The sequence below is a fragment of the Tachypleus tridentatus genome, chromosome 10, assembly GCF_004210375.1.
Source record: "Tachypleus tridentatus isolate NWPU-2018 chromosome 10, ASM421037v1, whole genome shotgun sequence".
NCBI lineage: Eukaryota > Metazoa > Arthropoda > Merostomata > Xiphosura > Limulidae > Tachypleus > Tachypleus tridentatus.
This window is the reverse complement of record NC_134834.1, coordinates 57,384,405-57,528,583: the sequence shown is the minus strand read 5'-3', so window position 1 is coordinate 57,528,583 and position 144,179 is coordinate 57,384,405. Positions and strand designations below refer to the sequence as shown.

Genomic DNA, 144,179 nt, shown 5'->3' with positions numbered 1-144,179 from the left:
TTATTTCCACTTATAATACATATAATTTTATCTAAGTAGAATTTATTGCAATGATATTTTATAACTCAATCAATTAAATATACTGTAAATTCATTTTTTCTTTAATTACGTTAAAGAAATTATTTACAAAGCGAGTAAGTATTAAGTACAACATATAAAAACATTTAACATTGCTCCTTCTAGCAAAAAAACAAAACAACTAAACTATGTCTTAAATAATAGGATGTAATAATACTTTGAAAACATCAAAACAAACAAAAAGATTCATAAGAATTTTCAGTAAATACACACCATTCATTGAACTAGAAACAAAATGTAAGATGTTTATTTCATAAAAGGAATACGTTGTCTCCACTTTTCACACATCAAATGGTTCGTAATGCTGAATAACAGAGTCTTGTTTATTCGTTTATTTCATATTAAGTACGAATCTGCACAGCGACTTATCTAAGATATGTCTTCCATAGAGATATTAATAATATTTTAGTTTCTTAACCCCTCAGTCACACTGCCGAGCCATCAGAGGGCATGCCACCTTCTAAGAGCTTGTCTCTATAAGCCGAAACTGTATTTTGATAAAGTCAACAGTTAGCATTAATAATGTTCTAAACTGATTGCAAATAGTTTAATAACGCTCCAAACAAAACAACAACAGTTCTAGAAAAATATTACAAACTGGAAACTGATTTATTGGATAATTAGAAAAGCGTAATCTACATGTTTGCGTTAAAATAGATTTTCTCTAGCGTGTGATTATTGCAATTTAACTTTGTTCATTTCTGATATCATACTGAAAACTCACTACCCTATATTAAAATAATAAAATATTTTGAATACGAAAATCAGCAAGTCACGTGATAACAACATCCAATATAAAACTGACGTGGAACTGCAAGTAATAGAAGGATATTTTTATATTCTTTGGTGTTCGTAGCTGAAGCGATGCCACTAAAAACAGATAACTTTAAAAAGGGTATGTAACAGTCCTTTTTTGACGCAAAATATTCGTACATTCAGATCATAAACATGTGTTCAGATCGAAGATTTCCAAATCGGGGATAACCCTTGCAATTAATGGCATCTGAAAACTAAGGAATATTGACCAACTTGGGGCACCAGAACCATAAAAAGAAATATGCAAGGACAGGTATCTCAGCCTTGGTGAACAAAAAGCAGAATCTTGTAACATGTAAAAATACATGAACAGAAAATCAGTGTGAAAAGCTTTCCAGTGCCCCAGACAACATTATGTAGAAGGATTTCCAAATGAAAAACAACCCAGTCAGAGCGGCTGGTATGGGTGTTAACACTTTTATTGATAAGCAGAGAACAACATTTCGACCTTCCTAGGTCATCTTCAGGTTAACAAACAGTGTTTGCAACTGACCATTGCCGAACACATGTATTAGGGACGACAGTATAAACGGACACGTGATTGTAGGGATCGTTGTAGTTGGATGTCAGGTTATTAATTAGTATAGGTAAAAAGGTGTTCCTTTACATTGATTTAGTTTTGGTTTTAATTGCTATATAAGTAGAGATTCTTTTATTTTGAGTTTGTTTATATTTGTTTCCCTACTTAGTATCTGGAAGTTTTCTTTGGTTATGTTGTGTTTATTTGATTTGCAGTGTTCAAAAACGTGTGAAGGTGTTTTTTGTGTTATTTGAATCTAGTTTCCATTCATCTGCTTGTTTCTCCAATATAGAAGTAGTGGCAGTTGTTGCATTGTATTTTATAAATTATGTTGGTATCGTGTTTGTCAGTGTAGTTTTTGCATAGTATGAACTTGAATAAATTTGGTGTTTACTGGAATATTGTGTTTTGTTATAAGTTTTTTCCGAACGTTGGTTATTTGTCACTGACGTCGGGAACATACGGTATGCAGCAGTATAAAGTTTTGTTGTTTGTTGTATTTTGGGAGTTATTGTTGTTTGTTTGTTTGTTGTTGGTCTAGATGTGTGCGTATAATCGTTTCCACAGTTTTTGAGGAAATTTTGATGAAGTGTTGTTTTATTTTGTACCTTTATACCTATACCAATTAATAATCTAACATCCAGTTGCAACGCCACCTACAATCCGGTACCGTTTATATTGTCGTCCCTAATACATGTGTGTGACAACGGTCAGTTGCAAACACTCTTTGTTAACATAAAAATGACCTACGAAGGTCGAAACGTTGTTCTCTGCTTATCAATAAAAGTGTTAATACCCATACCAGTCGTTCGGAAATACATTTGTATTTCAAGTGGGTTTCTCTTCATCAAGAATCCAATCAGAGATGAACAAGTTGTTTTCACGACACATCAGTTCAACTATCGCATTACTCAAGTAATTGGATAATGAAACAGGTATTCATATTATCCCATACGAAGATATAACATCAATGTCGCCATTGGATTTCTGTGCGACCAGACTGTTAAAACGAAAGTTCATGCACTAGAAAGATTATGGAAAGTATGTAGGAATGAATGGTGTGCTTTTGAATATGAAAGCCTTATTATAAACATTTCGTTGTAGGGTTATTATAAAGATAGAGGGTTCCCGAAGTAGTTGTATGAACTGCAACAATGTGGTGAACATCGACAATGTGTTTAAAACAACAACTTCTTTTTACTAAGTTTTCAACTTTCAATAGGATAAAAGTATAAAAATTAATTTATATAGTTTGTTATCATTATTTACAGCTATTTCGTTTGCTGAATTCAAAAATGAAAATTGTGTTTTAAAATGTAAGCTTTCTATTCGTAACTAAACAAGTTAATGAAATTTGAAACCTACACAAAATATGAAGCATTTGCAGAATAATTCATATATTGAATATATGAGAAAAAATTAAGAATTAAATTACTGTATGTTACGGAAAAACGAAACGTAATTCTATTGAAAATAGATTAAAACGTAGAAATATTCCATCTTTGCTGCAAAAAACAACAATTGTTTCTGCACATATTATGGGGTATTATATTAATAAAAACTTCAAACTAGAAATAATAAAATATTCCAGACACATACTCTCACTTTACTAGCCTATAGGCGGACTGTGAGTCACTTTTTACCACTCACGCGTTTAAATGAGTATAAACTTTGGAAATAGTAAATCCTTTATATGTAAGAAACGTACAAAATATGTTTAACAGCGTCAATATTTTCGGCTGTATTGTTGAAAACTGCTCTTTCCACTGTAACACTTGGAAAATGTGTTTTGAAGAGTTATGTTCTAAAAGTTGACTCACAGTGTACTAAACAGTTTCTTAGAAATTATCTTACGCTAGCGTTGTTAAAAAAGGAGTTCGAGAGAAAGCTGCTAGAATGCTTGATTACAGTAATTGCCGTAAATTAATACCAATTTCCTGGTATTACTAGTTTGATACAACACTAGGATCAAACTACTCGCGAGCTATCTGCGCTAGCCGATCCTAATTTAGCAGTGTAAGATCACTTAGATCACCAACTCTTGGACTACTCTTTTACCAACGAATAGTGGGATTGACTGTTACTTTATAACGTCCCCACGGCTAAAAGGGCGAGCACGTTTGGTGTGACTGGGATTCGAACCCGCAGCCCTCAGATTACAAATCGAGCGCCTTAACCACCTGGCCATGCCAGGCCTCATCTGAAAGGGCGAACATGTTTGATGTAACCCTCACATTGAAAGTCGAATGCCTCAACCACCTCACCATACCGGGCTTTAAACAATAATAAGGGATATAACAGAAAAAATGCAAAAAAGTATTATAAAAAACAAATTAAGAAATAATTAATAATTCCTATCCATAAATTTCTTTTATTAACGTTCCTCTTCTACGTGCAAAACAACAACTAAATAAATGCATTAACCTTTCTAGGTTGTGCATGTTTAATAACATTTAAAATACAAAGTCTTAAAATATTCATAAAAGTAATTTGAGATTCAAGACACAGTTTGAGCTTCGTGCATAACAGTACCATGTTTATACAGGCCTGACAACATAAAGTGCAGAAACGAGACTGTGTTAACATAACACTCGACTAACAGGCTGCAAATCATAGGTTCGAACATACTAGCCCTTTCAGCCATGGGGACGTTAGAATGTGATGGACACTCCTACCGTTAATTCGAACAAGAGTGGTAGCCCAAGAGCTGGTGTGGGTCATGTTGTCAAACTGCCTTCCCTCTAGTCTGCCACTGCTAAATGAGGCACGAATTTCTTAGCAAAACAAATCAGTTAGCACAAGTTACATAACGTGTTAATTTTCCAAGTTTATATGTAGAAAATAAAGTGTAAATGAAAAATTAACCATACTAGTATCATAAAAGAAATATGTCAGTTGTTGCGGAGCTCAATATTATTTACACAGTAAATAATTCAAAACACATTTAATAAACCCTTACAGGAAATTATAGATAAAGAACTTTTGAATCACGATTTAAAATTGTATTTATAAAAGTAAAATAATGTTCAAGACATATTCAAGTCTTACTATTTTTAAGAAGGTAGCATAACATTCGAGGCATGCTATCAGTATTTCTTTAATTCGTTTACTTTCTCTACATGCGTAGATATGTTTACAGGAATGTGGAAAAGACATTAATCAAAGCTCAGTTATACAACACCCATATACGTAAAAATAACACTTAGTTAGAGCTTGACTTTTCCCAATTAACTAAAAGTAAGATAATCCTGTAGTCAAAACTACTAGTATTTATATTGGTAGGCAAGTCCACAGAAATATACTAAAATTCAAGCCCTCAGTCATGCTTTCTGACTTCATACAGAATATTCTTATGCATTTAATAACCTTTAGTCATATATCAATGTTGTTGTTTTGTTTCTTTTTTAACTTTCTTAAACGTAACCTAGTTTTTTTTTTACCAGAGATCAATTATTCTAGTTTCTTACAGGTAAATATCATTTGAAACAGTTTCAACTCACTAGTATCAAACACGCAAAATTGTAAAATGAAATTCCAAATATAGTTTACTCCCTCACTATTTACTTTAACAACCTAAACCCTGGTATTATTTAGGGTGTGCCTATTTATAACTGTGTTTTTACATTAGTTCTCCTATTATTTTTTATATATTTTTATATATCGCGTAGTGTGACAGATTGCACCAAAAGAAGACAAAACATTTGGAACAACAAAACACAGGAAAACTAAATTATCTGCACAAACTGATAAAACGGGAAGATGCGTAATTTGGTCTGTTCCTCAAGTTCAAAAGAGCCTCAAACGTAGACAATTGTTATCTGATTTTTTTTCCCTTGTTAAGTTTAGCGATTTGTTTTACGTGCCTTCAAATCAGACCAAAATACGATAACTCTCAGCTTAGAGCAACAAATTATAACACAAATTATGTTTCACTTTTCTTTTGAGCTAATAACTTTTTCAGTTTGTTTTTATGTGTCAACACTTTTTTATTATAGTTAGAAATAAAAATGTTTCTAGCCTCTCATAACCTCTGAGAGAGCCTAAATATCATTAAAACATTTTCTCAGGACATCAGTATCCCTTTGCGTAATCACTCAATTCAAGTTCATTTACGTGTTCAGAAACCAATTCCCTCTTTTCCAATATTTGTGGTTAAATTCTACTCAAATACTTTATCTATTCACCAACTTCCTCCTTCGTCTCTGTACTATTGGCTGAATATTATTGAAATATCTCAAAAAACGTCAAGAAATAAGTGTTACCAAAATATCTTGTAATGATATCAACGCTCCTGTCGCTGATATTAGCATTCGAATGTAGTCGAATGCTATGTCAAGAAGTCAACATATCTTTACAATTACATATCAAGATATATCTAAAATACCCCACAGAGCATCACAGCATTACATCTGTTCATTTATCAGATGTAGTTCAAATATTTTCCCGGAAGAATTAGAAAACTTAACTGTTAATTGAATTTGAAATATTTTGTCAATGGCTAACATACCTAAGATAACTTTTTGGTTTGTTCCAGAATTTTTTCTCAAAGATACATATGTGCTATCTGTGTATATCCATCTCTGAATTGCCAACCAGTGGCACGGCGGTATATTTGCGGACTTACAGCGCTAGAATCCGAGTTTTCAACACCAGTGATGAGAAGAACACAGATAGCCCCTTCTGTAGCTTTGTATTTAACTTCAAACAAACATCTGTAAGTTTCAGCTGACAATGATGTGTCAACAGAATTTAGAGTTACTCTAACCAAAAAAGTTGGATTTGCCCATCAGTTGTATAGTACATTCACAGCCTCATTATTATGAAACTCTCAGTGCAGTTGTTCGTCTCCGGCATAACAACCATTACTCTACAAGCATAAATTGGTAATGCATTTCCTCTATTGTAATTTCGAAACCAGTGAAGACAATTTGAGAGATGTAGTCTAATCTTTCGCATGAACTCTTTCAAAGTTGCTCTACAAAGTTAAGATCTGGGACCTACAAAGTCATTACGAATATTTTACACATTTCTAACAAGTTATATACAGCCTCTATTATCTCAAATTCTCGTTACTAGGATCTTGGATACATTACAACATTATTAATCTACCTGTCTGATATCTCCTGTATTTATATTTACTAAATAACTTCGTAGAGTACGTTCGGTAATAAGAATACAGAAAGATTAAGGAGTAATTTCATGTCCATACGTGTATAGTCTGCGTTTTATTACAAATATCAAAATGGAAAACGATAAGCTTTGCTACTAATTGTGGATTTATTGAACTACGTTTTAAATAGTTTTTTAATTTCCAAACTAAATATTTTTTATTCACAGCATTAACAAAGAGAATAACAACTGATACGAAGCATATTTTAAAAAACTCTAATTTAAATTATTCTTACTAGTGGTATTTTTTACAAGATTGAGTTGTCACTTTTAATAACGATACTATAAACCTGCATTACTTTGTCCGCTGCTTATTTTTGCTGTTAAATTAATGATTATAAGTTGTGTTAACAGTTTTTGTCGTCGTTTCAGGTTTCTCCAATCATTCTCCGTCGTAAACATTATCAGTAAAGCTGTATGTTTGGAACTGAGACTGTCGATAAATAATGATCATTAACGAACATCACGAAAAGACCACACGGTTCCTGATATCCACTGAAACTAGGACATAAATAATCTAAGATAACGTAATGGTAGCTTGTATCTTCACTTCGTATCACTAGGGGGAGCTAATGAGGGGCATGGCTTGATGCCTGTCTTCGACGAGTTCCTTTCAAGCTGATAATAAACGAGCTGTAGCCTGTGAAAAGTGGCATCAAAAGGGTTGAATCTGTAATAAAACTGCTTCATCACTTAACCGTGTCTATGTCATGAACAATCTCTACAATTTCTAATCCATTCATTAATCGAAGCGATGACAACCAAAGCAGTTCTTACCAACCATTATACTGAAAGATTTCATGACATTAAATTTCTCTATTCATGAGACAACAAAACTTAGGTCCTTTTCACTAAACATCAAAACTTAAGTGTTATACACACTTTATTCAGAAGGTTGATATTGAATTTAAGACTGTATAATCATAAAACGTATTCCCATTGAAAATTAGTTGAGCGTGACCCAATCTAGATTGAGAATCCGAATGTTCATATTTTTTAACCAGTTGCCGAGAAAACGCCCTCCACACTTTGGGACTGTTGAAGCGCGATAAGTGTGACAGTCATTTTCTAATGTTCAATCAGATAGAGGCCCGGCATGGCCAGGTGGGTTAAGGCGTGCGACTCGTAATCTGAGGGTCGCGGGTTCGCATCCCGGTCGCACCAAACATGCTCGACCTTTCAGCCATGGGGGCATTATAATGTGACTATCAATCCCACTATTCGTTGGTAAAAGAATAACCCAAAAGTTGGCGGTGGGTGGTGGTGACTAGCTGCCTTCCCTCTAGCCTTACACTGCTAAATTAGGAACGACTAGTGCAGATAGCCCTCGAGTAGCTTTGCGCGAAATTAAAAAAAAATCAATCAGATTTTGCCCTTTCTCTAATGTATTAATTCGAACTTAGGTACAGCTATACACAGCTAGACCATTTGCGAAATCTGAAATAAAACGTCCTGTTTCAAAATGCTAGGAAACTAACGTAAGTAAAGAATTGCAAAACTACTCAGTATTGCTTGGGTTTCTTGCAGTAATATAACACATGATTGAAAAGACTCAAATGTATAATGTTGTAGCATTACATATTGCTCCTGGTAAAAACGTGTAAATAATGAATGACGTGTAAATTTTACTTAGATAATTACATAGCCCATTTTTTACTTCATATACAAACAAAACTGTATCCAACTCAAATGTAGTGTAAAACCTTATTAATTTGTATTTTTACAAATTTGATTTCCACATAAAATTACAAGCTTCTCACGTAACCGTTATTACCTACAGCCTTCAGGCAACACTTGTATGAAAAATAAATGGAAAAGTAAGCAAAAACTGAATAAATTCAATGTGCATTATATTTATTGTTGTTGTTAAGCGCGAAGCTACACAATGGGCTAGTGGTGCTGTGTCAACGATAGGTATCGAAACCCATTTCTTAGTGTTACAAGCCTACAGACTGAGTCAGTGCGGAACTTTACAATAGAAAATAATTAAATATAAAAACAAACGTACCCTCTCATTCAAATTTTGAAATATTTGACCTATCAAGTTAACTTTAAGTCTTGTACTAACTGTTTATGCATCAGTAAATCAATAATATCCTGACTTTGAAAGGAAACGTAAATTATTCAGTTATAAAATTTTCAATAAGGAAATAACGCAAGATATCCGATTTCGATGCTACTAATAGACAGAGCTCAAATAGCTTGTGCTTAATAATAACCAAACAAAAATAAGGCAGTGGTTGTTACAAAGACAACTGCTCGCTAATTTTCGAATAAGTAAAAGAAAAAAACTGGTGCTAAAATGTGAAACAGTTTCTCAAAGTTTCATCGTTCAATTTCAAAATAATTTTGTTTTAGTAAAATTTTATCTACCATCACACAACATTTTTTCTTTGTGTATCAAAATTTTGACAATTTAAAATGGATTTATATAGGGCCAAATCCATTAACTGAATCTGTTAACAAACAAAATTGGTGAGATTAAACAACGAAAAGTTAAAGTGTTAGTGTGTCATGAATCGATTTATTCATTATGTTTTTCCATTCACTTTTCAAACATTTTCAAGCCTCAATAAGAGCAATTACTTGTTTAATTCAGTATACAGACTAATAAGAAGCAACCCGCTAAAAGTTATTGATGATTCTTTGGTCATAAGTATATGGTTAAATCACATACACTTGTATCGAAATTGTAGTTTTTATTTGAAACGTCGCTAAGTCAATATAACAAAATTATCACCATTCTTATCTATTTTGTCTTTATTTTAGAATTAAAATTCTAGTGATTCAAAATTGATGTGATTAAATAACCAGGACCGCCAATAAGGGGAGGTAACAGATATTTTCTCCCGGGCTTGGACTCATCAGAGATCCCTTATAAACGTTTGCCAAACTAACTTTTCAGAGCGTATTACAACTTTTGTCATAAAAAAAATGGCTTTAAAAGTTTCATTTTATAAGTAACTGATATCATGGGGACCCATATGTAACATGATTAACTGGAATAACTCTCGGTACCCCTGTAAATAACCATCAAGCTCTTATGGCAGTGGCTTAAACAAAACAAAAAATCCTTTGAAGAGTATGTATAATCTTTTACAACCTATAGCCTCTAATACCAATTGTCTTTTTAGTAAATAATAGTACAAATAAATAAGATAATTTATCGTGTTCTGTTAAATAATGAATCGGTAACATTAGACTGCGATATAAAAAACACCAGTAAAACTTTCTTTGAAAGTTCTATTATTTGATAGTATTTGATATTCTATAAAATGGTATCTTGCTCATGTACAGTTCCTATATACCAAATAATGTTTTTGATGTAATTAATTATTAATTTTATGTTTAATCATACTTTAACCGTTAAACGACGGCCATCATCAACTGATGCTGCTGTCTATAACATTCTCGCTGTTTAAGGGTTAAAAAAACAATCATTTATAATTCAAAACATATCATTTTTACCTCTACTTTCCCTTTTTATGTGAAATATGTTTTGTAAAATCCATTACCAAAACAAGAAGTGTTGTAATCACTTTATACGCATAATTTTAAAAACAAAGAAAGTGAATATTTGCAGAAATAAAGCCTAGTGAAATGTTTTTATTTCGAATTTTGTGAAGGAAGAACTTAACACGGTTACTTTTATCCCTGGAAACTGAGACGATACCTACTTGTTAGCGTGCTTGGATTGATAATGCAGAGTCCATGGTTTATGGTTCCTTGTCTAAAAAAACTGCTCTATTCTTCCAGGCTGTGGTTGCTTTATAAGAGATAAAAGTATCCTAGAAATCAGCTGTTAATAAGCCTTCTTTTTCTAGTGTATCGGATTGAAACTAGGGATAGCTACACATAAATCGCTGCTTGTGTAGCTTTGTGCAAAAAAAAAGTAAAACATTGGATCCCTTATTAAAATAGTACGTGTTAACATTGTTCATATGACGATATTGTGCAAGTCTATTACATTATATCCTGCCTAGCTTTCATCATACGCATAATTCACCAACCACTCGTGAATTTTCATGTGACTTTTCCCTGTATATTGACAGAAATAATACAATATTTTACATACAAAATCTTATATCAGAATTGCATCAATACAACTACTTGATTGTGAATAAGTATTCAATCAATCATTTAAGTTTTTATATTCACAAAAAAATACTTAGATGTTCAAAAAAATTCATATAAATTTCTAAATATAAAATTTAGATGCACGCATTAATTTAATTTTATTTTCATTGAAAAACAAACAAAATCTGGCTTAACACTTCTATAAAATCTCAGAACAAAGGTTGCATTTCATAGTATGTATTTTGTATTCTTTAAATTCTCGAAGTAATATTTAAAATATATATGCATTCAATTATGCTTGCTAGTTATTGACGACTACGTTATCGATACTCTTACTAGTGAAAAGAACAGAACTGACAAATAGCTTTTTTTAACGAGTCGGCTTCGTGTGGACTGACAATATACCGACCAAGGGCTGTTTTTAAAAGAGCTTATTTCTCTTTCCTTAGGGCTACGTTGGTTCACTACATTGATCATGTGTGAGATCAGCAGGTTCGTCTTGGTTTGGCACTACACAGGCAGATCGATTAGAGCTATTTGTAATCAACCATTCGTCTACACTAACAATGGAGGTCGTGTACTATCTTTACAACCAGCGACAAGAGAAGAAACATTACACTGATTTACAATCAAATATTACGCTATGTCTACACTGATCAAGTCAGAAGTTGGATTTAGTTATTAAAAATGTCCGATAGTTATATAACATTCTTTATCAAAGCACTGTCATGTATAATATATATTTTTAATTGTTTATTTTCTCGTTTTTGGCAGAATAAAAAAACCACATCAGAAATCTCTACTTCGCTTTTTAGGTTAGTAATGTTGAAAATTAATTGATTTTACCTTTTAGAACTAAACTGTTGTAAGGATTTTATCCTTGGCATGATATTTAAAATAATCGCTTTTTTCTCTGTTTGATTAAGAGACGCGAAAATGTATAAGTCACAAAATAAAATATATTGAAATATGCCACCTTTTCCACAACATGAATTATAGACTAGCCCAGTACTTTCGCTGCTAATATAGTGTAATGAATCCTTCTTTCACAGAGAATAAGTTTGGAGCGAACATGGTGCTGAAACGACTGGATAACTTGTTCATGACCCAGCGGTTAGCGTGTCGAGCTGGGAACTAAAAGTTTTTAGACTAAATCTCTCAGCAGCTGAAAATTACTGACGACTTTGTCACGTACCTTAAGGTCTCTGACCTATCTGTTTGGCCCATAAGCCGTGTAATGTATCCAGATTTAAGATGCCATACTTGCTTGTAGTTGCTTTTGTTTTGTTTTTAAGGGAGATAACATTTTCAAAATACTCATTACTGTATTTCCGTTCATTCTGTTAATTATTTAATTTGTTATGCTCATCAACATAACAAAAAAAAATCTTAAGTTGCTTTGGAACTCTAATGTCTTCTGATTTACAACGCTAAAATCAGGGGTTCGATTCCCCTCAACAGACGCGGTATAAAGTCCGATGTGGTTTTGATATAAGAAAATAGACACGCAGTCTCTAAACTAATTATATAATGACAATATTTAATGTGATAGATAATATAAATTAAAATTATGTTTTCAGTGCTCAATATAGGCATCACTCTCCGGTTTCTTCGCCTTTGACAGAAAATCCATATATCCAAAAAATCCAGAAAATCCAAAAAAGTGGCTTAAAATATATAACATGCATTACTTTAATTCAAGAAAAGTACAAAGATTAAAAACTTAAGGATCTGTTAGTCTTAAAAATGCTTAACGTGAAATAACTCCTTCAAATGTGGCACTAAAACCAGAGCGTTTTTATTAAATTATGATAAAACATAAGTAACTGAGATGGATATTTTAGAATTATTTATTCTTCAAATCCACATTACACGGTTTCTAATTATGCTGCCATCACAATCGATGAGTAGCTTTGTATCAGTATAACAAATTACATTTGAGAAGGTCCAAGGTTCGAGCCGAAATGTACCACATAACGCAACCTACAATTTTTCTGTAATCCTGACAGCTCGTCTTTTTATTTTATTACAGTTTACCGAATAGGCAGAGGTTTCTGCTAGCAGTTTGCCCTTCTTCTGATTAGTAGTTCTAAACAAGGGATGGCCATATCTCTAGTTTGATTCTCTGATTAAGCCGTTTTGGCCCGGCGTGGCAAACTGTGTTAAGGCGTTCGACTCGTAATCCGAGAGTCGCGGGTTCGAATCCCGGTCACATCAAACATGCTCGCCCTTTCAGCCGTGGAGACGTTGTAATGTGACGATCAATCCCACTATTCGTTAGTAAAAGAGTAGCCCAAGAGTTGGCGGTGGGCGGTAATGACTAGCTGCCTTCCCTCTAGTTTTACACTGCTAAATTAGGGACAGCTAGCGCAGATAGCCCTCGAGTAGCTTTGTGCGAAATTCAAAATAAATAACTAACTAACAAGCCGTTTTTCCCATTATCACATAAAGCGTTATTCATGTTGTCGATAATTTTTTAAACATATGCTGTGCATTTTTAGTCCCAGGCGGCTCATTGTTATGTCTCACAGCTTGAAATGCTAAAATTCATATTTCGATACCCGAGGTGGGCACAACGCAGATTGCCTATTGTGCAATTTATACTTAATAACTAACAAAAGAAGCATTAATTTTAGGATCATAAAAATAAAGTAAATACTACTAAACCTTTAACGGAAAGAAAAACAATCTGAAAAAGAAAAGAGGTTACATTTGATCTGGTTTCTAATACTATTTATTTTGAAATGCATAACGTGCATTTGTTTTAAATTTTGCCTTCATAGTTAAGGTAAATTTTGATATGTCAGTTACTGTGAGCAGTTCATGAATGGAATATAAAGATCTTATATTCGATTACATCTGCTTTTAATTACGTTTTTTACGAAGTTGTATTAATTAAAAAATATACAAAGACTAATTATTAAAAGTGAACAAAACACCACAGTTGTTATGTTTTATTAATTAACTAGTTAGCTGGTTGACTATTTGACTCTACATATGTAACGTTTTTGACCTTTCATTATAATAGCATTCAAACATTATTATATACTCTAAGTAACAATTTAACGATGAATTCGACCAAAAAACATAACTTATACTTTAGTTTTCTTATTCTGAAATCAAGATGACCAAAATTAAACCTTAACCTTGATCAATGACTTCAAGATAGCAGTCTCCAAACTATATACACTGCTGGCCAAAATCTTAAGCTCAATGAACGTAAAGAAAAGATATGCATTTTGCGTTGTTAGATTCAACCACTTATTTGTGTAGAGCTTCAAAAGATGAAAATAAGAAAAGAGAAAATAAAACTAAAAAACCTTTTAGCATTTAATAGGGAAAATGTTAACGCTATGAAATTAGCCTAAACAATAGCCGGTCAAAAGTTTAAGACCATACCAAAAAGAAGTCCTAAACAGGGTAGGAAATGCCCAACAAGAGGTCTCAATAGTGAGTTGCACGGCCGTCATTGCGAATAACTGCAAACATTCGCTTTGGCATAGTCGATATAAGCGTTTGTAGAAGGCTGGCTGTAATGTTATTCCAAGTGGTGATGGCTTTACGAAGATCATTTACTGTTTGGAATTGACGTCCATTTCTATAGACTTCCCTTGCCACCCACCCCCAAACATTTTCAATGGGATTCACTTCGGGCGAACAAGCTGGGTGGTCCAAAAGAATCACGTTATTCGCCATGAAAAAGTCCTCTGTCCAGCGGGCATTGTGGATTGCAGCGTTGTCCTGCTGAAAGATCCAGCAATTTCCACACAAGCGAGGGCCTTCAGTCAATAAGGATGCTTTCTCCAACATGCCAATGTAGCTAGCTGCTGTTTGACGCCCCTGTATAACCTGCAGCTCCATTGTTCCATGGAAGGAAAAAGCACCCCAGATCATGATGGAACTTCCTGCACTGTGTCGTGTAGAAAATGTCTTCGTTGGGATATCTTTATCGTGCCAGTAACGTTGGAAGCCATCTGGACCATCCAGGTTAAATTTTTTCTCATCAGAGAACAAAACATTCGTCCACTTTTCTACGTCCCATGTTTAATGCTTCTCAGCAAAGTTTAACCGAGCTGTTTCGTCATGTGAATGAGGCGTGGACTTGAAGACGTTTACGGTTTTTAAAGCCTTACTCTCTTATTGTTCTTGAGCTTCATTCTGCGTCCGTAAGGGCCTTATTCTGGTTCGACGATCGGCTGGTGTCTTGCCGGACAACCCGTCGAATCCTCTTGCTCCACACCGTCTAAATTTTCTTGGGTCGACGATTTGAAATTCTCGTTCCGTATCCCTCAGGTTCTTTTAAAAAATTTGCAACAGCAGTTTTACTATGCCCAATCTCACCATCGATGGCACGTTGAGAGAGACCATGCTTTTGCAGTTCGACAATTCTGCCATGTTCAAACTCTGTCAACTTTTTATCTTTGCAATGTTTTTACCCAATGTAACACAGGAGATGTTGACAACGCTAATGCTTGAACGCAAATGACTAAGTTTTGTTACGTGTTTACCGATTAACGCTTCGTTTCAGTATGGCCTTAAACTTTTGACCAACTAGTATTTAGGCTGACTTCATAGTGTTCTCATTTTCCCTATTAAATGCTAAAAACGTTTATTTTATTTTCATTTTTTCGTAGCTCTACTCAAATGGTAGCGAAATCTTCATTGGCCTTAAGATTTTGGCCAGCAGTGTATATATACTTCCATAAAACCAAATAGGTGGAATATTTCATACTTGCTAAATACCATCATTCAAAGCCCCTTTCTCGAATTCAATTTCACTAGAAAAATTAATTAATATCTTCCTCTGCTTTCAATTTTATTCAGGCCTTTAGAATTTGGCCTTTTTGAAAGGTTTGCCTTTTACACTACATCTTACGCACATTTTGATAATTACATTAATTGTCAAAACATAAAATATTTCAATCATTTGGACGATTTTAACCTATCATAATGTTTTGATGTTTTTCCTATTCTCACATTATCCCATTTTCCTTACTTATCAGGCTACATCTGTAACGTTTGTCTACTGTCTTACAGTTCTATGTATATTAATTATCTTATTTAAAAAAATATGCATTTTCTCTTGTTCTCTTTTATCTATGTTATTATTTTGTATCGATACACTACCCCACTTTATTCTTGCTACAATTTTCTTTTCAGTTTTCCTTTTTACAAAGTTACAATACATAGACTTTAGTCTTTCATATCTTACCGTACTTTTGTTGCATGTTTCGGTCAAATTTTCTTTTTATTGTCGTCTCATATTTCATCAATCTTTCCAGCTTGTTTTATTCCACTATCATCACATGTGTTTCAGGATTTCCACTCTTCTCAAATGTTTTCTTCATTTTTCATCCCCATCTATTTCATTGATTATTTCCTACTTCTTTAGATATTTCTTTCGGACAATGTTTCTACCATTGTCCTTTCTTCGTCTTTAGTCTACCCATACTATAAACACAGATTTTTCTTATCATTGTACTCATCGCTATATTGATTCTTCCTTCCACCGACAACCAGATGTAATAAGACATATTCCTAACTAAGCTAATGTTGGTTTTATACAGCTTGTCTGTATTGTTTTATTGTTTATTCTTTTCTCTATTCCCAAGTTTTTGTTCTATAGTTAATAAGAAAATTTACTAGACTTTCAAGTAAGTGCAACCATTTCTCCATGTCCTGCATTCCAATTATTTTAGTCGCATTCCATGATGCGTTTACTGTTCGTAGTATTTTCATCTCAAGGCATTTTATCTGTTCAGCTACGATATTTCTGTTACCAACAAATATTCTAGATGTTTATAGCTTTTAAGCAGCTGTATCTTCTGGTATATCTACTTTTCAATGCTTTTTTTTTATTTTTCCCTCCCGTACAAAAACTTATATGTTTTATTTAACTAAGTTTAAAGTTACTTTATTCTTTCCAGATGCCTTCCAATCGTCCTAAAGATGCTTCTCATCTTTATCAGATAATCTGTCATTATCATGACACCTTCTGCATTTCTTAAGCAGACTTTCTTTGCTTATGACACCTTTTTTTCAATATTAATTTTATTTATTTGCTTTTAAATAATTTAAACGTATCGAAAATATCGTAGGACTTTATGAGCACCCTTGTCTAACTCAGTTTGGGATCCAAAACCTCTCCTATCTTTCTATAGCAAGTCATTGCTAATGAGGCATTTCGTTTAATACCAGAAATAATCTACTGAGCTAGAACCAGCAATTAGAGACAAAGGTTTATCTGAAATGCTGTGTGTTTGTGTGCATCATAAAACTTGCAAACATTTAAGCTCCGAAAATTTGCTGAGCATTGAAAAACAGTCGGCCTTGTATTTGTAATAAAAACAATAAATAGCAGACATTTTGCATATCCTATACTTTCTTATACTACCTCATCATACTCTTGTTCTCTTCCAATACTTTCATTCATACCTTTCGTCAACATGTTTTCCTTCATTCAGCCCTCCTACAGTTCTACTTACTACACACAGAAAAATAACTTGTTTTTTATTTTTACATTGTATTGAAATTCTCGTGTTTTTTTTTTATCTTCACTTTTCATCAGAATCTCTCATCTCCTATTATTTGATCTCCTTTTGGTCTTTCTTTATTTTCATGACCTCATGGTTAGGACATTCGACGTGCAACTTGTAGGTCGCGAGTTCGAATCCCTTTACTGAACATGCTCGCCCTTCTATCAGTGTAGGCATTATAATGTGACGATCAATCCCACTCTTGGTAAAAGAGCAGCCCAAGAGTTAGATGTTGTTGTTTAGGTGCCTTCTTTCTAGTCTTTTACTGCTAAATTAAGGACAACTTGTGCAGATGGCCCTCAAGTAGCTTTTCGCAAAATTCAAAACAAACCAATCCAATAATGAGGTTCACTATATATCATTCTAAGTCCCAATTTTTATTTTATTTCTTAAAAACGTTTTCTAATATACAGTAAATTATGTAGTACAAGTCATTATTTATTTTGACACAGAGTATTTCTTCATCATTTGGTATATCTGGTATCGTTGACTTTAGTGAGACTTTTCATGCAAATTCTTTACATTCAGTTACGATATTCATGCAATATTTTATGTAAGTATAAAATCTTTGGTTGACTGAGTACCTTATACAGGTATATTATGCTTATGTGTTTTCATGTAGGTATCTTAATATCAGCTTATAACCAGAGAAAGCTACCGACTTTAAGTCAAAAATAAAAATAAATGTACACTAAGACATATATACAGTTCAGAAATATGTATAAATTTATATAGGCATGCTACCCATTCTTAACACTCAGAAGTCAACTTTGGCTAATAACAAAGTCTAACTACCTACTAAAAAAATTAACTGTTTGTTTGTTTTATAGCAAAGTCACAATAATCTATCTACTGTGTCTCCTACCCCAGAGGAAATCACACTCTAGATTTTAGCTTTATAATACGTTAACTTACTATTGTCTCCCCCCGAGCACTAATAAAAATGAATAAGTATTTTTGATTGCGTTATGTGTGAAAATACGTTCCATCATATATATACAGGTGTTACATATGTACTTTGTAGCATTAATGTATGCCGCGAAATTTTATCATGATTACAAGAGTTAAAATATTACAAGCGAAGATACTTTTCGAACTTGATAAATATTAACATACTAACAGAAATATTCAAGCTTCAGGTTAAAAATTTGTTAAACTTTGTCTGCTTTTGAAATTCATTTGATAACTTCAATAAGTGTCGATTATAATGAATTCCAGAAGTTGCTAATATGAGTTTAAATAATAATAATAAAAAGTCCTGTATTAACGTACAACTTACTTTTACAAATTTCAACCAAAACAACTCATAGTGCTCGTTAACACGTTGCATTTAAAAAAAAAGCAACGTGTTTAACATGGCGTAGACGTTGTTTCACGTAAGGATTTTATTTGTTTGAAGACAAGCCCTAACTACAGTATGGGCTATCTGTGTTCTGCTCACTACGGGCATCGAAGGTTGGTTTCTAGCATTCAAAGTCTACAGACATTCCACTGTGCTATTGTGGGATTAAGGTAATGATAAATTTTCCATATGATAATGGAAGAATTTGCTTATTTAATTTATCGTAAAGCTACACAATAGGTTATTCACACTCTGTTCATCACGGAGAATCAACTTCAGGCTTTTAGCATTATAAGTCATAAACGTACCTATAACACACTGAAATGGTAGGGAACGTTAAATGTTTCTTTTCTAATTTCGCACAAAGCTACACAAGGTCTATCTACGCTAGTCGTCCTTAATTTAGCAGTGTAAGACTAGAGGGAAAGCAGTTAGTCATCACCTCTCACCACCAACTCTTGGGTTACTCTTTTATCAACGAATAGTGGGACTGACCATCACATTATAAGGCCCCCATGGCTGAAAGGGCAAGCATGTTTGGTGAGACGATGATTCGAACCCGCGACCCTCAGATTGCGAGTCGAACGCTTTAACCCACCTGGCCAGGCCAGGGAACGTTAATAGAAGAAAGTACTAAAATTAAAAATATATACAGCTATTTTAAATGTAACTATTCCATTACCAATCTTATGTAAATGTATTGGAAATACTGCACAGACGAGAAAATTAATCCTTATGTCTATGTCATAAGGGGTCATCAACCTATTTAAAACAGAAATTTGTTATGCATATAAATGTACAAAAATTACAGATTTAGTCCTTTACTTGCCAGAAGTACCATGTATTTGTCTTTGTATTTGAAAAACGTGTAGGATTAATTCTACAAGTTTAATTCTTCAACAGACAAGCTCTACAAGTTTTCTTTCCCTCAACACTGAACTGGTCGTGACCAGTAGCTAGTGTGCCATATTCTGAATCCAACGGTTTATCCCTTGAGCTCCATCACCGATAAAAAGAATAGTGCATCGCACTTTGGGTAGTGAATTCGTTTATATGAATATTCATGAAATCCCACTATTGAAGTGCAATTCCAAAATTCATTAGTCTTATTTCTGTGCACATTTAAAGTGTCAGGTTGTTCGAATGCATCTTTTTCCACATGGAAAGACAGTAGGTCCATTTCGTCTTTAATTTTAATAATTTGTTGATTACTTGTGTTGGTAATTGTTTAAAGCATGATTACTGTTTTCGTATAATTCGGAGACAATGGTCGCAAGTGCATTCTTTTATGACTATTTAAATGTTACGAAATAAGCGGTTATTATTGACCAGCTAATAAAAACAAACTCCAAGGATATAACTTAGGGTAAAAGAATCGAAATCATTCCCATAATTGACCAAACAACACTGCACACTTTATTTGAACTTTTGATCACAAACACTGGAGATGGTTGCATAGCCCCTAGGCACCTTTACTCTTTCATAGGAGAGTCAATAGTTCGTGTTTTGTTCAGTTATGGTCGATAACTTCATGTCTGGAGAACAAGGTATGAATAATATAACCAACACAACATCATTCAATCTGGTCATTCAGCTGTGGTTTGAGAAAACATCTGTATAGATTTTATTACTCTTCTGAGGGGCAGATTTTCTTCTCCGCATTATATTGGCTTGGTACAAGACACGGTTGTACAACATATTTGCAGATCCAATCGAATCAGTCTTTACTCTGACAAAAGACAAGATCCAATGTCATGCTGTTTGAAACGTGATATGTAACCTTAACCATGACTTAGACAAAAAGTTTTGATCTGTATATTCCAAGAACTATGGAGTATCCTCGATCATCATCTAAGTAAATACCTTAATTAACTTGCAACTTCAAACGGCTTGTACATGTATTGATTGAATAACAGGATGAGATCCACATAACGCTGTTTGCCGACTGGTTAAAATATGACAGAGTTTAAGAGGCTGTAACATTGTCAGTATGGTTACTATTATTATACCGTGTCTCTTCCAGGCAAGTTGATTCAGTGAAACCCCAGTTATGACCAGTCTGAAATTGAAAGTATTCATCTAGTATCATTAAAAGCAACTGAGTTCGAAAAAGTAAATAGAGCTACTGAAATATACTTACACAGATTCAACCTCCATTGTTCATTGTGATAAAAGACAACTGAACAATAAAATCCCACCTTTTGTCATTTTATGGAGTAGTTCATATCTATATGTACACTTATTGGAAATGGCAGTTGATACCAGTATATATAGAAATAGGTTTAAGTATATTATAAAAGCTGTACGATCTTAGGTCTACAAACTAGTTTGAAGATGTAAAAATATAATGACTTTTTTCAATATATTCACCACAGACCACCAATATTAGCGTCTGTAATTTTAATAAGAAAATATGTTATCACAACTCTTCTTTATTCTATCTTTTTTAATTTGATCGTAAAAAATTATAATTCTTCCATATTTTATTCATTTAGAAACGTCTGTTTCTTCAGCAGTTGTTTTGAGAACACGAAAATATTTACAAAATTAACAGTAATTTACTGGCCGATCATAGCCTCATTATCCTGATGAACAAGCTCTCTGCGATAAGCAAGCTCTGTTCATCATTGGCTCTTATTTTATAACAAAAATAATTGATTTATATACTTGGACTTAATTCAAGTTCAAAATTTTCCTTATATTTATGTAGATACTGTATTTATCATATTGTCTTAACAAAATACTTTTAGTTCATAATAAAGATATTTTCGTAATGCATTTTTACACATTAAAATGAAATAAAATACATTGATATTCTTACAATATTAAACACACCGACAGTAAAGAAAAAATGGTCTTTATATAAAATACTATATATGCAATATATGTTTATCAAATTATTTTGTATGTACTAATGGCATTTGCTTAATTTGACCACCAAGTCTGTTCAGTATCCTTCGCCTTGAAACATTTTTAGTAACAAATGCAATTTTGTTTATTTGTTTGTCTTGCTTTTCTATTTGTTCCTCTTAATAAACATGAGAAATTCTTTACTCTTTTAAATGTTCTATTGTTTTCTTTGTTTTTATTATCAGTCCAACGTAATTTATGTGAAGTACCTCTGAGACGTAAAAAAGTGCAAAAGTAGTTTAATTCGGTTAATATTAGCTTATTCGTTTTTAACACAAGAGGTAAGTACCGTTACAAAGAGTAAGCCTTTGAAAACTACATATAACATCATCCTTCCAAAACGATAAACGATGTAGCCTTTCTAAGAGGTATTGCTTGCATTATCTAATTCGTGATATCTTTTCATATCTTTAAAGGGGTTTAAAAATTTTTTTTTGAAAGTGGCGAAACTAAAACTCATCACCAAATGAGGTGAAAACAAAAACAATCACAAAAAATTTACAAAAGGTCTGAGACATCGTAAGTAACATAAGAAATAAACCTTGAATGCAACCTGTTTTTGTTGAGGGCGTAGATAATGCTTTAAGACTCTGGAGTAGCATGAAATTTCTAAATTAAAATTTCGTATCTAATTTCTTTCCGGTGAAAAAAATGAATATTTCAGAGTCATAGTTGAAGCTATATATTACTTAGTTACTTCATACTTTGTACTAAATCTCAGAAGTGGGTTGGGAGCGCAACGACGTCAAAGTTGGCATCTTTATGATATTAAAGTTGGAAAACCTTTCATTAGATTTATTTCCTTCACTCTTCTACTAAAATATGTTACATGACAACATGCTCTATAAACATATGTTTCAATAAACACCTTTCGTGAGAGCAGACTGCAGTACAAGACATATAAACAACAAAATTAAAATACAATACAATACTTTATATCAAAAATTGAAGAAACTGTTGCGGAATGAATGAGCTAACAATTAGAATCTTATTACGAAAACGCTAGTGTTATGTATGTAACTTCGTAATCCTACATGTTTTCCTGGCATAATGAACGTCGATAGAAAGTTTTGTTTTTAAATTTCGCACAAAGCTACTCGAGGGCTACCTGTGCTAGCCGTCCCTAATTTAGCAGTGTAAGACTAGAGGGAAGGCAGCTAGTCATCACCACCCACCGCCAACTCTTGGGCTACTCTTTTACCAACGAATAGTGGGATTGACCGTCACATTATAACACCCCCACGGCTGAAAGGGCGAGTATGTTTGGCGCGATGGGGATGCGAACCCGCGACCCTTAGATTACGAGTCGCACGCCTTAACGCGCTTGGCCATGCCGGGCCAAAAGGATTTGTTCCGTGCCGATAGAAAGTAAATTCTCAACTGCAACTTTTTACATCAGTTTTAACCACGTGTTTGATTCGTTACGTTACCAAGATCTAAAAAAAACATATATATATATACTTTAGAATTGATATATTTATGTGTTAAGTGTGCATTTTAATATTATCTATCATGCACCACCTTTATTTATTTGTTAGCTACCATTTTTATTTATTACCCAACATTTTCATCTCCAAGTTCGCTTGAAGTTTCTTACACGCTACACTTGTTCGCTGAGTATTTACTAGTATTGTGAAAAAAATCGATAGAAAAATAGTTAAACTTAGCCCAGTTTCAATATTTTTACAATTTTTCTTGGTATCACCTAATGGTTAAGGCATTCAACTACCAATCTGCGGATCGCAGATACCTAATCCCATCACCGAACATACCCGCTCTTTCAGCTGTGAAGACGTTATGATGTACTAATCAACCCCACTTTTTGTTGGTAAAAGTAAGCCCAAAATTTGACAGTGAGTGGTGTTAACTGCTTCTTTCTCTATAGGTCATCAATTTAAAATTAGGTACAGTCAGGACAGATTGCTTTTGAGTAGTTTGAGACGAAAATCATCAAGCAAACAAACTATTTATTCACACTAGATGTAGCAGATGTACTTGCATGTAGAAAATAAATTCGTTTCGATTTTGAAACTTTATTACACGAATAACACAAATGCAACTATAAGGTGACAAATCTGAAAATACAAAAAATCGGTTAAAATCACTACAAGAAAGAATAATTATGTAATTGCTTTATCAGCTTTCTACATGAAGATCTTAATCAAGATCTATAAAAGTCGTTTGATAAAAACGTTGACAATGTAATACTTTTCCATTCAAGCGATTTTAACCATATCTTTATAACTCCAGATTTGAAAGTTTATTAGAAAAGATGGGATTACAAAATTCCCTTAATGACACTGCTATCCTGTTTCACTGCCTCTACCTAGTATTACGAGTGTAATTATAAAACTGAGGACACTTTTAGTTGTTTGTTTGTATGTTGCAAGCACAAAGCTAGACATTGGGCTGTTTGTGGTGTGTCCACCACGAGTATCGAAATCCACTTTTTAGCGTCAAAAGCCCAGAGTCTTACCGCTCACTCACTGGGAAGGTACTATGGACGCGAAAAGGCCAAAGATAAGCCATATTCACACCAGTAGACTTCTTGAGTAAAACAAAGTACCTCTAATTAAAGACTATTGAAGTTTTGGATTTTCACAAGTCAAATTGATTTCTAAAGTATTATACCAGGTGGGAGTGAGAGAAACTGTGCAACATATATTACCGGCACTTAACATAGAAAATGTAAATTGCATATTGTTTAATCAATACGCATTTGAAAAACTCACTATTATATTTTTCCCAGTGGAATTTCGCGCATAGCTACTTGAAACTCATCTACGCTAGCCGTCCCTAATTTAGAAGCGATAGACAGCTATTTAACAGCATTCGCCACCAATGTTTAGGCTACTTTAATCGAATGGTGGAATCGACCATCACACTATAACGTCCACTTGGCTTAAAAGGTTACCACGGTGATAAAATTCGTATTTTTAAACCTTAACAGTACCTTAAGTGACTCATGAAACTAAATCGTTAGACGACAGTCGGTTACTGGCACTAGCTACCTTTCTAATCGTCTTAATCGCTTAAAATGATTAACTGTCACAATTTTAATGCCCTCACAGTTAAAAGTGAGAAGTGTGTTTAGCTGAATATCTCGGTTATATTTTTTAACCTTCTCCAAATTTGACACGCTAATTAATGGACCACACTCAACCCTTTTGAATTCTCTAATTTTTTATTTAGAAGTCACTTTAATAAAATATTAAACTTTTTGTTTACGAGTCAAGAAAATGAGAAAGTTTGTAACGCTGTAAAAATCACAGCAACTTTATTTTACTCTCAGCTATAGACTGGTACATTATTCTAATCTATGTATGTGGGTCTAAACAAGTACATTATTAAGGTAATTTATTCATTTCGTAATAAACAGTGCCAATTACTTCTTGTCTAAGAATTTCCCAAACCTCCAAAACATCGAAAAGAAACGTGTCAATGTTACGCAAAAAAGATCCTGAGAACGAAAGTGTGTGTGTATTTTTCTTATAGCAAAGCAACATCGGGATATCTGCTGTGTCCATCGAGAGGAATCGAGCCCCTGATTTTAGCGTTGTAAATCCTAAGACTTGCCGCGGGGGACGGCACGAAAGTGCTTTGTGATATAACTTTGTATATGTTTATTCCCATCATTAATATAGGTATAACACATAAAATGGCTACAAAGCTTGCGTTTACAATAGTTACTAACCTTCTATCTATCTTCGAGATATTTAAACCAACTCTATCAAACTTTACAAAAATTCTTTACTTAATGATAAATATAGATATATTTAATCCTTAGGTAAAACGTAGATTGTGTTTAGCGACGTAACATGTTTCAAGCAAAACTGTATTATTCTAATAATAAAAAAAAAAACCCTACAATATTTGATCTCTGGTTCCTATAAAAAAACGACAAAGTTGCTCTTACAATTCAAGCTGCAAAATGAAATGAGTGGATCCAAACACCGAAGTCAATTTCCGGTAACATAGATGAGTATTATAGGGTTACGTTCCATAAAAGATGTTCCCAAACTTGAAAGTAATAATGTTAAGTTAATAAGAAAACAGCGTCACAGTTAAGATTTTTGTAATACGCCAACATATACGCATTTATTTCTGCAAAGGATAAAAATTTGACTAGAAGAAAAATGGCTCTTCTTTACTTTTCATTTTAGCTAATTATCTGTGCTCAATAAATGTTTTTACGAAATAGCTAAATGTATTAAGAACCTAAACTCTGAAATAAATAATTATTTTATCTCCTATTACAAGTTTAACCTTCTATTTCTGTTTTATCACACTGTAGCTGCATTTGTTTGTGATTGCTGGATGATGGAGAAGCCTTGAAAGTCATTACATATAAGAATGTAAATCAAAACCTTCATATAGCCTAGCAAAATTATAAAAATACTTCACATAAACATTCAAGTGTTGCCATCAGAAGAGCTCCTAAGGTAGATAATTCTCTGTACATGTTACATATATATATTATACCTTATTTTAAAATCTTACAGTCATCTCAAGGGTTTGGTGAAATTGGTTTTTCTTTTGATTTTGGAGTTCGTTGTAAAAGAGAGTGTACGTTATTACTATAGTTCATATCCAACTACAGAGAGTGAGTTGAAAAGACGATAAATAACATTTGTGAAAAATTGAAAAGTCATTTGTAAAACTTATTACTTTCGATTTTAAAAATATGTGGATTTAGTCCCTTACTAAAGGATCTACATAAATACTGATAAATTAATAAATTATACTATGGGTTAAGATTTGATGTAGGTTTACCTCTGTTACAGTTAGTCTTAAATGAACTATCACGGGTCTTACAATTTTACTATAACCAAACTCAGTCAGCTAGATAATGATAAACGTGTGTAATTTAAATATGTATGCTTGTTGTTAATCATAAAACAATACAGTAGGTAATCAGTGATGTCGAGAAAACCTACTTGTAGAGAAATATGTATACAAAAACGGCTCGTTTGGGTTGAAAAAATTTTACGTAGACAAGCGAACAACGAGAACCCAAACGAGCCGTTTTTGCATACATAATACAATAGGTAGGCTCTTTACTGTATCCACCAGTGATCGAATCACGAATGTTAGAGCTATAAGCTCTTAAACATGGTGCTAAGCCAGCTGGAACTTCATTTAAATACTTATTTGAGTATTCTTGAGGAAAAATATTTGAAAAGGAGAATTCATTTCAAATACATGTTTTGTCTTTCATGTCAATGACGGATTGCAATAAGATCATAATATTAAGAATGTAACTTTTTTCAAAAGATGAAGATAAAATAATTATTGTTAATATGGACGATGAATATTGTGAATATAACTATTATATTATATATAAAATTCCAAATATTAAGAATTAAACATTTTGTAAAATAAAGAATTTCAAAATCACAAATATCATGGTTGTATCTGTTTGAAAATACACTAATGTAAGCCACAAATTTTATGAATGCAACCATATGAAATGATTATCACATTGAACCATCAAAATAATGGATGCAACAGGATGAGAAGATAATAATGACTGAACCGCGGTTAGATTATTTTGAAACAGAATAGTACTACAGATGGCCTCTAATATTCAGGAATAGCCATCCTTAACTTAAAACTGTTAGTCAAACAGATAACCCCGAGTCAGTAGCATCCACCAACTATTACATGGTTAATATTAGCTGAAAATCAAAATAAATGTCTTTTTTATATATAAAATGCACACAGATTAAACTGTGAAGCGCTATCAGTAATATACCACAGCTCTAACCGCAGCTCAGCAAGTTAACCATTAGGTATTGTATGCTGCAAATGAATTGAGAAACAGAATTAACACCAAACATTTTAAAACAACTGCTCGGAAACTGAGAAAAAAGAACATTCCCAAGTACATTGTTTCGACAATAATGTTTCATAACCGAAATATAGTTAAAGTCACACTGTGTTAAATATGTTAACAAATTGTGATGAATGAAAGTCTTTAAAAAAATACCATTCGAAATGAAAACATTTGAGACCTGATTATTTTTATATAGGTTTAGAAATATCGAATACCTTAAACAGAAACAACACCAAGTTAATACTAACAATGGAATAGTTGATACACGTTACCAAACTACACAATAGTTTAAGTAAAATATATGAAAATGAAATTATAAAAATGTGACGAAATTGGCAGAAGATGCTGTGGTGATCCTTTGATCGCTTTGCCATCTAGTGACAACCTTTTAAACTGTATATTTACGTTTTCACCAAAACACAAAGTATGGTTAGTTTAGCTTCATTATTTTGCCAATATTTTAAAATGCTTTTCAAAATTAACTTGAAGAATTCCTTTAAATACTAAAGAACGAAATAGTTATCCAGTATAATATATTTGACGTAATCCAACACCTTATTGTTTTGTATATTGTTTTTGTTAGTGATGACAATCAAAGTTTTATTACTCTCCTATAATGTGTGTGTATATATATATATATATATATATATTTATACCTGCATACATTTATTTGTTTTAAGAATACGTAACCTATACAAACATCACACAAAGTTGTAATTCAATTCGTTTGTTTCTGGTTAAGCACAAAGCTACACAATTGACAACCTGTGCTGCATCCATCAAGGATATCAATATCCAATATCTACAATTATAAGTTCTCAACCCTACCTTTGAGCCACATGAGGGACAATAATACATAAATTTATTACAAACACACGATTAAAAGTGTGTTGAATAATAAGTTCAGACAATTTTTTTTTGAATTTCGCACAAAGCTACTCGAGGGCTATCTACGATAACCGTCCCTAATTTAGCAATGTAAGACTAGAGAGAAGGCAGCTAGTCATCACCACCCACCGCCAACTCTTGGGCTACTCTTTTACCAACGAATAGTGGGATTGATCGTCACATTATAACGCCCCCACGGCTGAAAGGGTGAGCATGGGGATGCGAACTCGCGACCCTCACATTACGAGTCGCACGCCTTAACACGCTTGGCTATGCCAGGTCCCAGTTCAGACAAACAAAAAAAAAAAAAATTCGTTTTACAATTAACTTGTCTTTTAGACCCCGAAATGCACCGTTAAGTTTAAGGACTTACAACGCTAGAATCCAAGGATCGATCCCCAATGGCGGACAGAGAACAGATAGCCCATTGCACTAAAATATATCAAAAGGTTATTTTCTACTATAGAGTGAGTTAATTTCTGTTTAATGGTAATGTTTTAAATTTTGATGTATTGCATTTGATAAAGTTTGGGTGATATGTTATCAGAACCAAAAACTCAGCTTAAAAATAAAATTAACAATGTTTAAACGGAACAGCGCATTTAAACACCATGAGAATCAAGGTGGATTACTTCACAAAGCTGGACTCAGACGACTTGGACATAAATTATTATATACTTTAATCATTTAATTGTTGTAAGACTAAGGTAAAAGTTGAAATCAACAAGCCATTGTATTTTTCTGTTGTTTTATAAAAGCTACAGTATTTCACTGTCAAAAAGAAGAAAATATATTTATTATTCCAGATAATTTCTTCTTTCCATATTATTTCAAAATTGCTGAAAACAATGTTTTGTCTTATTTCATTATTTCCAAAATATAATAGTACCAATTTTGTTTTTCTGACTGTTTTAAATTTTCAAATATTGTGATAATACTAGGGTTAATTGGAAAAAAGTTACAGATGTTCATAATTAATACATAACAAAATATTAAAAATACAATAACAGTACATAAAGGTACCAATACTGAAAAGGCACACTGTTTTTAACAATTATATCAATATTAAAATAGATGAGGGGACCAACTCCCCTCCTCATGATCTTCCTCATCTCATCCTGCTGATAGAGTACTGTGCAAAAGTGTTAGGACAAAGTCAAAGATTACATTTATGGCTACTTTCAAAGAACAGTGGAAGATAAATCACAGGTGAAATATCAAAATTTTATTAATCTTCATATTTAGTACAATAGAAACTCAGTGGAAGTGACTGAGTTCAGCAAACAGTTGATATTTTGTGTGTTTCTTTTGCTCCAATAACTGAAGACAGTCTTTCAGGTATTGATGCATTATATTTAATCAAAGTGTCCTTTGGTATTTTACTACAAATGTCTCTAATACACTTCCATAAAGTTTCTTTTGAATTAAAATTTTATTTTTCAAGTTGTCGATATATCAAATCTCAGATCTGTTCCGTCGGGTTGAGATCGGAGCTCTGTGGAAATTATTGCATCATTGTATTGACTCCAGCAGCTTTTTTCTTACACAAGTAATTTTTTCATAGGTTGGATGAATATTTGTGGTCATTAACTTCTTAGTAGTAGAATCTTTTACCCATAATACCTAAACCATTCGGTATACCATGACGGATCAGTATCTTTTGGTACTTGCGTTAGTCCATTATTTCAACTACTTTGCAAATATCTTCTGTTGTCTCAGCAGAGAAACACCACCAAACCATCACACTTCCTCCCCTATGCTTGATAGCAGGTGCTATGCAATGAGATAACTTTCTTCATCCAAACGTACAATTTACCCTTTGAAATAAATATTTCAAGCTTTGGCCTATCTGTACATAAATTCATTTTCCAATCATCAACAATCCAGTTTTGTGCTTTATAGCAAGTTTCAGTCTCTTGATAGTATTTGGAAACCTAAGTAAAGGTTTTCTAACTGCCACACGACCTTATATTCTATTCTCGCTGAGTCTTCTTGATGATATAGATCTGGACATCTTTCTGTCATTTGGTACATGGTTGTTTATCTCATGCTTGAGATCAGTAGCAGTCTTTCTTCTGTCCAGAAGGCTGCATAAACGAAGATTCTTAACATCAATATCATTAAGTTTAAGTGTTCTGCCTCTTCGTTTCCTATTTTCAAATTTACCTATCTCGGTGTCACGTCCTAGGGTGTACTTGACAGTATTTGTAGAGCATTTCATATCTGCAGGAATTTATCGGAGAGTCTAACCAGCATTAAGTAAATCTTTTATATGAACTTTAAGGTCTACTGACAATTCTCTATGCTTTTTTTGGAAATGCCTGGGATGGCCAGGTGGTTAAGGCACTCGACTCATAATCTGAAGGTCTCGGGTTCGAAACCTTCTCATACCCAAACATGTTAGCTCTTTCAGCTGTAGAAGCGTTATAATGTGATGGTCAATCCCACTATTATTTGATAAAAAGAGTAACCAAAAATTTGGCGGTGAGTAGTAATGACTAGCCGCCTTCCCTTTAGCCTTACACTACTAAATTAGGAATGGCTATCGCAGATAGCCCTCGTGTAGCTTTAAGCAAAATTCAAAACAAACTAACTAAAAGTGAAAAAAATTAGTAATATGCTAAACTAAGACAACAGCAAACTATGCATTTTGGGTCCTGGTATTACAACAAAATTGTGTATGTAGTCTTCAACACCGTTTGTATCAAGGTTTATTTGTGAAGTGCTATTAAAATCATTTATTCTAGGGTGTACCATACGCTAGCTCCTATCTATATAGTTAAAAAACTGCATAGAATACTATAGAAATTATTTAAGCAGAACTCTTATAACATGTCTCTGATACAAGTATATGGCAATACTAATGAATGACAAGTGTTCTCCTTGTAGTTAATTCAGATGTCAGTAGGGATAAGTGAAGCATTATCATAGTGTTGTTGAAATTTGCATTCTATAATGGCATAGAAGAATTAGTATTTTGCGTAGTAACGTATGTCAAGTTACGTTGGTTTGGTAATTTTTCCTGAATTATATGAGGGGGTGTCCAATCCACTCTTTATCTTTCTCATGTTATCGTGTATTGCTTTGTCAAGTTTGGTGCTGATTGATCAGGAAATGTGGAAACATATAAGGACGGGATACAAAAACATATTGACGTTTATTTATATGGATTTGTGAAAGTATTATAAGAAGCTAAAATCGCTGAGTTCGGCAATTGTTAAACATAAAAAAAGTCGTTATCAAAAACTGAAAATATTTCGCTCGACAGTTGTTATATATTAGTATATTATTATGAAAAACTGAGTGTTGCGCTTGACAGCTGAAAGTATTACACTGCAATGCAAATGGACAACTTTGGTTTATTTCCTCCTAAATTTAATCACACATTAAATATGTGAGTTCAATACAAAGATCAACGAGATTTTGGTAATCTATCAAACGACACAGATTAGAATGTTTACAATTATGTATTAAGTTAACTCTTAATATGGTGTAAGGGTAATGTCAATGTTTCTTAAAATTCTGAGTATCTTTGATTCGTAGTCCTGCTCCAAACCACACAAATTTAATATTTTAGTTTATGTCCTCAGTTCTGCCTTATTTATTAAACTGTAAATAGTGAGTGACGCTGTCATTGTCACCTTTGTTATCTCTAGTAAATTCGCAAAATATTTATCATACATTTAGATGTAACATATTTACCGACCTGTGAGCACTGATAAACAACCTTAGGTATCAGAAAGTTAGCAACTATAAAGTAACCCATTTCAATCGTCACAGGAGCTGAATGCAGCCCAGCGACTTAGTATGCTGAGCCGTGGATCCAAGATTCCTTGATTCGCGTACAATCACTGTAAAAAAAACAACAAAAAAACCGCACTATGCATTTTGGCCCTAAAGATTCGTTATAAGTGTGACGGTCAAATCCCATTTCTCAATTAGTATAGCCAATGAGTTTGTGGTTGGTGGTGATGACTCGCTGCCTTCCCTGTAGTATATCACTTCAATATTTGACACGGTTAGCACAAACAGCCTTAGAGTAGCTTTTCGCAAAGTTCAAAAATAAAAGTCTTCATAGATAATGCACTCAGCCAATGTGACCAGACTGTTTTTAATGTTATTGTATTTAATTAGGTTGTGTTGCACTGTCTAATGACCTCCTAAGACAACTTTTCTTCATTTATGTGTTAAACAACGTCTATATGTAAATAGGCCTTTTGTGATTGGTTATTTCGAAGTTGAGTGTCATTGTCACATAGCTGCTGTTGATGTTAATTTATTGTTATCTTCTTAAGTTAAGTAACACCTGTTACTGGGAAAAATTCTTTTATATCGCAAATCGCCATATTAAAACTTGTGTTATGCGCAGCACTAGTCGTACTGCATAGAAAACTAATTAAAGTTAAATTCATCCTTAGCAAGGTGCTTTGTTCGAAAGGAAGGGAGAGATAATTAATTTTATAATATCCCCCATGCACTCGTGTTAGTTTTCAATAGAGTCTTATGTTTCAAGCACGTAAAGACAAACAGCCTTCTTTGCTAAAACATCTTCCTTGTGCTACAGTCTGGTCTGTACATGAATGTGCTAAGCATACTAAACTTAAATGCGCTAAAAAATTAGCAAACACAATACTGTATTTAATTTTGTTGAATAATTACTTAATTAAAAGAGAAAGCTTCTACATACCATGAAGTGTAAGAAACAGATTTCATTCAACATACTAGATAGTCAAACTTCATATTAAGTTTCAAAAGTTTAATAATTTATTCATATTACTAGATATACATTTATTATCAACTTTCACTTCTTTAATACAAACATGTATTAAATAGATCTAACCAAAAAGTATAAATATATTTTTAAATGTAAATTCTTTTCTTTGTTTCAAGTCAAGCACAAAGCTGTACTCACCACAGGTATCGAAACCCGTTTTCTAATGCTATGAGTTCGTAAACATACCGCTATAGCAGCAGGGAGGAGAAATCTAACTTCGAAAAACTAGCTGATATATTAGTATTAAGACCCATTGGAAAAAGTAAACGCTTAATAAGTGGTTATCTCAGTTAACGTTGTCCTCAGTTCTACTAAATTATGTACCTGTCTTAGCCTCGTGTTTTATATAATCAAATTGTTGATAGACTGATTTGTCTGATATAACGCATGAGTAATATCACACAGTGGTTTAAAGTAAAGCCAGACCGACAGTACTCAAATGGAGCTGCGGGTCTAGGGTTTATGTCCCGTTGCCATCTAAAAAAGTCACGCTCCTGCAATATAGAATTATAACAGGGTTATAAAGTTGGTGTCCAAAACTCACTATGTGATAAAATAAGAGTAGCCTAAACAGTTGGCTTTGCGTGCCGTTAATTAGTTACCTTTTCCCTTACCTATCAGCTCAAAATGAGGGCCGGCTGACGCAGAAACACCTTGAATAACTACGCGAATATACGAAAATGAACAAGAAATTACAAGCTGAGTTTATATAATCAGTGATATGTCACGAAGCTAGCATAATCAAGTGCCCCATAAAATCACTTGGTTGATATTAAACCGCGTGCCTGATGTAATAACGTAGTTTAAAAATTCACGTGTCTGATCTGATTCATATAATCGTACCATCTTCGCTATTCAGAAACGTTTATTTAGCATTCTCTTGGATGTTAGAGTGAACTAGTTTTTGGTTTTAAATCTTTGGCTAAGCGTAATTACTGCTAATGTAAAAGCAGTTTTCTTTCTTCTTTTTTTTTGAATTTCGCGAAAAGCTACACAAGGACTATCTGCGCTAGCCGTCCCTAATTTAGCAGTGTAAGACTAGAGGGATGGCAGCTAGTCACCACCACCCACCGCCAACTCTTGGGCTACTGTTTTAACAACGAATAGTAGGATTGACCATAACATTATAACGCCCCCACTGCTAAAAAGGCGAGCATGTTTGGTGTGACGGGGATTCGAACTCACCACCCTCAGATTACGAGTCGAACGTCTTAACCCACTAGGCCATGCCTTCTTCCTTCTACGTCACATAAAAATATTAATCTATCCGTTTTCTGTAAGGGTTAACAAAGATCAGAAATATTCAAAAATATATTTCACTACGACTTTTTCGTGCGTTATTTTCTGAAAACCTCTTGAGTCCGTAATTAATAAATGTTTGTTTTCTTACTTTGTACCGTTTTATAGATCACATATAGTACCTACAGTGAAACTACTGATGTATGCAGAAAATTCTATTGTGCGATGTGCATAAAGCGTTTTTATCACTTCTCAACATCAATGAACTAAATCTCAATCATTTTCTATTCTACACGACATCTCAGATAAACAATTTATTTCTGTCAGATTCCAACAATTACAGCCACTTTTTGGCATATATTTTATATCATACATCAGTGAACTTAATCTGTTGTCCCAAAAGTGTCCCTTTTTTCACTCTTAAGAAAATGTGTACCACTACTAAAAATACACCTAATTGAACTCCTTACCTGATGCGAATTATTACTTACAACGCTAAAAGCAGGGGTTCGAGTGCTCTTGGTGGGCTCAGCAGATGACCCTGTGTGGCTTTGCTAGAAGAAAACACACACACTCACGCGAATTATTGAAATTAGCGACACATATATTTATAGAGAATGTACAGTAAAAGATAATTGTGATGTGTTATTAAGTGTTAATACGGAATAATTTAATATTTAGTTTTAGATTTCAAGTTTTATAATACCAATTGAATAAGAATAAAAGAGCATATGTTTGCTTCTCATAGTATTCTACCCTATGTGTACCAGGGAAACTTATAGTTCCCATAAAGTTTCCTCATACCTCCTCACAAAAAAGCAAAATATTCTTAAATATGTAAATTTTTCTCAATTAACTCCTCCATTTTTAAAGTTCTACTCACATTACTGTCACATATGCTTCAAATTGGCATAGAATTTAATTACATTTTGTACATCTTTGTGAAAATTTGTGTAAAAAAAAGCTTACAGAGAAAATCTATACCACAAGAAAAATTAATCTCGGTATTTATTATGTCACATTCATAACGCGCTATCTGACATTCATAGAACCCCTCATCACAATCATATGGCACATTATTCGATAAAACCCAAGCTGTCTTTCATTTCGATGTAGCTTCAAACAACAGCATTTTGAAGCTTTCTCAACTAGAACGTTTTTTTGTTTTTTTTTCATTTGTTCAGTTTTCTTTGTTTTGGTTTCCCTTAACTTGTTGTATAGATATATATTAATATTAAACCATTTATTAACTAACACTTCTATTCAAAATTTATGCTAAACGACCACTGAGACTCCTTAAATTCAGGCCTAGCCTTTCCTAATTTAAAAGTACTGTCAATCACTTAATAGCACCTGCCATCTTCTCTCTGGTTATTCTTAACAGAACAACAGAACTGACTGTCATAGTTACAATGCCCCTACAGCTAAAGGTGCGAAGTGTTTTCTGCGGATCGAACCTTTAACCTTCGATACGCAGCCCAGCACATGTCCCATTAAACCACATTTATCATGAATCATAGTATCTATAAATTATGCTTCTTTTCACCATCTATCTATTTCATATTTGAATTTTTTTTCATTCTTTCTCTTTTCGCCTGAAAGCACTACTAAACGGCTTTGTGGATTGCATTTTTCTATCCAATCAGTACATCTGTCAAGACGAGAGATATGTCGGTTACGTACGTTTGATTAAAATGGACAACCATACTAATGCATTTTTAAAATCTTAGTTTGTTGTTTTTCTTCAAACTCTCGAGTTTTCAAGCAGTCATTTGAATATTTTGTCGTGATTTTACAAAAACTTGCTATAGTAGTTTTGCTTTAATCTCTTCATAGGAATTTAAAAACATGTAGTATACAGGGTGTGCGAGAAATATGGGACCTTCCGCGTGCTGTCCTTATAATTTTAAACAAGTCTGGATTAACTCGACCTTATTATGATTTTACTGCGCTATAACCAGTAGTGCATCTGAAATTAAGAAAAGCTGAAAATCGCCTTATGCTCCAGTGTTTTCGGACACCTTGTATTTTTCATACAATTGATTCAACCTTTGAACAGCTTCTAGCCATCAGTTGTTTACTGTTTTACACGTGTCTATTAAAGTTTGCCTAGCGAGTGACTATGTATGCACATGCATGAGGATAAAAAAATTATGTCAACATATATGTGAACATAACCATGTCGGTACAGAGACAACAAAATCCACCATAAATTACTCATGTTTCACATTTTGGCTCTAATAAAAGAAACATTCTAAATTCCTTAAGGGCTGTCAATAAATCAATGTGAATACAGTTAATGTGAATTACTGTGCACAGCGTGTGACACCGATGGCGACTGCGGCCTGCAGATTTTCTAATGGTTACCATGCCAACCGCCTCCGTTCTTTACACGAAATGTAGATGTAGTCCTAATTTTGTCGACGTTTCCAAGGCAACCAACAATACCAGCTCCTCTGTAGATGACCAAAATGAAGGGTCGATAGATTACGAGGAAAGAAAAAAGTTAAAATGGCAGTAACTATATTAAAAGTATCTGACGTTGATTGATAAGAAACTTTATATTTGCAAATTTAAATAAGAACGTAATGCAACAAACATTATGTTTCTTTTTTTTTTCGCCAAAATGTTCACCAGAAGAAAGAAAAGAAAATTTATAATCATATGAAATGGTTATTTGATTTTAGATAATACTTCACGACATTTATACATAAATATGCGATAATTACGGTGCATACATTTACGCACATTTAATATATAATGTACATCTATATAACAATAAAGGTGTTGGATGCCAAAATAGTCATAGACCATTTTTAAAACTTCATGCACACCATAACATGTATCGAGTAGTTTTCAAGATAAACCGACTAAACGTTTTTAGACAGTTTTATAATCAAGAAATTATCAGTGGCTTTCCTTCACAATTTCATTTGATACACCCAAATACTAAACAAACAAAAATATAGGCTTTGTTTCTGAAACATTAAAAATATCTTTGATTGAATAAAAGATTGAGCAAAACATTAGTATTTTTTATGTTTACCTTTACTTTTAGCCACATTAAGTAATCTCACCAGTAAGAATTACCAAACGTGTTTAAAATCCTAAATAAAAAGCCTTTGTGCACGTGCTATTTAAATTATATGTAAAAGTTTCGCTGCTATAAATTTTATTTTCCTTGCCAAAAACAAATCAATGAAAATATCAAAGTATTAGCAAAAATATGCACAAAAAACAAACTAAGGACGTCATTTTCTATGCTATTTTAAAAACAGAATTTTTATTAAAGGATGGGCGTCATTTAAAACGCATCACATGATACAAGAAAGAGAATGTAATGTGATTTTAAAAACTGCAGATAATCTTCAGTAAGTTAAAACATGTCATAAGCAACACAAAAACACATATTGTACATACGACATTGACTGTCTTGTTTCCTTACTTTTAGTTACGAAGTATAACATATATATGCTCTGCCCACAGTGGGTGTCGAAACCTGATATTTAGCATTATAAACTTAACGCCGAGCCACCAAGGACACGCGTTTATGGTAATATTTTCTAAAGTTGTGCTTTAATACTTGAGATAAAGGGAAAGCAATTTGAGATGATTTAGAATTATCCTCTGTAAATAAACACTAATAGAAAATGTCGTGCGTATTATTTGAAAATACAAAAATAATAATTCATACAAAGCAGTAATTTATTACAAATTGAAATGGCTAAAGGCTGAGAGTAGGCCTAAATCAGTACATAATAGATCAGTGTTAATCAGTAGGGACTGAATAAACAATAAGTAGTCAGAAATATTTCAGTACCTCTGAAATGTATATATTGTGCTAATTGACACATACACAACCACCAACATTTTCTAGCTAATTGTCGGCAATGAATTGACATCCGTTTTACAAATATTATGCGAGTAAAAACTACATTTTTAAGAGTGATTGGAACAACTCTTGTCATAAATAAACTACAGATATTGAAACCTGTCAATATTATATGAAAATATTAAGCAAACATTCCTGTTTATCCTCAGGGAGGAAAAATAATTCGTTTCCGAATATTAACCTGTCAAGTAATTGAGTAATCTAGCTTTCAGTAATCAGACTTGGGCAGAAGAAAGAATATTTTGAAGGTTATATAGTTGTAAAATTACTGGCTGTTAAAAACTACACGATAGTATCACTTCTTTCAAAAAAGAACGAAAAATATTAACAAGATAAAATTCAGACTTTTGTTAACTCTTCTGACAATTATTCCTTCTCAAGTTAATGACAGAATTATGTTATAAACTGTCCCACTACAGAAGAATGTGGATATAATACAAAATGTTGAGTTTACACTTCTAAATTGTACTTCAGTAGCTCGATTACATATTATACTATGTTGTTTTCACATACTCTTTATGTTAGAAACACACGTTTTAACTCTTAGTTTCATCAAATAACAGTTAAACATGCTGGGTAAACTACAACAAAGGTAATATTAAATTCCAATTCACTTGGAAGCAGTTCAAAGGCTGAATGTTAACAAAATAAAACTTATGACGTAAATAAAAGAAACATTGTTAGACATAAAATGACACACGATTTAAATACAATAATTCTCAGAATTAAAAAAAAGCTAGATATTGGTTTCTAGTCTGAGCTATCGACAAACAACTTTTCACTCATTATATATCTATATTAAGAAACATCAAAGTATGTAAAGAAAACGAAATTATGGAAAACTATCCAGAGTAGAACAATTTCCATGAAAAGTATTTGGTTCTTCAAAATCTCAGCATAAGTAAGACTGTTATGTAATTTCAACTTAAAGCGTAACAAAATGCAATATTAAAACACTTTAAAGTGATTTACATCACGTTAAAACTCTCTTAGTTATAAGCAGTAGATGCTGTTCTTGGAAAAACAATGGTAGGACACATAAAGAGAGTTTCGATCATGTTAAAACTCTTGATTATAAGCTGCACGTGTTTTTCTTGGAGGAACATTCAACCTAACTGAATAATTTACAGAATATGTATTCATCCAATGATGTAACAATTACAAAAATGGTGTTTACAATAAGTCAAAGTATGACAAGAATGTAAACTGAACTATAAATAAATGCAGTCTTCGAGAAGTCTCTTAAAATAAGGAGTGACAAAACATGTTACAAACTTGTCAATATGGTGAAATGGAAATATTAATGGAAAATAAATGTACTGAAATAATTACAATTAAACCCTCAAATTATGCACCTAACAAAAGTGGCATAATAATCCTAAGACGAACATGTGGTTCACCAAAAAATTCAATCCTTCTTCTTTCTGGAATCTTAACCACCTCAAATGTCACTAATTTTCAGCACAATAGTTTTGTTCAATTCACATTTTGAACTGAAAGTTGCTTCTTTTCTTATGACTAGCTTCTTTTGCTTTTCAGAGAAGTGAATAGTTAACTCTATTTAATTTTTTTATCTCACTTATAAAGAATACATCATTATTTCCAATGTAGAATTTCAGTAACACCTAAAATATATCAATTATGAAGCACTTTTGTGCGTGATATATGAATTTTACATCATAGTGGTCGTTGAGTTTCTCGTCTGTACGTCTTTGTGCGTGTGTGTGAGGAAACGCGTAACTTTCTTTACAACACACTCTGACCCGTTGTTAAAATACTTAGTTTCACTTTAGTTAACACGAAACAAATTTTTGTTTTTATTGCTGAACTGTTGAAATAGTCAAATTTCTATTTTACAAAATGTGTTAGATTTGTTCGCTTAAATTTTCGCAGAAAAAGAATTATATATTTTATTTACTCTTATTCGGTTCGTATGTTGTTCTGGTGAAGTGATTTCAGTTATTTTATCTTCTATAAATTTCTCATGATATCTCTTAACTTAAAGATAGTCTTTAGTCTCAATGGATTATGTCACAAATTCGTATCATTTTTACGATAAGACATTCAAAATTACAGTCTTGATAAAACGTGCATGAGATAAATCATTGTCCAGATATCTGTCAGTATGAGTTACTCTACAAAGTAATAGATATTCTTGAACCATTCTTAACAAAAGATAAGTTTGCTGCTGTGTACCTTTTGTTTCTATGTTTATTAAGATTATTTAAAAACTTCGAAAAAGCCTGATTTCTATGGGAAAGTTGTGTGATCTATCAGTTGGCAAGTTTTAGCGTTGTTCCTTATACAACTTTTTTCTTTAGGTTAAACAGACCTGTGATAGTTTTAATGTCTTGAAATGCTTACATGTTCTACCGCAATTCCTATACAATTAATCCGAAAATGATATTCATGTGTCAGATTTGGTACAGATTTTGTCACAAAATGTCGTAATGCAATACATAAAAGAAATACCACAATAAATAGTTTTGAGACTAAAAGACGTAGGTTTCACATACAAATTAGGATAAAATAAGGATGCATATTCGTTTGATATCACTTTTCTTCGTTTTTCTTCAGTTTGTATTTTTGTTAACAAATATAATAATAAAAAATATGCATAGTGGAAAACAAAATAAATAAGAGTTTCTCTCCAATTTGTAAAAACTCCTTACGTTATAGAAAAATATATATATGTATTATTTTCGAAACTTATGTCGCTGAATTATGAAAAATCTGTTAATAAAACTAAAACATCCCTTACAAAGTTCATATTCGCAGACGTATGTCATAGGATATGAAACGATTAGCTGTCAGTGGTTCGCTGTGTACGTTTGTTCAACAGTGAAGGTGAAAATAAACCGACTGCGTAATTTTAGTTCATTTATTTTGTTTTCAGAATAAGACTGGCAGTTTCGGGTAAAGGTACTGTGATATATCACTTATTCCAAGTCTATGGTTATCAGCTATATTCATTTATATATTTCATTTTGTTAACGTATCAACAATAATATATATAATGAATACTAAATCTAGTATGCTTTATCAAGTATATCGAAAAATTCTAAGAGGCTGAATAGAGAATGTAGAAATAAAAATATAATAAGTCTAATAATAATGTATTATGGCATACGTAATTAACTAACTCGTACTTCACCACCGTAGAAAAGAATTAGATCAAAATAATATATATAGTTTCGCTGTAGTTTTTGTTGATGTTGTTATTGTTTTGTAGAGAGATTTCACTTCACCGAGTTTTTTATTTCCTTTTTTCAATATTGTCAAGAACAACTTTGAATACTTTAGTAGCAAAGATGATTTAGGAGACTGTTTATTTTTATTATATAGTCAGTTTTGTTAAAGCATACTGTTCCGCCTTTCAATTAGCAGCAGTGTCGACTAACCTGTTTTCAGCTTCTCGGTTGAAATGGGTTTTAAGCCTTCTTTTGCAAAGAGAATCCGTGATCAAGATCCATAATTCTTCTACCGTACTTGGTTTTCTAGTTACGAAGCAACATTTTTTATCGAACATTTAGGTACGAAATTATTCCAGAGTTCGATCGAGATAACGATGTTTATATGTGGAGTTATTCCATAGATCGATATAAATGTACATTCTTTGAAGATGTCATTTCATCTCTCCTTTATACAATACTCCTATAATATTATATGCCCTTTGAAATAACTTGAGCGCCAAACTACGGCCATGTTACTAGATATAAAGAATATTTCTTTTCTCATTCCCGTATACTGTTCTAAACAGGTAGGTTTTAATGTTGTTTGTTCTTTAGGCCGAAGTAATTATAAATTCAAATTCTATGCAGGATAGTAAATCAATAATTTGGAGAGAACATTTTTAGCAATTTAGAGACTTTTATTTCCTACCTTTCATTCTTCTGTCTCTTGGGACTTCTTTATTTTCCTCGTCAAACATGTTAATACGTTGTTTCTAACAGCTTCTAAAATGGAATCCTTTACATGAAGAATTTTTCACGACATATGGTAATTCATTAAAACATATTTTAGCAGAAGTAAATAAACGTATTTAATTGTTTGTTGTTGTCGGTATCTCTAGCTATTTTTACACTATTTTTTCCTGTTCTATCTAAATCAATAACTTTGTAACTTTTTATATCAGTAATATTTTCCATGTGAATGAAGTTGTAGAGCAAACGTTGATTAATATGTAACTTGCGTTTACACTTAAGGCAACTTTTTAAAAGCTTGTCTTTATATAGACATCACAAGATTCGTTGGTGGTAGTGTAATTCATTAACATTTCCGCTCTTAGCAGGATAACATGATATTAGTACACAGTATTATCGTGTACGTGTTTTGTCTTATAGCAAAATCACATGGAGCTATCTGCTGTGTCCACTAAGAGGAATCGGATCCCTGATTTTATTGCTATACATCCGAAGACTTATCACTGTCCTAGCAGGGAATCATAATATTACTGATAATAGGGTAACGTTATCAATAGATAATTCTCATATTAATTAACAACCGCTGAGTGTTTTTTTTTTTCAAATTTCCTATTCCTCTTTTCAAATTTAAAATAAGCCTGATATTTCGATATTTTAAGGACTTGACGCTACCGCTGACATACTTGAAGTTATACGAGATGTCGGTATGTTTAGTATTACGCTCAAGACTGAAACGTTTGTAATTACTCGCGGAATTAATGATGTGACTAAGTAACGTAAATAGTTGTAGCTTATGTCGTTCATCACTTTGTACTACTGAATATCGTGCATTAACTTTTTTCTGTTGGTTAGCATGCTACGATTCGATTTTTTTTCAATACGAAATATGCGAATCCATTCAACTTACGACGTTTACCAGTTCTTAAGTTTTTAGACAGAACAGAAAAAAAAAAAACTCTTCGTGATGACGATAAACCCACTTGAAGTATCTCAGGACGGCTGGTATGGGTACTAACAGTTTTACCAAAATAAAGCATAGAACAACGTTTCGATCTTCTTAGGTCATCTTCAGGTCCTGAGAAACAAATGTTTGACTCTCGAAGCCTGCGACTGACACTATCTAATAATACGTTATTGACGTCTTTCTGTTTTTGTAGATTACATTTAGATAACAGTTCATACTTTAGTCCTCCTGTTAAGTTTCGAGTGTTTTTAATCCCACACAAGATTCTTTAACGTCATGATGCATCTAAGTATTATTTTTGCATTTATTATAATTACTCTTCACATTAATTTCTAATTTTTAACAAAAAATTAGTAAAAGCCATCTGAAGAAAGCAGTATTATACCATTTCAAACCTGTTTCCATTTTTTTAAAACTACAAATGGCGAATATATCTTGAAATATAATAGACGTACATAAATTCTTAATATAATAGGGGAGATAAAAGTTCATATATGTTAAACCTCTCTATAAACTGCCTCTTCGCTCTCATAATGTGTCCCCCCAGTGGCACAGCGGTATGTCTGCGGACTCACACTGCTGAAACCATGTTTCGATACCCGTGATGGGCAGAGCACAGATGGCCCATTGGATAGCTCTGTGCTTAATTCTAAACAAATAAGCATTCTCATAATGCTGTAGTACTAAATTATCACGTTAAGTGCCAATGCTTAAATCTGCGATAAGTTATAGGCCTAGTCTACAACAGGCTGTCAATGAGGCACGACCGATCACTGAAATCCTGATTTCTGGGGCGCAGTACCACTTTATCAAATGTTATTTGACAACAGTTTATAACAGATATTTTATTGGTATTCAACGTATGAGTAAGAAGCAAATTAGCTATGGAAAAGGTTGAATTTCAATCTCGGAATGCCATGTTTTTATAATCAAAGCTTGTATATTTCATTCATATTACCAGCCCCCTTCCTTTCTCTCAGAAAGAATTGTATATTTCATCCACACTACACGACCCTTGATTTGAAGACTTATGAATAGAATCAAAGACTTGATATTAAACAAGACTTCTTGTGGTGGGAAAATATTTATATATCTTACGATTTAACAATAGTAAATCTTGTTGTTCGAATTGACCTGTGTCGGCCAACATCATGCTCCACAAAGCATCTCAAAATAGGCATTTTGTTGCATTAAGGACATTAAGCTTTTCCTTAATTAATCTGTAATATGTTATTATTATTATTTCAAGCAAACAGCACATTATACATTAAAATGTTTAATACATTTGTTATATATAAAATATTTTCTTTTAATTGTTTTGACATATTAAGTAAAATACTCGTTCCAGTTTTAAAATATCATAGTGAATGAGTTAGTTCTGTTGCTTTTTGTTGCTAAACGTAAAGCTTTGTAATGGACTGTTTGTGCTATGCCCGCAACAGATATCGAGTGCTAATACTGAAACTACAAACCCTCAAGAGAGACTCCAAAAATTTAAATGCCACTGAGTGCGCTTCACAATTTCACACAGCTATGAAGAGTTGTAGTCAGAACAACCGTTACTGAAAAACTGCAATAATGACTGGTTCTTATAATACTCCTTTCTATTATCGTTATTTCAAGAAGCGGCAAACCCATGTTGTAATTAAATTATATGGTATAACATAATTAAAATAAACAGATGAAGCAAACAAAAATACATTTCAAAAATAAATGAATGGCATTATTAAGCATTTAATCTGACATTTTTCACCAAGTTAATTAATTTATTTTTCCAGAAAAGATTATGATTGTCCATTTCTATTTTGCCTCATGAAATATCGCAAAAATACACGATGAATATCTGAATTTGTTTTCTGTTTTTATTCACATTAATTTGGACAATAAAACAGTTATTATAGCATGGAACTGACTACAGTTAACGAATACCTGTTTAACCTTTATCGATTTAACTTCAGCTATTAGTTTCATCATAAAGTTCCAAATAAAGCAGTCTAAATAGGTAAATCAATCAATGGATGAAGGTAACATAAACTGGACATCACATGAACCTGTTACTAATACAAGTGTTTCAGTGTTTCAGCAGTAAGTATGAAGGCTTACGACCCTAAAATTCTGGTTTAAATATCGGTGGTGGGCAGAGCATAGATGTCCTACTGTGTAGCTTAGGCTTAACAACAACCAAACTCGTGAGAATTCTGTATCAAATTCGTAGCCTTAAAACTTTGTAAAAATAAACTCATTAGCAAAGCTGATTGTCTTCACACTGGTTAGTTAAAAACTCTTTTCGTATCAAAGTAGTAGTAAAGTGAACATGGTGTTTACATATAACTAAAGTTTTATCAAGCAAAGCTTTTCTGTACTAAAAATAAATTATCACATTGAATGAAAACAAGAGGTTCTTATTACTTACATGCATATATGAAGTTTCAATTTCAAAATCTTTCACGAAAAGTAAGGTTTTGACAGGTGAAGCCGCTGATAATATTCTTCCCACGTCTTGGACTTCACCACCATCTGTTCTAAAAGATATGAAAAGCGCGCACTGTCGTCGAAAGTAAGGATTACATTCCTAGCGAGATAGAAACAAATCACGAGCCAAGCGATTAATTTGCCTCAAGTAAAAGTGGCGAACGTGCAACCATTACCAGGCGTCAAACAAGACATGTTTTATGTTATTTTCATTTTTTGTTTTTTTCACCTTCAATTTTGTCACTAATAATATAAATATATGCTTTGAGTTGGAATACAACACCTTTTGTACGTATACTGATAAAGATACATACATAGGTTAAAAATGTGAAACTAGGCGTTGAAAAAACCTCATATATTAAGATATATCTCGAAGTGCAGATTGAAGACAACTTCACAACCAAAACCCAATACTATCACTATAAGGTATTTTCAACTTTCCGCCGAAGATCGGGCATTTCACAGTTAATTTATGCACAGTACTCTCTGGCATAGAAATAACAATAAATTAACGTGGAATATAATGCTTTTATTTTACAAAACATTTTAAATATATGATCTCAGATTTTTATTTTTTTAATGTTACACACACTCACACATACATTTACTCATTTGTTGTTGTTGTTAATCGCATCACATGTACGATTATTTTCTAACATTATTTTAACTTACACATTTTATTTGTAAACTTCTTCTGCTCTAAAATTCTGCTTTCCTCACCAAGGGAAAGTATTTAAATATATGAAATATAACAATTTTGTAGAAATGATCATTAACTTCGACATTCAGAAGTAAGCAGTGTAGACCGTACTTTTCCCACTGAGCATGCGCTCCCTGCTTACTCTCCATGGTAACAATAGACCTTTAACAAAGATTACATATAACCAGGATTCTTCATATAACAACTATGTCAATACTTCTCTTTATGTAGCTTTCCATAAACTAGCTAATGTCTTAGGTCTATGACTTCCAAGTGGAGCCCTAAGCAGATCGAAGGCACAATATTCTTTGCAACTATATCGATAAGTCTGACAGGTAAGTATTCGAATGGGTTTGCTGTAATTTCAGTTGACTACCCCTTTCATAAAAATAATCACTGATTTCCGGACGTGACTGCAAGATTGTGAGCTTTTAGCTTGTCTGCTTTTCCAGCTTTTAAATCTTGTTTATCAGATTATTAACAATAACATGAGTTATGCCAAACTTCATCACAATATCTTTTCGCGTCAAGAATTAATGATTGGTAACTATAATATTTGCTCTGCAGAAGGTGATGGTGGTAGTCATGATCAGCTTAAGAATGGCTTCAGAGTCCTTGCTGTTTTAAATGTTCTGCAAAGAGAGTTTTCCTCTTTTATGGAAATACTGAAGAATCTATTATAAATGCTGTGCCTTTTCACTTGACATCAGTTATTATTCTAATCATATAAACACTTTTCATCGATATGGATAATCATATCCCATTTAGACAGCGATCAAGTTCTAAAGGCATTTTACAAGCCTCATATGAAAAATAATTCAGACTTAAAATAGCCTTAAACTTAAAGTACAGGACAACTAAAAGTACAAAAAAATACAATTTTCAATACGGAAATGTCTTCCATCACAAAAAAAAAAACAAAGGCAATACGTCTTAAGCCCGAATATTACCACTAATAATGACAACAGGACAGTTCATTAGAATGGCTCTCATATTGTCGAATGTATTTCTGTGAACATACATCAGATGTATTTGCTAGTGTAAAAAAAATCTGCGATTTCCACGTAATAACATTGGCATGATCCAGTAAGGTAAAATTCGATTTGAATATTTGGTTTAAAGTTAACTATTTTTGAACGTTCTAAAGCTGGTGTAATAGTTTATTGTTTGTTATCATTCTGAAGCTGATATAATAGTTTATATTCTGAAAACTTTTCAGCATTATTATTCTGAAATTTAGGTAGATATAAACAAAACTTATGTTACACAACATTTTATAAATATAGCTCAGAAAACAAGTGCAAAAAGCTGTAATTACTCAACTGGTCTAAATGTTTTAACGTTAAGAATAAGAATAGGCTTAGTGAACGTTTGATTTATGAATTACCGTTATATGTTTTTCCATAAACATTATGTCTTTGTATATGTAAAATATGTCTGTATTTTTTATTGTTGCCTTACAAAGAAAGAGAAAAGAATACAAAAATTTTGACTAATAATCATACACGTCAAAAAGCTCGTATATTTACTTTTTTTGTCAATGCATGGGGTTTTATCGTCTCGACACTTATTTTAAATGCAAATCATAAACGGTGAGAAATCAGCAGACGAACTTTGCTTCAAAGAAGGTTTTCAAGTTTAAGTACAACCTTTAAGCTCATTTAAAAGAAGAATTGATTTATACGTTTCTCAATTAGTTTCGGAACGAAAAGCTTTGTTCTCCCTGATATGGCATTCATAAAACTATCGAACATTCAAAGTTCTTGGCATATCAGCAAACTAAAAACATTCTTCTATCAGTTTTATTCTACAAATTGAAGTTAATTTTGCCCCTTCATTTTTAATTGTAGTTGTGTGATATTCTTATTAACTATGTTTCACTAATTTCTGTACTTCTGTTTATCAAATGGCGTAGAAAGGCATTTATTGTTTTGTTGTTTTTTGGCTATTTTCACAGGTTCGGTGTCTTTCATTTCCAAATGTAACTTCATTACTATGCCTAGTGAAAAAATCTAGGAGTTCTGTTTATGTTTCAGTGTTTCTTTCGTTTTAAATGTATGCGAATATTACCTACTGAATAGTTTCTGACAGAAATAAAGACTGTCAAGCCTAATAAATGTTAGAAATGGACCAACACAGAAAGAGTTCATACAGCTAATCCTGATATTTCTAGGATCGAAACAAAAACGTTATGAATATAGTATAGGAAAAGCGACTTCTACACTACGTAGCGCAAAAATAGTATTAACTGCACCACATAATGGTGGACAAATGTACAACTAAGTCATTAGAAATGATTAGTCCCACTGCTCTTGGACATAAACAAGAACTTCAAAGACAACAACTAGCAATCACCTGTAATGAATCACTAGGAAACAGCCTTCCTAAGTACTGTTTAAGGTAGATAAATCCTGGTTTAAAATGCATTAAAGTATAAAACTCATTCGGATCTTTAACGAAATCACGGTGACTAACAGCAAGGGAATTTATAAACGGGAATGCTAATTTTGGATGAAGAAAAGAAAAAAGTGATGAAGTCATACTATATGGTCTGAAAGAGAAGTTCCCTCGGAGAAATTTAGTAAATTGTACTGACAATGGAGCGATTTTTATGGTGTTGGAGGTTAGTTTGATGCATAAACATATAGATACAATTGAAAAATGCAATCGCACTGCCATTTCCTCACGGACAGAAATGCAAATTGGTAGTTCTGCTGTTTACATATAGTCAAAATTTCATATTTTAATCGCCCCTGATGTCTCAACGATAATTCTGAGGGATCATAACGCTAAAACCGAGTTTTGATAATTGTAGTGGGCACAGCACAAGCAGCCCATTGTGTAGTTTTGTACTTAATATTAAACAAACAAAATATAATATAATATAATTTTTATCTAGAAAGCCAAAAATGAACGTTGTGCTCGCTATATTTAGTATACTTATGATACTCGTTTTAGATTTTGGAATACAAAAGACAAAAATTATTTGCGCTTAACACGTCTAATTTTCAACTGATACAATAGAAGGGTAGCTAGTCAACAGCATCCACCCTCAAATGTTGAGATATTCTACTTGAATAGCACAGTTTGAACGTTAACCTTATAAAGAACCTCTGGTCCACACTGAGGGGCATAATTTTGCAACAACAGGGACAACGAGCCAAGGATCCTAAGAAATCTAAGGGCGAAGCCAAAACTGACCCAATTATGATGTAGATGGAGCTTACTCTGCTTCCAATAATGGATGTTGGACTTAGTTGTGTCAATTTTTGTACATTTTACAAGAACTCAAGAATCAACTTATCTGAAAAATTACTGCCTGATTTACAAATACTAACGGAAAGATAATAATAAATAATGACGGGTTGCTGTTTGTTTTTCGAAAATTTACGCAAATCTACATAAGAAGTAGCTGTTTTAGTCATCATTAAATTTTATCTGATAGATTAGCAAGAACACCCACCTTTTTACTGTAGGTGAACTAGAGCCCCTCAGTTCGCATAACATCATCAGTCAAAACAATCTGTTATAAACGAAACACAACTAATAGAATAAATACTTGTAGTCAAAACCACAACCAAAATGATGTTCCTGCGGTTTGTTTTGTTTTGAATGTCGCGCAAAGCTACACGAGTGCTATCTGCGCTAGCCGTCACTAATTTAGCAGTGTAAGACTAGGGGAAAGTCAGTTAGTCATCACCACCCACCGCTAACTCTTTGGCTACTCTTTTACCAACGAACAGTGGGATTGATAGTTATATTATAACGCCCCCACGACTGAGTGGGCGAGCATATTTGGTATGACGGGGATTCGAACCAGTGATCCTTGGATTACGAGTCGAGTGCCTTTAACCACTTGGCCTGTTGTTTAAGTAAAGCCACATGAGTCTATTCGGCAAACTCTGCGCAGCAAATCGAATCTTAGATTTTAGTGTAGTAAATCAAGAGACTTACTGCTGTTCCTATGAGGGATATTTAAAATTAAAAAAAAAAAACACAACAACAACAAACGATTAAATATAGAAACTCAGAATCATGGAAAATGGAACATCTTTTGGAGAACAGAATACAGTTCCATACATACCCGATAACTGCACTTAACACTTAGCACCATCTCTCGGAGAGGAAGAACTTCAATATTTGTAGTTTAATAAAACACACCAGCTCTTTGAAGATTTTGTCAAAGGTCAGTTCTAAAATCATCCACACACACCCGATAACTGCACTTAACACTTGGCACTATCTCTCGAGGTTTTAGCAAAGATACGTGTAAATTACGATATTGTTTTCCATTGACCATTTCGGGTTATAAACAGCCAAAATTACTTGCAAAATTCAAGTTTTGAAACTCCTTGTTTGAATGTCACTAGTTTATTTAATAATAATAATAAAAAAACACGTGATGTCAATTTCTTCACATACAAAATACGATTCCAACTTGAACGTTTTGAATATTTATCCACATCGGACTATCTGCTGAGTCCACCAACGGGAATGAAACTCCTGATTTTAGCGTTATAAATCCGAAGACTTACCGATGTCCCAGCGGGGAACGTTTCTAATCCACTCAACTGTAAAGTTTAAGTTGCGATTAATTAGTTCTAATTTTAAAATATAGAGCCGTTGTTCTAACAAACAACGGTTGAACAAGTGATTGTATTTCTTTATAGTGGATTTAAAAAAGTAATAACATTCGAAAATTAAAAAAATAAGCCATGAATGACTCACACACACACAACTTTTGCAATATTGTATATCACTGTAACTAAACTGCTACTTTATTTATACAGAAATACATTCATTAACAAAATATCGAAGTAAAAATGTAGATTAAATCTGAAATACTGAAGATACAACAATTTATCATCTATACAATAATATATTTTGAAATTTAACATTTTCATGTAAATACTCCAGTTAATCAAAAACCATGTACTAATTAATTTCGAGTTTCGATTCTTAAAATATCGCAACATCCAGTTTCTGTTGAAAAAAAATCACACTACTAAGTTTAGCTATGAAATTCTAAACCTTCTACTTACGTAAAATATAAAAGATAACCCAGAAATATTTCGTTAAATGGCCGCAAATATGAAAAACGATTAATTAGGTTTGTTATATATTCTAATGCCTCGTTGAGGATTATTCAAAAGCTAAATCATTTAAGAATTCCATTTGAGCGTTTGTATCATCAAACATCTGTAACCTCTTTCCAAATATTCAAATATAAAAAGTATTCATGTTACGAGCGCTAAATGGATAAACTAACACCGATTTATTTATTTTGTTTGTTTCTTTTTAAATTTCGCACAAAGCTACTCGAGGGCTATCTGCGCTAGCCGTCCCTAATTTAGTAGTGTAAGACTAAAAGGAAGGCAGCTAGTCATCACCACCCACCGCCAACTCTTGGGCTACTCTTTTACCAACGAATAGTCGAATTGACCGTTACGTTATAACGCCCCCACGGCTGGGAGGGCGAGCATGTCGAACGCCTTAAAACGCTTGGCCATGTCGGGCCGACCGATTTATTTATATATGATTAATATTCTCTTTTGAAATACAAAACGTTTTATTTCCATGTTGTTAAGCATAAAGCTGCTGGTTTATCTGTGCTATGCCATCTATGGGAATCAAACCCCGAATTTTATAACCACACGCACTGAAACTTACCAATGAGAGGTGGGGAGCAAACAGTACCAAAACATATGAAGCTGCTACAAATGGAATGAAATTCACACTGTGACTTCTTTTAATGTAAATAAGTATGACAAACGAGTTACCACAATATGAAAAAGAGTAGAAACAAACAAACAACGATAGAATATCATTTAAAAATCACAAAACATATAATAATTAATACAAATATTCCTGAAGACTCGGGGATTATGCTTTCATCCCCCAAATCTCCAACTATATTTACAAAAAAAACTTGAGCTCAATATTTAGGCATATATATATACAAATTAATACCACTAACATCATTTTTACGCACAAATATACACAATTCGTCTAAACGAAACTTGTATTCTACCAAACTACCTTGGAAAAAATAAAACAAAAAAAAAGAGACATATACTTTATGCATAATTCAGTACACACATGAACAGTAGCAATTTTTCATACAAATTAGCAAACGACTAAAACGAAACACGTTTAGAGAGTACAGATAGATAGTAGTGTGATTGTGTGCTTTTTTTTTTTTTTTCATAGCAAAGCCACATCGGGATATCTGCTATGTCCCCTGATTTTCGTGTTGTAAGTCTGAAGACAGCGGGGGATATAATGAGAGTAAGAACTAACATATGAAACTCTTTTTTGTAGTTTAATACAACGCACCATCTCTGTGAACTTTTTGTCAAAGGTCAGTTCTACAATCAGTTACGTGATGGTATAATAAGCTACCATTCGAATATTAATACAACTTGATTTTTGATATCAAACCCATCGTTTTCTCCAATGCGTACCCTCCCTTTTCAATACTTTTTGACAACTTCTGTATGTCATAAGTTATACTGTAGAAAATCGTATATTCTTAATTTAATATTGTTCTTCTAAAAATATCGTAGCTTTAAAATATTTGCCGTTTAAACTTATTGACAACAAATCGGCTGTAAATAATAGTGCATAAAAAAACAATTACAGCTATATCCTAGAATCTGTGAACTTTCTATCACAGTTCAGAAGAAAGGTGTTACTCTAACGACATCGAACAAAATAGAAGCAGTACTAATCTCGTTTCTTGGAAGTTATTATGAAATAGTAATCAACATATTCTACATAACGTATCATAAAATTTAACAGGGTTTGTGTTACTTTTTATTTAGTTAGGTCAAAGGTTTAGCTGAACTTTGATAAAAGCCTCTTGTTAAAGAAGCCCACATAACAATAAACCAACTGAATGTGAAAAATCGCTAGTTAACAAAAAATCACGCATTTCTTTAAATGACTTTCAAACAAGATTCTCCTGGTTCAAAAAATGTAACCACCAGAGGAAAAAAATGTCTCACTTTAATTTATAAAGAAACAAATTAAACAATGTTGCTTAAGGTAATTTTGTCTGCATCATCAGTTTTATCACTAACATAATTTATTAAATTAGAACAAAAAATGTAGTTTTTATTTCATACTATTTAATTTAAAGCTTTCAGTCACAATCACAGATATTTCAGTATCAAAACGAACAGCCAAAATTAGTTCTGTCAATACACTGGCTTAAATACATGAAATGGTTTATTGAAATTCTTGCCAAAATCTCATGAACGAAAAACAATATGAAAGGTGTATTTGTATCTGTGGTAAAGCTACTAAAAAGGCTATATGCCCCATCCCTAATTTTGTACTGCTACCACTGTGTGTGTTTTCTTATAGCAAAGCCACATTGGGCTATCTGTGGAGCCAACCAAGTGGAATTGAACCCCTGATTTTAGCATCGTAAATCACTAGACACTTATGCACCAGTAGGGGGGCTGCTACCACTACAGAGGGAAAGAAGACAGCAAGTCAGCAGCATCCTACAATTCACACTAAGAGTTGATTGTCACTCTTGTAATCTATCTAAAGCATACAAAGTGGGGTATATAGCATATAATTAAATGGATTTGAACTTGATGCACAAACTCTAAACCTCAGAGCTCTATCATAGGACCAAACCATGCCCTACATCCCTACATGGAAAATGCTGCCTTCATATTATATTATAGATACATATTACTTAAGTTAATGCCTAAATAATGTAGAAAACTTTTTTTTTATGACACTGTAAAAATTTATTTAAAAACCACTTACTTTATTTGTAGTTTAGCAACAATGGAGACACACTGCAGTAGATGATCTCCAAACAAACTTACCTTCAAAAAAACTTGCTAAATTAACTAATTATTATGTAACTAATATTTGAGGATAGTTATAAGTTAAAATTCAACCATTGCAATAACTGTCAAATGTTTCAAGCTGATCGAATATATCATTTACATCCAATCAATTAATATCCATAATCTGTGAACTAAATATGTTTTCAAACATTAAACCAGCAGGAAAGAAAAAACTACCAGTTTCCTTTTAAAAAATATAATAGTTTCCTATGAATTTCATCATCTTTATCCCAGCATTTTATACACTTTCTTTTTCTTGAGATGCCAAATGCAATTTTTGATAAATTGCTCTTAACAATTACAAATATTATGCAGAAAAATTTATAGTCATTACAACACTAGCAATAATAATTTCAAAACTTACAAAGAAAATAATAAAATAAGAACAATATATTAACAAGTACAAGTTAAGTAACACACAGACAGATACTGAGAGCATACAAAACTGAAATTTATATTTAAAAGAAATTAAAGATATGAGCTAACCAGTACATGTATTTCATAATATTTACTTAAAAAAATATTCTATGTAATATATGCTAACAATATTTGAAAGTTTCAATAAGCTGGTTAAACATGAGTATTAAAGCTTTGTTTTATTGACATTTAAAACTGGTCCAAAAACTTAAATAATTATACTGTATTATATATATTTGATGCTAGAATTCTTTAACAGAATAATTAAATAAAACATGGTAATTTATTTCTATTCTGTACTTTCTTATGTTATTTTAACAAACTATTCTGCATCCACACTGTTGATACCAGATGTTAGTTTCTCTGATAATAGACTTAAACAAATATGACATTTTGGCATTCAAGTATTTTTTTACTTTGGCGTTATCTGATGGCAGACACATAAGAGAAAATCTGAAGCTATGATCTAACTTAGATTATACACAACTACACATCCTAATTCCATGAAAATTGGGAAACAATGCATACAATGATTAAAGATAATTTCATATTTTACCTATAAATTAATATAAACAAGCATGATAGGTGATGCCAAAGCACATTTCTTGTTATTGTTGTAGTTTAGCATAAAGGTACATGATGAATGACATGCACAATGCATGGTAAATCAAACTCCTTGTATCAGAATTATAAGAACTCAAAACTTAACACTCAGCCATCAGAAGATACCATAAACATAAAAAAACTAAAATAACTCTACTGAATCTGGTCTTTATCTAATCATATAACTGAAACATGAAATGGAGTGAAATGACATCATGCATATCTTCCATAATTAAAGGAAGAACAATACATATAGTAGTAGTTACCTTGACAAAATAAGAAATCTTGAATTATAAAACCATAAAAATTTCTTTCAATATAACAATCTACAAAGCATATACTTCTCTTTACTTGCTTAAACCAAGAAACAAGTCAAACTTACTTTGCTATTTACTATGTAATGCACATAGCAATGTCACCCCCTAATAACAGCATATCAAGGCTACTTCAGGACTTTCATAATGAAATCCATCATGGTGGGAGCAAAAAAAAAATTTTGGACAACAGAGCAAAACAAAACTGACATAAATCAACAATCTATAGATCAAAATGTTCAATCAAGATAATAGTATAATTAACAGATGACTTTAATTCAAAATTCTTAAAGCTTTTAGATATTTAAAGCTTTAAATAATGCTTTAAATTTGATGTAAATATAGGAATGGAGCTTAATTTAAGCATGAAGATAGACATATATTAAGTATAAAGAGTGGAAATGGACTAGAAAATAATTCTCAAATTATGCATAATTAAATGGCACTTGTGTAATTAAAGAATGAAGACCTAATACAAATGTATAATATTTCTCAAAAACATATGCAAGGTAGCTTGCACTAACAAAAGATTCAACAAATGTACTCATATGTACTGGATGTCAAGAACATCTATGGAACTAAGTAGTAGGTAATAGGAGTAGCTGCAACACGAAATAGTTTGTACCAAAAAAACATGTAAGATGATGTACACTAAAATAGGCTATATTGGTAAATGGCATGTGTACCAAATGGAGTTGTACATGTGTACCAAAAAGCACCAGTACTGCAGAACTGCACATATCACAACAGCATCCACCAAAAATAAATTTATTTACTAAAAGGTTATTATCTTTATTATATGAGTGGATAATTGGTTTATTATTTGAACCAAAGCCAGGTGTCATACAATGGTATTCACCAACAACTGTATAATGCCATTTATTAATAATGCATAAACATCAAAGGTGAACAGTGTATTAGAGTTGAAGTTTGTGTTGATATGATAAAATCTTGAAACGTTCATGCACTATAATGGTGTGAATAGATTTAACATGAAATGTTTCAAGCAAGCATGAGAAACAACAAAAATATGTAAATTCCACTAGTAGTGAACAAACAGAAGGTGAAAGCATCTGCAAGAAGAAAATATGGATAACAATAAATGTATCTGGTACAAATGGTTTTAATGAAGCAGAAAAACATTATATAGGAATGTAAGATTTAGAACTGAAAATAACCAAAGTAACATACTATCATTATTGTAATGGCTAAGCAAAAAGTATTCAACTTTCACTATGGCACAAACATAAATCACAAGATTTTTCATAACAGGGCAAGACTATCAGCCTCTTAAGCTAACTGTAATATGATAAAATCAGAACCTTAGGAAATAAGTCAAAAATTGAATATCATAAACTTTCACATTTAATCTACTTTTCTATGTTCAGTATTTTATTATGGATACTGCTACTTTGCAAGAAATCCCAAAGCAAAATCTAAATCAGATACACTTTTTTTTCAATTCCTAGACTTGAAGGAAGTATATAAAAAAATCCCTTAAGTTATCACTGTGTACTGCTGCTCATTAGAAAATTTCCAACAAGTCTTCTTTTTCTAAAATATCACTGAGGATTATCTGTCACTTACAAAAAATAAACAATAATTCATATTAATTATAGTCTCTATCTATAATACATAAAACAACTTTTGCATAGTAAACATTGGAATAATATTGTATCATACTTTTCATATTTGTGAAATATATTTATAAAGGATGAAAATTATGAAGTAAGTAGGTTTTAAACTATAAGAATTATTGTTCATAACACAGAATTATAATAAACTAGTACACTTCAGTAAAATTTAATTGTAAAAAAATTATCAAAACCTAAATGTTTTTCTAACAAATTTACATATATCATCATGATAGAAGTGTATGTGCACACATTTTTAAACTTGCAAACCTTATTAACTTTACACAAATATAAATTGCAAGAAACATTCATTTCCAGACAGTTACTTCCACATTCATTTCTTAAGAAATGATAAATAATTTCAATATTATAGTAAAGAGTAAAGCAGACATTGTAAGCCCAAAGTACTACAAATTAAATTCTGTGAGCATTATTTTCATATTTATTTTCTCACTTAACACATAACATAGTACTGTGTGTACTAAACAAGTTCAACACATTTTCTTGAATTGTCCTCCCCAAGATTTAACCAGCATTTACAAAAATGAATTTTAAAGTCTTTCAAATGTCTTTGGGTCATAAAATATAACCTAGTAATTACTGATTTCACTGCTGGAACAACAAGTGTTCAGAAAAAATTGGTAAAAGTAATCTTATAATTATTGCTAGTTCATCATCATCCTTTACTGTATACCTATAAAAATTTGCTTCTGTCACAAGTATGACTTTTACGAGTAACTCAAGGAATATTACTTACCATTGGAAAATTCCATGAGGTGAAAGATTAAAAGTTGTTTTAAATAACTTCAAAAATATTTTATGTAAAAAGAAGATATGAATTCAAAGAAAATTTAAATATATTAAACAAAACTTTTACTATTGTTTTAAATACATGAGTAAAACTAATACAAATTTAACAACTTAGATGTAAATCTAATGCACCACTAAAAAGTGAATTCAGTTTTGAGAAATATTTTAATAAATATGTGGCATAAAAACATTGTCTGTAAAATATGATAAAGCATACATTATGGGAAGTTTAAGAAATGAAATAATTTCTTAATAGGCTTCTTCATATTTAAAAAAATTTGATTTCTCCAATACTGAGAAACATTCATCACCTGACAAATTACATTAATTTTTTTAGCTGTTTTTCCTTGTGTTTTGATTGTAGTTACAAAAGTTCAGTTACAACCATGCTTATGCAACATTAATAATTTGTTACCTGAATGAAATTTTAAAGCAATAAAGTTTCTTGCAAAATTCCAAGATATTTAATAAAATTGTAGTTTGGAAATGGTGTTTGTAAAGCTAATTGCAAGTGCTAACTATATATGATACACTGTTTATTCTACTTCAATTCAGTATACCTAAATTTATCCAGTTTTATAAATAAAAACACTATACAATTTAAACACTTTTTAGATATTACTCTTAGATTTAAAATGTCTTGTCAAATTTAGGTAACTTAGTCCTTGCACTCAAACATACACTACTTCAGTAACAGAAGACTGATATAATAAAATGGTATTTTCAATTCTCAAGGTAAAGAGGAGGTGCATAGGAGAAACCTTGAAAGACTGTGTCCACATCCTGAACACTGGCACTCATTCCCTGACTTTTACTCACAGAAGCTGAAATAAAATAAAGTGGTTTATTCTCACAAAATGTTTCATCACTCAGAAAAAATTACTAGCAACAATTAATCAAAAACATGTCTTATGCAAATTTATTGATATATGAAATACAATTTTGAAATAAAAATATAATAAAACTCCCTTCACATGCACATTTGTAATAGGGTATCTCACATACCACCTTAATTACAAAACTAACCTGGTACAGGCTCCTTGATAAAGTCAGGATCAATATTTTTCAAGTCTAATTCACCATTCTAAAATTAAAACAAAAAAGTGATTTTTTTTTTCAGTAAGCCACACAATGATCAATAACATAATGTAATAGTTGTAAAGCAATAAATATTTTCTTCAAGATAATAAAATTTATCAATTTATCTTCTACTGAGATACCAACTGTATATTTAAATGTTTACATCACAGTATAGAGTCATGAGTCCAAATCCTGTTCAAACTCAGTTTTCACTTCTTTAAAAAAAATGCAACATCTGAGTATAGTGTACCACTCTCAAAAACACTTCTATATTTGTAAACTTATTACAGCACTTATAAATCAAGATCAGTATAGTTCAAAGTCTTGCCCAAATTTCACCATTACTAGTCTAACTAAAGAGATAAAAATGACACCTATGATGAAACTTTGCCTAAACAATCTACCAAAGGACACCTATGAAATTAAAGCAAACCCTACAGCTTAGATAGATAAAATTTCTTTGTAAAATTGGAGAAACAGGTTCAAATTATATTTGTTCTCAGTTTTACTTCTTAAATTTAATATAACAAATGTTGGTTTGACACACTAAATAATATTATAATTTAAAATAATGGTAACTTTAATTTATAACACATGTAGATAGCATTGCTTAACTTATTATTTTTTATCAAATTAGTGATAGGGTTTTGCACTGACATACACTGCTGGCCAAAATCTTAAGACCAATGAACATAAAGGAAAAATATGCATTTTGTGTTGTTAGACTCAACCACTTATTTGAATAGAGCTTCGAAAGATGAAAATAAGAAAAGGGAAAATAAAAATAAACTTTTTTAGCATTTAGTGGGAAAAATGTAAACACTATGAAATTAGCCTAAATACTAGCTGGTCAAAAGTTTAAAATCATACTGAAACGAAACATTAATCGGTAAACACGTAACAAAATTTAGTCATTTGTGTTCAAATATTAGCGTTGTCGACATCTCCCACTGATATCTCCTGGGATATCATTGGGTAAAAACATGGCACAGAAAAAAAAGTTGGCAGAGTTTGAACAAGGCAGATTTGTCAAGCTACAAATGCAAAATCTCTCTCAACGTGGCATCGCTGGTGAGATTGAGCACAGTAAAACTGCAGTTGCAAATTTCTTAAATGATCCTGAGGGATACAGAATGAGAATTTCAAGTGGTTGACCCAAGAAATTTTTGCCGGCGTTGAGCAGGAGGAATCGACGGGTTGTCTGGCAAGACACCAGCCGATTTTGAACCAGAGTAAGGCCCTTACAGTTCAGAATGCAGCTCAAGAACAATAAGAAGGCAACTACGAGAGAAAGGCTTTAAAAACCAAAAATGTCTTCAAAGGCCACGCCTCCTTCCACACCACAAAACAGCTCAGTTAAACTTTCCTGAGAACCACCAAACATGGGACATAGAAAACTGGAAGAAGGTTTTGTTCTCTGATGAGAAAAAATTTAACCTGGATGGTCCAGATGGCTTCCAATGTTACTGGCACAATAAGGATATCCCACCGGAGACATTTTCTACACAACACAGTGGAGGAGATTCCATCATGATCTGGGGTGCTTTCTCCTTCCATGGAACAATGGAGTTTCAGGTTATACAGGGGCATCAAACAGCAGCTTGCTACATTGGCATGTTGGAGTGAGCATCCTTATTGACTCGTTTGTGTGGAAATGACTGGATCTTTCAACAGGACAACACTGCAATCTACAATGTCCGCATGACAAAGGACCTTTTCATGGTGAATAACGTGATTCTTTTTGACCATCCAACATGTTTGCCCAAACTGAACCCCATTGAAAATGTTTGAGGATGGATGGCAAGGGAAATCTATAGAAATGGATGTCAATTCCAAACAGTGCACGATCTTCATAAAGTCATCTTCACCACTTGGAATAACATTTCAGCCACCTTCTGCAAACGCTTATATCAACCATGCCAAAGTGAACATTTGAAGTTATTTGCAATGACGACCGAGCAATTCACTACTGAGACCTCTTGTTGGGCATTTCCTACCCTGTTTAGGACTTCTTTTCGGTATGGTCTTAAACTTTTGACCAACTAGTATTTAGGCTAATTTCATAGTGTTCACATTCTCCCTATTAAATGCTAAAAACGTTTTTTATTTTTATTTTCCCTTTTCTTATTTTTATCTTTCGAAGCTCTACTCAAATAAGTGGTTGAGTCTAACAACACACAATTTCATATTTTTTCTTTATGTTCATTGGCCTTAAGATTTTGGCCAGCAGTGTATCAAAATTATTAATTTTATTTCCAGTTCCACTCCTGTCATAATTATATTACATTCAGTTTAAGTAATTTTGTTTACTAAAATCATACATAATTTATTACTTTTTTGTAACAGTGATAACTAATTAAAAACAAATATAGTACCTTAACTAAATTTCTTAGCTAGATGTTCCTTTCTAAGTCAATTTTGCTTTGATTTTAGTATAATTTCAAAATCTCTGATGCATGTTTCCAAAGTAACTAATATAACCTTTAGTAAAATACCAATGTATGTCATTTGCAATTCATCAATGATTCTTGATATTAAAAATTAATTTATTTTTGTATATAAACTAATCAATATTCTTCAGTTTATGTAAAACTTTACTGCTGTTTCACCATACCATCATACCATCACTAACCAGTGACCATTATCTGTTTTTCCTTAATCTTGAATTCTTTGCAATATTCTATACATGTAATTAATATGTATGGTAACTGATCTGACAACTACATGTTACTCTTTAGAACCAACAACTGTTACATTTAACACATTTAAGTGACTCTTAGTCATTGAGTCCAAGGAGCTACATGTATTTTATAACCACAGGCACGAGCCCACTGATGTGATTAAATAATTAATAACTTGTTCAATGACTTCATTCCACATTAGTTAATGCTTACTTATGTAATGGATATTAATCCTCCATATGCTTAAACTACAAGATATCATTTCAAAAAATTATCTCACAATGCCTCAAATGAACAATATCTTTTTCAGCCAGTCTGGTGTCTGTGGCTTTAAAGTGCAGATGAATGTTACAAAAGGTAAGCTACTCTCCTAAATTTTTGTGTGAAAACAACACACAAGACAATGTAAAGGCTCTTTATGTTTAAGGTAAATTTTAACAAGATACAATTTCTTGACATCATTTCTTTACTCAGCACTCTTACATATGCTGGCTGACAATTTAATGCTTACTTTGAACAACAAAATCTTTCAAAGAACAAACCCTAAAATTTTATTTATGGATCTCTATTTCTTCAACATCTAAGGCCTTGAACTACTTTCAAGACTCTCAAATTCTGCAAAATCCAATTAGTTTCAATCATAAAATTTCTGTATTGAAGTTGGAGTTGATTTCCAGTGTAACTATACAATTTTGTATTGACCCTCTGACTGCAGCTACTTTATGTGCATTTAGAATGTCTGTAAACCATATACAGCACCTTCACAGTTAACTGCTGGAGGCAGACCACATCGTATACAGCAACTCAGTAGTCAATGGGTTAAGGAAGGAAAAAAAGCTGTCATTTACATCAGTACTGCCATGATTCTACTATCACTTTCAGGCTTTTGGTTACAAAAGTAATTTCATGAAGTATAGCTTTGACTGGATTTAAATGATATCAAGAAGTATTATATAAAGATAATTTTCTGTTAAAAGGCATTTTGATAACTAAAAAAAAAAAAAAAAGCTGAATTTAAAATTATAATCATGATGAAAAATTCCTTTTATAATGTTTTTCAGATATATATTCCATTTCCGTTGTTTTTCAGAAAAAATAAGTTATTATTTCTGATAATCCAGTTTATCTGAAACTGGTGTCAAAAATACTTTTTTTCTATGTACTTTGGTAAGTTACCACTTAAATATATATGTAATATATAATATTCACTTTTGGTCACTGATTTTGCTATACATCCTTTTAAGATCTTACATGAATGATCAAGTCTTGGATAATCAATACATCAAGTCTTTGACACTACTTTAGATCCCAATTGAGCTGAGGTTTTAAAATTTGTTTTCTTAGACTTCCTTTAGAAGCACTTAACACTGTATAACATCTACATACTGTGAAGCATACAAAATCAATAGGTAAAGCCCAATCCACACAGATAATAATCTCAGCTATTACTTCATGGTTGAAGTAACATGTTGATATTTGAAACATTGATCATTGTTATCAGAAAATGAACCCAAAATTACATCAAATTACTACAGTGTTTTCACAGTTGGAGAAAGTGAGTTTATGCAAACTGACAATGATCCTAGATAATAACCTAAGTTATCTGGCAACTTGTTAGTGTGATGTAACTGAAAAGAAATATGCATCTAAAAAGTCAAAAAGCACAAGATATTTAAATCCTTGATAGGCAATTGTTTTAAAGTTGTAGCTTTATATCTTCAGAAAATGGTGGAATATTTTTCATCAACTTATTCAACCTAGTTTCTGACAAATATTTAATTGCTTATTGTAATTAATGCTCTACTCTTATAGGTAATGTTATACCAAAAGCAGTCAAGAGATCAATACCTGATAATCAAGCACACCAAATCTTTCAAAATGACAGAAGAGATTGTTAATATCACATTTGTTTCTACAAAGTTGTTCCTGCATGATTAATATCTATCAAAGGTCAAGCATTATGATAACAAGAATTGTTGAAACATCAACTAATGATATATTTAAATTTTTTGTTAGCTATATTTAAGCAAGACTGTGACAAAATTCCCTAGTGAAGTAAAACCAATTTTTTTCAATTAAAATAGTTTTTTGTCATTTTCACCACAGTTAAGGGATATCACTGTGTAGGGTATGAAAGCTAGCAAGATTTCTACATATAGTAATCTTTTACCTTACATTTTCCTTTGAAGAATTATACAAATCCAGTTTTAGTAAAATCCAACTAATTTTCATCACAACACTTAAGAAAAGGTAGTCTGAAATTAAATAAACTCCTGGTAGTTACCTAATAAATGTCAATAAAATTTATTGTATGTGAAAGTCTGGTTAAAAAATATTACAATAAGTCATTAAACTTACAACATTTGGATTGTAAGGTGGAGGAATTTGTCGTGCTTCTAACTGAATCCAGTTCACAGTTTTAAAAAATTCATGATTTTTTACATCTTCTGCATCATTCTTTGATCCCAGTCTTTTTTCTTTGTTCTTCTGTAGCAGCTACAAGAGAGAAAAAAACACAAAGTGTTAAACTATATGTATTATAAAACTTTATTATTTACTCAATCTACACAGTTAAAATAATGAATCATTTCTCTAAGTAAAATTTTAGGAAGGTCTTTATGGTTTAAGACCAATAACACTTCAATCCACTAGCTCCCTTTTTCTATAAGGAATTCTTATGTCTAAAAGACAAATTTTATTACAAAACAGAAAGTAAGAATCCTTTGAATCTTTCAAACAGAGAATTAAAAATTAGCAGCATAAAAAATACTAAAAACCCATTGCTAAATAGATAAACACTAATCTTCCTTTCTCTGTTTTTAGGGTGAAATGCACATCAGTATTATATCACACATATATGAGTGTCATATAATTTTTATGATTGCTAATTCTTTATCAGTAATTTTTTAGTGTGAAGTTCTGAACCACAATATTTTCTTTAATGACAGGTCACAGGTTACAGGTTACTATAAGAAATTTTAATATGCTATGTGTGTGTGTGTGTTTACACCCACAAGTAGTTCAAACACATCATAAACATTTAACCAATGATGAAAGGGGATTGGTGGCAGGAGTGCACACAAACAGGATTGGCTACAGCAAATTATCCAATAAATATACAAATTTTGTTGTAGTTTGTACAACTTTTTCACAGAAGGATATTGTGTTTACAAACTGAAACCATTCCAGCTCTAAACAAAATAAATGTGCAGTTAGTTGCCAACAAATGACATATTAATAACACTATTAGACACTATGAATACTTGTAAAGTTAGATACGCAAAGATACATATATACATGTAATTATGATAAATTTAAGGTAGTTCTCCCTACTTTGTATCTATTTTATCTATTTTTATGCTAGCACTATATTCAAACAAGTTCTTTCTTTTGTATGTTGTTTATCATTATGAGATATGGGAAATATTTAAAAAGGATAACACTGCTATGCCTTTTCTCCTACGAAAAACTATTGGTCATACTAAACTGTAAAAAAACATTTGTTTTGTTTTGGTTTTACAGATTTTGAAGATATTAAATCTATGTAAGATCTGTGTATATCTATCTAATAGGGTGAGGGATTCTTCTCACGATATTTTGCATTTGGATATACAACATATTTATATCTATAGTTAAAGATTTGATAAATACTTTTGCTGTAAGAAAGCAGCAGGCTCAGATCATTTTGTTTTTGTGAAAAATGTTATTATTTCATATCTGTAGATATCAGCTGGTAACAATGGATATTTGTTACAATAAATGTATGCAAAAAACACTGGAAGCTACAGAATATGGCATTTCCCAACTTACACATTCCTTTTATAGAGTGGACCGTGTGAGAGTTATCAGTATTCTTTGCAATTGTTATTGGCCATCTTTCTTACAAAACATAGATGATGGTTTTGTTATTGTACAAAACTAGTGAAATAAACCAAACTCTTTGCAACAGCTATTGGCCTACTTTCATACAAAACATATATGAATTTGCTACTACACAAAATTAGTGAAATAGTCTGGCATGCTTAAAAAGTTTGCGATCCACACTCTAAGCACAAAAGAATTAGATGACAAAAAAAAAGTAAATGATTTAGTTTTGGACTTTCTACAATTGTATGATAAATGCTTTGAATCACTGAACTGGGTGTACGTATACCAGTGGAAGAGACAGCACTACACACAAAATAAAATTGATCAGTAAAAGAACCGTATGATGTTCAGATCATTAGTGAAACAAATGATCTTCTCTATGTAAAGACTTGATCATGTCATGTTTGAAACAAGACCTACTTTCACTGAATTCAATACGATGTTCAGGGTGAGCTTATTATGCAAACCTGATATTGCCTGTAATGTTGATAGATGCAAGACAGTGAGGTACTATGTACACATAACACCAGTAATGTGGTTCTTGGGCTTAAATAGGACAGGCTCACTAAACCAACTTCAGTATTTGAAGGCATTCACCATTGTTGTGACAATCACAGATGACACGTTAATGAATTAGACAATGATTCAGAGTGAAGTGTGAACATTAAAGTATCTAAATAAAGTGTATTAAGAGCCACTTACTGCTTCAAGAATATTTCTGGCTTCAACAGAAATATTGGTTCTTAGTCTGAGTGGTTTGTGTAGGATGTTATCATACATTTCTGATGTATTCCGACTGTAAAAAGGAGGCTAGATACAAAATAAAATATCAAATTGGATATAAAAAAATTCAATTCAAAATATAGATCATGTAAATATTTTTTTAACCATAGAATCACTGATGGATGGACCTCATCTTCTTTTAAACAAACTACTAAACTATTTATGCACCAACTTGCTTCTTGGCCTATAGCTTCGTAGTTACAAGGTTCCTAACAATGTAAAACATAAGCACACATAAATAAATATACCATCAATATTGTAGTTTGTCCAGTTAATTATTTCTCACTAGGTGTATTTTACACAGAAAATGAGTGATTTCATTTTATCAGTATTAATCAGTTTATTTATGAGTTTGTTTTAGTGCAAAACTACACAACTGGCTACCTTCACTCTGTCCACAAGGAGAAATTAAACCTCACATTTTAGCATTTCAAGTCTGTACATTTACCACTGACTCAACAGGAAGCTTTCATTGTGTGTTGTAACAGCCAGAAACATAATACATGCACATTACCAGTAATGAACAATATAAAAACAAGTCAGTAATTTTATGGTTTGTTGGTTTGGAATTTTGCACAAAGCCACACAAGGCCTATCTGCATTAGATATCTCTAATTACACAGTGTAAGGCTAGAAGGAAGGTAGCTGGTCATCACCATCAACTCTCAAGCTACTTTTTTACCCACAAATAGAAGGATTGACCATTACATTATAATATCCTCGTGGCTGAAAGGGCAGGCATGTTTAATCTGACCAAGATTTTAAACCTGCAACCCTCAGATGAGTTGAGCGCCCTAGCGACCTGGCCATGCTGGGCCTATAATTTTATAGATGATTAAATTTAATTACACATTAGAAAACCAGCTCTCAAGTTAAACTTAAGTTTCAGAATTATTTCTCATTACTATTTACTATACATTTTAATTTAAAATTATGCAACTTATAAAATCATTTGGATGCAAATTGAAAAAGTTATTTTTTGTTTCATACACTCACAAGTAAAATGCATAAAAATAAAATATTCATTTTTTTACAATTTCCTTTTCTCTATCCAATAATAAAAGATTTAAACAAATAAGTTATTATGAGTTCTTGCAATAAATTTTCTTCTTCTGATGTATTTTCTGTAAATTTTATGACAGAAAGTGGATCATAATATTCTACCTGGATCAAAACAAGCAACAAATGTAAAAAACGAAGAAAAAACAGATTTCTTTCAATTTTAAAGTTAAACTATTACATGTTAATACGCATTACTAAAAATTACTATTCTATTTTTTATTAGGATTAAGTCACTGGCTTAAACAACAACATAAAAAACACCTCCCCTTTCCAAAAAATACATTAAAAATTATCTGTAGCCAAGTACAAAACTATTACAAACACTGGTTAAAAAAACATAAGAGCTCACAAAAAAAAAAGACCCAGTATTAAAAACACTATATTTGGCAGAAAAATTTTAAGCCTACTGGGTTGGCTACTCACCCAAAGGTAAAGAAGTTTAGGGCTTTCAATCATTTAAAAGATAATTTTTCTCTTAAAAGTTTCAGATTAAGATTTTTCACAATAAATACATAAAATGCACACACAAAAATTTTTATTTAGAGGAGAATAACCAAACCACACTGATTTTATATTTAGCTTCCTCCTCATAAATCAGTACAGTAAATTCATTCAGTTAAATGTCAGAACATGTCTTATAGAAAATTGCAGTAGACTGTAAATCATCACATTGAATACAAAAATAAAGTGAATGCCAAGTAAAAAAGTATTTATGTCCAAAAAAACCTTCCCATCCTTTTTATCACTGGCATGCCAATGGACAATTTTCTACATTAATTTGCTAAATGCGGAACAAAAATTGTCTCTGTCTCTGGATATTTTACCTAAAATAATCATGCTTAAAACATTATGAATACCATTAGATGTACGAGTGTAGGTTGAAGCTTATTCTTCGGTAGTTTATCATAGTTGCCAAAACTTTAATAAGCTTCCTTGAATAGGTTTTACACGTTTTAAAGGAATTTTTTTTACACTGATTTAATTACCAAATAATGCTTGAAAAGATGAAATGACAGAAATTAGCAATATGTTTGTAGAACTAGAACAGTGAGACAAATACTAGGTCTGTTCAAAAAATATGCGGACTGTTTGAATTGTGCGGCTTCAGTTGGTTCCAGGAGAATCCGCTTGGTGTCGCTAGGTTCGCACAGATCAGCTGATTACGATGCCATTTCCCGATTGCAGATATCTGCAAAGTGAAGTGCGATTTTTTCGTTTGGCAGATTTCAGAGTGAATGACCTGAAGGAGCAACGACTTGCTGTGAAATTTTGTGTTAAACTTGGAAAATCTGCAACTGAAACATTTGCTAAGCTTAACACAGTTTACGGTGATGTTGCTATTAATCATACGGCATGTTTCAAGTGGCATGAACGTTTTAAGGATGGTCGACAGTCCATTGAAGATGATGAGCGTCCTGGACGTCCTTCCACGTCAACAAACTCAACACCCTGGTGCAAGCAAATCGACGTCTGACTGTCAGGGAGCTTGCTGAAGAGTGTGGGATATCAGTTGGATCTTGTTACAAGATTTTGACCGAAAAATTGAAGATGCACCGTGTTGCTGCGAAATTTGTGCCACGCCTGATGACGGACGAACAAAAAGCCCATCGCGTCCAGGTTTGTCAGGAACTGCTTGATCGTTCAGAAGAAGATGAAAACTTCTTGTCAAGGATCATAACAGGTGACGAATCATGGGTTTATGGTTATGACATTGAAAGGAAGGTCCAATCGTCCCAGTGGATGGGTGAAACATCCCCCAGACCCAAAAAAGCTCGCCAAGTTCGATCCAAGGTCAAGGTGATGCTGACAGTTTTCTTCGATGCTAAGGGTGTTGTTCACCATGAGTACCTCCCCGAAGGCTCCACAGTGAACCAGACTTACTACATTGAAGTTCTGAAACGTCTGAGGGACCCCATCTCTCGCAAAAGGCCAGAAATGTGGAGGATTGGTGACTGGATTTTCCATCACGACAATGCTCCAGCCCATTCAGCCCTCAGAACTCGTGAGTTTTTGGCCAAACACTCGATCGCTGTTCTTCCCCACCTCCCCTACTCACCTGACCTTGCTCCTTGTGATTTTTTTTTTGTTCCCCAAACTCAAAAGACCCTTGAAAGGAAGAAGAATCGAGACAATTTCGGAGATTAAGGCAAATGCGATGAAGGAGCTGGAGGACATTACAAAAGAAGCATACCAGGACTGTTTTAACAAGTGGAAACACCGTTGGGATAAGTGTGTGCACGTTGGGGAGGAAAGTACTTTGAAGGGGTCCCAGACCTGTAACTTCTAAATAAAGTACATTTTGTTTTATGACGTCAGTCCGCGTATTTTTTTAACAGACCTCGTATTGACCTATCAACCTTAAAGATGAAACAGATAAACACAAAAAAATAAGTTCAGGTTTAGATTCTTTTTTACCCCTTTCACTATGGATTCAGCAAAACATACATGAGTTCATCTACACATCTGTAAATGTTAAGTATTTGCTGCATCTCTTGATGCAGCTCTTGATTGGTTGAAATGAAAAAGACTAATTATTAGCTGCCAATTGCCCATCTTATTGGGCTAAACAAATAAATGGGAATAAAATTCCGTAAGAACGGGACTGACTCTTGCTACCAACTCTGTGACCAATAACTCTCTAATAGCCTTGAAACATACATCTACACTTTGCAGGTCTGTTGGGAATGGAAATACCACTGGTTGGAAAAGTAATAAAAGTGAACTGAATGCCCAACCCCAATGCCAGAGCATGTGTAACTTCACAAAATTTGGTAGACTTTTAGTAAGATTACAAAGAATTTTGTATATAAAAAATCAGATTTCTTTATGAAATATTTTTACTCAAGATTGTTTATGAAAACAAAGTATTTGTCATTATTAGTCTGAGTGCAAAATGATTATAAACTATTCTTTGTCCCAAAATTCTCACATATTATTTGTATAGTCTCTAGAACCTCCTAAATACATTTCAAACATTTAGTTCATTTTATTTCATTTATTTATTTCATGTTATTTTCTATACTCTAACTATGTGGAAACTGTCACTTGACCAATCTTACAAACATCATAAAAAAAGTAAGAAATAAATATAAATTATCCTTTTTTCATGCTAGAATGACTGCATACTATGACGTTAATACACAAATGTTTAGACTAAGTAGTTTAAGTTTCATAACCCTACATACATATATTTATTATTTTTTTATTATATTGACCTTCCAGTCATACCTAGCTAACATTACATAACTTGTATTGATGCAGTACACATGCACTCATGTTCATATCCAGTAACATAAAACCCTTTAATCTTCCCCATCTTAGCTGTGTTTTAGTAGGCCTATAGTTGGTAATATACAGTCACACTTCAATTATTGTACATTATATATATGTATATAGATTATTACTATTTTGAAATGAATGATTAAACTTATTTTTGTTAAAATAGAGAACAATAAGTCAAGAAGTAAAGCAAACAATTATCTCTTCTTGCTAAGATCTTTGTATTTGGTTGCTGCTGGACATAGGTTGCTAAGGCTTTTAAGATTTTGCATGTGGAGGAAATCAAAGAAAATTATTTTTAGGTTTTTATATATAGACATGGCTGAGAAAACCACTCTAGGTATATTCTAAGTGGTTGACAGGTTATTCACATGTCATATACTGTACTAAGAGTATATAAGGAACAGTTTAAAAAATGGAAAGAGCTGAACAGGACCACCATGTTTGATTCAGTACATAAACCATATATCAGCAAAATAAAAATATATGAGGTTCTTATTTTATATTCTAGTTTGTCAATATTAGTCATTTGAGTTCCTAATTTGTACAAAATATTAGACTTAGTATTTTGACATCACAAACATCTAATTTTAAACAGTGCTGCATTTAACATACCAAGTAACTTGCTAAAATCTATATTTAAATGTGATCTTTTGATATTTACTCTTAAATTAAGAAATTAACTCATACATAATATTAAAGTATGAGTTATAATTTACAATTTGATTACAAACTTATTAACATAAATTCACAAAACAGTAATTCAATAATATTTTGAATGCAAGTCAACAAACATAATAACATGGCTCTGGGTAAAAGGGTTAATTAAAATTACCAAATTATGCTACTCCAGACAACTGGACAGCATGCTAATTATTCTAAGAAGAAGGACAAGGATTTTATCCCAATATATACTACTATGAAAGGTCCTTCTCAGGACTTACCAAAAAATGGCAGCAAAATAGAATATAAACTAAATAGTAATTAGTATTTGGTAACTAACAAAATTAGTAACCAATTAAATTCAGATGATCTTATAAGCTATTAACCATAGCAACAAGTGAAGTTTCTAATCATACCTAAAAAATCTAATAATCCATTCATATTATTACAAAACGTTATTAATTTAGTTCTATTTTCTAATATGAGTGGTAGTTTAGGCATTTATAACAAATCAGAAAAAAACCATGCATCTTTCATTAAAACTGTTGTATTTGATCAGCCACATCAATTTCAAGCATTTATTTTTTTAACATACTAGACATATAACCTTCCTTACAGCTGTACAATGCCCTGATATTGATAAATAGGCTTTTTCAGCACTGGATGTAGCTAATATAGTGTGGATAATGTACTGTTATACATTTTTCATTACTTTCACTCATAAGTTTTTAGGGTTCTTTTTAATTCTAATTTCACAAAGTTACTTACTAGACCATACATCATTTCATACAACACAGCTCCTAAACACCACCAGTCCACAGATCTGTCATATGCTTCCTTTCTCAAAACTTCTGGAGCTAGATACTACATATAAATATTGAAGAATAAAACAGATAATAATTATCCACTGTTTAACATCAAATTTCCGAAATAACAAACTAAAATGTTGATGAAGTATGATTAAAAAAAAAATTGTATTATGAGAATATTTTTATATTTTCATCTCCGCTAAAGAACAATGTGACACAAAACCTAAAGAAAATTTATGAACTCAAATTTGTAAAAGGTGCAACAAAATATATATGAAGACAAAGTATTATTTTGCAATGAAAAGTTTTTTAAACATCTACTATGTGGTTACTATTAGTATTTCATATTTCACTAATAAATTCAACTAGTAACATGTACATAACAGTAAACACAGCATCTTTCTTTCAGCAGGCAGCCTATCCACAACCTTCCTAAAAGCGATACTGTTCAACACCCAGTACACAAAATGGCTAAAAATACTTTCTGATGGGATAACGCTTAAGGAACAATTCCAATTAGTACAATGTGTTAAACTGTAGTAGCAGTAATTTTTTATGACCCATTCATCGAAGCTACCTCAGAGCCCTTGTAATGCCAGATTATGGATTTACACACACAGGTAGTTCACTGAGTAAGCTTAAAAACATTTAGTGTTACCTTATAACTTTTTATACCTGATCATCTGAAATGTTTTAATCTGGCTCAAACCTTATTCTGAAATAATTTTAATAACATTATGTATCTAATCCTTAAAGTGAATGGAATACCAAAAGTTCTTGATTTGTTTTCCTGGCAAAAATAAATTATTTTATATACAATCAATGTTAACTCTTTTAAACTTCACATTACAAGGTGAAGGGTTAATTCTGTAACGGTAAACGTGACTTGTGTTACTTCTGTTAACGATATGGATTTCATGTGTATGTTAATTTAATGGGTGGTTAAAATGATACATTATGTGAGAAAAATAACAAGAAAACATTTATTCTTTAATATTATAAATATTTACACTATGTTAACTGAGTTACAGTTTTATTAAAATTTAAAAAAGAAAAACTATATAGCAATACACCGTTTGAAAGATTTGTTTTGACTTTCCTCCTCACTTTCTACAAGATCCTTATCAAAGTCACTATTTATGTTTTCTCACCACCTTCTGGGATTTTGTATTGCATAATCTCCAACTTCGTTTAATCTTGAAACATTTCCCAATTCAATTTTATTTCCTTTTGCTGCCATTGTTTCTGTTTGATTCATGAACAATTACAATAAATTAAAGGAAGATAAACATGTCTGTTTTCCTCATGAGTTTTTAAAATTGCAATGTGACGTATGACTTAATATAGAACTTCACATATACAACAAATAACACTTGCAATTAGATTTGCATGTATGTGTGTGCACCACTTGACTTAAACAAAAAGGCCTGGTGTTGCTTTCACAATACAGTGTCTCTCAAAGTTATATTAAAGTTTAATTGTTATTCAAGTAAATATGAAGTGACATATGACTATGGAAAGTCCATCAGCTCAGAATTTATAACCCTGTCTATTGCAAAATGTTTTCTTATAGTTACCAGTCACAAGTTCAAAAAATATACTTTGGGTGCAGTTTCCTTTACCCCCCTCCTTTCCAAACCTTGTGTACTCCAAAGCATATGTGTGCTTAGTAACTATTGACTTTTCTAATCTATAGGACTGGTAAATGCTCTTTATATGCAATTTCTGAAGAATTCTGATGGAAAAGAGTTTTTGTCTCCTGCTTGTTACAAAATAACCTGTGGCCAATTTTGTTTGTGGCATTCCCAAATTTTCCTTCATCTGTATACAGCCTGAAGTTTAACTACACACAGTCCTTTGATTTGCTAATGTAAGCTTCTGTGTGGGAACATCTTTGTGATTAATATGTTTATGGAAACATTTAAAATAACTCAGTACTGGAAACAGTAACTGGCTCTCATTACTTGCTTCACAATTCTTGAAGTTCAATAATGGAATTGTTTACTGATACCATAGCTGATTTTAGCTTGTAATTTTATTAGTTTTTCTTACAGCCTTCATACAACAAACCTTAAAATATTTTCACTGATACCACAACTTCCTTAATGATACTATCTAGATACAGTCAGAAAAGGTTTAAATTAACAAAAAAAAAAAAAAAAGATTTTATATATAGTGGATGTTGAGTAAAATCTCATTTTTAGAGTTCACAGAAATACTATGGACTAAATATGGTAAATAGATGGTATCCAAAGATTTCAATTTAGCTAAACTTTGTTGACTTTTGCTATTAAAACTGTTAATTCTATTTTTATATAATTCATTCTAAAATTCCTTATCTATATTCACTTCAATTCTTTTTAATATCAACAGTATGAAATGATTATGAGATACACTAGTCCTCTATTTTAGAACCACACCTCAGGTGTTCCACAAAATGTTGATGTTGTGTCCTTTCCACGTAAACCTTCTTTACATAATCCAAAATCCGTTAAAACCACATGACCCTACAAAAGAGCACAATGTATAAACTCCATTGGTAACATTATTTCTTTAACAAATACTTGCTACTTAATACTAGAATAAATATGCATCTTTATTGTCTGTTCCATAAGATTATTAATGAAGTCAGACTACAAAAAGTTTCTTTTTAATATTTTATATATATATAGCTTATAAAGAATACTGATAGAAATAAAAAATTAAAACTGCACTTGGAAATACTGTAAGTCCTATTTCTTACTAGCTAATAATTATGGCACTTCTGTAAATTGAACCATGAATACTTCTTGTCATGAACTGGGTCTAAAATATCAACTATAAAAAAATTAGAACATCTGAAATAAACTTATACATCTTTAGAAGATTTTAACATGCCTAACTCATAAAAGCAGTTAATTATTCTACCACAGTCAACCCACTTTTTAGGCTAGTGTAAGTAATGGTTCAAAAAATCAAATTTAACATTTCTGGGAACATAGACAATTACTATGTATTATGAACATAGAAAGTCTCTGAATACTTCTTGTGATTACTGAATGCTTGAAGATTGAGTTGCAAGTATTAGCAAAGTGCAATAGCAAGAATCACTGGAAAATTCAAAAATAACAATAACAACCTTAGAACATTGGAAAATTTTAGGTTTCTAGGTTTTCTGTATAGCAGTCTAAGCAGATCATGATGTTTAATATGGATATTATTAAGGAGTCTTCAATACTTATAAAAAAACTTTCCAAAAGTGTGTGTGTATATCCCTTTACTTTATTTATTTGCCTTCTAGTATGGGTTGGATTTTTCACCAGGTATAATATATGGCATTTTCTGTCTCTTTTGTTAGGAGGGAATCCAAAACTATGTAAAAGGAATGATCTTTATATACATATATTTAAATTGCATTTAAATAGACAAAAACATGACTTGAAATTCATTTCCCATCAACAAGTTGTTGCCTTTGGTTCTTTCTTCCACCACTGTATTGAACAACCAGACTGAATGTTAAGAGTTTTCAATGCAATTTTTTTTTCTTGCTCTAATATCTATATTCCTGGTTTAATATAGTCTTTATTTTCCTTTATCTGGAATGGCATGTTGCTCATGTTCATAATTATATTTAAACAACCATTTAAACCAAGTGCTCTAGCAACTGATGTTTTTCATGGTACAATGCTATTACATCAAGTGAACCAGTCTTCAATGACAAGTGCAAACATTCTCAGACTCTTGCAACACACCTTTTCTATTAGTCACATGGAAATACACAATTACCTTATATGGAAGTCCTTGTGATAACACCAACATTTGCCAGACATAAATTATGTATACAAATAAAATGTCATTAATATTAATAGAACAGTGAAGTAAAACTTACAAGATTTTTTTAACACTAAACAATTTTCTCCTTTTTTTGCAACAGTTCACCAAAAAACATCCTTAGCAAAGTAAAATCCACAGAATTCCACAAACTCATGGAAAAAAACAACTCAAGTCTGCTTATGGAAATCAATTTGCAAAAAATTAAAATTATAAGCATTTGATACACAAAATTATACTCTATAATCAATCAGATACTAAATTGGATAAACATCGTGCAACAAGATAAATATAATTATTATTCTATTGAGGAACATCTTAATTACCTGAAAGTGAAAAGTTTAAACAGTATCTTTATTTAATTATGTATCAAATAATATTCTAGAAATCATACTTACTTGAGAATCTAATAATATATTCTCTGGCTTTAGATCCCTGAAATATATAAAAAATGCATTACGTGTCAGTAAAGCACACTATTCAATTATTATACTTTCATTTTTCAATTTCAAATGTATGAAAAGGTGTTGAAATATAAAAAAATAAAGATTTTCTGAAAAATTTATAACTTGGAAAAGGTTATACTTGGCCATCCTCAAAGAGAGAAGTAAATATTTTTTACATTCATACCCCACAGTTTTAAGTAAGTTATCTTTAATTTCAGCAAAATGTTTGAAATTTTTGAGACCAAAGTTTTTTCATTATAATCATTAGTAATACATACCATTATATACTGAGAAACAAATTTTAGCTGTTTAATTTCCAACAGTGCATTAGTATGTAAAAAAAACTGGACAACAAAAAATTTATTTCTGTAGAAAACTTGAGTGATTAGGGGTAAATTGATGGTGCTGATTTAGTCCGAATTTGTCCACCGCCTTTAGATTTTGAGTTATTGTGATACCTAAATATTTTAGCAGCACTGTGAAAAAACATGCAATAAACTAAGTACAGTGGATTTATGCTATGAAATTGCACATACTTGAACAGTTTAAGGGACAAAAGGCATACATTTTTGACAACTTCAAACAATGACTGTATTGTACTGGTGTAAAATTCCAAATATACTGTTCATATATGTTATTTGTTCTCAAGATATTTGTAGTGAATTGCTTTACCATAAGGTAAAGGAAGCTCAATACTACTATTTTGGGTGTAAAATTGGTGATCAAGAAAAACATTGGACTCCACACATGTATTTTACAGTTTGCACATCTGGCTTGACACAGTGGCTTAATAGGAAGGGAGCAAGTATGCCATTTCCAGTTCCCATGATATAGCATAAGTCCAAAGTTCATCTAGCCAACTGATAGTTTTGCATGATTTAATACTTCTGGATATTTAAGAAAAATTCAACAATACATTAAATATTCAAATATGGTATTTGCAATGGAACCAATATCATATGAAAACAATCTTCCAGTCCCACATTAATCAAAATATTGGGAAATAGAAGAGTTATCCTGCAAAAAAGACAATTAATTATCTTTGTCTAGTAATTCTATTCCTGAACATAAGCTGCCTCACAATGATCAGATTCATGAACTGTTTCTATCAAAGCAGCTTGGGAAACTTCTTGACTCATTTTTATAAGTTTCAGTTCGCCAAAGCTATCAACAAAATTTAGCTTCTCACTACAGCACACAAGATACTTGTGGTTCTATAAAAATGTTGATACACTAATGAAAGAATTAAGTACTGAACATCATCCTGAAATGGAAAAGCTTTTTATCCACCCATCTAAAGTTAATCTGAAAGCTGTACTTTCATACAATGGAAACACTAGAGTTTATTGTTTCCCACAGCACCCCCTTCAGCAATGAGCACTCATGTCCCCTTCTAATAAATTATTAGATCATTAAAACATTTTACTCAAATGAAAATTGTAAGGTAATAAATAATCAACTATTATGGGTAAATTTTAACATATATGACTTTGAAATCCTCAAAACCTTTTTGTCCACCCCCTCAAAGTTTTCTCTCCCCACATGAATTTTAAAAATGCCCATTAGTGAGCATTACTTTACAGGTTAGGAAACATTGCATGACTAAGTCAATGACTCCTATGTCTTATGCTATGAACATGAAAGAAACTTATCAAAGCATACAGATTATACTTGAGGCCATCAAATACGATCACCTTAGGTGGAACATACATGGTGGCAAAAATTTATTGCACTCCTGTTAGGCCTACAGAATAGGTATACCACTTTTTGTGTCTCTGAGACAGCCAAGATGATAAAAGTCATTTAAAAAAAAAAGGAGTGACCAGCAAAAGAGAGAATTACATACCAGGGAAACAGATTATCATTTATCAACCTTTAGTGAAACCTCAAAATATGTTAAACTGGGACTCAGTGTTTCAGATGTCTGTCTGACAAGCTTCCAAAAATCAGTGAAACAAAAATGAAAGGAGGTATCTTTTGGGTCAAAAATTCAGAAAGAGCTGATGAATGATGATTTTAAAACAGTACTCAAGCAGAAAGAATTTGCTGCCTGGAAACCATTTAAACTGGATTTCAAACGGTTCTTAGGAAATCACAGAGATGAAAATTATGCTATGATGACTCAAAAACTACAAGAAAATGAAATCTGAAATATCCTTAAAGGTGCACTTCTTACACTTTCATTTAAATGTTATAGACTTTTTTCCAAGATACCTCAATGCAGTGAGAAATAAGCATGGCGAGTAATTCCACCACAATATTTCTACAATGAAATCAAGGATGATGGAATCCTGTAATATTGGGAAATTACTATCAATTCATAAAGCACAAAACTTAGAAAACACACAAAGGTGCAACAAATCAAGAAAATATTTTCGTAACAAAAAATATCATGATGAAAGTTTTGAACATAGCCTAAATGTATTTTCAGTATATAAATCTCATTATACTCACTGCTTTTCTTTAAACTGGTGTTGCTATAAGGTATTGTATTGAAACCTTTTTAAATGCAATTTTCAATAAATAAGTTATGAAAGAAAAAGTTATTTCCACAACAGCTAAGAATGCTTTGAATAAATCTATCTTAACCAGAAACTAGAGGTGATCAATGTTTTCAATGTGTTTAGAATCAGCATCATTAAATTACTCATAAACAGTTACATTTTTATCTAGTAGCAGAGAAACATTTTTGTTCTTTTGACCAGTGAAAATGGTTATATATTAGTCAACTTGTCACCTTACTATGTACCAAAACTAAGAGGTCCAAACAAGCACTCCATAATACAAGTTACTGAATAATGATATGAATTTCAATAACATAAATAACATGCAACAGAAAAAATAACACAATACTTTTCTGTTAATATTATGCCATGAAAGATAATACTATTACTTGTACACTTATTGTTATTACAACACATTTAAAATACAGTTGTTTTAATAAATTTTTATTAAATTTTTCATAATTGATATAAATTGCCTAGATTTAATGAGGTAGTACCTGAATGACTAAGTGACATCACAAATGCTATAAAAAAGTAATGGAGACATTGGGTCCACCCTAGATATCTGTGAAACTATGCATAATTACTGTTTACTGTAGTTCTAAGTTTAATACATGTATCTTTACAAAAGTTGGCAAGTCTACTACACACACATAAAAACTGATTTCTGAATAAAGTATTTATGTTAAATATGTCTGTGAATATCCAAGGAATTTACTGAGTCAATCTCAATGAAAGATGACTTGCATGCTCAGAATAAAAATACTTTTCTTCTTACAGTTTTCATATTTCATTTGCATAGCCTCTAAAACATTCTACACAAATTTCCAAAGTGTTTTTTTGTACAACTTTGTATATTACTCTTTATTTTCTCTACCCTAACACTAACTGCAGCAAAATCCTCAACATACAATGAAGTAAAAAAGTTACAAAGTTAACATTTTCCTAAATTGAAAATGTATTTCCAATATTATTTTCCTCTGCTGACACTTACAACTATTACTCATCTGCCAAGGTTTCAACTTTGCCCATCTAAGCATTGGTCTGATTTTTTCTTACTTGCTCCAGTCTTTTATTATCCACTCAATTGCCCTTGGCAGTATGTCTCATGATACTCTCTACCTACATCAACGCACCCTGTATCCTGGTACTGTATATAAGCACCTCATTCAGATAATTTTATCACTTTTTTAAAAGTAATAACATCCCAGTCTCTAAAACCAGCTCTTAGTGGGGAGGAAAAGTAGAAGAATGTCAATGGAAGTAACTATTATTGCAAATACATTTTCAATTTAGGAAAATGTTAACTTCCAAAAAAATGCTGACCTCCTCTCACACTTATAGCTAGAACCCCAGACTCAGAAGGTGGAGGGGCCAGTGAATGCATTATTCATACAGAAACCATTTGCATATATAAAAGGTGTACCAAGATAAAAGTTGAGAGTTACAATGGGTGGTAAATGTTTAAATCATCAGAGTCCCAAACTGAGAGCAAGTTCACCAGAAATCCTTGTGACAGAGTATCCATTCAGTTGGATTAAGACAGGTAATCTGCTATTAAATTCATCACCCCTAGAACATGGCAAGCCAAGAAGGCGATAAGATAGTAGTGAGCCCAGTAGTGAATATCCAAAATTCGAAAATAAAGGCTCCACAAATACGTTCCCCCTTGAAGAAAAAGGTAAGAAATTATTGTAGAATTGTTGGAATGAATCATGACAATTTTCCAATTCAACAGATCAAGACCTTGAATCATTACCCATTGAACAGAAAGAAGTTTGAAAATATTGATCCAAATTCACCTTGTAAGAAACTTAGCTAATAAACAAAGGAGCTGGAAAAAAAAAAGTTGAAATTATTTCCAAACTGTCCTGAATCATTGGCAAAAGCAGCCTTAAAACCCTGAAGAAATGCTCCAGGCCAAATATATGTCTTCATCTCACTACATGTCAGGTCATAGACAGCTTCAGCTGAGAGTGACCTTTCCCTTCAAATCTTTGAGAGATGCTATATAACTGAGGTGGAATAGAAGAGGGATGCTGAAAACAGTAACCTGTAAATTCATGCTGAAATTTTTTTTTCTAATAATAATAAATATAACTTGTACAGAAAGCCACTCAGTGGCACAGAAATTACAACAAAAAACATTAACTATCACAACACTTCTGTAGAGAAACCCATGTCTAAATACTTTGTTGAAAAAAATAAATTTATCTGAATGAGGTGCTTACATACAGTTCCAGGATAGAGGGACAATGATTCAGGTGGAGAGTATCATGAGTCAAAAATCACCAAGGTCAATTAAGTGGAGTATAAAAGACTGGAGCAAACAAGAAAAATTGGACTAATGCTTAGATGGGCAAATCTGAAACCTCGATGATCAAGTAATAGCTATAAATGTCAGTAGAGGTAAACATTTTTGGAAATATGAAATACATTTAATAATACATCTTATTTACCTTTCTCTGAATGAGCAATATATTTCACGTTTTCAAATTGCTTATCTTCACAAAAATCAACTGCTAACCTTCTGACATATATTTTTCTTTAACATTATGGGTTTATTATCTCTACATTTGACCACAGAAACAGTTTTCTTCTCAGTCAAAAGCAATAAACCATAGTTGGAGCACATTAGCAGTTTCATTTTAATAGTGAATGATCTTTACATGAGCATAAACCAATTTTTCTCATAAATTTGGGTTTCTAAAAAGAAATTCAAAGGAATTTCAAATATGCATTTTAAAATACAGAAAATATATCACTCACACTCTCTCTTTCTCTCTCTCTCTCTGTGTGTGTGTGTCTGTAATATATAGTTATTGACTTTCTAAACAAGCAATGACATTCACATATGAAGAAAGTATGGCAGACTACTATTCTATAGTTGTCAAGATCAAACAGCTATAATTAACATGTTTCTAATAGGTTGAAAACTATATAATTTATTATTGAAGTTTTCAAACTGAAAAATCATACTGCAGACACATATGGCACAGAAAAGTGAAGAGCAAAAGTTTTTTAAATTATCAAATTAAAGTTTAATACAAAATTTGGATTATAAACTGCAATTTCATACTAAATTTATTTACATACAAAAAACAACAGTAAATAAATTTTGAATGTAACACTACAAAAGTCACAGTGTGCACTTTCATTTAGCCATGGCAACAAGAGTTATGTTTATTCACAGACAATATAAAAGCATGAATCTGGAATACACCAGTGAAGACAAGCTATGTACACCAGTAAATAACACGCAACTGTACTAGTTTGAACTAATGTAAAAGAAAGAAAATAGACAATGAACCTGAAACTGAAAAAAGCTCTGATCAGTCTGAGAACAAATCAAGGGAAATACTCTTCAAATTCATCTTAAAGTCAATGTACAAATTGTTAACCTACCCTTATAAGATAATTCTAGCATAATACCCTGTCAAGACTTATTTTGAAAATTACAATATATCTGAGATACATTTATCATAAAGATTACTAAAACCAATCTCCTTAGTATTCTAGGCTTTTCAAGTAAACAAGTAAGTCACTTACTTTATCCTTGATTCATAAAGTCAAAAATTAAAAGTACCAGTGAATTAGTTTTGGAAGTGTGAAATTACACAAAAGTTTAAAACATTTTGAAATGTGCATTGTGGTGGTACAACTGAAAAAAAATTCAACATTTACACATTTCTACTAGTTATTCTCATGTTTGTTATAACTGTTATGTCCATACACAAAGCAATAATGTATCTTGAAAATGTAAAAAGAACAACAACAACAAAAAGCTTTCATTCAATAATAGTTATTAATTTTAGTTACTGTACATAACATCAAGATTTCCTATCAAATGCTGTATTAGCTTGATCAGTTACCACAAGTGATGTAACAGCATATGAACCTTGTTTAGGAACTAAACATATGCATACACATGAAAAAAAAAACATCCCTGTTTACTTAAATTTATAAGACTCTATGATGTTTTCCAAACAGTGTAGAATCAACAGAAGTATTTAACTTGTGATAAGGACAGTGAAAAAAAAAACATATATGCACACATTTCTACTAGTTCTTTTCATGTCTGGAATAACTGTTACATCCATATACAAAGTAAAAAGGTATTTTGAAATGTAAAAAGGAAAAAAAAATAATTAATCATAAATTTATTTATTTGAGTTTAGTTAATGTACATAACACCAATTTTATGTATGAATTCTGTCAATTTAACATCTTTATTATCAATGTACCTTATTCTGCAGTTTGATATTACAAAAATGAATGATGAAATCATAAACATTTTACCTGGCTTCATGAACACAACCAATCAATAAATAAATTAAGGTAAAGGTATAGAGATTTACACTGATGATTTATATTACAGAGGGCTGAGTACATAATATTAAAAATAATATTAAATACATAAATCAACAAGTTATATGACAGCCATAACCAATATAAGTTCATGGTGGAGCATTATGTATCAGAGCTACATTTCATCATTGTTTGGCATTTTATAGGCAGTATGATGCTACTAAAAAGTGACTGCTTTTGGAAATGGTATGAAACAACCATTTCCAAAACCAGACATTTATTGGTTGGTTGGTTGTTTAGCATTTATTGATGCAAAGCAACTAGGCTATCTGTGCCAAACAACTGGTTAAAAATTAAAACTAAAAAAAAAATTATTAAATTATGAATTTTTAGCATAAAGGAATTATGCTAAAACAAAACAAAGTCCAACTATTGACTTAAATCCTGAAATAGAGTTAAAAGGCCAATTGCTCTTAAAAATTTAAAAACACAACTGAAGTGGACAGTGTCACCATTGCCAATGACACCATCCAACATCAAAAGTAAACCTATAGTTAAAATATATTTCAAATGGTGCCATTATTAGGACTATGAATGACAGTAAAATGTGGGTACTGTGATTTGAGTTCCAGATAAAAGAAAGTGATGACTTAAAATACTGTGACCAATGTGTAGTCTAGTTAGGACAACTTCCTCTTTCCTATCCTTATGGAAACAAGATGGCCAAAGAGCTATAGAAGGTTTGATCTGGAAAAGCTTGTTATCATGTTGCTCACTCCAAGTCCACTGCCAAACGACACAAAGCTGCACCTTGAATATAGAACCATAGTCCATGTATGGTAAAGACATGGATGTGATAATATCAGAGCAGACAGACTAAACTGTGCACCAGTGAGCTCGTTCCCACAAATACCAATGTAAACCAAAATATCAAGAAAAACCAGATAGAAGTAGATGATAGAGAAAAACAGGCCAGTTGGTTTTGAATATCAATGAGAACAGGGTGAGAACTAACATGAAGCAATTCCAGGGCCAGTAGAGAGCTAAGTGAGTAGTTATAAATAGTACAGTTCATGTATTGCATAGCTTCTTTGTGATCCAGAGCAAGAGAAATAACATACAATTTGACACTGAATGCAGAAACTGTAGAGGGGATTCTATGTGAAACCACCAAACCACAACAAACCATGGTAGAGGCCATATAGTCACCTAATTTCAAACCATCTGTATAAATGGGAATGGAAGAATGGTTCGAAAGATCTTCAGCAAATAGAAGGCAGTACTTCTAATTGGAAATATTTGCCTTCTTCAGATGACTCAAAGATTGGTCACATTTGGGGACATTAATAAGTCATGGTGGGATGGGCTGACCAGTGGATACAGCTATGTCATCCAAGGACAGACCCAATTCATTCAACTGTTCCTGGATACAAAGGCCAAAAGTAACAATGGCAGGCCTTCTATTAAAACAAAGCATGGCCCACAGAGGAAGAAAAACATAACCCCAAGTGGAATACTGCAGTAAGGATTGAAGTTTTGAAGCATACAGTAAAGACAGTTGCAAACAACAGATGTGTAGAGGAGGTTTGTGAGACTCAGTATACAGACTATGGACTGAAGAAGTGCTGAAGGCCCCCTGTGTAGAGCTGAAGCCCCTGATGGTGAACAGGGTCCAACATCTTCAAAACCAAGGTCCTCACAGAGTCATAGACCAGAGACCTGTAGTCCAGTTTCAATCAAACAGTATTACAGCATGACAGATTTTTAGCATAGAACATCAACCTGCTCCCCAAGAGGTGAAAGAGAGGACACAGAGGATGTTCAGTGCTCTTGTATACTTGACATATAGCTGCTTGATGTGTGGAATAAAAGTCAACTTGTGGTTAAAGATAAGGCCCAAAAACCTTTCCTTAGGGACCACAGGAAGCACAACTTCTCCAAGATGGAGCTTGGAATCTGGATGAATGCCCTGTTGGCAGCAAAATTGCATGCAAATGCTTTAAGAGTGAGAAAAGGCAAAACAGTTTGCTGTGGTCTACTTCAGTAAGCAATTGAGGGTAGTCTGTGACTTCTATTCAATAAACCTCATGCTTTATGATTGAAACAAAATGTGGAAGTCATTGTCATAGAGATCGCTAGCAACTGTAGAGGGGAAGTTGTCCACTGATGGCATTAATTTTTATAATAAACAATGTGACACTCAAGACACAGCCCTGAGGGGCTCCTGTGGAAAAGAATGGGAAAGTGTTGAGCCAACATGAACTTGGAATTGCTGGTTCATTAATAAAATGTTTAATAAAAATGGGTAAATGGCCACACAACCACTAGAAGTGGAAGTCTCATAAGATGCCATACCTCCACATCGTATCATGAGCTTTTTTAAGGTAAATATACAGAAGCAAGATGTTGTCACTTAAGAAAAGCTTCCCTGTTTGATGTTTCAAGTCGATTCAGGTGGTCCATGGTGGAGTGCTGTCATCAGAACCCACACTGAGTGAACAAAAGGAGGTTGTTTGGTTTGAAGAACCAAACAAGATGTACATTAACCATCCTCTCCATGATCTTACAAAGACAACTCGTCAAAGAATTTGACAGTAATTTGAAGGAATCTTGGAATTCTTCCCAGGCTTAGGAAAAGGGGAAAATAATAGCACGGTGCCAAGCATCAGGAAGAACATTTTCCTGCAATATCCAGTTAAAAACAACCAGAAGAATAGCAAGAGAGACAGGAGAGAGAAGGTGCAGCATCTCATAATGAATATCATCAGGTCTGACTGATGTGCAACCAGACCAATGAATAGCAAGCTTAAGTTCCACCAGCATAAAGGGGTGATTATAATCATAGAGTAAATCAGCCCTAAAGGAAATAGGTAACTGCTCTACTCATGTCGTTATGGCTAGGAGGGTGGAGGATGAAACAGAAGTGCTATATACACGAGAAAAGCTATTGCCAAGAACAATGGCAATGCTTTAGGTATCAGCAACTTCCTGGCCATCAGAGAGACAGATTGAAAAGGGGGCAAAAGTATACTGAACACTACCCTTTCGAATTTTGTCCCATATCACTTTGGAACTGGTGGTAGAAGAAATGCTATAAGTGTATTTAATCTAAGATTCCTTCTGGCTTTGACAACTCACCTATTGAGCAAACTGTTGAACAGACACTAGAAAACTGTCATCCTCCAACACTAAATTGATCATGAAAGTGGCAAGGAGGAGAGGTGTACTTTGGATATGAAATCCTTTCAATGGAGCTTTCTTCAATGAATACTACAATATGGTCAAGATGATGGACAGTTATCAAATAAAGAATATGACTGGATGTGACAGCATGGACTTTATCAACATTGTGAGGCTCCAAATTGTCTTAACATGGCTTAATAATATCTTAAACACTGTCAAATCTAACTAAAAATTTTAACCACTTAAATGTAGAAAAAAAACTTGTTCAAAATATATTAACTGATTTCATTCATGATACTCAAAGAGACCAGTTATTGTACTTTAAAATTGATATAGGATTCTCAAAATATTATAAAGCTTTATCTAAAATTAATCTAATGAATCTTTTATTTATCTACTGCAAGGTTTCTGTATCAATGTATGATAATAATTTTCATCAAACACCTGATAACTATATAACTTGTATTAAGAGCTGTGGTTAGCAAAAAGATTAAGCTTCTAAAAATCTAAGCAGCTAAAATTGTAAATAACAGAAGCTCAAATAACAGAATTGTATATAAATGCATCTACATTTGTTAAAGTTACTATAAAAAAAGCATAAAAACTGCTAAATTGAGAAATTCAAATAATATCTACAACAATAAATGTTAAACTAGTTAGAAGAGCATTTTTGTTCCAAGAAAACAAATACACAAATATTTATTAAAAATACATAACTAAATTGTGGTACTATTTAAATGTAAAAGAAGAGCAGTTTGAATTACATTTATTTAATCTTTTCATAAGTACAAAATAACTTAAAATTTCTAAAGAATTTAATACAAAAAACAAATAATCACTGTATTTATATTGCAATAATTACTGAAAGCAACTACTGGTAAGTATTTTAAAAGAATATCTGCTGAAATCATAATTTTCTTATACATCGTAAAATGAAAGTTCTTTATTGTTGCTTCAGAACAAAAAGTTACACTTCATATGATAATATTAGTTTTCTTTTTTTTTTTCAAATGATGCACATTTTAATTTCTGAGCCCTTACCTATACACAATTCCATTTGAATGTAAGTAGCCAAAGGCACTTACTATTTCTGCAGCATAAAAGCGAGCTCTGAGTTCAGGAAAATACCGTTCTCGTTGAAGATGGAAAAACACCTAAAAAAGTTTAAAATACTTCTAGTTATGTACAAGTTACTCAGAATTCAGAATTTAAACTAAGTCAACAACTAGACAACCTCCTAAAATCATGATCTTATTGCACATTATAAAACTATCACAATCAAGATAATCTTACAGTTATTGAAGCACACAATTTCGCATTTAAAACACCAGACTTTATCTGTCCATTATTTTTCAATCTATCTTAGTTACCATAACTTTTACTTAAATGTATAAAATAAGATTTTATTAGTTAATAATATAACACTTTTATATGTGAATAGATTAAAGAATGGACAACCATCTCACTGTTTTTTTCAATAATTACACATTTAAAAACAAATATATTTACAATACACCATCTTCATAGCTTTTGTGACATCATTTAACCAACAAAAGACAATAGCGATTAAGAAATTGTCATGATGTAAAAGCAAAATACTGGGTAATTTTGGAGAGTTTAAGGTCCTTGCTTAAAAAAGAATAGTCACCATAATCTTTCAAAGGTTAAGTCTAAAACTTAATGCTTGTAAGCTAGTTCATTATTGCCAAATAAAATAGGTTGCTAAAATTAGGTTAACCTTGGTTATCTTTATAAGATTGTATACATTAATGAACAAATATAATATTTTTATAATGGCAATAAAAGAACTTAAAAACTGATAGATAAATAACTAAACAGATAATTAAGGCTAGAATTACTTTATCATGCAATGCTATTTACACTATTTTCTAACAAGAAAGATACTGATACTTGTAAAAATATTTAAAAGAAAATGAAATTGCTAAGGTGCTTAAACCTTTGTATGAAAATAAAAGCTTAAATGAATAGCATGAGTTTTATTAAATGTGCACATCTAAATTGACACTAACACTGTAAATTAATTTCGATAGTCATTTATTATTATTATTACCTAGAAAGCACTTGGTTCTTAAAAAAAAAAGAGGGAAAAATATTTTATTTTTAATTCATCCTTCCATTTCACAGCAAAAGAAAAGAATTATTTGTAAACTGTTATTTTATTTACACATAAAATTGTAAACATTCTTTAGCACTGAAGCTATGTTTGTTTTCAACTAAAGAAGTCAAAAACCTCTCATTAATTTATAATAGGACTGAAACAGAAGTTCATAACTTACCTCACCTCCATTAATATAGTCCAAAACAAAATACAGTTTGTCTGCTGTTTGAAAGGAGTACTTAAGACCCACAAGAAATGGGTGTTCCAAGTTTTTCAACAGAACATTTCTTTCACTCATAATATGATTTTTTTCATTTTTCTTCAAAATTATCTTCTTTTGTAAAACCTATTGATAAAGAATTTTTGTTCTGCCTTTATGAAATTAATATGGCAAAAAAAATTAAAATAAAATAAAATATCATATGTACAAACAGAAATATTCACATTTTCCTATGCTGAAAATGTATTTCTGATAAATACCACCTCTCACAAAATAGCTTTTTTGATTAGTACTGTCCTCATTCAGTGTAAATTTTTAACGCTTGCTCCTAGCCTTTCATCTCATGCAAATTACTTTAAATAGGAGCACAACACAATCTTTATCAAAACCAGTGCCTTCTTCACAGTTGCACTCATTAATCACTTCAAATTGGTCAGAAGACATATACCATATATCACCAAATGTGAGGAAGCTGGGAAATGTTAGAAGAGGTAAGTATCTATTACAAATGCATTTTCAGTGTAGAAAAATGCTAACTTCTGATGTAATATTTTATCTCCACTCAAAAATTGTTAAAATTCCACATTAAATTGGTAGAGGGCCAGTGAAAAAATGATTTACTTTTACGAAGTACTCAAAGAGAGACCAGCAATATGGAAATCAAAGAGAAAATATCACACCTCAACAGGAGATCACACCACATCTGATACAAGTATACACTTTGCTCTCTTATGACTATGTTGCAAACATAAAAGGCAGAAAAACAGAAAGGAATCCTAGCATATGTTTTACTGATTAACAGGACTCCTGCTTAGTGACTAGGGTGCAAAGTACTGGATGTATTAGATCGATCTCATCCAACACCAGGCAGTATCTGGAAGTATACATCAGATCTGTGGTAGGTAGAGGATCACCTACCTCTTCAACCCAAAACAGGAACTGGTAGGGAAGACAAGCTTCTGTACAGAAATCCAGCTCCACTCGTATACATGCCCAACACAACTAATATCAGATCCATTAGAAACCAGCATCTTGTGAAAGGCAGAAAGATAGAAAGCAGGATGACATCTCCTACCCAAAACCTGATGACAGTGAGTATGGTACATCCAGTCTACATGTAAACACTTAGATAGCTGGATCAACTCCAACCAACACTGGACCCCTGGGAATGTATATCCAGAGGATGATAGTTGGAGGAATATCTCAGTCTCAGGAGCAAATTGCAAACACAGGTATATAGAATACTGCAAACAAAACCTGGTGATTTCTGAAATTGTATATCAGGTCTGCAGTAGGAAAATACTCAATGCTGTTGAGCAACAGAAATGGGCAGCAATCTCTGTTCACATTACTGATGTTAATCCATGAGTGTACAATCTGAGACAAACTTATTTATAATGCAAAATACCATTACAGAGAACTACTAGTAGTCCAACCGAATACCTCTTCTCTATGGACAATTGAACACACAAACAATCAAGACCTGGCGGCATCTGCAATTATACATTGGCTCTATGGTAGGAAGGGCTACAATGTAAATAACATCATGCACAGTCACAGGATGGACAGTGTGATTTAAAGAAAAAGAAGTATACCTAGACAGGCACCATTTGCCACAGAAAGGGATCCACAATAAACTAGCTGAAAAGATCCCTAAAAAGGTAAGAAAATGTGGAAAAAGCAACTTTATCACAATTCCAAAATGCAAAAATTTAAATAAATAATAAAGAAAAACTCAGTCTGTTGTACAAAGAAAAATGTTGACAAATCCTTGAATAAAAAAGCAGCACATCTGTACAGTACTAGAGTTGAGCGAAAGGTGATAAATGAGTGCAAGTGTGAAGAAGGCATCGATTAAGATCAGGGTTGAGTTGCACTTGGATTACAATAGTGTGCATAACCCAATCCTGCAATATGGATATTTAAGGAGTTGTGTTGCACTTAAATTGGTGGAGAGCTGCTGCATAGTCATTTGCATGTGGATATGCAGAAGTGGAAGATGGAAAGCTAGTGATAAGTATTTAAAATTTGTGCCAACAGAGGGTAGTACTGTTCAAGAACAGCTGTTCTGTGAAAGATATAGTATTGTGTCAGAAATATATATATATATGTGTACACACACACACCCTTAAAACGTTTATGAGTCATTTATAAACATTAATACCACCATTTCATAAATGACAGCTTGAGAGTGTCATATAAAGAAACATCAAAACTATACATACAAACAAATCTTGATATCTTTTCAATAGTATACTGTAGTACTGAGTATTAAATTCACACACAAAACTATTGTTTGTTTCTAAGGGTTCTAATAATTTCCTTGTTTAAAATAAAAGACCTATAAACACAAATTTAAAAGGAGAGTGGAAAGAGACATTTCTAGGTGAATTAATTTGTTTCACCTGTTAAAACAGCAGATGGAAAAGAGAGAAAAACAAATGTAGAAAGAAATTCATACTATACACTCACATGTTTATTTGCATTATGTTTTCAGAACAAAAGTAACTTACTTTCACAGCATATACATTTCCTTCAGTCTTATGTTTAGCTAGTAGAACTGTCCCAAAACTTCCCTTTCCAATCACTTTCAAAAACTCAAAGTCACTTGGTTTCACACTAAAAAAAAATTAAAATCTCCACATATATGATCTAAAGTTTGAACTCAAAAACGTTAAATAGCAATAAAGTGGCTGTGCTTCTAACACAGTTAAATTTCTTTTACTGAAAATACGATGTAAGAAAAATAAGTCAAATGGGTTAACTACAAGAAATGTAAATAAACAGTATTATGTGTTACAAGATTTGCATCATAACTTCAAAAAGCTTTCATTCTCTGCTAATTTCTTTTTCACAAGTAATACTTAATTTATCACCTAAAGCTAAACAATACATTCAATGTGTAAATAGAAAATTTAATGGTAGTAAATTAATTTATTTACAAATATGTAAAAAATTGAATAGTATATTTCAACAATGCGTAATACATATAATAAAAATCAAATATAATGTGAATTATATTCAAATTTCTCTTCTGAGATAAAGCATTTGTCCAGAAACTTCTTAAAAACAAAGCAAGGGACAAATTATAATATTTGAAACAATACCTTTAATTCATAAAAGAAAAAATTTACAAATTGCTAGTTCATTACAAAAACTGGCCAAGAAAGTTGCAAACCCTGGATGTTTTTATTTATTGTAAAAACTGTTTTTAAAAAAATTTTGAGTATAATTTCACACTTATCAAACTATGTTGACAGTTCAATCAATAAAGAAAAATATCATTTTAATTCTATATTTATGATAAAGTTTGTTTAATATTTAACCATATTTGGTTGAAAGTGCACAGAGTTAAAAATTTCATTTTCACTTGGAAATGTTAAATAATATTGTAATCTTTCCACCATCTGCACTTTAACCAATATAAAATATAAGAAGAAATATAAAGCTAAACTCACTTGTTTTTTTCAGTAGGCCCCAAGTCAACTTTCTTATCAATCTTTTCCTAAACAACAGTACAAGTCAAAATCAAATTTGTTGAAAGACAATATTTCTCAGTGAAAATTTAAGCACTTATGAAAAAAGCTGGTATTTTATCGCTTTTACTGGAAGTACAAAAATAATAACCTTAAAAATAATTTGTAATTTTCTACTTGTGTGCATATAAATATATACAATAAATGTAAATAAACAGTATTATGTGTTACAAGATTTGCATCATAGCTTCAAAAAGCTTTCATTCTCTGCTACTTTCTTTCCACAAATAATACTTAGTTCATTACAAAGCTATTCTTTCCAACTTGTAGTGCCCTCTATATGTACAAATAGCTTTGAAACTCCTACCTATCCTGGCATGTTTGAACATGAAGAAGACACATGAGAAAATGCAAATAAGCATGTTACAGCCCTCTATACCAATAGAAGAGTCAAGAAACCAATGTGTTACAATAACATTTGACCCAGCCAAAAACAAAGACAATTCAAATACCATCCAATATGAAAAATAAAAAGTGAAATTAGAACCTCTGAAAGCAAAGTTTCAAGTCACTTTACATGGTCATGTGACCTGCTAAACAACACAAACTTCACACACCCAGTGGTCTTTTCTCTCATCCTACAAATTAACCAACTTTACCAAGAGAACATTTAGTAATGAAGTCATCATAAAGAAATGTCAAAGAAAAGCAATTACCCACTAGAAATATACTTAAGACCAGGTCAATTAAAGGATAAACTTATCTTACAAGAACAACAATTTTGTGGGTCTAATATATGGAAGGATAAGTAGAACAAGATATAAAAGTAAAATAAGAAACTTTAATTTGTTGCATAAGAGAATTAAAAGTACAAGTGATCATTAGAGCAGAAAACCTATTGCAAAATAATGGAAAGAAATATAATTTATGAAGTACACAATATCAGCATATAGAAATAGTGCAAAAAAGACAGGATTCCTGTTGTAAGGATTTGTTTTGCTGAGTTTTTTGGGTTTTTGTTTTTTTGTTTTCATTTAGAGAGAAGCTACTGGATAAATGTATTTGTTTTCTATCATTCATGAGCAGAATGCATTTAGCTCAGCAGCATACAATGAAAAGCACTTACAAAATCTGGTGATACTGAGCTCTCTGGAGTTGTTGGAGTATCTGGTGCTTCATCCAGTTGGTCATCTTCAACCTCATTATTATCAACATTTCTACTCAGATTCAGGAATTCCCTCACTTCAGGACTAAATGATCCATATTCAATAGTAATGATGTTAAAATATTAAACAGGTTCATAATCAACAAAATATGTTTGATATTTGATGTTTCAATGTATTTCACATCTTGTAGTTTTAAAAAATCATACCAATTTATGCTCTCTATAATCAAGCATATATTAAAAATTATGGTTATAGCTTGATATGGAAAGATACTAGAAAGTTTTAGAATTCAAATGTCTTTTGTCAATTATGCTATTACTAATGTTTTTAAAATAAAGTTGTTGATATTAATTACAATAAATTATTTATAGCACAAATAGCATTTTTACATTTCACAACAACCAAATGTATAATCCTTCCCTCAAAGTATTCAAAATGTTTTATTCTACCATTTAATCTAGCCCAAACAGTAAATTTTTCTTTAAAGTATTTAACTCTCTTTTTTTATTGAAATTTGCTTTATAAAAATAATATCCTTTGTTCTTCAATTATTTTGTATAAAACCATAAAAGTATCTTTACATATTTTACAAATGCATGACCAATTAAAATTTATTAACACCTTAAAGAAAGTTCTTTTAATGCAAATGTTAAAATTAGAAATTATTTACCTTTCCTATTAAAAGTATTTTTATGTAAATTTTTGTTTTTTAAAATTATTATAAAGAACTGTCAATTAACAAGTGGAGAAAATTGTCATCTTTCATATAATTTGAAATTACTGTAATATAATGTTCAAGAAGATTTACTAAAATACATATCAATTTGTTGAAAAACAATGAAAAATTTCAATTTTTTTTATTACTAAAAAAAATGGTTTGTAAAATGCTTCTTCCATAACCAGTCACCATTCCTCCAGCCAGCTCAGTTAATTTGGAAATAGATCTTTATTAATAGTCAGTTTTTAATAGATTAACTCAACTTTTGAAGGAAAAGATTTTCTCTTTGCTTACAAGTTTTAGAAATATTAATTCAAAGAGAAATATATCAAATAATAAATGTAATTAAATAATCTTAAAATGCAAAACTATAATAAAAGGTAACAAAGATGAATAAAATAAATTAGCTGAAAATATTCATTTGTGTGCAGTCACAGAGCTCTTTTACTGCAGAGCATAATATTCAGTTCAAAGTAGTTTAAACTATAACTTATACGTCAGCTTTAAAATTTCAAAGCAAATAGTCATATGGATGATTTAATGAAACTATTTTGGAAAGTGAAAATCAAAATTATTTCTAAAGTGACAATATTTCAAGTTGAAGATGTTTGAGGAAAACTTTTAATATTTAAAAAAAAATTCTAGGAGACAGATCTGTTTAAAAACCAATAAACAAGGGTGAAATTAAAAATTAGCTAATTCTGATATGCAAGTTCAAGCTCATGATTTATGATTTCAATGCTAAAACTTTCCTTACCCAAACATATATTGCTGAAAATATTTAAGCATTCACCAAGGCCTTTAAACAAAGCCCATACTTCTACACATAATAATGTGTACTACACTAGTTTATGATGAAATTAGAATTAGACTATATTCCACCACCAACAGGAGGATAACACATTCTCCATACACAGTAGTTCACTTTGCATATGCCCAAAGCTCATTATTAAGTAGAGAAAAGAGAGACATTGGAGGTGGGAAGTAAGAATGAATAGCTCTATTGCTGAAATACATTTTCAAGTAAATAAATTGTTAACTGCAGATATGCTATTCGTTTCTTCATGGAAGAAACAGCTTTGCTTCTACATTCAGATGATGGAGAGATAAGTGTGGATAAAAAATTTAAAAATATCAGATTCTTTCTGTTAATATAGTGACAGAAAGGGGAAAACTTGTGAAGTATACTGCCAACTAGAATGCAGGAGAGGACACAGTGAGGGCACCACTTGATGGGAGACTGCAACTACATTGCAAGGAATATTCTTTACCCAATACACGTGGTGGTGGTGTAGAAAAGTTTCTGAAAAGAACCTCCTGCATGGTACTAAATTGTTGCAAAAGTGAGTAAAATATGAAGGCATCTCAGGATTAGCAGACAATGTATGTGTATTATGGTTAGGTTAGGAAAAAAAGACAAGCCAAAGAGAATATGACAAATACTAATGTGATATAACTTATAGTATAAGCAAGTGCAAGGATGGTTCATCCCAGTAGGAACACAAGACTCATTTGGCTGGTCACAATAATCTTTATAAGAGAGAACACTGTGAGGTGTTTGGACTAAATAGAAATAATCAGTTCGGTAGTAACTGGACAATAGCTGACTAAGCGAGAGTAAATTATGTAAAAAAAACAGGTCAATGATTGGGCAAGTTGTCAAAAGACAACTGGTCAAAAATCAACTTATCAACAGCAGACTGTCAACAATTGTGTCATGAGATTTGTTGTTATGTTTAGTTAGGGGAATGCACGCATGTTTACGTAGGCATGTATCAGGTTTACAATGTATGAGTAATTTGTTGCATTTGAATAGATAAATACAAAAAAATCTAGTGATCTGATTCAGACAAAATAGTGTATTATGCCAACAGAACAAAATTATACCCCACACTCCTGAAACAGAGTAGGATCTGAGAATTGTCCTTGAATTTTTTATAACATTTAACCACATTCCCTATTCAATCATTTATTGTCACAGTCTCTTTACATAAGTTTTGCTGGATGTTTCACAGACTAATATTCATCTGGAGTATAGCAGCTTTAATGTCATGCTGCTCCTTTTGTATTTCATTCAGCAATGACAACATCAGTACTTGTTCACCATTTTGTTAAAAATAAACATACAAATACTGAAATTAAAAGTATTATAGATGCCTCACAGCCAAATTAAAAATGATGCAATAATGATTTATCCGGTAAAAAAGCTAGAGTCTTACTAAATAGTTGAGCTAATTATTTTACTTTGATAGCCATAAGCACTTGCCTAGTCTAGTATCAGTAATACTACTAGAACATTCGAAATATTGGTATGTGAACAAGTCTGTCGGCAAATGATAATATTGTCAACAAATGAGTTGTCACTAAGTTGTTTGTCAAATAGTAATATTGTTGACAAATTGATAGTTGTTGAGTTGACTATCGCCCATTTGACCCTGAACTGAATAATCTATCACCTGCAAAGAGTTCCACACTCAATGGGTTACTGTGTATAGAGAAAGTAGGAACTGACCAGATATGAGGACAGTAAATTATTTCTAATACTGTTTTTTGTTTGGAAATAACAGTGGCTTGAAATGTAAAATACCTAAACTGTTAAAGCAGTCTTGAAGAAAACCTCATCCCAACAGTGTGCACTGAGCAGAGGAAGACGTGCTTAATACTTTGTTATCCTGCACTAAATGCACATTAAAGAATTCACTTTGAGGTAACTTCAGCCAAGAGGTAGGTTCCACTGTCTCCACTTTATGCATTTTTTTCTTATTCTTACTTTTATTATTCAATTTTTTTTTTTCTTTTCTACTTTGGAGAGCAGTCACCTTCCCACAATTGTCTGCAGGCAGTGAAGGGCAATACAGATGTGGGACCTTGTGGGCTTGAGCACCTATATCTTGCTCTCCCAGCTTCTATTTCTATACCTATTGCTGCTCCTTTACTTTATTTCTTTATGTGAGACTGGTAAATGGAGGTTAAAATTGATAGATGGTGTGTCCCCACCACAATGTGGGTCCTACTTCTCAGTCACCTCCAAAACCTAGGGTACATTTTATATCCCACATTATAGCTCGTACCCTAGGATCTTTTTAATTAGTGCAGCTTTTTTTGTTTATTATTATTAACTTATTTTTGCTTGTTTTGCTTTAAGCTTGTTTTTAGGTTATATGAAACTAATATATACTTCTTTTTTCCTGTAAGAACTACAAGAAAGGAAGAAATAATAGCAGCTCACTTTCTTAAAATCTCTGAGAATCTTTTACAATGATGACTGGAGATAGACAAAACCCAATCAGAAGAAACTGCAATGTGGTACAGTGTAATGTTAAACAAAGATGTCAAGAATGTCAACATCTCTTCCTGCAATATCTCATCCAAGGGACACTGATGGCAAAGAGCAAGAGATGCAGTGAGATGATGAACTTTGAGGGAGATGACACAAAAAAAAAACAAAAGGAGTCATCTCCCATGAAATAATAGACAAGCTCTACAAGTTGTCTAACCAAACCAATCAAGGAAAGAGGAGATACATCAAAGGAAGAGGGAATACACCAGCAAAAAATACAATGCTGATTGTCTTAGAAGGGATCATTCAAACATAACAGAGCATACAATCAAGGACTGAATGACTGTACAAAGAAGAAAAGGTGATTCAATAAAACATACACTTACCCTCTAAAACAGTACAAGTCTTGAAGAGGAAGGAACAGTCTGGAAATAAAATCAACCTAAAATCCATGATAAAGAGTACAGGAGATACCCAAAGAAACATATCAGAGTGATGTTTCCTTCAAGCAAGGTGAATAAATTACATTTAAAAGAAAAATGACACATGGGAACTAGAGGCCAAAGGTCTAAACACAGGACATGCAAAAGTCCTGAGAACTAAACAAAGGTTCTAGCCTTATCGTGAAACTGAATGAAGCTCAGAATGGAGTGAAAACAAGAATAGTCAACAAAAAAAGCAGAAATTCTGGGATCAAGAACCTAATGTAATAAATAACAGTGGCCATATCAAAATGGGATTTTCAAGTGTAAGAAAAAAGCAAATTTCAAAGAATGTTTTACATACCTAAAGAACAAAGTAATAAAGACTCTCAAATGACTCAGACACTGGGTGAGGTTGAAGCAAAGAATGTGTCCTAGGACAAGGCTAGGAGATACCAAAAGTTCACCTAGTGGTTGGTGGAAATGCAGAATCAGTGAAATGAGTGAAATCCCCTAGTGAAAACCCTCAGAAAATAGAGAGGTGTGAGCCCTGAAAGGTAAAGAAACATCCTTTGTGACATCAAAGATTTTCTGCAAAGTGAGTCTACAGGTGAAGAAAGAGTAAGAACCAAACTTCCATAGGACCAAAGTTGAGAGGTGATTTCAGAAACAAGTCCCATGATGGCTGGCCTCTTGGAACATCAGGAGAGAGCTACAGGATAGGAACTCCCTGAAAAGGTACTGCATAAAGAAAGGGAGCCAAATATAAATCCCTGCAATGAAACTGAAAGAGTTTAACTCTAGAAAATAACTCATTGCATGATGCAAATTTCAGAAACAAAAAAGCAAGTGAAATAGGCAACATCAGGAAAGGACAATGACAAATGCATGAAAAAGAGGTTAGTACAGTCTGCTCCAGTAAAGCTCTTAGTATTTTAATGCAACCTAAGAAAAGTCAATAGGACAGCAAGCTAAGAAGGTAAGTAAACAAAAGATAAAGTTGAAGGCTTAGGGTAAATAAGAGTTAAATTAGGAGAAGAAGCAAATACACTTGGAAAAGAGAATTAAGGCAAAACAACACATGAAAAGTGGAATAATTCTAATCCGTGGTCAAAGAAAAGTAGTTTTAAAATCAGGTATGGCATGATAACTTAAAAGTTAACATGAAGCAAGAGACATAAATGATCCACAATAATGCAACAATTAGGCAAAATAGGAAGAGGGTGATAGAAAAATCAAAAGTAAAGGCAACTTGAAGGAGAAACTAAACAAAGTAATCCAAAATCAAGGCTGGCTTAGCAGAAGTTACAAAAGCAAGAAGCCATGACCTTTGGTCAAAAATGGAGATTTAGTTCAAGAAAAGTATATTCTCATTATTTTAATTTTTTTAAGTAGATCTGATATTTTTGTTGTGCATAGAACTTGGTCATTTTTGTATTGATAAAATTAGGATAAAATATCAGCTTCTGTTGAAACTATGACAATAAATTAATAATGATGAGGAATATATTTATCAAAGAAACCACATTACAAGCTCTACAACACATCTACCAAAATCTCATGTACTGATCAAGAGAAGTACACAAATTAATATAAGATATGATAATTTTATCAGAAGCTCTAAATTAAATATTTTTTAAATGTGTGCTATTCTTCCTTGGAATCCAGAAAATACATGTAAGAAGGATAACATTCAGAATATTAACTAATACTTGAAAGTAAAGAGGGCAAGCATTACATAATTACAAAGTAACAACTAAACACTGCATTGCAAATATAAGAATGAGCTCTGGATGCACATAAAGTACTGAAATGGATAACATATTGCTCTCCTGTTTCTGAAAGGATATACTCTAAATCTTATTAGATCACAGACTGGTATGGTAAACATTGTTACATGTAAAGGGAGTCCCATTCAAATACATGGTGCACACACAAAAACATTTCAGCAGAAGTGTGAAGTATCAGTTATCCATTGCATGTAGAAGTGAGTAGTATTTCTGAATCTGAAGGCTTCATTTTAAACTATTTAATTTCAAAAAAGTTTTAAAGTACTAAATGATAAAGATTATTTTTGTATTACATTGATAATACTATACTAATTGCATGATTTATAACTGTTGAAATAACAGTGTACATTTTCACTCAAATGAAAAATACAAATGATAATGAGACATTTTTATAAATAAATAGTGCATTCTATGTTAACTATTAAAAGATATGTAAAATTTACAAAGAGTAAACCATTCAAGACATTTTTTTCTTCTTTCTTTCATAAACACATAAACATAACCAAAATTACCAAGGTATGAAGACTATGATTATATAATTACTTGTTAATCAACAGTTGATCACTGAAAAGTTTTTGAACAAAGTCATCTAATCCTTGTCTTCGTTTGCTGATAAGATCAGAACTAAAATTGTTCCCAAAGAACTTTTTGCCTGGAAGTTTGATTTGCAGTCCTGGAAAATCTTTTTTCAGCTGAAAAAATACATATATATATATTATGGCAATGACATGGGTAGTCTTAAGTTGTCTTAATCATTAGAAATGTATATTTAACATAGAATATAAGAAAACAAAATACATAATTTATACAGAGTCATGTATATAATAATGCAAATTCTGCACATAACTTCCACACAATTATTGTAATCAGTTTTCAATTACTTTTCACTATAACATTCAGAATATTAACTAATAGTTGAAAGTAAAGAGGGCAAGCATTACATAATTTTCAAGGAAACAACTAAACACTGTTTTGCTAATAAAAGAATGAGATCTGAATGCACATAAAGTAATGAAATGGATAACATGTTGCTCTCCTATTTCTGAAGGAATATACTCTAAATCTTATTAGATCACAGACTGGTATGGTAAGCATTGTTACATGTAATGGGAGTCCCATTCAAACACATGGTGCACACACAAAATCATTTCACCACAAGTGTGAGGTATTGTAATCAGTTTTCAATTACTTTTCACTATATAAATTACAATTAATTAGTTCAACCAAATGTTATGAAACCTATACTACAAAAATGTACATGAAGAAGATCCCAACCCTAATAGAATAATACATGGATATATATTTCAACACAGGAACTTTGTTTACTTGTAAAATTTGAGAATGAATGAAATATTACACACTCACTGTGGTGAAAAGTGATGAAAAATTCCAGCTTCAAGAGTCAAGAAAGCATGAAATAAAATTTGAATATGCTGTAATACTAGCAATTGCAAGAAACATGGTGTATTATTTCACAATCAAAATGATTCATGTGTGTAAAAGTTACAACCACATATTACATCTATACAAACATTTATATGCAAAATACATGTATATATGTATGTATATGAGCATCTGTAAAACATTCTCTCTTCTCAGTTGCTTTCAAACACCATGCTATGAGTTTACATTATTCATTGATGCAAGTAAATAAAAAATTAAAAGAAAAGGAAGTAAATGTAGGAATGGCTAAAATCAATCCTCCAAAAACAATACAAGCAAGTTAGTATGAATGGCATTAGTACCATCCCTATATAATAGCACAGACACACAGTGTGATATAATGCTAAAAAGAAAAACTTATGCTCAATTGAAATTGAACATACATACACATAATGTCATGTGTTAATTCTTGCTTGTGCTATTACATATGATGTATTATGTATGATGCAAATTCCATCCCCACTACCATATTTGTATTATTTATGAAGGATTCATATCAGCCATGCCAATATTTACTTCTTTTATTGAAAAGTTTTTCTTTACTTGTTTGCTTATATTTTAATGTAGTGTTTCAATAGACATTGAAAGGTTATATTTAAAACAAAGTCCTAAATACTCTGAGGGTTCAGTTATAATATTTATTGTTTATCTATTATTGGTCGATAATTCTTGTTTTATCCTGTACTTAAGCTTTTTAAAGGTACACCATATTTCTGTAAAAAAACAAACTAGCTTTAATGTGTAATTATAACATCGTTTACACTGGAATAATGATTTTTTTAATTACTATTATTTAATAGCATTTATAAAAGTGGAAATTTCTTTTGAAATATAACACCTCAGTGAAACTAGCTGACACCATTGTTTTGGTTTTTATCATCATGTAATAAAAAAAAGAAGAAAATGTTCAAAGTTTTTGCTATGATTTTTACAGAAATTCCCAAAGCTTGTGACTCAGTCATAACATAAATACTGTTATAAAAGGAAAAACTGTGTAATATTATATACTGTAAGGTTCTGATGACTATTGAGGAAATACTTAAAATACCATTTTGACAAATAATCCAAGCCATTCCTAAACAGGCTCTGCTTCTGCCTGTCTGATAAAATCATGCCTTTCGCATATGAAATACCATTGTACAACTTCAGCAAAATGCAAGCATTACAAGATGATGATAGTATATAGAAAAATGACTTATAAAATTCTACAAAGTACACTAAGTATTCATTCTATGTGCATTTACGCTTTTAAATATTCTAGAACTCTATGCTTTGAATTTTCATGCATTGTCAACTATATCTTTATTCAGAGGCGAGCAAAATGTTTATTTACATGGTTAAAAGAAGTAGATATACACTCAAGAAACTTTGATAATAAATGTATTATTGCACTCACATTTATATATACACATTTAAACAAAACTGAAAGACATAGTTAAGAAAAAATATGAACTTAAGAATATAAAACTTAATTTATTCTTAAACTTAATTAAGTGCAACATTAATAATTATTGTTAAAAACCAGATGATACAATATTTGAAATTACATAATATAAGATATTTTAGAAATTTAGGCCCTACCTAAATTCTTTTACATGTTTTGATGGGTCACAGACCCACTATTATAATGAAGGAGAAAGAACGAAGCATTATCCAATGTAAATATACCTTACATATCTTTTGCAATACAAATTTCTTGGATTAACAATTAGAGTAAATACTGATGCCATCTTAACTGTAGAAAAACAGCATTAAATATTTTTTTCAATTATTACTTTTGAACTAGAAACACTTTCTACATAGCTTAACATGATTTACTACTTTTAACACACTGCTAACCCAAAACCATGTGCTTCACTGATGAACTCTGACAGAACCAAAGATGTATAATCCAGTTTTGAGAAATAAGAGCACAATAGATCATGAGCATGGAAAATTAACCCACTCCCCAAGAGGTGAAAAGACATGGAATGCAAGTGCCTTCTCACATTTTACATATAGATGTTAAGAATGAAGGTTAGTTTACTGTTGAAGATAAGCAGCAAAAACTTTATCTAAGGGACCACAGGAAGAACAACATCACTGAAACAGAGCTCTGGATCAGGGTATATACCCCACTAGTGGCAAAAGTGTGCAAACTGTTTTGTAGAAAGAAAAGATAAAACTATCTGCTGTGGTCCACTTTAACAAGTGACTCAATGCAGTGTGAAGCAACCACTCAAGAAACTTCATGTTAGACAACTAACATATAATGTGGAAGTCAACATCGAAACCATTTGCAACAGTAGGAGGAAGTTGTGTAGTGATAGCATTCATCTTGATACTGAAAAGTGTAACACTCAAGACTAAACCTCTTAAATTCCTGTGAAAAAGAATGGGAAAGTATAAAACCTACATGGACTTGAAATCACTTATCCAAAGAAAAGTTCTGCATGAAAATGGGTAAACTGCCATGTAACCCATAGGAGTGGAGGTCTTGCAAAATAACATGCCTACAAATAGTGTTGTAAGCCTTCCCAGGGTCAAATAACATAAAAACAAGATGTTCCCTTTTGAGGTACACTTCCCTTATCAATATTTTAAGCCAAATCAGGTGGTCAATGGTGGAGAGCTGTTAACATAACCCACACTGCATGGGCAAAAGGAGGTTGTTTGATTTGAAGAACCAACAAGAGCACCATTAGCCATCCTCTCAATATGTTACAGAGACAGTTAGTCAAAGCAAGGAATCTTGAGACCCTTCCCAGGCTTAGAGAAAGGGAGGAGAATAGCCTGGTGCCATGTATAAGAAAGAACATTCTCCTGCCTCATCTGGTTAAAAGTAACCAAAAGAACAGCAACAGAGATAGAAGTGAGAAGGTGCAGCATCTCATGGTGAACATTATCATGTTCAACTGATGTAATGCCAGACTGATGAAGAGAAAGCCTGAGTTCCACCAGTGTAAAGAGGAGATTATAGTCATAGAGATGATTGGCCTGAAAGGAAGAGGTAATCACTCTGCCTGAGAGTTGATGGCCAAGAAGGTTTGGAAGAAACAGAGGTGCCAGATGCATGAGAAAAGTTCTCACCAAGAGTATCAGAAATGCTCTGGACATCAACAATTTCTTGGTTATTGGAGAGCAAGATGGAAAATGGGATGGGATACTTCCCACTGACTTTCTGAATCTTGTCTCATAGGATTTCAAAACAGTTGGTAGAAGAGATGCTAGTTGTGAACTTAATCCAAGATTCCTTTTGGCTTTGATGTCTAACCTGCCATGCACTGGCCTGTTGGAAAGCAATGTGGTTTGTGGTGTGAAAGGATGGGACATCTGCTAAAGGTATCCCAAGCCCACTTTTGAGCATTCCAGAAGGACTCCACCATGGCTGAAGATACCATGGGAAACATGTCAAGGTCTTAGGAATAGAATGATCAACTGCCTGGATAATACAGTCTGTCATCAATACCATGCAGTTGTCTATCAATGGCAGGTAGACAACAGCAGAACCAAGTTTTGAGAGAATGGTGAAAGAGGGCCAATAGGCTTGGCCTAACTTCCAATGAGGCATGTAGGCCAGGGTACGTCAACCATGGCAAATCTCCCTCAAAATGATAGGAAAAAATCAATGCCCCATAGGTCTCCATCAACTTTGCAACAAAAGCAAGAGAAAAGTGAAAAGGAGCAGATAGAGATCAATACCAGTAAAGGACTAACTAGGTTCAGAAAAATAAGTATAAGAACCAGTGTTGAAGAAAGAAAGTTTGTGATCCAAGAGCATACACTCTATAGAACAACCTCTCCATCAGTATCAGCACCACCTCAAAGGGGATTGTGTCCATTAAAGTCTTTCACAATCAAAAAGAGAGACAGCAACTGTCCAAAGAGAGCATAAAGGACTGATTGATCATAAGTCTCTACAAGAGAGGCAGAAAGAACAAAGAATGACAATATGACCCAAGGAAGCATGGATTGCAACAGCCTATAAGGCTGTACCAAGTAGCAAAGACAGAGTGAGAATGTGCTGGATGATTAGCAGTGACATCCCTCCATGCACTCAACCATCACACAACCTGTAATTCTGTTATAAAGAAAACTGCTAAAAGGTTCCTGTATTGGCAGGTTTCAGATATGTTTTCTGTAAGGAAAGACACATAGAATGATTGAAATCAATCAAGACCTTAATGTTCTTCAGATTACAACAGAAATCTTGAAAGTTCCACTGTATCAAAGCAGATATTTTTATTTAGGTAGAGAAGAACCCTTTCATTTATCATCACACCATTTATCTTTATTAGAAGTAGGTCTGTTAAACTCCATGAATTCTATCCTGAATTAAGTGGGCATGTCTTTATTAGTAGACAGAATATTATGTGACTAAGGGCATAAATGAATAATTGTCCTACATTTTGGGCCAAAAAAGATGGGCCAGACCAGTCTCTGGAAAGGATGGTGGGGACACAAACAGTAGTAAACACTGACTTATCAACTCACTTAACCATAGAGGGAAAAAGACTCTTCATATAGATGGAAAATGACTCTGTTAGAGGCAGAGAAAGATCAGTCTGCACTCTCACTGTAGCAGTGCAACAGCATATGTCTGAGAAGGAGTTGAGGACAATAACATTAAAGCCTCAGGGTAAAAAAATGTTGTTAACCATTTTCAAATGCTGCATCTCTTTCTCCTCCATCCACCTCAGGCAAGAACAAAACTAAAAGGCGTAGGAGCTACTAATGTTAAAGTAGTGCAGTTCTAGTTTGCACTGGTAGGCATCATGGTCTTTGCCACCAAAACAAGTGCACATCAAAAAACTGCAACAGAATGCTGCCTTTGAGTGTCCAAACCACTGGCACTGGAAACAAAGGAGAGGGTTAAGAATGTATGAGGAAACCTTACAGTTCAAATGACCTGCCTGGACAGAGTAGATGAACATAGCAATGTAAACATCAAAATTAAGACAGTGGTTGGCAGCATAATTCCATCCTAGCAAGTGGAGATACAGTGTGCAGCAGAAATGCCTTGGCTGGAGAAACCAGCAAAAATCTATGACTCTGGGATGTTCTTCAAATCCCTCTCAATGATCACTCCTTGGGAGGAATTGAGAATAGCATTGGGAACAACCTCAATGAGTATATCCCCTATGTCCTTAGAACTGAGAAGTGCACTGTGTTTTGGGGTAGATGTTCCAACCAAGATGTCCCAAGAATGTAGCTTTTTGACAGAACTAGGAGAACCAGAAAGCCCCTCTCATCCCCTTTTGAAAGAAAAAAAGGAAGACATTTAGCCCAAGGATTTGTCTGATAAAAAGAAGAAATTGAAATTGTGGGATAGGTTCTGATTGTGGCAGTGATTTCTTAAGAGTCATCTATGAGTGTGTTTATTTACCAATTAGGTAAATATTTCACCAACCCCATGAAATATACCAGTAAATTGAGAAGTCTTTACCTTCCACTCACTTACAGGATATTAGCATCATATAAGAGGTTCTTTTGACAATATCTTATGCTCTACAACCTCTCTTGAGCAATAGTATCCTCTGCATAAAATATACGTAGACTCCTTAGTGGGTAACACACTATACAAGTTTTCCTTTTCTGTCACTGTATTCTTAGGAATTGAAGAAGCACATCTCTTTAACTTTCTCTATGTACACTATACTATCAAAGTCATAGAATCTATCTCTCAATTCTATGAAAAGGTAATAACATTTCTGAGTCAATTTCCTTATCTGAAAATGTACTTGTAATTATATGTAAGCATATAAGTAACAGAATCACTGAATCAAACATGTACAATACATGTCATCATATAAAACAAGACATCAGCTAATGTTTAGTTTTGTGGCAGATGAACAAAGCTGTTCTTGAATTTCAGAAATATAAACTTTATTGGATTAACTATAAAAATGCTCGTATCTAACTTGCGACACCCACACAAGTACGTATAATGTATTTCTCCAACAAGTCCATATTAAAGCAGTTTACAGGATGTTTCACCCTTACTACAATCTAAATTAGCCATTACTATAATATCTAGATTTGTTTATTTACTATGGTAAAAACAGTGCCAAAATGTTTATTAAATTTTGTAAACATTATGAAATTGAGATGATAAACAATGAGTAAAAATAACCAACTAATGTCATAACATTTGAATCAATATTAATTCCTAAGTACATGTACGAGAAGTTATGTGTAAAATGAAAACAAATTTACATTTAATTTTATGAATATTGTTTTTTTTTACTGCAAAGTTTTGTTTTTTCTTTTAGAAAAAATTAAGTTTGCATTTCTTACAATGCTTGTAATAAATTTTAATATTTACTATTTTTCAAACATTCAAAATACACCTGAATGTTTGTTCTTTACTACATACCACATGAATGTTTTGTTTTTTATTTAATGCCTTTTAGAAATATATAAAATTTGTAAGGAAAAAAACTTAAATAAAATTTTTTTCATAAGTATATTAATATAAATATGCTTAAATACATCATTTGCTACAGTCTTAGTCTTTTGCTACAGGCTCAGCATAATATACATGAGTTGAATAAAGTTGAATAATCATAAATAACTACACTGATGCCACAGAATTCCACTATAATTTATTAAGCTTAGTAACCAATATGTGCTTAAATTAAAAAAAAAATTGAAACTTCAACCAGACTAAAAACACAATCTACCTCCTTGAAATTTTGGATCAAAAGAATGTAGTAGCCTTTACAGAGATTAAACTGGCTAAGATAAACTACTCTAGGGGCATTCTAATCTGTTTGTTGGTTATTTATATGTCATATATTGTAGTTAGAGTATATATGGAACACTTTCAAAAATTGGAAAGAGCTGAATGAGGTCACAGTGTTTAATCCAGTACATAAGCCATATCTCAGCAAAATGAAAAGATATGAGGTTCTTATTTTATATACTAGTTTAACAATATTAGTCATTTAAATTCCTAATTTGTATCAAACTACATACTTAGTATTTTGACATCACAAACATCTAATTTTAAACAGTTCTGAATTCAACATACCAGGTGACTCACTAAAATCTATATTCAGATGTGTTCTTTTAATATTTACTTTTATATTAAAAAACTAACCTACACATAATATTAATATTGGAATTATAATCTACACTTTGATTCCAAACTTACTGACATAAATTCATAAAATGTTGAATGCAAGTCAACAAACATGAAGACATAACCTTTGACCCATGACCCACTGTGAAAAGATTAACTGATCATAAGCATTTTATATGTTATGTACTTTAAACATGATGTTTAAGCAAATTGCAGAATACAGTATTTACTTAACTTTCATGGCAGGCAAATCTTATGAACATACATAATTTTCACAAATTCAGCTTGTTTGGAATCTTGTAAAAGATACTCTAAACCACACCCAAAACTTACAAGAAATTTTACTCTAATATAAATTAAGCATTTAACAAAAATACATGCAAAGTTTAACTTCTTTATTACATTGAATTTTGCATATTTATTATTACAAACATTATTATCAGAACCATTACTAAACAGGGTTGATAAAGACATTTATTTATCAATAGTTTGTTTGTTACAACATTAAAGGAAAAACTATTTGATTTAATTAAAACAAATTTGTCGAGAGTCTTACTTTAAATAGATACTACAGGATGTTCAGAAAGTCACTGTGCACTTATATATTTATTAACAGACATGTTTCAATATAGAATACAGAAGGTAAATATGAATGACAATTATAAACAATGTTGAAATTGACCCCCGTTGGCATCAATACAGGCCTGGATCCTTCTTATTTTGTTTCTAAACACTGCTATCAGTTGCTGGCTTGAAATAGACTGAATAGACATATGATTACAAAACTGCACAGTAACTTTCCGAACACCTTGTATTTGTGAAACCAAGTTCAGATGAAATTCTGTTTAAATTTTCATGCTGTAGAAAAAACTCTAAAAACTCTCTGCATATTCTACACATGCTTGATAAATAAATAAATGAATTATTTAAACATTTTTATTTTTGCAGAAAAAGCATGGAGAAACTAAATATTTTTCTAATAAGTTTACCACACTTGAATGTTAACAATTCACACATACATTTAAAAATTCATGACATTGTAAACACACATATATATAAACAATTTGTTTACAATTTTGTTTATACATGTTATCTATTCTTATAAAATGTCTATGTAACAACAAAGTTAAACAATTATAAGGCATAATAATACTACTTTGTAAGAATGGTAAACACTTCAAGGACAATGATGTATTACTGACAAATTATAATATCTATGTATATGGTCAGTGAGATAAGAGTTCAAGTGAATGTATATAAAACCACCTATTCAAAGTGAATGTATATAAAACCATCTATTCAAAGTGAATGATCCATATGAAAGTTTACCTTTACAGTGTCAATTTTTAATCAATTTACTATTACACAAAAATAAACTATGAAACCAGTAATATACAAGTGCATGCATGCTTCTGGTGATTATTTAGGTACTTGTACTTCAAAATATTGATATTCTACATAACATTCTTTAAGGTTAATTTTACAACTGTGATTGGTCAGTCATTTTCATATAAAGACTCAGTTTCTAAAATTAAAGTTTTCTGCTGAACAAAATATATTAAAATCAGTAAATTATTCTAGCCTTTTGAGCTGAATTTCAGTGGAAAATAAAAGAAAATTATAAATATTTTATTAGTGAAAATTATTTTGAGTATAAGCATAGTTAGTACAATATTGTAATTAACATTTGATACAAACTGTAGCAGCTGGCATTACATGAGTACATTAAAACATGAAATTTTTACTGGTTTGTGAAAATGCTTTTAAGAACATAACTAAAAGAGAACAAGCTTGTTAGACTTAATAATCTAAAGATATTATAAAAATTAAAAAAAAGTTCAAGTGTTGTATATATTGATGTTACAAAACAAAATTCAACAAACTTGTAAGCCACTTATAAGGAGGCTTCTCTTAGTATAACAAACAATCAATACATTTCTTCTGTTAATTTTACAGAAATTTTATATTCTGTTATGTTGTAATTTAAAAACCAGCCAGAATACCTGACAATTACCCAATTTAATAGTAGAAGTTTAGAAAAGTGAAATCACTTCTAAAAACATCTGCTTATGTATTTTAAGATATTTTATAGAATATTGTTTTATTGTAAAACTTATCTTTTACTTAATGAAATGTCAAATAATGGTAGCCAATTCTATGGGTAAACCCAAAACATAGATTTTCTACAGTAAAATTTCACAGGATATAAGATACATCAATATTTCTCTGTATGAACAAAAACACACCAACATATTTTTAAACTATTCTTTTGTATCTGACTATTAGATGTTTTGTACTTAATTATCATCAAAACTTATAGAATACCTCCAGAACTTGAGAGTTTCAAAATCACATCTTTTGTCTCAGTCATTTTTTTTAAATTAACATTATCAACTTCATAATACAACTACATAGAATAAATGCTCACATTTTCATGTAGCTTGCAAAATTCATTGTATCGTCGAAAAACAAACCATGTCTTTCCACCTGCAGTTACTAGTACTTTGTACACCTGAAAAACATGTTAAATATCTCAAGATATTAATTCTGTGACATACATATCACATTTCAGAAAGTATCCTTTTTTTTACCAAAAAAGACAAAAGCCAGTTAAAGATAATTATTTTTTTTATAATAATGCAAGTTAAAAATATTCTTTTAGACAAATAAAATACTTCTAGAAATCAATATTTTGAAACTGAAATTTGTAAAATGTATTAACATATTTCATATTATAAATTAAAACTAACAAAGAACTCCAAAATCATAATGGGATTAGTCCTTGTACTTTACAATGCAAAGTAATAAATGTATGAACCTGTTTTAGAAGAAACTTTGTCTTTTTATTTTGTTTTTCTATATACTGATAATAAGTGCCGAGTCATTCTGAAAGTATCTTTATATATCCATGTTTATTACCAAAACAGAAGCTAGTCCTAGTTTCTTACTCCACTGAACATTACATCCATGGTGAACTGAATTTATAATCTACATGTTTTACCACAAATATGTTGGTAAAAGCAAGCACTGATAGATTTTAGTAGATTTTCAAACATCTTAAGAAACTAAAAGCAAGTTAAAATGCAAGAATGGAACATGTTTGAAATGTCTTCCTCTCAAATATCATTAACAGATAGAAATATATTAATTCAGTTACAATGCTAGGTCTGATAAGTAATGAACGATGTGATTCTCAGTTACAGAAAAAGACAATATACAACAGGTTCTTACAGTAAAAATCTCAGGTAGATGAGGAAATACTGTCTACAAACCTTCCAGCAAAGACAAAAATAAACACTGTCAAACATACACAACTGTTTAAGTTCAATATAAGGGTATTATTTAGTTTATATTCTATGTGCGTTAAAGTAAGGAATTTTAGAAGAAATAGTTGTGACAATATTACTTATCTAACTGTTTATAACTCAAATTTTGTGTAGTTCATTTGTTATCAATTGAATTTTTACATTTATTTAGGTGAATATTGTTACATCATAACATATCATAGTTTGTAGAAAGTTCTATGCCTCAACCAGGCAGTTTGTATACAGTCAACCAAGTCAGTGCAAATAAATAAATTTTTGAAAGTAATGCAAAGTTAGTGACATATATGATAAAAAGATCTACATTGTAACTTTAGCTATAAAGAGTTTACAGATGCAAATTTTAAAATGTAATAATTACATATTGTATTCTAATGAGAGAGCAGAGAAGAAGAATTCATCTTGTCAATTGGGTTCTAAAGAGACAACTAGTTAAAGCTCTGGATACAATTGTGATGGTTAACCACATAACAAACATTTGTATCATGATACATATGTTTGACCTGTTTAGAACAAATAGGTGGATTGCGCGCTGCTCATTTATTACTGAAATTTATTGTCAACAACTCACAGATACCTACTGTAAAAGCATCCTGCCCACACATACATAAAAACTTGACATATACTTTATAATAGCTTCAAACAATAATATTTTTTTAATAAAATTTGAAATACTTTTTCATCAAAAGTACCTCAGGATCAGAATTAAACTAACAATGTATAATAACAAATTACAGTAAAAAAACAACAGAAAAGTGAAAAAATAGATGTTAACTCTATTTGGCCAGTTAAATTTCACCAAAATCTCTCTCTCTCTTTGAAGAGAAGTACAAACAATAAAAAACATCACTATAACAACTGGGTACTAACAAAGAGAGTGAAAAAAAGAGTGTGTAAAATTGAGTTTTTATTTACAAATAGTACATATCAAAAAACTCTGAAAAATTATATTTCTTTTCTTAATCATCTAACTCTCCAAAATGTACAGCTGGTTGGTTGATTTAGTGTTTTATGGCACAAAGCAGCCAGGCTATGTGTGCGAAGTTACTTAATGTTACGGTGTGTTAGGGTTGGACTCCTCAACAACCAGGATCCTCGCCTCCCCTTCATGGGTTGCCACGCATGGCAATCACATGAGCAGATGTTTAGATCCAAGAGGTGGTAAACTGAAAGAACAGAACCTTCCCCTCTGTGAGATCCCCTCACCACGTACAGGAACCCTCACTGAGGGTCAAAATGTCAGATAGCATATAAATTAGCAAAAACAAACTGAAGCAACAGCTTTGCATCTCTTTCTTGTAGAGTCAATGAGACATACCACATTACAAATGCTAATGCAAAGAAGGTAACATCCTGTTGTATTAATAGAAGTATGATTCAAAGAAATTTACTTTATTATCCTGTCATTGATCAATTACAAAACAGTGGTGTTAAAACCCCTAGTCACAAAAAACTTACCCCCTATGTGTTTTACCGAATTTTGAAATATTACATCCCAGACAACACCAATTACTGGAAATAAACTATTTGACTCTTATATTCAGAATCTATTTTTTTCATATTTAAAATCCATGAAGCATGTAAAAAGATACAGCTGTATGTAGATCCAAAGATAAGCAGCATCTAAGAAACTCACAGATGAAGCAGTCTGTTGTCTTTCTGTGTTTATGTTCCTGACAATGCATTTTATAGATATCACTTATGAGTATATTTTTAATCAGAAAAAGCAGCTTTTTAAGACTGTATTATTGTATTACAATAATAGCTCCAACATATTTTTCCTAAATTTGGGTCAGTTTTTTACGACCAGGAGTCTTAATAATTTTAACGTTGCCACTTTAACAATACAAAGAGGTATTATATAATATAATAGACATACAAAGTAAATCAGGTGGGTTACATCAAATGACAACCTAAATTGAATAAAATCTTAAAGTTAGCCTCATACATTAAATATGGTATGATGGAATTAATAAATGTTGCTGGAGAACAGATCACAAATCAATTAATTTCTTGAAGTATTAAAGCCAAAACAAAAATCTATCTACAACAAATGCTAAAATTACCAAACAATAAAATGCAGAAAAGCAGAAAGCATATTTAATACCCCTATCTGTGAATATTAGTCACACAAATGTATAGATTCACAAAAATGCTTGCAATAAACTGAAAAGTCATCAAGAAGAACCAAAAACTTGACTAAAAAATGTAGGTGCAAAGCTGCCCCCCTGAGGTATGTTGCAGTATATTGAACAGAAAAAGTTTACAGCAACTGATGGAACATACAAAAAATATGAACCTAAATGGAATCTACAGTGCACCACCAAACAAATTCCATCCCAAACATACCTTAACCTACATGCAATGGTAAGAATCAACCAAAGAAAGGAGAAAGATGTCATAACTTGAGGTAAAAAATTTGAAAATATGCCTCCAGAAGACATTCCTACACAGTAATTCCATTATCCATAGTAAAAGACTTTCTTGACTACTTCCTAGCTTGAATAAAAAATAATTATAAAAGGTTATCCATAACTTTACGTAATCACTAAGGTGTAAAAAAATAAGTAAAACCTTTAAGTCAGAAAATGTAAGAATAAAAATTGAATTTTGTATTAGAAGCTAGTGTTAGCACAGCATCCTTTCTCCCTTTTTGGTGGTAAAATATTACATGATATTAACATCTCATCAGCAATGTTCATGTACAGAACTTTCATGTAGTGAACCACTTTCACTGGTGAAACAAAGACTGAAGAAATACTTATTGTAACAAGACTCAACAAGCTATATGTACACTGAACTCCTAATACAGGTAATACCATTAAATGACAAGGTAACCAATGGCAAGTTCTATTTTACACAATGATAAACAAATTACTCACAGTGTACTTCAGTCGCTTTTTCTCCCTGGTTTCAAAGTTGGTGACACTGGCTGATGTTGGAGATATAGAGCCATTCTGATTGTTTGTTCCATTTATTGTTGAACTGCTACTCATTGCTTACTCTACATAAAATTTTACAGTGCTCTAAGTTCAATTTACTCCACAAAGTTTACACACAAGTTTAATATTATAAACCTCTTCCAAAAAAAGAAAAATTGCAATTTTTCATACTCTAAGCTATGGAACAGTTATTGACATCTCTCGATAATATTTCCTAATAGCAGTAAAATTGGGAAATGTATTGTACAAACTTGCAAATAATTTAAGAATTCTGAATTTCCCAGTAGAATAATAGAAAACTAGTTTTTATTCAACACCTAACCTTAAATTTTTTATAGAATGATAGATCAAAGACATATGTCTGTCTAAATATAAAATACCAAAGCTTAATTATTTCTAAATTTATTGCCCTTTCAACATTTCTCTCTCTCTCCTCTCTGAATAACCAAATTTAGCATATAAGCAAAGTATTAAACATTACACACATACATGTATATGTATATAAAATTAAACTTATATAGTCACCTGACTCAATTTGACTCTAGACCTACTCACATACATACATTGAAAAAAAAAGTAAACTAAAGATACTTCATTGATATATGAACTGCACTATACACTTTTAAAGTTTTTATAAATAACTTCTTCACATCTGCCATTATCATAAAGGAATAATGACACAGTAAGCTCCTACACAAAGATATTATTTATTAAACACCACAGAAGGCGAACTGCTCTTTGTAATGTGGTATTTTCAGGTGACCTTTTTCCTCCCTTGTAAGTGTACTCAGGGACAATCTACAGATAAAAATTAAGTAGAATGTATTGCAGGACTAAAATGTATTCTTTAATTTTGACTAAGTTTTGAAAATAAATAAGAGAACACAGTAACAAATTTTATTTCTCAGTCAAAAATGGGTATATTAACTAAGGAATGCTGTCTTTACTGAAGCTACCAGTTATCTCTTGGAAAACAAAGAATAAGTTGTAAATTTATTTTAGACTGAGAACACATAGCATAATATAACCCAGAAATGCAAAACTCTAATTATAAAGATATAGAAGTAATTATATATGTACTTACACAGAAGTGCACCATACTCATCAATGACATGAAACAATTTATAGTTTGGCACTTGCACATGTGTAAGAATGAACAATAAAATTTCAATATATACAATCACATACAACAGACATTACAAGATATTTCAACTCTAAGATGTGTATCACTTGTGTGTTTCCATAATAAATGGCACTGACACACAAACATATGGATGTGAAACACCATCAGAGAAAACCTCAAATAGTCAAAATCTTACAAATAACCACAAGGTAGATAATCAAAATTATTTACATCAGCATATTATGATTAGTATAGAACAAATATAAAAGTTTTTATTACTACTAACAAATTAATTACCACATTTAGAATACTACAACTTGGGCACATATATAAGTGTATATACAGTTAGCTACAGAAAAATATAAACCAAAACAAATGAAAACTGTCAATTTGAGAAAGCTCTTTTATTGGATAAGATGTCCACTGTTTAAGAAATAAATTTTGATGCCAGAATCTCAACTTTTTATAGATAGAATATAAATAAAAGACATTACACATATATTTAAATACTCCTTAAGAATAATAATAAAAATCACCAATATCACATCAACATTTTAAACATTACTGTAATTCATTAAAATTTTATCTTCTTATTACATTCCATTATCCTTCATAGTATTATTATCTAACTTAAATAATGATAACAAAAAATGTTGGTTAATCACTTACTGCTTCATTTATACAGCCAAATTAATTTATGTATACAACACTTTAATATTTTGGCATCCTTTTATATTGTTCTACTAATCTTCAGATTTAATACCCAGAACCATAATTACACCACATTTCATCACTACATAAAACCATGCAATAATGTTCAGCTTCTGCATGCAATAAGCATTTCATTACTATACTCTATTAATATGAAAAAAATATTCCTTTTACTTTGTAATTTAAATGTTATTACTCTTTGGACTTACATATAAAAGTGTAATACATTTCTATTGTGGTATCCTAAGTACCACTCACCGGTAACTTTATAATAATTTCCATACATACACATTACATATCACTCCATTTATATATACACACACACACATACATATATATATATGACAAATATAAGAAGATGTAACATGCTGAGTAATTTATTGTGCTATACAAACGTATAGATGTCATCATACATAGTTAATTACAAAAACAATTACCAAAGAGAAAACCAAATGTAAAAAGCTATAAATAAGAAAAAAGAAATGATAGTACAATGTAGATGTATTATATAGTAGTAATGGTAGCAGTAGGAACAGTATTAATAAATACAATTTCTTTGACCAGCTGCTAGAAAACATCTGAACAGGCTCGTAGGTGCAATAGATGTTAAATTGTGTCCCAACTGACTGATTCCTTCAGTTGTGACAAAGATTCACCTACCTTAAAAAATACTATGTTGGCATTAAAAACTGTAAACTATCAATATACAATCAATCTCAAAAAATAATATTTTCTTATATTGAAAATATGTTTCTGATAGATACTTATCTCTCCTCACAGAATAGCTTTTTGACTCATCCTATCCTCTATATACACAAATTTTGCTCATCACAAGATTTGACATTCTCACCTAACATTACGTGTTTACACATGGTATAGCTCTACTACAGCATGCAAATAAACTAATAACAACCCTTCACCAATAATAGTGAGTGTGACATATCTTCCTATCACAACCAACTCACTCTAAACTATAGGGTACTTTCAATCACTTTTAGATTAGAAGCAGGTAGAACAGGTGGGAAGTGTAAAAAGATCTAAGTATCTATCAGAAATACATTTTCAGTACAATAGTCCCTCTTAGATATGGTCGGCCTATCTGCCATGATAAAAAAGTTACTTCTGAAAGGATGTCTTTATTCAAAGAATCATTAACCAGATAATAAACTACTAAGTTCAAGCTGTACCAGTTACTATTCCCAGAGGTTGACATAATGCTTTATGTATTATGTACGTAGTCAGATAAAAGAGCAAATATTATACCCTGTATAATACCAGTTATGATGTACAACTTAAAACTGTTTTGTGTTTTATGCAAAATAATTTATTCATCAATCACATTTATCTTATAAATATACACATTACAAATTTTTATTACATATGTATAAAACTTTATTTCCTAAAAAAAACACCCATCTTTCTTTGTTTTGCATATTTAACCAAGTCACTTTGAATGTTCATGAGTCTGGTAGTTATTACATCAGCAAATGTTTAACTGCTAGCTTTTAGTCCATGTTTTAGTATCAATTTATAAAATAACTGAAAGAAAATTGGAAATTAGATTCAATAAACATACCAAAAAATCCCATATTAAACACCAGTGCAACTCACAAAAATCCAAAATATATATGCATGTAAAAGTAATGTAATCTACTCTAAAAATGAATAATACATAAAATGTAATAGGTTACATTAAAACAATTTCAAGTTCACTAAACATTCTCTATTTTCCATGTTTCATTTGTTTTGTTGTTTTTACCACAACTTTGTTCGATACTAACATCCATGTCACATTTCTACATCAACATTTTGAGCTTCCGTCTTCTTTGCTGCAGCTTTCTGTTCTCAGCTTGTGACATTCATAACTTTTCCAGATACCTTGAGGCATTTCATTAGAAATGCTTATTACACAGATTAGTTGAGTCTCTCACTCAATAAGCCATGAGTTAATAATCTTCACACCCTTCTAGTAAATCCTAATCAAGTTACTTAACATCTAGCCATTAACTCAAAACGTACAACATTCACTAAAAAATAGACCCTAATTCCATAGGTAGGACAAAGCCAAACAACAGTTTCTAACTGTACCTTGTTACACTTCAAAATCTAAAAGTTGTTTAACCAAAATACCTATGGTATGTACCAGGAAGTTTGACTTGAACATCCTGAGGTACCAAGATATATATACTTAGCTGTGAAACAATCTCTGGTCATGTGATCTCATTATTTCATAGTGTATACACTGTATTCATGTGTCTCTGTAAATTACTGGTATGAAGAAAAGTCATTACAGAGAGCTCGTTATTTGATCTTCCATCCAAAAATCACATTTGTATGTCACACATCTATCAAGAAATCGTCAGTTCAATGTAAAGTCATTCCATGCACAAAAAAAGTGGTATGTGAAAGGTAGTCATGATTTGGAGAGGTTGTATCCACCAGGGACTACTGTATGAGAAAATGTTACCTTTCAATACCTTATCTTCTCTCACATAACAGCTGAAATTCCACACTGAAACGGAGAAGGTTCCATTGTAAAAGTTACTCAGATGAAAACTCCTCAGAAGAAACCAAAAAGAACCCATGAGATGAGATACTTTAATATACAGAATCACACTCACAGAAGACCACACTTCATCTGTACTAGGTATACTCTTTGCCCACTATAAAGATACATGTTCCAAAACTGGCAGAAAGATAAAAGCCAATCTGTGAATGGACATACAAGAAGATGTAGTTGTGGTTTTGGCATGTCAGACCATATTCAGTGGACCAACTCCAGGACAAAAACAAAACAGGCAGCATCGGATATATATATATATTTATAAATAGGAGTGTAAGGATGGTTCAAAAGATGTTCATCAAATAACACAGTATTTGCAATTGGGAGTGTCTGTTTTTCTCAGATGACTTAAAGATAGGTCACATTTGGAGACTGTAATAAGCCATGGGGGGATGGGCTGACCAGTGGATACAGCAAATGTGATTCAAGGACAGACCCAATTCATCTACCTGTACCTGGATATGAAGGTCAAAAGGAGCAATGGCAGATCATCAGTTCTTAAAAAGTATGGCCCACTGAGAAAGAAAAACACAACCCCAGGTAAGATGCTTTGGTAAGGAACGAAGTTTTGAAGCATATATTAAAGACAGTTGCAAATGGCAGAGGAGCAAAGAAGGTTCATGAGACTCTATGCATAAGCTCTGAACTTGGGAAGTGCAGAAAGCCCCAGTACAGAGCCAAAGTCCTTGATGATGAATAGGGTCTAGCATCTTTAAAGCCTATGGTCTGGCAGAGCCACAGACCAGTGATCCATAGTCAAGTTTCGATCAAATAAGAGCACAACATATCTTTAACATAAAATGTCGATCTGCTCCCCAAGAGGTGGAAGAGAAGACAAGGAGGATGTTCGGTGCTCTTGTATATTTGACCCATAGCTACTTGATGTGTGGAATAAAGGTCAGCTTACAGTCAAAAATAACCACCAAGAATTTTATCTCAGAGACCACAGGCAGCACAACTTCACTGATACAGAGTTCAGGATCAGAGTAAATACCCGATTGGCAGCAAAAGTGTGTGCAAATGGTTTTAGAGAGAGAGAAGTTAAAGCTGTTTACTGAGATCCACTTTAGTAAACAACTGACGAAAGTCTGTAGCTGCCACTCAATATACCTCATGTTCAACGACTGACATGAGATGTGAAAGTGATCTACATAGAGCCTGTTTGCAACAGTAAGAGGGAGTTGTTCAGTGATGGCATTAATCTTTATAATGAAAAGTGTGACACTCAAAACACAGCCCTGAGGAACTCCAAGTTCCTGTAGAAAAGAACAGAAAAGTGTCAAACCTTGCCTATCCATTAAAAATATTTTAATAAAAATGGTCAAATGGCCATGTAACCCATATGTATAGAGGTCTGGCAAAATACCATACTTCCATGTTGTATCATAAGCCTTCTCAACCTCAAAGAATATTGATACAAGATGTCATTTGAGAAAGGCTTCTCTGATTGGCACAGCATTTCACAGTGTACATCATCAGGTCCAACAAATGTACTGTCAGACTGATGAAGGGCCATTTTGGGTTCCACCAGTGTAAAGGGACGATTACAGTCATAAAGACAATGAACTCAAAAAGAAAGAGGTAATCACTTTACCTGAGTCTTGATGGCTAACAAGGTAGAGGAAGAAGCAGAAGTGCTAGATACCCGGCAAAAGCTTTCACCTAGAGTATCAGCTACTTCCTGGTTATCAGAGACCAAGATCGAGAGGAGGACAGAATTATATTGCACACTCATCTTTTGAATCTTGTCCCATATGACTTTGGAACTGGTGGTAGAAATTATGCTGGTTGTGAACTTAATCCAAGAGTCCTTCTGGCTTTTACATCTTACCCACATAGCATGTGCATGGGCCTGCTGGAAAGCAATGAGGTGTGAGAGTGTGGGATACTTACAAAAAGTATCCCAGGCCCATTTGAGCCTTCAGTGCCATGTGGCAGGCAGGATTCCACCATGGACGAGGATATAGTGCAAAATGTGTTGAGGTTTTAGGAATACATTGAGCAGCTGCCTGTATAATACAGTCAGTTACTGCTGCTACACAGTTGTCTATTGATGGCTTACAGACAATGGCAGGATCAAGTTCTGTGAGAGCAGTGAAAGAAAGCCAGTTTGCTTGATCCAGCTTCCATCGGGTATGTAGGTCAGATGGCATCAATCATGGCCAGTCTCTCTCAAAAGTATAGGAAAATGATCACTGCCTCATGGATTATTGTCAACCCTCCATGAAAAATGGGAGAACAGTGAGGGGGAACAAACTGAGAGATCAATAGCAGTAAAAGACTGACTAGGTGCATGAAAATAAGTAGAAGAACCAGCATTGAAAAGAGAAAGGTTGTGATCAGAGAGCATACGCTCTATGGAGCAACCCCTCATATTAATATCAGAACTTCTCCAGAGGGGATAATGTCCATTAAAGTCCCCAGAATTAAAAAGGGAGACAGCAACTGTTCAATGAGAGCATCAAGGTCTGATTTATCATAGGTCTCTCCAGGCGACAGGTAGAGGGAACAAACAGTGATGGTACGACCCAAGGAAGCATGGATGGCTACGGCCTCCAAGGGTATGTCGAGGGGTAAAGATAGGGTGGGCACCAATCAACTAGCAGTGCCACCCCACCATGCACTCGTCCATCACACACCTGTCATTTCTGTACAAAGAAAACCACTGGTAGGTGACTGTATCGGCAGGTTTCAGAAATGTTTCCTGTAAGGAAAGACATACAGGATGGTAGCAAGCAATCAGTGCTTTAATGTCATCCAGATTAGAACGTAAACCTCAACACATCCATTGTATCAAGGTGACTATTTTCATTTATGAGTAGGCAAATTGGGTGGAGAACTTTTCTGTTTATGACCACATCTTTTTTCTTTATTGTCTTTATTCGAGGGAGATCTGTTGACCTCTATGAATCCTGCCCTGGGTCGACTGGACAGGTCTTTGCTGTTAAAAGAGGATTCCAGCAACTGAGAACATGAATGAATGATCATTTTACATCTCGGGTAAGATGTACCCAAGGAAATTCCCATACCCGGAACCAAAGGAAGTGGATCTTGGGGTTTGCTGGAATGTATGTTAGGGACAGAGATGGGTGTTGAAGTTGATTCATCAACTTTTTTAACATTGGAGGTCAAAAGACTTTTCATTTGGTTTGAGAATAATTCTTTTGGAGGCACAGAGAGATCTGTCTGCACTCCCACTGTAGTAGTGGAATGAAGTGCAGCAACATACGTATGAGATGAAGTGATGAACAGCAACGTTCAGACCTCAAGGTAAGTAATGTTTTGAATCATTTCCAAATGCTGCACCTCTTTTTCTTCCAACCATTTAGGGCAAAAACAAAAGTAGGGCATGTGAGAGCCATTGCAACTGACACAATGAGAATCCGTTTCACACTCATAGGCATCGTGGTCCTTGCCACCTCAACAAGCACACATTCAGGAACAATGACAAGTCTTCGAGTGACTAAAAGGATTTGGATTGTATGGCCGTACCACAGAATTAAGATAACCTGCCTTGATGGTGACAGGCAGACATGTCAGAATGAGGACATTGGTCAGCATCATAATTTCATGTTTGAGAGTCCAGATATGCCTCACTGCAAAAACTCCTTAGGTGGAGAAACCAGCAAGATTCTCTGAATCTGGGATGTTCTTCAAATCCCTCTTAACAATAACTCCTTGTGATGAACTCAAAGTAGCATCAGGAGTAACCTCTATAGGTATATCCCCAATAGCCTTTGAATGCAACAGGAGTTCACTGTGTTCAGATGTGGATGTTTCCACCAACATGTCACCAGATCGAAGCTTTTTTACTAACTTTGGAGAGCCAGCAAGTCCCTCTCGTCCCTTCTGAGTGAAAAAAAGGAGACATTTGCCCTCATGGTTTGTCTGAAAGTGAGTGCAGTATAAGAAAATGAGGTACAACAGGTGGTATGGATGTGAGGATTGCTGCTCAGAAGTTTCAAGATGTGGTCATTTACCTATAGACTGTTTTTTCACTATTTTATTAAGATTTGTAATTGGAGTATCCATAATAAAGAAAGGGAAATTTTGGTGCCCACTGACCCCACCCACCATGGAGCCCTAAGAAGGAATGCACTACAATGTCAAACAAGGACACTAAAGCAATACCAAGGTTTCGTGAGCACTATACCCAAACACCAGCATCAGATACACAACACCTTTTGAGAACATCCAACACTGGTACTTGGTTGACCCTAGCCCAAGTGGACCAGCTGATTGACCCAAGGGAGGCCACCCCAAGGCCACCCATCTTTAGGAATTCAAGGCCAAAGTGGTGTGTTAGGGTTGGACCTCTCAACCACCAGGATCCTCTCCTCCCCTTCACAGGTCACTATGCACAGCAAACACATGGGTGGATGTTTAGATCCCAGAGGAGGTAAGTTGAAAGAACAGAAACTTCTCTGGAAGGTTATCTCACCACGTACAGGAATCCACACCTAGAGAAATACTGTACTAATCAATTAATAATTGCAATAGGTTAATATGACCATCAATCAATAGCAACTACTACTAATTGTGCATCTCCAAAGCAAACAATTTTTAATCTAGCAACATTGTACTGTATTTGAACTTCAACATTTATTAGTTGTTCATTCAAAACATGCACAAAATATTCAGGCACTCAGAAGTTATGTTGGGTTTGTTTCAATTGCAAAAATGTTTAGTCTTCATTTTCTAATGTTAATTAATGACAAAGACGAAGTCGAACATCTTACCACAAAACAAAAGTTCAAGTGTGTGTGTGTATATATATATATATATATGCATGAGGTAATTGGGCAAATACACAAAATAAATTGAAAGCAAAGAATGTGTAACTCAGTCACTTTTACAAATACCAATAAAAAGTGAATTATTCCAACCTTTAACAAGTCAAACAGAATAACTGTAAGAATGAAAAACAGGTTGCACAAAACAAAAACAATAAATAAAGAATTTATTTTAAAATGCATTTTATATGATTAAGAACCCTTGATTATTCTTCATAACACAAACTTAGTTACAGATTCCCTTTTCAAAGTGATGGTAAGAAATCAACTAGAATATTTATACAGAAGCAACAATTTAAAAATCATATGTAAAACAGTGAAGTAACTTTAGGATAATGTAAACTCAGAACACAAATTGCTTTATCAGGCATACCTTTCAAGTTTTTAAAGAGAAAAAGGATTTTTCTTATATAAGCACTTTATGAACATTTAGAATAGTTTAAACTGAATTATTCTTATAACTAAATTTTAAAATTGAATGAAACAAGATTATGGTTTTAAATTATATTTTTAAGCTTGAATTCTTAATGTATTTCTGTATGACACCGTACATCTTCACAATATGAAAGCTAATTATTTATAGTGTATACATGAATTTTAAGCTCTACAAAATATCAGCATTACATATGTAGATTATGTAGTAATCTGAATATATCAGGAAAGTAAGTTCTCAGTGAGAGCAGGTAAATACTGATATTAGTATACACGTGAAATTTAAAACAACTTTTCTATTTTTCAACTGAGCTAAAAAAAATCTAAAAACAGTATTTGGACAAGCCAAATACATAAACATTTACATACAAGAATCATATTTCAACTTAATAATTAAAAGATTTCAAACAAAACTGATCTTGATATTCATTAAAATTGCTCTGAGAAAAATAAAATATTTAAAATAAAACTCCTGAAAGAGTAACTCAATAAATTATGATTTAATGTTTTTAAATAGTTTGTTACAATGAAACTCACATTATATTAAGCCTTGTAGGCCTATATGTTTACTGAAAACAACTACATCTAATATAGATAACTGTGCAATTTATTAAATCATAAACAGCATATTATTAAATATTATCTATTAATATTCATGTTTTCTTAGTATATATAATACAGAAGCCCAATGAGAGAATGTGAAAGGCTGAAAAACTTCTCCAGAGCTTCTGCCATGAAGAGGGTCCTGGATGTGGCAGATGGAAAATTAATTAAGAAAAGGGGTCATACATATAATATTTCCTCAGGACCCATGAAAGATCTCAGAAATCATGTGTACAAGTTTACATATACCACTGTTCTGTCTGTAAACATATATATCTTTCCTAGCAAGCAACTTATAAACAATAAACTAACTGTATAAAAACTTTCATTTCTTATAATTAATTACATAACACCTTATCCTTAAGAAACAGCATAAATATCTTAGTACCTTTACTCTCTGGCAAACCAGTTGTAAGAACAGTATATTTTAGGAAAAATGCTCTTTACTTTTATTGCAGCTATGCTTTTGATCTAGAAATATCTGAATCACATGCACTTCACACCATGGAGGAAAAAAACATCAAAACCACATAACTTCAACTAGCATTTATCACACAAAAGCTATCTGAAGTAAACTGGCAAAATAAGGGATTAAAGTTCTAACAAGAACTTCAGAGAAATCTTATCAGCAATAAACCACTACAATCATATATACATGTACCTTGAGCTTGTTCATGTTCAAAATGAACATCAACAAGGTGGAAAATACAGTCAGGTGACCAGCAAGCTAGACAGTTCAGATAAGAATCATGTTTTCATTAAAACAGAAAAAGTACAATGTGAAATTATGCAACAATCTTAATTATGGAAGAAATGCACATTATCACAATTGGAACAGTTAAGTACGATAAAAACTACTTGAATATTATCTTTGAACTTTTTCTTGTTCATATACAAAGTCTTTCAAGCAAATTTTTATGTTTAAAGCCAAAAGACTTTCATAATGTCCCCCCATTAGCTTTAACTATAATTTTTTTTACGATTTTTGTTTGTTTGTTTCATTAACACTCAACCATCTCATTTAAATACAATAAAATGTAATATTCTTGTTATCCTGGAGTGAATGTGTCTCTTCTGCCTACAGTCCTACAATTCCACTGGAAAACATTAAATATTAACCCATTTAGAATGGTTTTTGAAATTGGTCTAGATACAGAATTTTTGAAGTAAATTTATAAAAGTTCATGATATTAAAGTCATAAGTAGTCAAGTACTCTAAAACATCCACATTTCAAACCACATTCTCCATCTCAACAAGAAAAAAGCTTGAAATATCTCCTTTTCTAGTAGATGCTAAATAAAAAACAAATTTCAAATCCCCATATATTCCCAATTATCATGACAAGACAAACATATCCAGTTAATTTCCCTGAAGTCAAAGATTCTATAATAATAAGCCTATTTCTGTTGGTAGTGTCTGTATCAAGAAAATAAATTCTTATTACCTAATAAGATAGTTTTAACATTCTCAATCAGCCTATCCAAGCCTCCTGAGTAAATTACCTCTGGTACTTTAGATTTCAAAGTTGAAGTTTTAAAGTTTTTATCAATAATTACAACTAACTTACTTCTTTTAATGTAAACTAAATATTCATACTTTAAGTGCATTGTTACATTCTAACCTACTCATTTAAACTGTCCAAGTCCTTAACTCTTTCATCCCCAGACAGGTGCATACTGCCTTAAAGGGAAAAACTGTACAATAGAATTAAAAATAAATCATAGAAAATAAACCTTTAAGGGTCATTCCATGTCAAATCATCCAGAGGGATGCAGATGACCCCCACAGAATGCCTTGAAAAAAATTCACATGTGCTCAACTTACCATATAATGAAAAATTGCCAAAGATTAGATCAATATCTCTAATAGTTTCTGATTTACAGCTCTGTAAAATTTAGTTAATTTTCTTTTATTTTTGGCAAATTCATTTTTGGGCAACTTTGGCTGCTTAAAGCTGCAAGAGTGATGGTGATAGAAGGCTGAAATTTGCTACATTGACTGAATTAATCTCACAGAATTCAAAAATGGTCTCAAACCAAGTTTATCTCTCTTAGGATTTGCAAAATGAGGCTGTAAAATCACCTGAAAACCAAAATTGTAAAAAACATTGGTTTATGTAATAAGCCATAGCTCTAAGACTTAATATGATACAAAGCTGAATTTTGTTTTCTTTCCTATAACATATCAGTTGATAAATCAGCAATTGTTGTAATTAAAAGTCTGTTAGATCTCCTGTAAAAAAATTTAGCTGCATGCAACTTTTTATGATTTAGCTAAAAATAGCCCTACCTCAGGCCACAGTTTGACCACAACACCAGTTATTCAGCCTTTTCAGATGTTTACCATATATTCTTACATCTCTGAATATGATTTACAAAAAAAATCAGGATGGTGTTCAACCTACTTTTTGAGTTATAATATTTTAAAGTATCCTCTGACCATACGTTTTTTATTTAAACAAAATTTCAGTTCAGGTGTGTTACTGTGTGCAAATATATCCATACAATTTTGAAAAATACCTGCCAGAATTTTATGAATCCCACTGAAATATTCTAACCAGCCTTTCACAATGTTAAAGAATGAAGATGAAAGAAACAAGAAAGAATTAATTCATTTCTGAACATGTTTATTGGCATAACTAGTTAAATCACATATATTGTGTATGTATTACAGTTATGCAGATATGGCTGAGTTTTAGATTCATAATATAATAAATACAAAGGTAAATCAAACACAAACAGCACAGTGCTACAACAAGGGATTACTGAGAAAGATTATAGTCCCACCAAACTGCAATACTCGTGACAATGAAATGTTTCAAAAACTGCTTTGGTGATAAATTAGTCTTAACAACATCAAATAAACATTGCTTTGTTCAGACAGCTTGAATAAATTTCTGACATTCGAGTTTCATTATGTTGAGATCACTTTGACTTAGAACATAGTGGCAAACACTACTGCCTTGCATGGTAGGTGCACTTATCAGACAAAGAATATGTTGGAAAAGAATCCAGCTTTCATCTTTATGTGACCTTGCAGGCCATGAGAACAGTTCGTTTCTTGATTTCTTCTTAAATGACACCAACACATCAGAATGTTCATCTGATCAATCTTTTATATTTCCCTCATACCATTCGTGATCATATATGCATGCCACTTATTTCCCTGGCTGATAATTGTCATTGCTATCATTAGACCCTATTTGAGCTGCTGCAGCATCACTTTCACTGTTACTACCAACAGTTACAACTGTGTACACATCATCATCTGATAGCCTTCTCATATACAATTTGTTGGTAGAGTGGGGAATAAAGCTATGATGTGACCTAATACCTGCCACTGTTTTGCATTTTTCATTCCACACAAGTAGATCACACTTTACACAATTCTGCAGGACTGATTCCTGATTGACAAGAAAGAACTGAATGCCCCGAGTGTGGTCCATTGCCCAATGGTACATATCAGAGACATTTAAGATTTGATAATTTATTATTTTTCACAACCTTGATTTTTTTTAAGATCATGTTCAGAGATGTAAGAATATATGGTAAAGGCTGATTAGAATATTTCAATTGGATTCATAAATTATTTCAAAGTTGCATGAATATATTTGCACACAGTAACATACCTGAATTGAAGTGTTTTTTTTTTCAAGTAAACAACATATGGTCAGAGGATACTTTAAAAAATTATAACTCAAAAAGTAGGTTGAACACTATCCTAATTTTTTTTGTGGATCATATTTGGGGATATAAGAATATATGGTACAAATCTGAAAAAGCTGAATAACTGGCATGGTCAAACTGTGGCCTGAGGTAGGGCTATTTTTAGCTAAATCATAAAAAGTTGCATGCAACTAAAGTTTTTTACAAGAGATCTAATAGACTTTTAACTACAACAATTACAGACTTATCAACTGATATGTTATAGGAAATTAGAAAACAAAATTCAGCTTTGTATCTCATTAAGTCTTAGAGCTATAGCTTATTAAATAAACCAATGTTTTTTACAATTTTGGGTTTTCAGGTGATTTTACAGCCTCATTATGAAAATCCTAAGAGAGATAAACTTGGTTTGAGACCATTTTTAAATTCTGTGAGATTAATTCAGTCAGTGAAGCAAATGCCAGCCTTCTACCACCATTACTCTTGCATCTTTAAGCAGCCCAAAAATGAATTTGCCAAAAATAAGAAAAATTAACTAAATTTTACAGGGCTGTAAATCAGAAACTATTAGAGATATTGATCTAATCTTTGGCAATTTTTCATTATATGGGTAAATGAGCACATGTGAATTTTTTTCAAAGCATTCTGAGGGGTCACCTGGAAAATTTTCCAAAATCTGGATGATTTGACATGAAATGACCCTTAATCATTTTTGCCCTTTAAGGCAGTATGGACCTGTCTGGAGATGCAAGAGTTAAGGACTTGGACAGTTTAAATGAGTAGGTTAGAATGTAACACTAAAAAGTTTAACTATTAAAATTTGCACAAAGTTTTTTTAAAAAAGTTGCAAAGTTTCCTTTTGGGTTGACTTCAATGCACTCCCAATGAAATTATTAGTGTTTGAGATTTTCCTGAAGTTTTTCTGAGCATGATATGCCACTCATGGTCCTGTAGAGAGAAAGCCATAATACCTTGAACAATATAACAGTGTGTAGAGAAAAAAACATAGCACTCTGAACACCATAACACTAAAAATCATAATACTTTGAACAACATAACTCTAACTTGTCATTGTAACTTGAATACAAGAGCATGATTAATAAATTAGTAAAGCTTGCTGATGGCATTAAACTCTCAGGTACTTTTAGTTATGTTGAAGTGTTGCACAATGACATAAACCAATGGGTAATTTGAAAAAAATATTGGTAAATGCTTTTTAATCATAGTAAGTGTAGAATATCACTGATATTCTTATCATTTGAATTACATGTTTAATAAACAGATAAAAACCCACTTATCAATGTGACTTGAGAGAGAACATTGGCATGGTGGTGGTGAAGTCACTCCAGCATAGAAGTAATGCTATGTTGTTAGTGCAAAAGCTAATGAAATTTTAATGTACTTACAGAAACATTCATTGCAAGGAAAAAAGAGGGAGTTATCTCTTTATATAAATCACTAGTTACATCTCACTTGGAATTATACAGCCTCCTTACTTAAGAAAGAATATTGACATAAGAAAAGGTTCAAAAGAGTACTACTAGGATGATTCATGGAAAAGCAGGATCATTTACCTACTATGGTATGTAATATCTAGAAGTTCCAACATGCTTATGGAAACCAACATCCTGAAAAGTTATTTGTACACTCAAGTTCTAATGTATGATGGGAAAACTACATGGCTTCAATATATAAAGAAAACAGATATACTTAAAACAAAAATGCCAGAAAATCAATTGCAAAGCCACCTTTCAATTTACATGCATGACAGAAAAAGAGCTTCTACAGAAGGAATAAAAAATGGGAATATTAGTTACCTAATCATCATACATCATAAAATCTACATGCTCCAACATACTCTGAAAAAAAACTAATTTCACTTAAGAAGTTCCCTTTAAATTCATGTATGTGTTAGAACTATAGGGCTTTAATATAGAAAGAAATAAACTGTGGGTCTTGTGGGTTGTTTACCCACTATAAGTATAAAACCTAGAAGTGTTCAGGAAGTCTTTTGTCAAAACACTGTTATTTGTTTGTGAGTGTGACAGACATAAATTTAACAGTAACTTCACTAGTGCAAGTAACCTTTCAAAATTGTTATTGTTTTCTTGTCACGTGTGTAAACTTGAAGATAAATTTAGAAATGGATGTCATTTTTCAATATTTTTTTATTTCCAGCACATCTTAGCACTATTTTATGTCTGTTAGTTTATGACTGATCCTCATAGTGTAATTTTTTATCATATAAAAATTATGTAATTATTTCTGACATATATGTGAATAAGTGGATGGCATCCAAAATAATTTTTTTTTGTAGAACATCTTGAAGATTATACATTTCATGCCCCTACTGGATAAACAATCCCAAAGAACCACTTAATTTCTTACTTCAAAGCCCTCTTGATTCTCTGTCATATATAAGTATATAACAATTTTGGAAGGACATTTAACTTTATATAATCTTATAATCTTTCCTTTTCTAAGCATCCTAGAATTCATGAGATTAATTCTCCCTTGTGAGTAAATGACCATGAAGACAGCTGTGTGTGCAGTAACTAGGGAAATCTGGAGAATATATAATTTTTTTGAACACATATTATTATTATTCCCTCTTATTTTTCATATCCACAACACTTTTCAATAAGGAAACACTGACTGGAAATCAAGTTCAGCTAAACCTCTGGCATGTAATTTACTCCAGATTTTCTCCTTGCTAACAGTAATAGTAATGCTACCTTAACAGTCAATGAACATGCATAATATTTTGTTTTAAATTTCCATCAAAGTTGAAAATATCTACTTTTCATTTCTTGTGTGAACTCATGAGTCTCATCCAATGTAAAATGACTACTCCTTTAAACGTTTGACATGCTCCAATGAATCCTGATCACCATATGTCAAATCAACACATTTTTGTCCTCTGCTATTGGTCGTTTCATGTGAATCATGTGTTGAGGTTGAAAATTGGGGCTATATATTGCACTACCTGAATACAGTACGACATAATGACTACAGAATATCCTGGTATCCATCATGTGTTTACTACACAATGAACGTCACCATACTACCTGTGCGTCAGCAAGAAGTTGCTCAAAAAATGGGATGCAATCATTCAACCATTATGATGGTGGTCCAGTACCACAGTTTGACAGGCTCAGTTGATGACAGACAGCATCCAGGATGACAACATATCACTTCAAAATATGAAAATAAAGTCATCCATTTGATGCACCTACATGAGAGATTCTGGACTCCTAGTCATACTGAACAAGATTCCCCAGAACAACTTGACCGCTGTATAAGTAGTCCAACTGTACTTCGCTGCCTATATTACAAGGGGCTTGATGCAGACCTGTCAGAAACTCAGACCTTATTATGGCATGTCATCACACCAGGCTGTAGTAGCAAAAGAAGCATAAATGATAGACTTAGAGAGACTGAAACACCATTCTCTTCACAGATATGTCACACTTTTATACATTTTATAATGATGGGGCTGACAAACATCAACTTGTCTGAAAAAGACGTGGTGAATGTTCTACCAACTGTTCCATCAAATATACCAGTTTCTGGGATAGACCTAATGCCATGGTAAGGGGGAAGTATTATAAGCAAACACAGAACACCTCTAGTAGTCACTGAGGGCAACTTAAATGCACAATAAGATTTCAACAATGTCTTAAGAATCCATGTGGTTCCCTTCTTTAAAGGCAACCATAACATAACTGTTTTTTTTTTAGCAGGGCAATGCTCATCTGTATTCTCCATGTGTCATTATGGACTACCTCCAGCCAAAATACATTGATATAATGCTATGTCCACCATACTCACCCAACCTCAACCCCATTCAAAATCTGTGGGATAAGCTGCACCACAGTGTCTCCAGAGGTTACCTCAGACCACATAGCAGAAAATAGTTCATCCAAGCATTGGACGTCTAATAACAAGAGATTCCCCAACATGGGATCAGATATTTGACAGGCAATATGAGATGCAGAACCACAGCATGCTTTGCTTCAAGAGGTGGACACACTAATTACTGAAGGATATATTCACCTGACTTGGTGGATTCGAGTACTCATTCTAATAACATTAGCTCTGGGACATCATGGTGATCATTTGTTCATAATGTCTACTTTATTCACTGACCACATACACCTAAATGTAATATGTACTTCTGAATTAATACTAATAAACTGAAAATTAAAATAAAAAACATAAAAATTATGCATATTCACTGACTGCCACTTTCAGTGAATAGAAAATATTGTCTTGGTCTTCAGTCTGTTACTTATTTTTCGAATAGAAAGCCAATTAGTTTTCTTCCCTGTAACTGTAATTTGTAAAACAAGTCATGTACTTGTAACATTACTAAAATGTTTAAATTAATAATATTATATTACTTTATCAACGGAAAAGATTCTTGCATATCACCAATTAGACACCCTCTCACCCTAAAAAACATTTAAATTTCTTATCGTACTTCGAAAGATACCTTTTATAAATGAAGTTTAGCTGATAAACTGTTTAAAGGCACCGGCGAGAATCGAACTCGCGATCTCCTGTTCACAAGACAAGGGCTTTAACTAACTAAGTCACGGCGCCGTCCGGAAAAAAAAAAAAAGAAGAAGAAAAGTATATTTACTTTGTACCTCCTTTTTACATGAGTTGTTTGATTATAGACCAACACACATGCACTTCACACATAAAATAGCAACATTAGAGTCCTCTGTAACACATAGAATAACAAATATTTTATTTCTAATAAATAAAAAAATTATTACAACGTGAAATTTGAAATATGGTACGCTATCAAATACCCGTTGAAACAATTCGGCGGCAGTTTTCCTGAAAATACTGGTCAATAAATATAAAATCGCAATCAATCCAATTCCTCCAATCAGAACGAAAATGCAATATGACTGTCTCGTTGGCCGTTTTGAATTGTCTTTTATCATTCTGCGCTTTATTACAATAACGACAATTGCACTGTATTTGTCTTTACGCGAAGAAATCTGACCGCAATGGGTTGTTGGCAAAAACGTTTGGGTTTCTGTGCAATGGGTGCATCCAGCACAATAGGTTCTTTGTTTGTTTTTTTAATTTCACGCAAAGCTACACGAGAGCTATCTGCACTAGCCGTCCTAATTTAGACTAGATGGAAGGCAACTTGTCATTACCACCCACAGCCAACTCTTGGGTTACTCTTTTACCAACGAATAGTGAAACTAAAAGTCACGTTACAATGCCTTTACGGCTGAAAAGACGAGCATGATTGTTGCGACTGGCATTCGAACCCGCGACCCTGAGATTACGAGTCGAACGTATTGACCCACCTGGCCATGCCGAACCACATCACAATTGTCAAGAAACGTCCACTTTCACAGTGTTCTTTTCTTGCACTTAGCAAACGACAAGTTATGGTTGCATCCAGCGGGTAAAATCCCTTTGGATAGTTATTGAATCCAAACATTCTGTTGTGCCGGGGGTGGGTGGGTGGTGATGACTAACTGCCATCCCTCTAGTCTTACACTGCTAAATTAGGGAAGTCTAGCTCAGATAGCTTACGTGTAGCTTTGCGAGAAATTCAAAAACAAACAAACAGACAACTGTCATTTCCATTGGAATTATCAAAGGGAATTGCACTATGTTATGGTTCAATAATACACGTATAAAGTTGTATATGATAATGACATAGAAAAAATAAGACATATCTTTTTATATTTTTTATAAACTGAATAATGACAAATATGTAACCAAATGCGTCTCTCTTTTTATGCATTTTTTCTGTTAATGTTCATATGTTCGAAGTATTTATTTCAGTTAATTGACAAATGATTGTTTGTTTGTTTGTTTTGGAATTTCGCACAAAGCTACTCGAGAGCTATCTGTGCTAGCCGTCCCTAATTTAGTAGTGTAAGACTAGAGGGAAGGCAGCTAGTCATCACCACCCACCGTCAACTCTTGGGCTACTCTTTTACCAACAAATAGTGGGATTGACCGTCACATTATACACCCCCACGGCTGGGAGGGCGAGCATGTTTAGCGCGACGCGGGCGCGAACCCGCGACCCTCGGATTACGAGTCGCACGCCTTACGCGCTTGGCCATGCCAGGCCTAATTGACAAATGAAGTCGATGACACAAGGAAAGATGGTACATCACTGTTAAAAAGAGGAAAGACAATGGAGTGTTGTGAACAGCAACTAACCACAAAATTCCAGCAAAAGAAATGATAGAAATTACCATTAATATAGTGAACCTCTCTGCACAAGATGTACGAGCTATTGACGTAAAGGAAATGTAAATAATTAGAGCACGCTTGACGAGGAAATTTAGATGTGAGGTTAGATTTGCCTCAATATTATTCTCAGTCTATGACCAGGAAATCCCTAGTATCCAGATATATTAAAAATCGAAATAATAATGTCATTAAAAGTAAAAATACTCGTCGTTTTATGTATGTGTTTGAGTGTGTAATTTTAAAGTACACATTTCGATGAGAAGAGGTCTTAATGTTTATATTGCATATTTTGGCTAGGGAGTTTTATCAGGTTGTCCAGAAATAATTGTCGTGTTTGATCTGAGATGTATGGAAACCAGTGTTATAAAACATGCTTTAATCAAAGTAAGCCCCATTTGCTTCAACACACTTTTGCCAACGTGTAACGATGCTGTTTATGCCCCTGCTGTAGAAACCAGAGTTTCTATGGTCAATGAACTCCCTAAAAGCTTCTTCTGCAGCGGCTTGGTTTAGAAAGCGTTTATTGTGCAAAAAGTTGTCAAAGTGCTTGAATTGAAAAACGGAAATCTGTAGAGGAAAGATCCGGGAAATAAGGTGGATGAGGCAGAATCTTGATTGCCAAATCGTTCAATGTTTAGAGCGTCATCCTTGACAGGTCTCATAACGCCGATTTTGTTGATTTTCAGTCAGCTCATGCGGAACCCACTTATCCAACTTTTTCGTATTTTCAATCGCACTCAGGCGGTTGGCAATGCTCGATTTGCTTGTACCTAGCTTTTCTGTAAGCTCACATACTGTTGTATGAAGGCCTGTCTCAACTGCTTCTCTTAATTATTTTCATCTAAAGCATGGCTTCCTTCCGCTATCCTCGTGGTCTTCAAGACTTTTATCTCCATGTCGAAACTTTTGGAAAAAACGCTAAACTGAACGTTCAGTGACAGATCCGTTGCCGAATGCCTGTTTGATGTTCCATGTAGTTTTGGTAGTTTTTCGTCCAAGTTTGAAGTCGTGGAGGAAAATCAGACGAAAGTCATTTTTGTCCATGTTGCCTTGATGGTTGCAAAACTTACTATGAGACGTATTGGAACAGTAGGCAATTAAGACACCTTGTAAGCGACAAACGTTTGATTTGACTAACTCAATATTCAGCTTCTAAATGTAATCGTGAGAATTCCGACATTTATTTCTGGATAACTTAATAGCTTTATGTGATGAGTGTGTCTTAACATCTACATTTTCTTGAAAATGTAGAAAACGATTTGAACAAAACACGTATTAGACTAGACTTGAACATTTTTTGTCAGATTGTTACATGGTGAATTTGTTATATATAACACATGCCTTTGAATTTAAATTTCCTAATATTTGTTACGTTTCAATAAAGGATTTTCCATAACGTAGTTAAGCAGATGTCGAAAATAATATTCATTTTTATTCTATCCTTTAAGGGCTTTCTACCAATCAGGAAGAAAAAAGTCTTACTTAGATCTAATTATCATTTCATTCACCACGATGAACATTTTTTATTATCATGTTTGTTATGTTTGGGTCCAAGAATGATTGATAAGACTTTCACGTCTCGATTGGTTTAAAGAAATCTATAGTCAGTAGTTGTCAGCATTTTAAGTATAACAAAATGTGACCCCCATTTTAATGAAAATTATTGTCTTATGTGAAAATACATATAATGTTTTGTAAAAAATCTATTTGTGATAAAGAAACATTAATATAGTTTTCACATTCACCGTTCAGAAATTGTGATAGTTTGTTTATTGTTTTCGTGAATAGTTGACTTATATTTCAACAAACTAATGGAGATAGAAGAAAGTATCATGTATACAAAACACAAAACGAAAAGCGATTATATATTTCAAGTTAAAAAGGAGAACCATTCTTAAAACAAGTAGTTATTGGAAAGGACCTATGAAATTAAAATGCTTTTTGTAACTGAAAAAGGAAATGTTCCACAAGTTTGGAACTTCATCACACACACACATATTCAGAAAGAACAGATATCCAAAACAATAGCATTTATAACCATGAAACCAAAATAGCTCCTACCAATCTATAACAGGCCTGGCATGACCAAGTGGTTAATATCATCATAATTTTGGAAACACTTTGCACAGAGAAACAAAACACCACAATCCCCAAATTTATTATATACAGTATATCTCACTCTGAAAACGGTAGAGGCATAATAGTTTACTTTAACATAGAAATATCATACCTCTTCTCGATAGAAGATACTTTTAAATCAAACATAAATGAAACAATTTTTTTGCAACATACACTTTAACAACCATCTAACAATCCCTATCATAGCTATATATTGCTCCCCTACAAAGTATATCAACATTGACTTTCTACAAAAATGTGCTGATCGTAATCCAGAACCAATTATCATAGGGAACTTTAATTCCCCACACACAGAGCTAAGAGGAAACAGAAACACACATAGAGGGTCAATTATAAAAAAAGTTTTTTCTATAAACAACATGCACCTAATAAACGACCATACACATACACCTACACACTTTTCTGTTGCGAACGGTTCATATGACATACTCGATTTTATCATAGCTCCCAAGGATACAGTAAACAGGATCTCTAGCTTTAGTGTACATGATGAAATTACCAGCGACCAATTCCCCACTTCCTGTATGATTCACCCGCGCTACCCCACAGTGAGGTACGTGACTCCCTTTGTGTACACGTACACTAAAACTGACTGGCTCACTTTTAATACTTCACTAGATTCCTATCTACCACACTGAGTTGAACATGCTAACAGTAAAACGGAATTAGCCAATTATGTTGAGCAAGTTACTGAAGCCATACACGAAGCCATCAAAACACAATTCCAAAAACAAAGAAAAAATATTCCTATAATCAATGGACTTTAACACCGGAAATTTACGATCTAATAATCAAACGCAAGCAGTTAAGACAAACTCACTTTGCAACACGCGATCCGACTATCAAAACACAGATCAACAGAACAAACGCAAAAATTAAACAACAAATTAAAATAGCAAAACAAATAAGTTGGCATAACTTTTGTAAAAACTTGGAAAAAACTAAGAACAACCCAAAAGAATTTTGTAAAAAATTTAAAAGTATTTCCTCGAACAAAAGCACAAATTATTTACTACAACACATCACATACAACAAAACAATCGCAAAGACGGACTCGGAGAAAGCCGACTATTACGAGTCCTCCTTCAGTGACCTAAACTCTGCCAACTTTGACACACAACACCAACAACTACATACACACAAATCAATCTTCTTTCACACCACAATTCCCCGGTAACACATTAAAAAGCTATTCCAGTTCAATCAATAGAAAAATCACCACCACTGAACTCAAATTTAACATTAAAAACTTCCCCCTGACATGATCAAATATCAAAAAAAGGATCCATTCACCAATTACAACATCTCACAAATATAATAAATCTCTCACTAACGGCAGGTTATTATCCTGACACTTGGAAAAAATGCCATTATCACCACGATTCCAAAGAAACAAACAAACAGGTCTAATCATGACAACTTCCGTCCCATTAGTCTGTTAATTTGTCTTGGAAAACTGATGGAGAAAATAATATCAAAACGCCTCCTTCATTTCTGCGAAATAAATAACATGCTACCCGGATCTAAAAACGCTTCCAGGAAAAAGAGACAAACAATAGATCACCTCACACAACTCACTGAATCAGGTTACAAAGCATTTAATAACAATCAGGTAACAATAGGCGTATTTTTATATGTTAAAAAAGCATTTGACAGTGTTTTGCATAACGCCATTAAGTATAAATTAACTAATTTGAAAGTAAATCAAGCTATTATCAATAAATATCAAACTTCCTAAGAGAGAACAGCTCAAGTAAGAGTCAACTAAACCTTATCAAAATCATTCAGAATAACTCCAGGAGTGCCCCAAGGATCTATTCTCTTGCCACTCCTTTACATTATTTTTGTTAGTGATATACCTTTTTTTAGTCTGACGTACACTTACAATTCACAATACGCACACAACATTGCTATCTGGAACATTTCTAGAAACCCACTAATGGCTATGTCTCGCGTTCAGGAGACACTAAATACTGTCTCGAACTGAAGCTACAAGTGGAGAGTGGTTTTAAATCCAACAAAATCGCAAGCAATCACTTTTTATAGGAAATTAAAAAGGCACAGAGAAACTCGTGAAAAAGTAAACATCTCACTCGGCAATACATCTATCAACATGAACAAGCACATCACATTTCTTAGCATCACTTTCGACCCCAGATTAATAGGGTAAAACATGTTAACAACATACATTTATCCATCCAATAACGCATTTCACATTTGATGACCATAACTAGTAAACACTCAAACTGCTTACCGGAAACCATCATCCAAATATACAAGACTTACACCCGTCCGTTAATAGAATATGGATGTTAAGTCACATACAATATGTCTAACAACATACTACAGAAGATCCAAATACAACAAAATAAAATATTGAGAGCGGCAAACCGACCATTATCATACACACCAGTTGACTATGTACACAAAATCAGTATCCTACCCACCCTTAAAAACAGGCTCACAGAAATATCATACAAATATTACTTAAAAACACAACATAGAAACGAACAAACTGCGTCATTATGTAAATTAGCCAATGCACCTACAAAATACATTTTACCATGTAACATATTTCAACAATTACAAATCACTCAACAAAATACACAATCACAGATAAGGTGAATATATGTTTATATGTACTTCTTTTCAGATCCGGGCACAGGACAGGTACCTTTCGGCGCTTATCCTGTGAAAGTGGGTTTTCTCGGGGCACTCCCGTCCCCCCACATCCAAATTTTAGGCATTGGATCTTTAGATCCCTGCCAATGCAATAATCTTGCCCGCCCCTGAATCGTGCCGTTTTGAGTTGATGTCTCGTTGGCTTTTCGAACTGCGAGTTCCGTCCTGGCTTACTTCCCTTGTGCCACTTTTGTCTCGCCCCCCTTTCTCACCCGTCATTTTTATAATGCCCCACCTCACTTCATCACCTTAAACAAACCAAATCAGATTACAAGAAAACTTCCACATAAAAGTAAATAGACTTCCATGAGCGGGGACGAAGAGGAACCACAACGTTCCTGACTACCCCTGTTGGAGAGAGAATTTCTCAGACTTCTGTATTTCTAAACTAAACCCCTGCCAAGTTCAAATCATAAAGCAAGTGGTTAAGACCCTTCACTCGTAATCCGAAGGTCGCGAGTTCGAATCTCCGTCACTCCAAACATTCTCGCCATTTCAGCCGTGGGGATTTTATAATGTGACGGTCAATCCGTTTGTGAAAGAGTAGCCCAAGAGTTGGCGGGGGGTGGTAATACCTAAGTGCCCTCCCTCTGCTTTCCTACACTGTTAAATCAGAGATGACTAGCGCAGATAGCCCTCGAGTAGCTTTGCGTGAAATTTCAAAAACAAACTATATAAAATTTTCCATTGCACAGAAGTTATTTGAACTAATTTGCTAGGGTCCACTAAAGAGAAAGTTCTAAAAATATTTTGTTTCAGATTATGGTTTATTTTCCTGAACTCAAGCGGACACACAGGAGATGTATAAAAACTGTGTCCCTTTGAAAATGTTCTTAATTTATTACATCTTTTATTAAAGTAGCAGAAAAAATATCTAAAACCATATGGTTTTAGAAACTGCCTCAGTGCAAGTCAGCCATAATCAAAGTCATACCTAAAATGAACCCTGCATCCAACAATCCAAAAGACTATAGACCCATCAGCTTAATTAATAGCATTGGTAAATTATTAGAAAAAATATTAGCCACTCGCATTACATGGTATTTGGAAAGTAATATGTTACTTTCTGAAATACAAAATGCCTCCCGAAGAAAAAAACAGACTGCCGATCATTTAGTTCGATTAACCGAATCCGTTATTCAAGGTTTTAATAGAAATCACACCACTGCGGGCTTATTTTTGGATGTTAAACAAGCCTTTGATTCTGTCTGGCACTAGGGGCTTAAATTTAAACTCCTTCAGTTTAACCTCCCGTCCACCCTAACAAGATGGATAGCCAGCTTTCTTGATAACAGGAGGCTAAAGTAAGAATTAACAATGCTACATCCTACACTGTTCACCTCTCAGCAGGCGTTCCCCAGGGTTCAGTGCCCTCTGTTGTACATACTGTAATTTAATGACATCCCCTTTTCCAAGTTCAAGTACACCTATGCATCGCAATGTGCTGACGACATAGCAGTATGGAGCATGTCACGTGAACCCCTTCTGGCCGCCGCTAAAGTCCAATCCACACTAAATAGCATTACCACCTGGTGTAACACCTAGCGGGTAGCGCTTTATGCCACTAAAACACAGGCTATAATATTCAAACATAAAATCACGAGGAAAACAAATCTATCTCCAAAGTTAAACTTAAAATGATGAACACTGAACTTAATTTTCTTCAACTATAAAATTCCTTGGCATTACGTTTAACAAGAAGCTAACTTGGACCGATCACTTTAAAGCCATTCTCTCAAAAGTCTATAAACGAATCTACTACTTCAGAAGAATCAGTAGTATCGTCAGAGGATGTAGAACAAAAACGATTTTCACCATATACAGAATTTACATTCGACCGATCATTGAATACGGCAACATGATCACTGCAAACGCACCCCTCTTCATTTTGAAAACTTACAACAGGCCCAGAATCTTGCCATTCGACTAGCACTTCGACTCCCCAGGTACACACCGATAGCTTACCTCGATAAAGCAAGCACCATCTTACCTATCAAGAAAAGACTTACCTATCTAGCAGCTAAATACTACAGAAAAGCAAACAACCGTACGCAATTAACAAGACAATTTCCACAACTAGCAGCCACCCCATGATCTTGGCAACGATACCTCTCGCCATATAATTACATACAAGCCCTGAATGTAAACTCAAATGATTAACCATATATGCTTTTTTTACTTCCAGCGTTGGGCACTGATGGGGCTGGTTTCTTTCTGCGCTCCACCAGTGAAAGTGGGTTTTCTCGGGGTACTCCCGTTTCCCCCACATCTGAATTCTTTTCGCTTAGGATTTATAGATCCCAGCCCTGAAAAGAGGCCAGTTAGAACGCATCTTAATCATCTCTAAATTCTAGTATCAAAATTTAGGTTAATTTAGATCATGAGTTTTAACCAAGCTGACGTACTGTTTGCATCTCTCTGCTCGTCTCTCATATCATTTTTCTTCGACTATACGCACGTTTAAGGAACCTTCAAGTGGATAAATGGATTGTTGAGTCTCTCGCCGTAATCTTCGATCTCTCTCCGATTCGGGGGCATCCTCCGCAGCTTTTTCCGACGCTCCTTATGTAGTCACACACACATGTTAATCTCAGGGCCATCTGTGATCACCATTCCAGATTAACAAATATCTCGCCACTCAAGTTCACTTCACCAATCACGTACTCCGTTAAATTTTATCTAGTCGCGTGTGGGGTGAAGAGAAACTGTAGTTTCTGACCACCCCTGGTTATTTTTCGTTCAACATTGATGAACGGAATCATAAATTAACATAAATACCTATCCAGTATCTACAAAACACATAAGACAGGACATTTAATCAAACAGACAACTCAAAAATAAGTCGAACAATTAAACAAAACGCATGTTCCAATATGCAGTTTGAAGAACGCAAAGGAGAAAGAGAAAAATACGTTTATTTTCTTGAAAGAGTGTAGGTTATGAACAAATAAGTTTTATTAAATGAAAACTAAAGAAAAGGTTAACCAAAATGTTAATATTTAAACTTTAAAAAGGAACAAAACAAATTAAGCGATGTACCTCCCAATATTTAGTACAACGGAACCAACTTGCCCATCGCGACGAGTCACGGGTCAAAGGCCATATCACTGCGTTTATTGACTTGCATTTAAAATTTTATTGTTTTTTTTGTAGCAAAGCCACATTGGGCTCTCTGCTGTGTCCACCGAGGTGAATCAAAACCCTGGTTTTAGCACTGTACCAGCGGGGAACGTAATTTCTTAATATAAAAGCAAATATTAAAAGAACACACCTAAATATCGATATTTTGTGTGCTGCGTGGTATGTTGAATGCAGCAGTGGTTCGAATTAAATGCTTGTGATGTTAGAATAGTAAGTATACAGTTTCATACAAATTAAGAACACAAATTTTACCAATATTGACGAGCTAGAATATAAAATAATAACCTCATATTTTTTATTTGATGAGATATGCTTACGTACTTGAAACACAGTGATCCCACTCATCTTTTTCTCATTATGGAAACGATCCTTTCTATACATTTACTTCAATATTTGTTATATGAATAATCAATCGAAAGCTCAGAATGTTCCCATAGGCGCTTTCTTAGCAGTTTTAGTGTTTGAAAACCATCTTGAACCAAATTTCAAGCATGTAGGTTAAAATTACATATATTTTTAAAGAAAAAAATAAGCTTAGCTGTTAAGTTTAAGAAATTATAGTGGAACTATGCTATCGATATAGTTATTTACTATTTTTTTAGTTATTTTACATGTATATATGAAACCTAAAAATTATTTCGTTTCACATATTCCACGTGCGAAATTTTAAAAGGCTTATCATTCTATGGCAAGCAGCAAATAAGTACAAAGGTAGTGTAACTAGAATATATAATTGTTTGCTATACGTATGTATTTATTGTTATACGTTTCATGAAAAATAAGTGTAAGATCTTATTTTTAAGCTGTAATCTATCTATATTGTACTCACAATAATGTACAATAATAAAAATGCAACTATTTTACAAAATATTAGTCCACTGAAGCACAGCCAAGACAGGTCATTCTGTAAAGACGAAGGTTAGTTTTATATTATTGGATAGGATAACACGAATGCACATTCGCCGCTCAATGCAACTTCTAGAAGGTCAATATAATAAAAATAATAAATATCTATAAATGTTTAATGTTATGATGTTTAAGCTACTTAGACTTAACATTTGTGTTCTTGTGTAAAAATCTGTAGCCATTGTAGATGGAACAAAACGCATAATTTATATGTATTTTTTTTATTGTGGTTACGATATTGGTCAAATTGACAGACCCCACATAGTTAAAGAAATAACAACTGATAAAATGTAAAGTTTTACTAAAAACAAACGTTTTAAATCCATTTAGAAGATTTTAGAGATTACATAAATATTTGAAAAATTTGGGGCGATTTGGTTTGTTTTGAATTTTGTGCTAGCCCTCCAAAATTTAGCAAAGATTAAAGAGAATGCAGCTAGTCATTACAACTTATCACCAACTTTTGGACTACTCTTTTACCAACGAATAGTGGGATTTACTGTAACATTATAACATCTCTACGGCTGAAAATGTGAGAATGTTTAGTGTGACGGGGATTCGAATTCACGACCCTCGGTTTACGAGTCGAGTGCCTTAACCACCTGTTCATGGCAGGCCAATTTTGGACGAAAAATGGTTTTTAATCATAACACCAAAATCACTTCGTGCTTGGACTACAAAACAAACTCGATATTTTCACAAACAAGTCTTTAGTAAAAGTACTTCATCAAAAACTTGAATTTCTGGGTACAAAAACTTTCATGCTTTACTAAAAATCTACTCTATTTTGTAAAGGTACACATACGGATAAAAAGTTATAGTATGAATACTTAACTCGTGTATATTATACCCAGCCCTGCCGTGGAAGGGTAAAGAAAGTGTACCTGAATCCAACACATAAACCCGTTTTCTTTGTTCAGTCAACAGCAACACCTGGTTACATGTATTCTCTCAC

The 144,179-nt window shown here is 32.5% G+C and overlaps 1 protein-coding gene across 6 annotated transcripts; it reads right to left on the bottom strand.

The window, feature by feature from the left end:
• Nucleotides 1-50,883: 50,883 nt before the first annotated feature.
• On the bottom strand, nt 50,884-132,843 carry LOC143229363 (serine/threonine-protein kinase Sgk2-like). Of its 6 annotated transcripts, none has more exons than XM_076461586.1 (16): nt 132,609-132,843; nt 114,163-114,284; nt 110,386-110,469; nt 99,995-100,143; nt 93,202-93,325; nt 92,058-92,104; nt 91,113-91,218; nt 88,558-88,725; nt 87,302-87,414; nt 76,218-76,254; nt 74,430-74,516; nt 71,969-72,064; nt 66,116-66,223; nt 63,905-64,042; nt 58,812-58,869; nt 50,884-58,609 (listed from the first exon to the last, which is right to left on the bottom strand). In XM_076461586.1, exons 2-16 carry the CDS (start codon nt 114,274-114,276, stop codon nt 58,509-58,511), a joined length of 1,530 nt encoding a protein of 509 aa, XP_076317701.1. In that variant the 5' UTR covers nt 114,277-114,284; nt 132,609-132,843; the 3' UTR covers nt 50,884-58,508. The 6 variants fall into 6 exon arrangements, with proteins under 6 accessions (XP_076317701.1, XP_076317704.1, XP_076317703.1 ...); XM_076461589.1 differs by having other exon boundaries at nt 132,759-132,781; XM_076461588.1 differs by lacking the exon at nt 132,609-132,843 and adding an exon at nt 125,109-125,217.
• Between the last annotated feature and the right edge of the window lie 11,336 nt (nt 132,844-144,179).

What these genes read in the sequence shown, in the direction of transcription:
- LOC143229363 (XM_076461586.1), bottom strand. Translation starts at nt 114,276, where the DNA reads ATGAGTAGCAGTTCAACAATAAATGGAACAAACAATCAGAATGGCTCT. An exon ending in TCAAATGGAATTGTGTATAG is followed by an intron (nt 76,255 to 87,301) that starts GTAAGGGCTCAG and finishes TATATATTTCAG; the next exon opens with GGATCTAAAGCCAGAGAATA. An exon ending in ATATATTATTAGATTCTCAA is followed by an intron (nt 74,517 to 76,217) that starts GTAAGTATGATT and finishes GCTCTTTTGTAG; the next exon opens with GGTCATGTGGTTTTAACGGA.